Below are 144179 nucleotides of genomic sequence, written 5' to 3'. Positions count from 1 at the left end.
TGTGAGTAGGGCTTCCTTCATGTGGTCGTACGAGGTCATCACTGCGTCGGGGAGTTGCAGCAGGGTATCCCGTCCCTCGCTGAGGAACCTCCCCCATAGGCCGGCGCCCCAATCCTTCCGGGGTACCCGATGGGAGGTCATGGCGACTTCGTACGCTCGGAACCATTGCTGGATGTCGTCATTTTTATAGTACTCCTTGACGACATCCTTGGGGATGTGAACCTTTGGCTCGGTCGGGGGCAGAGCGTCCCGGGCTCCGGGGTTGCTGGTCTCCCCAGCTTTAGCTTTTAGTTCAAGTTCTTTAAGGCTCCTCTCGTGCTCGAGGGTTAGCCGTCTCTCCTCTAGCTCCCGATGCCTTTTCTTCTCCTCGATTTCTTCTTGTAGTCGTAGTTGCTCCAGGGCTATCTTTTTCTCCGCCAGTAGGAGCTCACCGTCCAGCCGGAGTCGGGCAAGATCCATTTCGTGTGTCCGGGCCCTTTCCCGTTCTCGTATCTCTTCGGGGGAAAGGCTGGTGTCTGGGATGGTTCGCTCCCCGTTTGTTGGGGCCGTGGTCGGCAGGTTTCCGTCCCGGGCCGAGGTCCCTTCGGCTCGGGGTGGAGGGGTCTCGGGTTCTGCCCAGGCTTTCAGGGCTTTCTGCATTTCCTCCTTGGTGCCCAATCCTGTGGTTGGGATCCCTTTGTCTTTGCAGAATTGTTTGAGTTCCTTGTGGGTGTATTCCTCCAGTTTCTCCAACTGGAAGGTTGCGGCCATGGTTGCTTCTTGGCCATCCATGGTTCCCTTTTTCTGTTCTCGTCTGGTCAGGTAGTGGTTGCGTTACTTGCTTGTACGATTGCATTTGCTCGGATCCCGCCGCTGGCCACCAAATGTTGGAGGGAGGCCCACCGGGTAGTCGGGGAGACTATTCCGGCACCTTCCTACCGCAAAGTTATAGCCGAGCGCCGCTGAGAAGCCTCCTCGGGGAGGTCTTTCTCCTATGATCGTACTAGGCCCAGTAACACCACCACACAGGACTCAATAGCAGTTGCGAGATTAGATTCTTTATCGGCAGTAATACGTGCAATATTTACAGAGGGATCAAGGGATCCTGTCAGAGTCTCAGTGTTCGTTCAAGAGGATAGGGTAGCGGGACAGTCTTAGTGCCAGCCAGGCACGGGAGGGCTCTGCGCCAGACCTTGGATGCTGGTCTCAGAGCGGCTCGGACGTGGAGAGCCGCGATGTCGTCTGCAGGGCTCGGATGGTAGTTCCGCTTAGGTCGAGCCGCGACGAGGTCAGCTGGGCTCTGGTGGTAAGGTTCAACAAGGTCGGGCCGCGACAGCGTCAGCAGGGCCCCAAAGGTTCGTGAAGGTCTTTAAGCACGGTGGAGCCGCGACGTCGTCAGCAGGACTCAAGGGGTGGTTCAGGGTGAGGCTTCTTCGTAGGGTCAGCCGCGATCCGATCAGCAGGGCTCTCGACTCCAGGATACAACTACTGCCCTGTTGTCGGGTCGCCCCAGATATAGGACGAGAGCCCTTTGATGTCCGGACCCGTGCGCCCGGAGGGGGCGGAGAGGACGGGTAGGGGGCGGCCAGATGCCCAGCAGGAGAGGCGCCAGGCCCCAGAGAGCTGTGGGGTGATCACACCCAGGTGTGGAGAGACGGTAGGGGGTCCCATCGATACTGCCCTCCGCCGAGAGTGGGAAGGGCTCACGTGGTATCCCCCGAGCCAGGGGTTGGCGTCTCGATGTCGGGCCTCGCTGGGACCGAGGCCGGGTAGAGCAGGGTCATACAGGTGGTCACGTGGAGTGACGTGCAATCCAAGATGGAGGAGCCCCGATGTGCATGGGACCTCGTGCGGCTTAGCGCGGTGAAACAGGACCACGCCACGAGGCCGGCTCCCACACCTGGGCAACTATCTCAGAAACATGGAGTGGCACCAAACATATTCCCATCTATAAAAAAAGGGGAGAAGGGGATCCCTAGTAATTGCAGGCCCATATGTTTATTGGATAATCTGTAAAAGGTTTTGGAGTCAGCTTCTCATTAAACTGGAACAATGGATTATTGAGGCGGGAGTCCTGTCCCCCTTCCAGGCCAGCATCAGGCCTAATACTAGCACTGTTGACCAAGTCTTCAAGATTTCTCTGATTCTCTGGAAATCCATTAAACTAAAAAAAGGCCTGCTTTATGTAGCATGTGTTGACCTAGGGACAGCATTGGATCTAGTTCTCAGACATCTTTTGTGGAAATCCCTCAGGTTTGTAGGGGTCCAAGAGTCTATTATCCATTATAATTAAGCTACATGAGAATAATTAGGCGCAGGTGCATTGGGGCAGTCAGGGGGAGTTTATAGAACGTATTCCCATTAGAGGTGTGTGGCAAGGGCATGTCCTCGTTCCTGCTTATGTTCCTCGTATATTGATGGCATTGCTGAGACCCTGCTGGAAATTAAACACAGTGTCCCCAAACTAAATGGGCTATCTGTACCTGCCCGGCTTTTTACAGATGACACTTTGTTGTGATCAAGAACACCTATGGGCCTGAACAATTTGTTGGCCAAGTTTAAGGTCTTCTGCGATCGTAAGAGCCTTGAAATCAACTGCAAAAGCCTAAATATATAGGACATTGGTCTGCATAGGTATTTTAGTGGAAATGTCAGATTAGGGCCCTCCAGCTTCAAAAAGTGGAAAGATTTGAAAACCTCGGACTTAAAATAGGTAGCAAATGTTCCTGGTCTCTAAATATCGAGAAGCGAAGGTTTATACTGGAACATTAGAGATTTATAAAGCCACGGCGCAGGTCGCGGCCCTGCATAGTGCAGAAATCTGGGGCTTTGAAAACATCAAAGTGATATTTGCAAGAGATAATGACTTTGTAAGATCACTCTTTAAACTACCACGAAGTATTCCCTCAGATACTTCAATATTTTGATATTGCACATAAAAAAATTGAGCACTTAGATGACTATGTTCATGTGTTGAATTAGCACCCTACAGGGACAGCCAAGCTGAAATATTTAGCCTCAATACATTGACTTCTGTTCCCTGGCTTCGACCTGTTACAACGTGGCTATGAGATTTGGGACTAGGAACACTTTTGTCAGATCTGTCCTCTATGTCTTCACCTCCCAAAGGCCATGTAAACCACATATACTGGAATCTTGTTTTAAGCTGGACGCCCCACAGTGCTTCTACTGAGAGCGTTGCAGGGACCTTTTTAGAACATAAACCATTCTTTTGCCCAGCTTATTAACAAGCTAAAAGGAAGTGGATTCCTCTTCTGTGCCTCAATTTAAGCTTTCATAGGCACTAAGCCACATTGAGAGCAGGGGCGGAGGAGCGTCGCCCTACTCTTCAGAGTCAGTCACCGAAAAATAAAATAATAATAAAACGATATCATTTAGTTTTCTGTGACTGGCTCTGGTATGCGACGCGTGTAGGGTTGTGCCAGGCTGGGCCATGACAGGCAGGTGGTGGGCACTTAAAAGTGTGCATGTAAGTTTAGCCAGCCGTCCTAGGCAGGCCAAACAGACATGTGCGCTTCTATTCCTCCAATCCAGCTGTGTTCACAGACAGGTAGGAAAAAAGCCACAGGCTACAAGGCAGTGTCTGAGCGGTAGAGCAGGCCGCACAGACCAATCCTGGCGCTGCTCTCATAGCGTGAGAGCAGCGCCTGGATTTGCTGGGCAGCCTCTGCCTTCCCAGAGACTGCTGGGAGAGCACTGAGGTGGCCATCGGCGTCGGAGGCAGAAGCGAAAGGTATGCTTTACAAAATGATTATTTTCCCGTCCTTTCATCGTCCCTCCACCCCCACCCCCTGGTCCGTCCCCCGCCACCCCGACTTTTTGTTGTGACAGCGATTGAGGGTGCTTAACTCAGATACAACTCATCATATAGTTTTTGAATAAGAAAATTCCTGTACTGTGTGTGGGTAATTAGGAAGCGATTGGGACATTTTTTTAAGATTCATGTGTAATGATTTCCTGTTCTTAATCGAATGAAAAGTGTTCTATTTGTTTATGCTCATGCATTTTATCACAAAGTAGGAAGGTTGCACAATAGATTTTATGTAGTAACCATTCTGTTGAGAATGTGGTGCAAATCTTATTTTTCTGCCCAGCATATTAACCAATTAGCAGGCAATGGATCCGTCCGCTGTGCCTAAATTTAGGTCTCCGGAGGCACTAAGCTGCTTTGAGAGTGTCTATTCAGATGTATGTCCTCATATCGTTTCTTTGTATAAGTAAATTCCTGAATTATGTCTGACTAATTAGGAAGCTTCTGGGAATTGCTTTTTAGATTCATGTGTAATTAATTACTGTTTTCAATATAATGAAAAAGTCTCTTATTTATTTATGCACATGCACTTTCACTATGTATTCCATGCACTTGATGTTATCTTAGGTTTGTCCATCGTATTTTTTTTATGTGCCTTTAATGCATGTTTTATGGGGTAAAACCCCAAAATATTTTTTTAATTGAATTGAATTGAAATACGTCTGACAATACATTGAGTTTATCAACTGTGATGACTGTTTTTCTGTATCTGAGTTGCTATCCTCTCGCATCTACAACAATTTGAGCTAATGACTCAATCCCTTTTTGTGTTAATTATCAAAACAGATAAATTAAAGGCATTATCATTTACAATGCCAATAACTTAAACTCTCATAAATGCGAGACCTATTGCATTGCAAATGCTTGTTTTCTCAGGCAGAGTATATGATACTTGTCATGTGGGTGATGCTGTACACAGGGCATGTACACCACGTCTCTTGAAAAATACAAATATAATACAAATCTACCAAATCACCCCAATCTTGAATAACTAGTTTAAATGTTAACCCAGCTATATTCCTCGAAAATTGTATGTGTCATTCACCCTATTCCATGGGCAGTAATCCCAGTTCTTATATTTTGGGATCCTGGTGTCAAATGGGGACAGCATGTCTTGGTTTTTGATCGCAACAGGTGAGACATTTAATGTAATCCTCTGGTATCCTCCCAAGGACAATACCTGAGTTTCATCCCTAATATTACCTGCCAGTTAATCTATATTAGCAAGACCTGTGTTGTGACACCTGGTAGAAATGAAATTATTAGATTGAGTGAAGATTGTCCGTGGGTTATTTCATCCTCCCTATGAATGGTTATATTTGAATTGGATCATAAAATTCATGTGTGGGCTAGAACGAATGTCTAAGGACACAGGACCCAGTACCAGTTTCCTTTCTTTCAGTATCAATTCTATATAATCATATTTGTTTGCCTCATGCAAAGGAAGGCTATGTCATCTGACTTTCAAAATAAGAGAGTGTATTAGCGAGTGACAATGACGCGCTTGCCTTACCCAGTGAGTGACTTTTTTTATGAGCGAAGCCTCTCTCTTCTGACTAGGGGATTGAGTCTTGGGTTATTGAACATGAATACAGGACCAGCCCATACTCATGTTCAAGTCTTTCGAACCGCGCTCCAGGGACTTAATCCAACCCTCTATTTACCATAGCACCTTCATTATTACTTTGTACAGCACTATGTGGATGCCCGAATGGGACTATTTCTACATGAGGGTAACACAACTGTTTTTTCGGGTGCAGGGCTGTTCAACCTTAGGTGTGGGTTTCTGCACTTGCAAGCCTAGAGTCTTGTACTGGGCGTGTTGTGCTGGTGTGTATGGAACAGCATTTCCTCTCTCTCCCCAGTGACATTCTTAGTATCAATCCTACATTTACATGGCTCATGGATCCCTTTTGGGGTGGCATATTTTCCCCTGAGGGGCTCATAGCAACCTTTATCCTTCCTACTTCCCCTACAAGGTCATTAACAATACATGTTAACGCAGCAATAAAAATTGTAAGGTAAAAAATCTCTATTCTCAACTCTTTCACTGAGTCAGCACAAACAACCCTATTAGTTGGCGCTTGATTGGTTGCATCCAATATATAGAATTGTGTAGCTACCTCAGCTCCCTTTCCTTCGTCATTAACTCTTAGTAACACAAATCTGTAATTCCATATAACATTTAGTTCAAGGGATATGGTGGAACCAAATACTGGACAACATGTGATTTCTATTTCTAAAATCCCAGGTCCCTGCACTGTCTCTTGTAAGGTGGTGGTCTTAACGTTATGTCCAATCCTAGATTTGTTACTTGACTTTTGTTGTAGAATTTTCGTTATTTTTTATTGTTTCTTTAAGGTACATTTACCACTATCCTTTACTGCGTTAAGTATGGATTCCACCTCTTCAATTAATGTATCAATCTGATCCAAGGTACATTTTCCAGAAGTATTTGAAGTCGATTCCATTTGATTAGGCACCCCTTGCAATGATTATGTCGCCTTCCCCATTTTGATAATGAATTCTGCTAAAACTTTGAAATGTGGTTAGGGCACTATTTTCAACTCAGATCAAAATAGCAAAGGGAGTTTCCGCTTGTAAAATGAAGAGGATAGGCTTTGTTCCTAGATCAAGAAATTACATTTACAAGTTAGTATACAAGTTAACTCTCCTTAAAATGTTACCCTCAGTAGATCTGGGTCAATTCCCTGAGTTGTGGCCAGGGGTGGTGGCCCTGCCCTGCCTGCTCCTGGCAATGACGGTGCAGAAAGGTCCTCCTTTTTCCCGGGCACAGCCGGTGAACATCCCATGCAGCGGGGGCACCGCCTGTGCTTTATCGCCTGATGGTGATGGGAAGGACACGCCTCCTACGCCCCTTCCTTACTGCAGTGGTTCCTTGGTCAAGTATTCTCCTGCTCCTGCACACAGAGTGCATATAAAAGTATAATGGTAGAGAGAAGCATGAGCTATTTAAACATATTGTGTGAAAAGAAAGTTTGCAGTCTGCAGTCTTTATGGCACCACGTACTAAAATATACATGTGTTAGCAAAGTACTTTCATATCATAAAACAAAACAAAAACTACCTTGCAAAATTGCTTTCCCAAGGACAAAAATCAACTAAACATTTGTAATCGGACCATCTCCACCTAAATCCAGGAGACAATACATTTCTGTGGGGGACAGGGACAACTTTGCAGACTTTCCAGTGATTCTATACAAATCGCCCATTGTGTGAGAACCATACACCATGTTAAATGAAAACAATTGCATAGTTTTGAAGTGAAATATTGAGAAAGGCAGGCATGTAGTCATAGTTTGCAAGTATGCTTTATTGTTATTTACATTCACAAAGCAATTAGACCAAATGTGAAAAAAACCTGTTTATGAATCTTGCATCTTCATGCCCCAAGCGAACAACAGAGGGGACGAAAAAAAAAGGAAGAACAAACTAAATGCTCTTAGCGACATTGGTAAACCTCAAAATGCAGTTGGATTAATTAGAAATTAAGTTTTCTTGCTGCACAAATCTATATTAACAGTATGAACTTTAATTTGAAAAGCGAAATCATTTCTTGCGCTGTTCAATGCAGAGGAAAAACAATTTCACTATTGTCTGTGGGTCAACTGAGTCCATCATTTCTTTATGTATGTTGCATATGACAACATGATTGATTCTTTTCTAGGACATAGTTGATCTTAGCCAAGTTTTAAGTCGACTGAGACCACTGACACTTCTCTCAGCCTCACAAGAAGTTACTGGAATAACCAAAAGAATCTGCAGTAGCTTCTCAACTTGTGGAAAGAATGCTCTATCTCTTGGAAGCATTTTTCAGAGTTTGTCTGCCAGTTCCAGGACTGAAGAGTACTTGAACATACTTGATAATATAGGTAATTGACATGAGAGCAGAAAAGGGTCAGTTTCTTTGTACTGGGCATTATTTTTCTTATTTTTCTAGGAGTTGTGTGATTGGGCCTGGGCTCTTTCTCACAGGCACACCCAATCACGCATCTCCTTTTAGAAAGGAGGGTTGTGTCCCATCCCACTCGTGCAGGTACAGGGGCATGGCGAAGGGGAGAAATCCTCTTTGGCACCAGATAATCTGTGCCTACTGTCCTACTGCAGACTCGGCTGCTGTTATTTTAGCTGGTATTTTAGTGTATAACCCCCCCAACGCTTCAGCCCCCTCCCTTACGCTACTGGTACACCAGATAGCGGATCTTTCCCTTAAATATCCGCACTTTATAGTGCTTGGTGATTTCAACCTACATGCTGAAAACTCTTCCTGCTCCCAGGCTACTCAACTATTAGACACTTTGCAGGGCTTAAACCTGACCCAATTAGTTCAGGGCCCGACTCACGTAGCGGGCCATACTCTTGATCTAATATTCTCTAACCATCCTGGTATTACAGTACATCCCTCCCTCCCTCTCACCTGGTCAGACCACTACTTTCTCTCTTTTGACCTCACGCCTCCCTCGGCACCTGGTCCGGTGGTGCTTGGTAGGGAGTACGGGAGCAAATGGCATAAAGTTACCTGTACTGCCTTAGATCCCTTTTTCTCATATCAACCAGACTCACTGTCTAAAGATATTGACGCTAGCGTGGCTCAGCTCAATTCTGCTCTACTGCTTGCCATCAACGCCATCGCACCCCTACAACTTATCACCTCCGCTAGATCTCGACCTTCTGCCCTTTGGTTCTCCCCTGCCCTACGTGAGGAAAAGAGTCGCTGCAAAAAATTAGAACGTAAATGGAGGCAAACTTATGATCTAGAGGCTAAAACTATCTACAAGTCTGCTTTAAAAAACTTTTTAAAATTAAAAAATCCACGATGAGAGATTTCTTTGCTCTACAAATCAAGAATGCAGATAACTTCTCTAAAACTCTCTTCAATATTGTAAAGGACTTTGTTAAGCCCCCGCTATGGTGCCTCAGAATTCCTCTAGCCAGGCTTTATGTAATGGTTTGTCGGTGTACTTTCAAGACAAAATTGACAACATTACGTCTTCTTTTCCTACTGTGCTGACCTCCCATATCTCCTGTGCCAGTGACTCTGCAAGATCGTCATTGGTGGCTTTTAAAGAGCTTACTACTGAGGCTGCACTTAATCTGCTTACCCAGTGCAAGTCTGGCTCCCCTCTAGACCCGGTCCCTGCTAAGGTCATGGGCAACTTGGCTCCCCTGTTGGTCAGACCATTTCTCTCTATTTCGAATTCATCATTGCGCACGGGCCAGTTCCCGACTGTTTGGAAGGAGGCCATGTTATTCCACATTCTGAAGAAAGTGGATGCGGACCCGGCGCAATTTTGATATTATCGCCCCATCTCTCTCCTCCCCAAACCGGCGAAAGTCCTGGAAAAGGCTGTGCAGTTACAATTGGCAGATTATTTAGAAGCCAATTCACTGCTTCATGACTCACAGTCAGGATTTAGAACTGGTTTAAGTACTGAGACTGCTCTATTAGAGGTCTCTGAGACGATCCGGGAGTGTGTGGATAGGGGCGAGGAGGCCATGTTGGTCCTCCTCGACCTATCCGCCGCTTTTGATACGGTGTCCCACGAAATTCTATTGGATCGTCTGAGGCAGATTGGATTGGGTGGCGCCGCTCTATCTTGGATTGCCTCCTTTCTTACAGGACGAACTCAGAAGGTTCTTCTCAAACCGTTCGAATCAGAGGGTAAACCCCTCCTCTGTGGTGTGCCTCAGGGCTCTGCGCTGAGCCCTCTGTTTTTCAACGTGTATCTTGCCCCTTTGGCCGAGGTGGTGGAGTCCTGGGGGGTCAGAGTGATCTCTTATGCTGATGATACTCAGCTTATGTTTTCCTTTAGAGATCACTCTGACTCCAGCTTCGCCAGTTTTCGCCATTGTCTTGGCAATATATGCTCCTGGATGACTTCTAATCATCTCAGGCTCAACACCGATAAGACGGAGGTCTTATTTTTTAATCAGAAAACTACTCTACCTGCCACTCTGTGGTGGCCGACTGTGCTTAACCCCCCTCCCACTCCTGTCCAAACAGCTCGTAATCTGGGCTTTCAATTCGACAAAGCTCTTTCCTGTAAAGCTCAAATTAATACGGTCACGGCAGCCTGCTTCGGGAAACTGCGTATGATTAGAAAGATCTTTCCGTACCTTCCTTTGGATGCCCGTAGAACTGTCATCCACGCCCTGATTACGTCACATCTGGATTATGCCAACAGTCTCTATGCCGGTGCCCCCTTGTACCAAATTGAACGTCTTCAGATCGTTCAGAATGCGGCGGCGAGACTGATAGGTAATATCCCCTACCGTCAGTCGGTTGCATCCTACCGTAAGAAGTTACACTGGCTTCCCATCTCCCGTCGCATTCAGTTCAAGATGCTGACTCTTGCTTTTCGGGCCCTTAATGGGTCAGGCCCGGGTTACTTGAGAAAGAGACTTGTGCTATCCCAATCGGTCAGATCCTTGCGGTCGAACAACCTACGTCTCCTTACTGTTCCTCACTTTCGCCGCTCCAGAATGGGCGGTAGAGCATTCACCGTAATGACGGCTAAACTCTGGAACAGCCTACCACTAGATCTTAGGTTTATTCCTTCAGAATCTCTTTTTCGTAATAAATTGAAAACCTGGCTGTTCACCATCCCGTAAAATTGCTTCTCTTTCAAGTCTGCAGTCTACAGCGCCGGGACATCCCCTCGGGGGGTAGCCGTGCGCTTTACAAGCTTCATAAATAAATAAATAAATAATAAATAATAAAATAAATATATCCTTCTTTTCAGCCCTGGCGAAAAGGAGTTTGTTGACCCAGACTCACCTTTCCTGACCCCTTCAGCTGTTTATCAGATCCGGCTGTGACACAGAGTTTGAACGGAGCAGGTAAGAGAGTGTGTGGCTATTGTTCCGTTTCTTCTATAATCTGCAAAGGTCCAGCTAGATACATACTTCGTGTATGCTTCGAGGATGTGTGTATATTAGTTAATATGTTAAAAATCAGTGAGGGCCCAGCAAGACACATACTTTGTGTATGCTGTGTATATTTAATTTATATCGTTTTATCGTTATCATGACGGATGCAAGACGCAACTACTAAAATGTCTGGATAACTCTGGTGATTAATGAGTCTGCTGGAGAGCAATATTTTGTCTGTTCCTAATTTTTAAATGTAGATAAACTGTATTTTATGTGGATAGCTCATTGGGTTCCTTGCAGTACAGAAGATACAATCCTAAAATAGGACAGTGACCTATGAACTGACATCAAAGAGCTGAATACAAACCTGAATGGTATAATTAGAGCTTAATTTTTTTTTGTTGCAATATAGTTAGAATTTCCCCAGTCTTTCATTACTCTTATGTTGCTATAAAGAGTTTTTTTGGCAGATATACATTTTAATCAGTAAAGCCAACCGGGCAACCACTGGGGTATACTTTAAATCCTGCGTCTGTGCTTCTCCAGACCAAACCCTCTTAAAACATACTGCCCACCAGTATGGATGACATGTGATTCCTACACCTTGTAATCCTCATTGGCTTATGTGACATTCCCTATAGGCTGATTTACATACTTGTATGAGTCATTGTCTCTGCATAATGTGTGCATGATGTAAGTACTGTGACACCCTACACTATGAGTAGCGCTATACAACAAATGAAATCGAATATGAGAGAGGGGCTACAGAGAGATGAAGGACACTGTTGGAGGGTGGCAATTAGGGAATCCGAGGAGGAGGTTAATAGGGGGAGAGGCTATGGACCGATGAGGGGCACTGGTGGAACATGGCAATTTGTGAATCCACGGAGGAGGTCATGGGGGGAGAGTGGGAGATACAGAGAGATGAGGGGCACTGGTGGAGGGTGGTAGTGAGGGAGTCTGAGGAGGAGGTCATGAGGGGGGGCTATGGAGAGATTGTGAGGGGCACTGTATGAGGGTGGCAGTGAGGGAATCCAAGGAGGAGGTCATAAGGAGGAGGGCCTTTGGAGAACGGAGAGGTGCTGTTGGAGGGTGGTAGTGAGGGAATCAGAGGATGAGTGTGGGAGCCGGCCTCGTGGCGTGGTCCTGTTTCCCCGCGCTAAGCCGCACGAGGTCCCATGCACATCGGGACTCCTCCATCTTGGATTGCACGTCACTCCACGTGACCATCTGTATAACCCTGCTCTACCCGGCCTCGGTCCCAGCGAGGCCCGACATCGAGACGCCAACCCCTGGCCCGGGGGATACCACGTGAGCCCTTCCCACCCCCGGCGGAGGGCAGTATCGATGGGACCCCCAACCGTCTCTCCACACCTGGGTGTGACCGCCCCACAGCTCTCTGGGGCCTGGCGCCTCTCCTGCTGGGCGTCTGGCCGCTCCCTACCCGGCCTCTCCGCCCCCTCCGGGCGCAAGGGTCCGGACATCAAAGGGCTCCCGTCCTATATCTGGGGCGACCCGACAACAGGGCAGTAGTTGTATCCTGGAGTCAAGAGCCCTGCTGATCGGATCGCGGCTGACCCTACGGAAGGAGACTCACCCTGAACCACCACTTGAGCCCTGCTGACGACGTCGCGGCTCCACCGTGCTTAAAGACCTTCACGAACCTTTGGGGCCCTGCTGACGCTGTCGCGGCCCGACCTTGTTGAACCTTACCACCTGAGCCCAGCTGACCTCGTCGCGGCTCGACCGAAGCGGACCTACCACCAGAGCCCTGCTGACCGTGTCGCGGCTCGACCTAAGAGGAACTACCATCCGAGCCCTGCAGACACCGTCGCGGCTCTCCACGTCTAAGCCGCTCTGAGACCAGCATCCAAGGTCTGGCACAGAGCCCCCCCGTACCTGGTGGGTACTAAGACTGTCCCGCTACCCTATCCTCTTAACGAACATTGAGACTCTGATAGGATCCCTCGATCCCTCTGTAAATATTGCCCGTATTACTGCCTGTTGGAAGGCGGACCCCGAGGAGTCGGTGAGACCACCAAGGGGGGCCCTCTCACTGCACGAAGTAGCCGAGCGCTGCCGAGAAGTCTCCTGAGAGATCCTTCTCCTATCACGTACTAGCACAGTAACACCACCACACCGGACTCAAGGAGGTTGTCTTGTGACAAGCAATTCTTTATCAGCAATAAAAAGGTTACGAGGTCAATATTTACACGAAGGGATCAAGGGATCCACCAAAAGTCTCAGTGTCTCTTTGGAAGGGTTTGGGGTAGCGGGACAGTCTTTGGCAGGAATGCGGTACGAGGGTACCTGGGGCCCAGTTCTTATCCTCAAGCTGGAGGACCTCCGGATCTCGGAGGGGTCGAGCCGCGACGGCGTCAGCAGGGCTCTGGCGTACAGTTCGTGGAGAGCCGCGATTCAATCAGCAGGGCTCTCAAGATGGTTTCTGCTCAGCTCGAGCCGCGACGTCGTCAGCAGGGCTCCGAGGAAGGTTTCAGCGAGGTTGGGCCGCGACAGCGTCAGCAGGGCTCCGATGTTCCAGGTGGTTCAGAAAGGGTTCACAAGAAGGAGCCGCGACGCAGTCAGCAGGGCTTGTGATGGTTCAGACAAGAGTTCTTCTCCGTAGGGTCAGCCGCGATTCAATCAGCAGGGCTCTCGACTCCGGGATACAACTCCGAGCTGTGGTGGGGTCGCCCCAGATATAGGTCTGGAGCCCTTTGATGTCCGGACCTATGCGCCCGAGGGGGCGGAGTGGCCGGGTGGAGGTGGCCAGACGCCCAGCAGGAGAGGCGCCAGGCCCATGGGAGTTGCAGGGCGATCACACCTCGAGAGGGGAGGACAGTTGGGGGTCCCATCGATACCGTCCTCCGCCGGGGGCGATGAATGGTTCCTGCGGCACCCCCTGGCCAGTTCGTGGTGCCTCGATGTCGGGGCTTCGCTGGGGTCGAGGCCGGGTTGAGCGGGGTCGCGCCGGCTGGTGCACGGTGTGACGTGGATGCCAACAAGATGGCGGAGCCACGAGGAGTATGCGACCTCGTGCAGCTCCGGGTGAAGGGCCTTGGTGCAGTTCAGACGGGTGGCCCGTGACGGCCGGGGCGGGGAACGGGCACAATCCAGGGGGTTAAGGACCACGCCACGAGGCCGGGTCCAACAGGCGTCCCCCCCAGCCGAAGGCATGGAGAGTCACCCATCTCCTTGGGGATTCTCCTCGTCAAGGCGGAAGAAGCGGGACAGGCCGTCGGCGTTGGCGTGGTCATTGCCGGGCCGGTGTTCGACGTCAAAGTCCATCCCTTGCAGCGAGATGGACCATCGCAGCAGCTTGGGGTTCTCGCCCCGCATTCGCATTAACCATTGCAAGGGCCGGTGGTCGGTCTGGACCCGGAAGTGGGCGCCAAAGAGGTAGGGCCGGAGCTTCTTGAGGGCCCACACCACAGCGAAGGCCTCGCGCTCAATAGTGCTCCAGCGTTGCTCTCGGGGCAGTAGTCGTCGGCTGATGAAGGCCACTGGTCGGTCGAGCCCCTTTTCGTCGGCTTGGGAGAGGACGGCCCCGATCCCATACTCGGAGGCGTCCGTCTGTACCACGAACTCCTTCTGGTAGTCCGGGGCCTGCAGCACCGGAGCCGTACACATGGCCGTTTTTAGGGTGTCGAAGGCTGTTTGGCAGCGGGGTGTCCAGTGTACCTTCTTGGGCTGCTTTTTGGACGTTAACTCTGTGAGGGGGCCAACAATGCTCCCATAGTCCCGGATAAACCGCCGGTAGTATCCGGTGAGGCCCAGGAAGGCCCGGACAGCGGTCTGGGTAGTGGGGGGTTCCCAGGTCTGGATGGCATCTATCTTCGCTTGGAGAGGGGCCACCTGCCCGCTCCCCACTTGATGGCCCAGGTAGGTCACGGATCCGTGGCCGATCTGGCATTTGCTGGCCTTGATTGTGAGCCCGGCCGCTGGAGGGCGGCCAGGACGGCCTTCAGGTGGAGGAGGTGCTCGGCCCAGTGGTTGCTGTACACGGCAATGTCATCTAAGTAGGCCGCGCTGAAGGCCTCAAGCCCGGCCAAAACCTTGTTCACCAGTCTTTGGAAGGTGGCCGGGGCGTTCTTCATTCCGAAGGGCATCACCCGAAAGTGGTAATGCCCATCCGGAGTCGAAAAGGCGGATCTTTCTTGGGCGCCGGGGGTGAGCTGGATTTGCCAGTACCCGGCGGTGAGGTCCAGCGTGCTCAAGTAGCGAGCGGCCCCTAGGCGGTCGATGAGTTCGTCGGCCCGGGGTATCGGGTGTGCGTCTGTCTTGGTTACGGCATTCAGGGCTCGGTAGTCCACGCAGAATCGCAACTCCGGGGGGTGACCGGGAGCTGCGGCCTTGGGCACCAGGACGACAGGGCTGGCCCACGGGCTGTCGGAAGGCTCGATGACCCCCAGGGCCAGCATCTTCGCTACTTCGGCCTGGATGCAGGCCCGCACTCGGTCAGGCACCCGGTAGGCTCTGTGTCGTATGGGGGGGCTCTCCCCGGTGTCGACGTCGTGGACGCACCAGTGGGTCACCCCCGGGGTGAGAGAGAAGAGGGCTGCGTAGTCCCGCAGTAATCGCTGGCAGTCGTTGCGCTGTTCCGGGGTCAGGGACGAGGCGAGTTGGACCCCTTCGATCGATCCATCGTGAATGTCGGATTGCAAGAGGTCGGGCAAGGGCTCGGAGTCGTCCTCGCCCCCCTCGTCGGTCGCCAGCAGCAGGCTCAGTTCGGTCCGGGCGAAGTGGGGTTTTAGCCTGTTCGCATGTAGGACCCGGAGGGGGTTCCGGGGGGACTCCAGATCGACCAGGTAGGTGACGGGACTTTTCTTCTCCACCACCTTGAAGGGCCCGGTCCACTTGTCCTGGAGGGCGCCGGGTTCGACCGGGGCCATGACCCATACTTTCTGACCTGGCTCGAATTCTACAGTAGAGGTGTTGCGATCGTACCACCGCTTCATGTCCTCCTGGCTGGCCTCGAGGTTGGCTTCGGCCATGGCTCGGAACTTGCGGGTCTGGTTTCGGAGGGTCAGGAGGTATCGGTAGACGTCAGGAGGGGCGCCTCGGGGCTTCATCTCCCAGCCCTCCTTGACCAGGCTGAGCGGTCCGCGGACCGGGTGTCCATACAATAGTTCAAACGGGCTGAACCCCAGGGACTTCTGCGGGACCTCCCGATAGGCAAACAGGAGGCAGGGCAGCAGGACATCCCATTTCCGCCTGAGGGGTTCTTCCAGGCCCTGGATCATCCCTTTTAATGTTCGGTTGAACCGCTCAACCAGTCCGTTCCCCTGAGGGTGATAGGGGGTCGTGAACTTGTATGTGACCCCGCACTGTTGCCACAGGGACCGCATGTACCTGGAGATAAAGTTCGTGCCGCGGTCGCTCACCACTTCGCTGGGGAATCCCACTCGGGAGAAGATCCCCATCAAGGCCCGGCCTACCACAGGGGCCATTATAGTTCTTAGCGGGACCGCCTCCGGGTACCTGGTGGCGTGGTCCACGAGGACCAGGATGAAGCGGTGGCCCAGGGCGGTTTGGGGTCCAGGGGTCCCACGATGTCGATTCCGACCCATTCGAACGGGGTGCTGACGGCGGGAAAGGGCTGGAGGGGGGCCTTGACCCGACCCCCCGTCTTTCCGCTGGCTTGGCAGGTCTGGCAGGACCGGCAGTGGTTGTCCACATCTCTCCGCATCCGGGGCCAGTAGAAGTGGGTCACCAGACGACTGTACGTTTTGTCTTGCCCCAAGTGTCCGGCGAGGGGTACATCATGGGCCAGGTTGAGAAGGAACTCCCGGAAGCGGAGGGGGACCACCAACACGCGGCTGGCCCCGAGTTCTGCTACTTTCTGTTCACTGTACAACAGGCCCTCGGCCCAGTAGATCCAGTGGGTGCCGGTCTGGTCACCGTTGGCTTGCGCAGTCGCCTGTTGTCGGACCACTTCGAGAGAGGGACAGGACTGTTGCTCTTGCTGGAACTGCTCTCGGGTGGGGCCCCCTTCGTGTTGCCATTGCGCCAGCTCTGGTAGGGCGCTCGGAGGAGCCATCTCTTCGGGGGAGGATTCGCTGGGCCCAGGGTCGGTGTCCGCCTCCTCCTCGCTGCTGGTGGGAGGGGGTGTGAGCCCCTCGGGCTGGGCGGTCCCGGAGGTCGAGGATGAGCGGGGGGCCTGGGCGGTCATGGACCGGGTGATGGCGCAGGCCCAATCAGCCAGTCCCAACATTCGGAGGTGCTCTCGTCGCTCTACTTGAGCCCAGGGGGAACTTTCCAAGTCGTTCCCCAGGAGGCAGTCGACCGGGGCGTCGTCGCGCAATGTCACCTTCAGCAGGCCCGTCACCCCTCCCCACTCGAAGGGGACCAGGGCCATCTGGCATAGGCTTTCACTGATGTCGGCCATCCGTACGGGGCACAGCACATTCGGTAGAATCTGTTCAGGGGTCACCAGGTGGCAGCGGACAGCAGTGATACTGGCGCCTGTGTCGCGAAGGGCTTCGGCCCGTTGTCCGTTGACCGTGACCTGCTGCCGGTACTTCTGGGTGTTGGTTGGGATGGGGGTGCAGGGTACCATCTCTCGGCTACCCAGGCAGACCAGGGACATGGCTGCCGGCTCCCACTCAGTGTTCTCTTGGTCGAGGGCCTCCTCTTCCTCTTCTCCTCCCCCCAAGGCGGCGGCTGTCAGCTGCCGGGGCGGGGGCCCGCCGGCCCCGTTTCTTCGGTTCAGAGGGCAGGCCGGGTCGCTGGCAAAGTGTCCGGTTTGTTGGCAGCCATAGCAGGTCACTGGTGGCCGTGGTCCGGGTCGGGCCGGGCCCACCCTTCGAGCTAGGCTCGGGGAGAGATGTGGCTGCGGTGGCCCTCGAGGGGGGCTCCTGGGGGCCCCAGCGGGAGGGTCTCGGTTCCTGTTCGGCCCTCCCCCCCACCGCGCTGGCGTGGGGGTCCGTTGGGGTTCCTCTGGTACTCCCCCATTGAGCTCCGGGGGACCCGGGAGTTGACCCATCGATCGGCCTCGACGGCAAGTTTTCGCGGGTCGGTCATTTTGCTGTCGAGGAGGTGCTGTCTCAGCTCCACGAAGCAATTGTTGGAAAGATGTTCCCACACGATGAGGTCGACCAGCTGCCCGTAGGTGGTTACTTTGCTTCCTTTGATCCACCCTTCTAGGGCCCGACTGAAAAAGTCCACATATTCCACCCATGTGGTACCCGGGATTTTCTTGCAGTCTCTGAACCGCTGGCGGTACATTTCCGCTGTTAGCCCGTAGCGGGTGAGCAGGGCCTCCTTCATATGATCGTAGGAGGTCATCACCTCCTCCGGTAGCTGGAGCAGCGTGTCCCGCCCTTCACTCAGGAATCGCCCCCACAGGCCTGCGCCCCAGTCTTTTCGGGGCACCCGATGGGAGGTCATGGCCACCTCGTAGGCCTTGAACCATTGTTGGATGTCGTCATTCTTGTAATACTCCTTGACGACCTCCTTCGGGATATGTACCTTGGCCTCGGGAGGCGGTAGAGTGTCTCTAGTACTGGGGGTGTCGGTCCCTCCGTTCTTGGCCTTGATCTCGAGCTCCTTGAGACTGCGCTCGTGCTCAAGAGTTAGTTTCTTTTCCTCCAACTCCCGGTGTCGTCTCTTTTCTTCTATCTCTTCTTGAAGGCGTAGCTGCTCGAGGGCCAGTTTCTTTTCTGCCAGCTGGAGTTCGCCGTCCAGCCGCAGTCGGGCGAGCTCCAGCTCGTGGCTCCGGACCTTTTCCCGCTCTCGTATTTCTTCTTCGGAGAGGCCGGTTTCTAGGCTCTTTCTTCCTCCGGTTGCCGGAGTCAGTGCGGTTGCTGTGGTCTCCGTCAGGGGCAAGGGCCCTTCTTCCTGGGAGGGGCCTGCCCCGGCCTCCAACCATGCCCTCAGAGCTTTCTGCATCTCTTCTTTGGTACCTAGGCTGGTGGTTGCAATGCCTTTGTCTTTGCAGAACTGTTTTAATACTTTGTGCATATATTCTTCCAGCCGTTCGGGCTGGAACTCCATTGTCGCGTTGTTTTCCTGGCTGCTCATGATGCTATTCGTTTGGATGGGTAGCTAGTGGGTACTGGCTGGTACGTACTGCGTTCGGCTCGGATCCCGTCGCTGGCCACCAAATGTTGGAAGGCGGACCCCGAGGAGTCGGTGAGACCACCAAGGGGGGCCCTCTCACTGCACGAAGTAGCCGAGCACTGCCGAGAAGTCTCCTGAGAGATCCTTCTCCTATCACGTACTAGCACAGTAACACCACTACACCGGACTCAAGGAGGTTGTCTTGTGACAAGCAATTCTTTATCAGCAATAAAAAGGTTACGAGGTCAATATTTACACGAAGGGATCAAGGGATCCACCAAAAGTCTCAGTGTCTCTTTGGAAGGGTTTGGGGTAGCGGGACAGTCTTTGGCAGGAATGCGGTACGAGGGTACCTGGGGCCCAGTTCTTATCCTCAAGCTGGAGGACCTCCAGATCTCGGAGGGGTCGAGCCGCGACGGCGTCAGCAGGGCTCTGGCGTACAGTTCGTGGAGAGCCGCGATTCAATCAGCAGGGCTCTCAAGATGGTTTCTGCTCAGCTCGAGCCGCGACGTCGTCAGCAGGGCTCCGAGGAAGGTTTCAGCGAGGTTGGGCCGCGACAGCGTCAGCAGGGCTCCGATGTTCCAGGTGGTTCAGAAAGGGTTCACAAGAAGGAGCCGCGACGCAGTCAGCAGGGCTCGTGATGGTTCCGACAAGAGTTCTTCTCCGTAGGGTCAGCCGCGATTCAATCAGCAGGGCTCTCGACTCCGGGATACAACTCCGAGCTGTGGTGGGGTCGCCCCAGATATAGGTCTGGAGCCCTTTGATGTCCGGACCTATGCGCCCGAGGGGGCGGAGTGGCCGGGTGGAGGTGGCCAGACGCCCAGCAGGAGAGGCGCCAGGCCCATGGGAGTTGCAGGGCGATCACACCTCGAGAGGGGAGGACAGTTGGGGGTCCCATCGATACCGTCCTCCGCCGGGGGCGATGAATGGTTCCTGCGGCACCCCCTGGCCAGTTCGTGGTGCCTCGATGTCGGGGCTTCGCTGGGGTCGAGGCCGGGTTGAGCGGGGTCGCGCCGGCTGGTGCACGGTGTGACGTGGATGCCAACAAGATGGCGGAGCCACGAGGAGTATGCGACCTCGTGCAGCTCCGGGTGAAGGGCCTTGGTGCAGTTCAGACGGGTGGCACGTGACGGCCGGGGCGGGGAACGGGCACAATCCAGGGGGTTAAGGACCACGCCACGAGGCCGGGTCCAACACTGCCGATAAAGAATCGAATCTTGCAACTGCTATTGAGTCCTGTGTGGTGGTGTTACTGGGCCTAGTACGATCATAGGAGAAGGACCTCCCCGAGGGGGCTTCTCAGCGGCACTCGGCTATACCCTTGCGGTAGGAAGGTGCCCGGAATAGTCTCCCTGACTACCCGGTGGCCCTCCCTCCAACATTTGGTGGCCAGCGACGGGATCCGAGCCAGACGCAATCGTACAAGCAAGTAACGCAACCACTGCCGGACCAGACGGGAAAAGAAAACCATGGATGGCCAAGAAGCAACCGTGGCCGCAACCTTCCAGGTGGAGAAACTGGAGGAATACACCCACAAAGAACTCAAACAGTTCTGCAAGGACAAAGGGATCCCAACCACAGGATTGGGCACCAAGGAAGATATGCAGAGAGCCCTGAAAGCCTGGGCAGAACTCGAGACCCCTCCACCCCGAGCCGAAGGGACCTCGGCCCGGGACGGAAACCTGCCGACCACGACCCCGACAAACGGGGAGCGAACCGTCCCGGACACCAGCCTTTCCCACGAAGAGATACGAGAATGGGAAAGGGCCCGGACACACGAAATGGACCTTGCCCGACTCCGGCTGGACGGTGAGCTCCTACTGGCGGAGAAAAAGATAGCCCTGGAGCAACTACGGCTGCAAGAAGAAATCGAGGAGAAGAAAAGGCATCGGGAGCTAGAGGAGAGACGGCTAACCCTCGAGTACGAGAGGAGCCTTAAAGAACTTGAACTAAAAGCTAAAACTGGGGAGACCAGCAACACCGGAGCCCGGGACGCTCTGCCCCTGACCGAGCCAAAGGTTCACATCCCCAAAGATGTCGTCAAGGAGTACTATAAAAATGACGACATCCAGCAATGGTTCCGAGCGTACGAGGTGGCCATGACCTCCCATCGGGTACCCCGGAAGGATTGGGGCGCCGGCCTATGGGGGAGGTTCCTCAGCGAGGGGCGGGATACCCTGCTGCAACTCCCCGTCGCCGTGATGACCTCGTACGACCACATGAAGGAAGCCCTACTCACACGCTACGGACTATCGGCCGAGATGTACCGGCAACGCTTCCGGGACTGCAAGAAGATCCCCGGTACCACATGGGTCGAATACGTGGACTTCTTCAGCCGAGCGTTGGAAGGATGGATAAAAGGGAGCAAGGTCACCTCATATAATGAACTGTTCGACCTCATTGTCTGGGAGCACCTCGCCAACAACTGCTTTGTGGAACTAAGGCAACACCTCCTGGACAGTAAACTGACCGAGCCCCGGAAGCTCGCCGCCCAAGCGGACCGATGGGTCAACACCCGGGTCCCCCGGATCCCTGTGGGGGACTACACCCGGAGTACCATGGGACCTCCCCGCCAGCGAGGCGGAGGAGGGGGGTCCCACCGCAGTCGAGAATTCCCAGCTGGGCCGCCCAGAAGCCCGCCACGAGGGCAAGCAACCAACCCCGCTTCCCCGACCCAGGGCCGAAGAGGGACCCCTATCGCCCGGTCTGGACCACGACCGACAGTGACCTGCTTCAGATGTCAGCAGACCGGCCAATATGCAAGCGACCCGGCTTGCCCCGTGAACCGACGGAACGGACCACGGGGCCACCTCCCCGACACATAGCCGCCGCAGCCCTGGGGGAGAGAGAGGACGAGGAGGAAAACCACGACGACGGATCCCCCGAGTGGGAACCAGCCGCCATGTCGCTTGTATGCCTAGGCTCCCGAGAAATGGTGCCCCGAGCCACCATCCCAAGCAACACCCAGAAGTACCAACAGTGGGTCACCATCAACGGGCGACGGGCCGAGGCACTCCGGGACACTGGGGCCAGTGTGACCGCTGTCCGCTGCCATCTGGTGACCCCCGACCAGATCCTGCCACATGTCCCCTGCCCTGTCCGGACCGCAGACAACACCGAGAGCATGTGCCGGATGGCCCGAATCCCCTTCGAGTGGGGAGGAGTGTCCGGCACCCTAAAAGTAACTGTCCGCGACGACGCCCCGGTGGACTGCCTCCTGGGGAATGACCTAGAGAGCTCCCCCTGGGCCCAGGTGGAGCGCCGAGAGCATCTGGGGATGCTAGGACTACCTGAGTGGGCCTGCGCCACCACTCGGTCCATGACCACCCAGCCAGCCGCGGCCCCGGCCCCCGACAAGCCGGCGGGCCCCGAACAATCCACCTCCTCCGGCCCGGAGGAACCTGACGAGGAGGCCGGGCCGTCCGAACTTTCTTCCAACGAGGCCGCTCCCCTCAGCGAGATCCCCGAGCTGGCCCAGTGGCGCCACGACGGGGGCCCCACTCGCGAACAATTCCAGCAAGAGCAGAAGGGCTGCCCGTCCCTCGAGGGGGCCCGACAGCAGGCGGCCGCGCAGGCTGCGGGGGACCCCACGGGCACCCACTGGGTCTATTGGGACGATGACTTATTGTATAGCGAGCAGAAAGTCGCCGAACTAGGGGCTGGCCGGGTGCTGGTGGTCCCCCTCCGATTTCGAGAGTTCCTCTTGAACCTGGCACATGACGTGCCCCTCGCCGGACATCTAGGGCGGGACAAGACTTACAGCCGCCTCGTGACCCACTTCTATTGGCCCCGAATGAGACGAGACGTGGACCAGCACTGCCGGTCCTGCCCGACCTGCCAAGCTAGCGGGAAGACTGGGGGACGAGTGAAAGCCCCCCTACAACCATTTCCAGCCGTCCACACCCCGTTCGAATGAGTGGGGATCGACATCGTGGGGCCCCTCGACCCCCGAACCGCCCTGGGCCACCGCTTCATCCTGGTACTGGTCGACCACGCCACCCGATACCCAGAAGCTGTCCCCCTCCGAACTGTGACAGCTCCAGTGGTGGGCCGGGCCCTGATGGGCATCTTCTCCAGGGTGGGGTTCCCCCGAGAAGTAGTGAGCGACAGGGGGACGAACTTTATCTCGAAGTACATGAGATCCCTCTGGCAACAATGTGGGGTCACCTATAAATTCACTACCCCTTACCACCCCCAGGGGAACGGACTGGTCGAGCGGTTCAACCGAACCCTGAAGGGGATGATCAAGGGCCTGGAAGAGCCCCTCAGGAGGAGATGGGATGTCCTGTTGCCCTGCCTCCTGTTCGCCTACCGGGAGGTACCACAGAAGTCCCTGGGCTTCAGCCCCTTCGAACTGTTGTATGGGCACCCCGTCCGAGGGCCCCTCAGCCTGGTCAAGGAGGGTTGGGAGGCGAACGTCCAAAGTGCCCCGCCCGACGTCTACCGGTACCTCCTGACCCTGCGGAACCAGACTCGGAAGTTCCGGGCCCTGGCAGAAGCCAACCTTGAAGCCAGCCAAGAAGACATGAAACGCTGGTATGACGAGAATGTCTCCGCCGTCGAGTTTGAGCCGGGCCAGCAGGTCTGGGTCATGTCACCCGTGGACCCCTGCGCCCTGCAGGACAAGTGGACCGGGCCCTTCAAGGTAGTTGAGAGGAAGAGCCCCGTCACGTACCTGGTCGACATGGAGTCTCCGAGGAACCCCCTCCGGGTCCTGCACGCCAACCGGCTCAAGCCCCACTTTGCCCGAACTGAACTAAGCTTACTGCTGGCTACTGACGATGGGGGTGAAAGTGACTCCGAGCCCCTACCAGACCTCCTGGGGTCCTCGAGCCAAGACGGCTCCTTGGAGGGCGTCCGCCTCTCCGCCACCCTGACACCAGAACAGCGCCATGACTGCCAGAAGCTGCTGCAACCCTTCGCTGCCCTCTTCTCTCTCACGCCCGGGGTGACCCCCTGGTGCGTCCACGACGTGGACACGGGGGATAGCCCCCCTGTACGACACCGCGCTTATAGAGTGCCTGACCGAGTCCGAGCCTGCATAAAGACCGAGGTCGCCAAGATGCTCGCCCTCGGAGTCATCGAGCCTTCCGACAGCCCGTGGGCCAGCCCGGTAGTCTTGGAACCAAAGGCCGCCGCCCCCGGCACGGCCCCCGAACTCAGATTTTGTGTCGACTACCGGGGCCTGAACGCAGTTACCAAGACCGATGCCCACCCTTTGCCACGAGCCGGTGAGCTGATTGATCGCTTAGGGGCCGCCCGCTACCTGAGCACCTTTGATCTCACCGCTGGGTACTGGCAGATCAAGCTCACTCCCGGCGCACAAGAACGATCAGCTTTCTCTACCCCCGATGGCCACTACCACTTCCGGGTGATGCCCTTCGGCATGAAGAATGCCCCAGCGACCTTTCAGAGGCTGGTAAACAAGGTCCTGGCCGGTCTCGAAGCCTTCAGCGCGGCCTACCTCGATGACATTGCTATCTTCAGCGACCACTGGGCCGCGCACCTAGGACACCTTGGGGAAGTCCTGGCCGCTCTCCAAAGAGCCGGGCTCACCATTAAAGCCAGTAAATGCCAGATCGGTCAAGGCTCTGTGACCTATCTGGGCCACCAGGTGGGGAGTGGCCAGGTGGCCCCCCTCCAGTTAAAAGTCGACGCCATCCAGGCGTGGGAGCCTCCCGCCACCCAAACCGCTGTCCGGGCCTTCTTAGGCCTCACAGGTTACTACCGACGCTTCATAAAGGATTATGGCAGCATTGTGGGCCCCCTTACGGAACTCACTTCGAAGAAGCGGCCCAAGACGGTGCACTGGACGCCCCGCTGCCAGACCGCGTTTGATGCTCTCAAGGCGGCCATGTGCGCTGCCCCTGTGCTACAGGCCCCCGACTACAGCAAGGAATTTGTAGTCCAGACCGATGCATCGGAGTACGGGGTCGGGGCAGTCCTCTCCCAGCTGGACGCCAAGGGCCTCGACCGACCGGTGGCCTTTATCAGCTGCCGACTGCTGCCGCGAGAACAGAGGTGGAGCACCATCGAGCGGGAGGCCTTCGCTGTGGTATGGGCTCTCAAGAAGCTCCAGCCCTACCTTTTCGGTACCCACTTCAGGGTCCAGACTGACCACCGGCCCTTGCGGTGGCTCATGCAAATGCGGGGCGAGAACCCCAAGCTGTTGCGCTGGTCCATCTCACTGCAAGGGATGGACTTCACTGTAGAACACCGGCCCGGCAACGACCACGCCAATGCTGACGGCCTGTCCCGATTCTTCCGCCTCAGCGAGGAGAACCCCCAAGAAGATGGGTGACTCTCCCTGCCTTCAGCTGGGGGGGACGCGTGTGGGAGCCGGCCTCGTGGCATGGTCCTGTTTCCCCGCGCTAAGCCGCACGAGGTCCCATGCACATCGGGACTCCTTCATCTTGGATTGCACGTCACTCCACGTGACCATCTGTATAACCCTGCTCTACCCGGCCTCTGTCCCAGCGAGGCCCGACATCGAGACGCCAACCCCTGGCCCGGGGGATACCACATGAGCCCTTCCCACCCCCGGCGGAGGGCAGTATCGATGGGACCCCCAACCGTCTCTCCACACCTGGGTGTGACCGCCCCACAGCTCTCTGGGGCCTGGCGCCTCTCCTGCTGGGCATCTGGCCGCTCCCTACCCGGCCTCTCCGCCCCCTCCGGGCGCAAGGGTCCGGACATCAAAGGGCTCCCGTCCTATATCTGGGGCGACCCGACAACAGGGCAGTAGTTGTATCCTGGAGTCAAGAGCCCTGCTGATCGGATCGCGGATGACCCTACGGAAGGAGACTCACCCTGAACCACCACTTGAGCCCTGCTGACGACGTCGCGGCTCCACCGTGCTTAAAGACTTTCACGAACCTTTGGGGCCCTGCTGACGCTGTCGCGGCCCGACCTTGTTGAACCTTACCACCTGAGCCCAGCTGACCTCGTCGCGGCTCGACCGAAGCGGACCTACCACCAGAGCCCTGCTGACCGTGTCGCGGCTCGACCTAAGAGGAACTACCATCCGAGCCCTACAGACGCCGTCGCGGCTCTCCACGTCTAAGCCGCTCTGAGACCAGCATCCAAGGTCTGGCACAGAGCCCCCCCGTACCTGGTCGGTACTAAGACTGTCCCGCTACCCTATCCTCTTAACGAACATTGAGACTCTGATAGGATCCCTCGATCCCTCTGTAAATATTGCCCGTATTACTGCCAATAAAGAATCGAATCTTGCAACTGCTATTGAGTCCTGTGTGGTGGTGTTACTGGGCCTAGTACGATCATAGGAGAAGGACCTCCCCGAGGGGGCTTCTCAGCGGCGCTCGGCTATACCCTTGCGGTAGGAAGGTGCCCGGAATAGTCTCCCCGACTACCCGGTGGCCCTCCCTCCAACAATGAGGTCATGAGGGGGAGGGGCTTTGGAGAGATGAAGGGCACTTCATGGGGAGAGTAGGAGATGCAGAGAGATATGGGGCACTCGTGGAGGGTGGTAGTGAGGAGGAGGTCATGGGAGGGAGGGGCTACGGAGAGATGGAGTGCACTGTTGAAAGGTGCTAGTAAAGGTATCTACAGAGAAAGAGCTCAGTGGTGGGCATCAACAAATAACTCTCCACATGCTCTGTATACACACAGAAGCAATCCTTGTATCATAGTGACTGTTTGCAAGTAGACATGATGTAATCTATGGCTTCTAGATTACCTCCAGAAGCGACAAATTGGGCCAGTAGTGGCCCACCCGAATGCACACTTGGCAAACCCATATAAAAATTCCTGGAGCCGGGCCTGGCCCCCACCCTTGTCTCACATATCCCTCCACTCTAAAACAGCCGCGGCCCGTGGAGGGAGTTCCGTGGGGCGGTAAGGCGGGGAGGGGCAGGGTGGGGGGGTTCTAAAAACCGGAATATGGATAATTGCAGGTAAGTAAACAATTAAATAAATAAAACGAATTTCGTAGCGAGCCAAAATGCAAAATGCGATGCAGCGAGCGCTACAAAATTCGTTTTATTTATTTAATTGTTTACTTACCTGTCATTATCCATATTCCGGTTTTTAGAACCCCCCACCCTACCCCTCCCCCGCCCCGTCTTACCGCCCCACGGAACTCCCTCCACGGGCCGCGGCTGCTCTAAAATCTCGGAGGGTTTATCCCCTCTCCTGTGCCCCACCACACTTCCTACGCCCATGCCTAAATCTGTGAGAAAGGTCAAACAGAAGCGATATTAGAGTACAAAGTTTCTGTCAATTGAATTTCCTGTGTAAACATATAGCCTTTTTACAAGTCCAAATATATGTAGGAAATAAATAAGTCATTGAAATACCGTGAACTAATCTGTACTGCGCAGAAGATAATGTAGCCTACTTGTGTATTTTAAAGGGAAAACAATGCATGTTTTCTTTGTGATTTAATCGCTATTTTAAAAAGGGCTGATACGCCCATTTAAAACATCTCATCATCTGATTTTTTTTGCACAACATTTGTAAGATTTTTGTGACAATGCTGTATCAAGGGTGAGCAGCTGCGCCAGGTAGGGTAACCAACCGTCCGTAAATTTCACGGACAGTCCGTAATTTCGGCCGTCTGTCCGTTGTCCGTGAAGGATTCTTTAACGGACGCCATTTGTCCGTAATTTTAACCGGGCACCAGTCGCACCACCCTAAAGCCGGCACAGATCCACCCACCTCCCTGCTTGACTCGGATGCTGTTGAGGTGGGTGTAACAGACTCCGATGCAATACCCAGCAGCATTGGAGAGGCACAGCGGGATGGCAACCCTGACACCTTCCGCCCTTGATGAGCTGTTAAGAGCCTCTTGAGGGTGACTGAGAGGGAGGGGCTGCGGCTTCAGGAGCGGGGCTTCTATTCAGATGCACCCCTGAATGCGTCATGTCTCTGCAATTTAGAGGGGCCTCACACATTCCCTTTCTGCCCAGGGCCCCAAACATCGTAGAACGGCCCGAGGCAGCACGTGGTTCTCTTCACAGAGTTTAATTACTATTACTAAATTGTAAGCAAACCTAGGTTCTTCAAACATGCATGCTATAATGTAATACAATAAAGACATGCAACAATCACACCCACACTGATAAACAAAGTATGGAGGACAATCAGTTAAATCAGTTCTCTTGAAGTATCTCCTTTAAGTACTGTACATCACAGTGGGGGATGGCAAAACTAACATTTTAGAAAGAGAGTCCTCTCGTTGTCTTATCCAGGAGGGGGTGAGGAGCCTTACCCCACCCTGGAAGAGACCAAGATGATACGAGAATACTGCATGCCCACCCCTGTGCCCACCCTGGTGGATCCTGTTCCTCCTCCTGTGATGGCTCCCCCCCCACCCCTGTGATGGCTCCTGTCCCCCCATGTGGTGGCTTCTGTCCCCCCTCCCTCCCGCCTGTGATGGCTCCTGCCCCCCCCCCCCCCCCTGGTGTTCTGTCTCCGCCCTGGGTGGCTTCTGTCCCAGTCCTGGAATGGCTCCTGCAGCGAGGGTGAAGTTCTTGATGGGCCTCTTCACAAAAAGGCTCAGCTCAAAATTAATATGAAAGGTGGGCGAGTGAGTAAGTGAAGGGATGGGTGGATGGCTGGATTAATTAGTGAAAGGGTGAATGGATGATGGAAAGATTGAATATGATGGATAAAGAGAGAGGATAGATGGATTGATGAGTGAGTGGAAGGATGGATGAGAGTAAAGGTAAATAGCTGGATGTATGGGTGAAGGGTAGCTGGATGGGTAAAAGGGTGGATGGATGAGTGAAAGGATGGATGAGTGAAAAGGTGGATGATGAGTGAGTGGGTGGATGGATGAGTGAAATGATGGATGGATTGATAAATTGATAAGTGCAAGGGTGAATGGATGGACGGATGAGTGAAAGGGTGGATGTAAGGATGGATGAGTGAGTGAAAGGGAGGGTAGGTGGACAAAAGGATGAATAGATGAGTGAAGGAGTGAAAGGATAAATGGATGAGAGAAAGGGTGGATGAGTGATAGGGTCAATGGATGGATTCATGAGTGGATGAGTAGATGGATGGGTGGGTGGATGGATGGAAGGAAGGATGGCTAAGTGAAAGGGTCGATGGAGAGAGAAAGGGAAGATGGATGGATGACTGAAAGGGTGGATGGGTGGAAGGATGAGTGACTGGGTGGATGGATGAGTAAGTGAAAGGATGGCTGGATGGGTAAAAGGGTAAATGGCTGGATGAATGAGTGAATGGATGTATGGGTAGAAGAGTAGATGGATGAGTGTACAGATGGATAGGGTGAAAGGGTGGATGGATAATGGATGGATGAGTGAAAGGATGGATGAAGGGATGGATGAGTGAAATGATAGATGGAAGGATACATGATGGATAGGTTTGCAAATGGTTGAAAATGTTTGGATATGGCTGGGCTTACTTATATACTATTGCGCGACCTCCTCTGATGTGTCTGTAAAACTTACCTATTGTTCTGAAGTTTTGTCCTGAAGTTTGACCTCCTGTTCTGAATTTGTGTCCTCAATTTCGAACCTTTGTCCTGAATTTTTACACTCACCGTCCTGAATTTGCACCAATGCCAGTTGGTCACCCTAGCGCCAGGCCCGCTCTTTCAGTGCCTCCCACTGGCACCACTAAAAGTCGCCATGATGCGGCACAAAAGGTTGGCCACCGCTACATGAGCTAGAATTTCCTATAAATGTGTCCCATGACATTGTTTCTACTACGAACGAGGTGCTCGTGGTACCACAAAGAGCCGTGCAGCTAATGACATTTTTGACCAGGGCCCCAAAAAGGCTTCTGATAGGTCCGTTTTAAGATACAGAAAGGTGGGGCTTCCGCTTGCCTGGAAGCTTCGGTGTCCACTCAAGTAAAAATTGCATGCATCTTTGGGTGTGTTTGTGTTGCTATATTACCACTAGAAAAGAGAATCTAATTACCGCTGATTCAAATTCACAACATACAGCCAAAAGATATATGAGACAGCCTGAGTTAAACTGGTACAGTGCCTTTTCCACACATTGCCACCCACAGGCCTTTCTAGAAATCTATCAGCCAGAGACTCTGGTATGTGTGGTGTACCTTTAATCTACACCCTTTGATGTGCAAGGGAGCTGAAATGTCACAGGTTATTCAACAAAGGCATTCAAAGTTGTCACGTAGACGAGTCCTCCAGTGTTCGTGCAGCTACTTTCGGAGAGTTGCCCTTTAACGTTTAATTGTGCACTGAGTGTATATCCAGCATAACTGACAGCCCCCGGAGGCGAGCTCTACCCTTAATTGTAGTACTGAGCCAGCACAAGCCCGCGAGGGCGGCAAGGCGCCAATGGGTCCATTCTGAAGGCTGGACCGCTGCCATCCGATGTGACGCACAACGTGCACTAGAAACAGCTGATTGATGTACAATGGAGAATGGCTGCCAGCAGCATCAGAATGGAGCCTAGAGATAAGACCCAGGGGGTAAATAGCTTCTCCAGAAAGTATTTATTAGAGCAGCCGGTGAGTGGTGCGTGTGCATTGAAGCTGCGTCTGTGAGCTGGGGCCCACGGTGTGTACTTACGTGCACTTTATAGATCTGTAGGAGCCTTGGGCAGAGGCCAAACTGTAGATTAGCATGCATTTTGCACAAGCGTGGTGTTTTTCTTGCATGTGCCGCCTTCAAGGGGACCCGTAAGCTTAGTGACAATTGAAGCTCAGAGATTGGTAAATGAGATTTGAACCAATAGTATCTGAACATAATTTCAGCAGCATGTGGAAGGCAGCAGGGAGTCACGGTGAAGGAGCGGAAGGGGCATTTTAATGCCGAGCGGCATAGCCAGGGCTTTAAGTGGGATGAAAAACACTAGGAGGTCTCTCAAAGGGGCGTGGTAAATGTAATTAAGGGCGTGGCCTAAAACACGTAAGCTAAAAATCTGTGTTTAGCACAGTGTGCCGCCCGACTTGTATTTTGCTGTTCCTGTCATTGCGTCCACATATATGATATGATACAAGTCACATCATACCTACAAGTCAGGACTATTAGCTTTGTCAGTGGTTGCTAGTCGCATAAAATAAATTCGCAGCAACTACTGCTTGTAAATAATATTGAAAAAGCTTCCACTTAAAGCCCTGGTGACACCACGACAATGTTGCTGCTCCTGAGTTTCAAAAAGAGAAGTGAGATCCAGAGAGAAAATGGCTCTCTTTAAAAGATTTCCCTTCCTCTACAACGCACACCACACGCACATCGAAGTGCATGCTGTCACTGCAGTCCGGAAAAAAACACGGCCCGCCAGTGCCAGGGCACAAAACAGAGCCCGATAGAGACCCGTTTCGAGGTCCCCTTTAAAAAACTGCCGGTGCTCAGACCCGGTGAGACCCCGCCCACTTAAAGTCCTGGGCATAGCACATGTCCAGGGACAATTAAACACCTGTTTTCTGTCAATACATTTGTTTTCCCATTATTATTTGAATCGGATTAACTTTTGTCCCGCATGTAACCTTTCTGCCACATACCGCCTTCCATTTTACTCTTAAAATAAATTAAAGGACATTCTCTCCTCCCATTTGTTATATATTTTTAAGTCTCGCCTGAGATCATGCATGCGCTCTCAATTGCGAGACATTTTGTTTACTTACAAAAGGGCATATTATCAAGGTCCGGCGATAATATCGCAAAGCGCGCTTAGCGTTTGCATATTTATCGCTGGCTATCTCTTGAATTTATCTCCCGGTTAGCGCGTTATCAACAACGCGCATCGCCGAGGTGATAAAAATTCCAGAGATAGTGGGGATATCACCGTTTTCCATGGTGGAAAACGGCGATATCCTGGAAGATAGGGCTTGTGGTCTTAGCCACACAATCCACCCCCCATGTTAGGTATTCCTTAGTCAGGAATTTAACAGACGTTAAATTCCTGTGTTACGGCATACTTAACGTGATTTTAAATATCGCTAACCCTCCTTGTCAATATGACAAAGTTGGGTTAGCGATATTTTTCCAAGGGAGTCTTGTCAGGCACGCCTCCTTTGCATCTCATTAGCGATGCGATGGGAGGCGTGCTGACAAGGTGCGCTATTGCCAGTAAACTGTCGCTAACAGCTGTTAGCGACAGCTTGCTGATAGGGCGATCAAAATATCGCCGTTTTAGCGGCAAAAAGTGCTGCCAAAGCGGCGATATTGCCCTTGATGATATGCCCCAAAGGGTTTAGGGCACACCTATTGCTTACCATTGGTTGGCTTCATCTTCACTCACAATTCCTTGCTTCTCTTTGGTTAGCGCATGCCAACTTCACTTCCTATTAGTATGTATGTCACTCCTCTGGAGAATGGCCCACGTATTGCTGCATTTTGGCACGCCATGTCCTTCCACTGCGCACACGTGTACTTTCTGAGGGTTTTTAAAAAAAGTGTTAGTTGCAGCACTCCATAGGAGTGCATGTGTTTGCAGGCCATCTCTCCCCCTCCTATTCCACTACTCATTGCTGCTTGCCCCGTTGCACACTCCAATCCTGTCCCTTTCCGTACTGTACGAAAGGGGTGTGGAAAAAAGTTACCCCAAGACATTCATGTATCATTGTCTGTAGCTGCCAAGCGGGGTCATAACATGTGTGGATCCTTGAGACAGTACTACGTTTTTTGTAAGCAGCGCTTTGTCCCCACAAATGTGGAGTTAATAATTGAAAAGGCACAAGCAACACCACAAGTCCCACCTTGCAACGTGCTGCTGATACTAACCACCACCACCACCACCTTATCCTATCTGCGCCTACTACACCTACCCTAACCACCACCGCCTGACTCTAACCACCACTATCCTAACCAACCACCATCACCACCACCACCGTACCCTAACCCCCATCAGCAACCTAACCACGGCCACCCTCCTAACCACGTTCACCCTATCCTAACAGCCACCCCTGCCACCCTAACCACCATCACCCCATACCACCACCACTACCACTCCCGGAACCCCTGCCACAATCACCATCACCACCATCCTAACCACCACCCTAAACTCCCTACTACCACTCCCATCACCTTACCACCAACACCTTACCTCCACCCTACCCCTACCAATACCCCCTACCACCAACATAGACACCACCATCCCCACAACCTCTAACATCACCAAACTAACCATAACCACACACCCTAACCACCACAAACCACCACCACCCCCCCAAAGCCCCCTGCCACCCTACCCTAACCATCACCGCTCTAATCGCCACTGACTTAGTCACCACCACCGCCCTACCCTAACTACCTTCACCTTACATTAACCACCACCACAACCATCACTACCCTAACCACCACCATCACCCTATTCACCTCACTAACTAACCTAACCTCCACCACCCTTAGCCAGCACCACCCTCACCACCACCTCCTCCATCCTACCACAACCTCCACCCCCACCCTACCACCATGATCCTACCCACCACCGTAACAATAACCCTAACCATCACCTTAGCCACCACCACCACCAACCTAACCACCACCAACTTCACCACCACCACCACTACCCTACCACAACCCTCACCACCACTCTAACCACCCTCACCACTACCACCAACTTAACCACCACCACATCCACACCAGCACTGCCACCCAAACCCCTCTCACCTCACCTTCACCTTCACACTCACAACAATCACTATCACCACCACCCTACCCACCATGACCACCCTACCCATACCACCACCATCCTTTAAGTCAACATGGCTCCCAATTCCTGTAGAAGCTCTTCATTTTTTTATTACAATTTCAAATCATTACTTGAATACAAGTTGTGGCCTACATTTGTGATTGTTAACTCTCAACTTGTTCTTACCTGGAACTATGCATCTAAGTATCCAGTAAAGCTAAGTCATATCAAAGAGTACGAAACATTTACATGTCATCTATTGCTATCTATTCACCTGTCGGCCTTTTCTTTGGAAATCAATATGTGAATGTTGAGAAGGAACTCTATGGTAGGATGTTGCTGTGAACCCACAAAGCATAAACCCACCACCTCCACCAATCTTACTTCGAAAACTGGTTGTGTTTGCTTTCCTTCCCCTTCTTGTGTTTTCCCTCTCCTAAAGCATGTCCTCATTAGTTTTGTCCTTACGCTGCTTACTTTTAGGTGCTTCTTTTTTATTTTTGGCTAAACACTCATTGAGAGTCCGTGTGTTTTCCAGCTGTCTCCCTCATGTACTTTACTTCTCCCCTCCACTGCTCTCCGTGACACTCTTGTCCTTGTGCTTCTCACCCACCCACTCCATGTTGGGTCTGCCTTTGTGTGCTTTTTCACCTGCATTGCTTTCTCTCCCATGTACTTCTCCCCGTTCTACATTGCACTCTCTCTCTCGCCACTGTTCTTCCGTTCCTCCGCACTCCACTTTGCACTTTAGCTGCCCTCCATATTTCTTCCACCCGCTTTCCTTGTTGATTTCCTCATCCACTTTACCTCCTTTTTATTTGAAATTCAACTTGGATCAGTAAATTTTAAGCAAAAAAGCACCAGCACATTTTGTAGGCATGTGCATGATTGGTGCACATGCCTACAAAATGACATGGATGCACTGGCAGCGTCATAGCACTTTTGTTTTTGTTTCTTCTTTACCCATACAGCACAGCATCTCTAAAAGTAATTGGAAAAGCCAATAGATCCAAGAGGTGAGACCTATTGGCTTTGCCAATGCTTGTTTACTTTTGGAGCAATTTCAACCCTCCATCTCATCCTTGATATTTATTTGTCATAATGTAGACCCAGGTACACCATGTGCATGCACTAAGCACGCATCACAGCCATTTTTGCTCGATAGTCTGCCATAAAATCAAATAAGGGGTTGATATCTATATATATCTATATTCACTGAAAAAACCATAGGTTTCACACATGTTATAGTTAGCTGGACATTTTACTGATAAAAAACCAATGAAATTCCCCCGTTATAGTTACTGTAGGCAACTATAACTCACGCGACCGCAATCCTCTGCTGATGCTAATACTGTATTTAGACACTTATTTGCCCATATCTTCTTCCATTAAATTTTAGCTATACATATATTACAAATATTTTTTTTTCATAAAGACACATATGTCATCAGCAGAGGATTACGGTCGCGTGAGTTATAGTTGCCTACAGTAACTATAACGGGGGAATTTCATTGGTTTTTTATCAGTAAAATGTCCAGCTAACTATAACATGTGTGAAACCTATGGTTTTTTCAGTGAATTAGCAAGGTTTTTTAAATGCTATTTCCTAACTATAACGTGTGTGAAACCTATGGTTTTTTCAGTGAATTTGTACGGTTTTTTAAATGCTAAGTTACTTAACGCCATTTGTGGCGTGCGCGCCCACTTAACGCAGTTCGTTCCGTGCACGGTTTTTATCAACTTTAATAAGCCCTGTACATTTGGTGGCCTTCGGCCACCAAAAGCACAGGGGGTGAGGTCAATGTGGATAGTGTTTTTTTTATTTCGATTTTATAATTTCATGTTGCCAAAATTACGTTTTTTTTCTCTATTAATAAGCCCTGCACATTTGGTGGCCTGCGGCCACCAAAAGCACAGGGGGTGGGGTAAGTGTGGATAGTGTTTTTTTTATTTTTTTACCGTAAGCGTACGGTAAGCTTACGGTAAGCGTACGGTAAGCGTACGGTAAGCGTACCCCGCGAAATTGCCGAAAAAAAAATAAAACCGTTTTTGCTCTTGGGGGATGTTTGGGGACTCCCTCAACATGACTATGTGGGAGGGAGTTGTCAAAACAGCCCCGTAACATGTTTTTGGCCATCATGTTTGATAAACAACACAGACAAAATGGCGGACGCCGCTTCCTGGTTTCGGCCGATTCGAATGTTTACTAAGATCTAAGAGCCAATCAGAATCGCGCTCGCGCACGCCACCGTAAGCTTACGGTAAGCGTACGGTAAGCGTACGGTAAGCGTACGGTAAGCGGGCTCAGATATATATATTGATTTAAAGGCTATTTTCTCAGAATCTACTGAACAGATTTACACCAAACCTACAAAAGGCACTTCCTTGACCTAGGGACTACCTCTCTGCCAAATTTCTAGTAATTCTGTTCAGCCGTTCGGGCTGTAGCTCGTTCTAAAGGTCCTATGGAAAAATGCATGGGAAAAACGCGTTTTGGGACCCCCCTTTTATCTCAGCCCCCGCTTGACGAATCCCCCCGAGACTTTCAGGGTAGGAGCGGAGCGTAGCGCCCCACCTATTTTGAGAAATTCGCGAGGATTCGTCGACCGGCGCCAAAGTTATTCAAAATAGAATGTTGAGGTTTTCCTATGGAAACGTGGTCCTAACTATAACTACCTACTGGCGACCGCCAGTAGGTAATATATATATATATATATATATAACCTACTGGCGGTCGCCAGTAGGTAGTTATAGTTAGGACCTATTTGCCATAGGAAATCCGCAACATTCTATTCCCAATAAGTCTGGCGCCGGTTGACGAATCTTCGCGAAATTTTTCAAACTTTTGGCCAGCTCCAGTCTGCTCCTATCCTGGTGATTCGTCAAGCGGGGGCTGAGAAAAAAGGGGGTCCCAAAAACACATTTTCCCCATGCAATTTCCCATAGGACCTGTTGACGCAGCTACAGCCCGAACTGCTGAACGGAACTACACCAAATTTGGCAATGAGGTAGTCCTCAGTTCAGACTCGTGCCTTTTGCATAAATGGTGTAAATCCGTTCAGTAGTTCCTGAGAAAATTAGAGTTAAATGTATAGATATATCTATGGCCTCGGAGGATCCGCGCACCTTTTGCGCACCCTGAGCGCACCCTCTGTGAACCGAGCGCACACCCTCCCGATCACGCGCTGAATGCTAATTGGATGTCAAGTGTCTGTCTACATTCAAAACCAGGAACTGTTGGCAGCCATTTTGTGCCTCGGTAGAAGCAAGGCTGATTAAGTAAGGGAAATAAGTGTGTGAAAGATGTAAAGGGGGCAGGGTAGAAATACTCTGACCCTCTAGTGCTGCTTAGGGGTCCCAGAAGGACCCCCCGGGACCCCCTTTTTTTTTTATTTTTTCAAACGGCTAAATGTGCGCAGGGTGCGTGGATCTGGCCGAAAAAAAATAAAAAAACGAAGCGCAGGCTTCCGCGCTTCCTTAATAATTAGCCCTTGGGGGGGCCAAATCCCGGGGGCAAAATCTGTAAAAATTAATGGGGAGCCCAGGGGGCCCCCCAGCCCTGGGATCACTACCCCCGGGGCTAGAAAATAGATAGGGTGGGGGGGCTGAACAGCCCCCTCAAGCCCCAGGGACCACCACCCTTTATTGTTTGAGGGAGAGGGGCAGCGTGGCCCCCCTCCTGGAGCCCTCGAGGGCCCTGGGGACCACCACCCCCCAGGGCCAGCTCCTACAGTGTCCTGGGGTGCTCACCCCCAGGACACTGTTGTTTGCTATGAGAGGGCGGGAGTCTCCAGCCCTCCCATAGCAAACTTCGTTTGGATTTGGAAAGAGAGAGCAGGGAAACCTGCTCTCTCTTTCAAAATCCAAACGATATTGCTTTTCCACACGGGGAGCTACATGCCAGCAGCTCCCCGTGTGGAAAAGCAATGCCGACTCCCGAAGGATGCAGGGAGCCGGCTGGGACCGTGGGTGCGTTGGGGCTCCCCTCGCGGTCCCCAACGTTTTTTAATAAACCCCGGGGGTGGGGTCCCCGGGGACAATAAAAATTAGTGATAGGGTCTATTTTTTTTTACGGTAAAATTAGGAGTCGTGTACGATTTCTCTCGCGTAGGGTGCGCGGTTCCTAGTGCGTTGGGTGCGCGGATCCAAGGAAAAAAAACTGAAATTTTTTGGAGATAAACATCAAGCTTAAGTGTTTTGTTCTTGAGCGGCTCTAAAAAGAGCCATTGTGTTCATTGAGAGTTTTTGGTACTTATAAGTAAGTACCTATACAGAGTCTAAAGTTGTTGAGGAAGACTCTGTTTCCTTCATCAGTAAAGTGTACTCCATCTCTCCTATACATCTCTTGCATATGAAAGCGCAGATTGTTATTGTAAATGGACCTCATTCTATAGTCTCGGAGAAAAGCAGAAACAGATTTATTCACATGTTTCCTAGCTTTCTCAATCTGTGGACAAAAATGATTGGACCAGTTCCATTTCTGCCTTTGGCATATGTTAGAATACACAAAGGCAGTTTTGGGAAAACGTGAAATCCACTCTGCAAAGGTGTCCTTCATAAGCATTTCCAGACCTACCCCAGTCAAAGTGCCTAGGTCATTGCCACCACAGTGCACTATTATGAGGTCAGGGTGTGGGAGATGCATAAAGGATTTTACCAATGGCATCCATTGGTGCCACTTTAACCCTCTCTGTCCAATCCATTTAATGTCTACATTTGGCAAACCTAGGTCTTTGTGAATGCCTTTGTTTTCTGCATACCTTTGGCTCCAGAAAATATAGCTGTGTCCCACAATCCACACTCTAAGCATCTTGAAGGGAGGTCTGGATGCACTCAGATGGTCTCTGTAAATGAAATGGCAGTTTGAAAAGTAAGATTTTTCTAAAATGGTGGCTAAGATGCAGTTTTGAAAAAAGACAAGAAATCATTGGTTGTTTGGCAACCTTCTACACTGAAAACTAGGGTGCGTGTTTCTGTTTTTTAAACGCATGATTCTTATTTGTTAACAAAAACTGATTGAAAGGAACATTATATATGATAAGCTGATATGTTGAAAAGTCAAGCACACTTGCTATTTTGATTAGCAACATTGTGTGCTGAACTTGTGACCTGTGTGCTCAGTTCAGTGTTCCATGACCTGTTTCTATTGTAACAGGCAGAAGGCAGATTGGGGATAGGGTTCAAATTTATGTCATTTGGAAAGGGTTGAAATGTTTAACCAATAGAAATGTGTGTTAGCTTTTGAATTAATGTGGGAAGGAATGTGATTTGATGTTTACATGTATATGTGTGGAAAATGAGAGGGAAACTTTGCCATTCTTTGGTTTTGCTGACAGGTGCACAGTTCAGAGATTCTGTATAAGAAAATATGGTGTGTGACTGATATACTTCTTAATCTACAAAACAACTTGAAAGGTGAGTTATTTAATTGTGAGGGGATGTATGTGGTCTATTTTGATTTTAATCAAACTAATGTATTTCTCCTGCTAAAGTGCATTGAGTACTTTTTTTTGTCTAAAATCTTATTGACAGTGTGTGTGCATGTAGAAACCATTATGTGATAAGCATTTGTGTTTTCATGTGTTTGCAGACAGATAACTGTGCTGTTTTAATATTTTGGTAGAATTAGAAACCAGTCATTGTTTATGAATTTGCAAAATGAGTCATGTTTCTACACTAAAATGTAGTACTCGTAGATTAAGAAATGTGTTTTGGTATAGTGCAAGGGATAGTGTTGTTTGTCTAGAATCACACAGTGAGTCTGTGTGCATTTAGGAATCATTTTGAGAGAAAAATTTTGGTACTAATGTGTAGTAGAACATTTTCTGCAATGTGTGCAGTCACCTTAGATCTTGTAGACTAGTAAATGTATTTTGTACAAGGGATAGTTGGCTGTCTACAATCACACTGTGTGTATTTGGGTAAGCATTGTGAGAGAAGCATTTGGTAACATCATGTATTTGCTTGCAGATAACTGTTTTAAAACCTGTCATGTTGTCAAGTTTTAGTAGCATTAGAAGCCAGTCTTTGCTTATGCATTGATAAAATGAGTCAGGCATTGATAGTAAAGTACAGTACTGAAATATGTAGATTGTGTGCAGTCCCCTTATCCCTTCCAGAGTAGTGAATGAGTTTTGGTAAAGTCCAAGGGATAGTGTTGCTTGTCTAGAATCACACTGTGAGTCTGCATTTGGCCAACCATTGTGATAGAAGCATTTGGTAACATCGTGTATTTGCTGACAGATAACTGTTTTAAAACCTGTCATGTTGTCAAGTTTTAGTAGCATTAGATGCCAGTCATTGCTTATGCATTCATAAAATGAGTCAGGCTTTGACACTAAAGTGCAGTACTGAAATATGTAGATTGTATGCAGTCCCCTTCCCCCTTCCAGAGTAGTGAATTCGTTTTGGTAAAGTCCTAGGGATAGTTTTGCTTGTCTAGAATCACACTGTGAGTCTGTGTGCATTTGGGTACGGATTGTGAGAGAAGCATTTGGTAACATCGTGTATTTGCTGACAGATAACTGTTCTAAAACCTGCCATGTTGTCAAGTTTTAGTAGCATTAGAAGCCAGTCTTTGCTTATGCATTGATAAAATGAGTCGGGCTTTGACACTAAAGTGCAGTACTGAAATATGGAGATTGTGTGCAGTCCCCTTACCCCTTCCACAGTAGTGAATGAGTTTTGGTAAACTCCTAGGAATAGTGTTGCTTGTCTAGAATCACACTGTGAGTCTGTGTGCATTTGGGAACCACTGTGAGAGAAGCATTTGGTAACATCATGTATTTGCTGACTGATAACTGTTTTAAAACCTGTCATGTTGTCAAGTTTTAGTAGCATTAGAAGCCAGTCATTGCTTATACATTCATAAAATGAGTCAGGCTTCGACAGTAAAGTGCAGTACTGAAATATGTAGATTGTGTGCAGTCCCCTTACTCCTTCCAGGGTAGTGAATGAGTTTTGCTAAAGTACAAGGGATAGTGTTGCTTGTCTAGAATCACACTGTGAGTCTGTGTGCATTTGGGTAACCATTGTGAGAGAAGCATTTGGTAACATTGTGTATTTGCTGACAGATAACTGTTTTAAAACCTGTCATGTTGTCAAGTTTTAGTAGCAATAGAAGCCAGTCTTTGCTTATGCATTGATAAAATGAGTCAGGCTTTGACAATAAAGTACAGTACTGAAATATGTAGATTGTGTGTAGTCCCCTTACACCTTCCAGAGTAGTGAATGATTTTTGGTAAACTCCTAGGGATAGTGTTGCTTGTCTACAAATACACTGTGAGTCTGTGTGCATTTGGGAACCACTGTGAGAGAAGCATTTGGGTACTTTATATCTTTGCATACACATAACTGCTTAAAAACCTTTCCTGTTCTCAAGTTTTGGTAGAATTAGAAGCCAGCCATTGCTTATGTATTCACCCAGGAACTGTCTTTGCAATACTGTAAACATTCAGTTAATATCCAAGTAGTAACGGAGTGAGGCAGGCCTTAGCACATGCATTGATTCAAACGCCTATCCACTATGCATGCAGTCCTCTAACCATCTACACAGTTGTCTTTCACACCTTCATTTCCCCAGTCAGTATCCATACACTTCCAGCAAACACCCTGTCACTCCCCTTGCACTCCTCCAGTGACCCATTCAGCACCATGTACTAATCCATTCACTGCGCCAAAACCCAACCACTTATAAATTCACCCAGGCACTCTCCTTGCAGTACTCTAATCATTCAGTCAGTACCCAAGTACTCATTCAGTGACCAGGCCTTAGCACATGGACTGCTTCAAACCCCTGTCCACTATGCACGTAGTCCTCTAACCATTTACACACTTGTCTTTCATATCTGCAATTCCCCAGTCATTATCCCTACACTTCCAGCAAACATCCTGTCACTCCCCTTGCACTCCTCTTGTGACTCATTCAGCACCATGTACTAATCCATTGACTGCACCAAAACCCAACCACTTATAAATTCACCCAGGCACTGTCCTTGCAGTACTCTAATCATTCATTCAGTACCCAAGTACTCACTCAGTGACCAGGCCTTAGCACATGGACTGCTTCAAACCCCTGTACACTATGCACGTAGTCCTCTAACCATTTATACACTTGTCTTTCATACCTGCAATTCCCCAGTCATTATCCATACACTTCCAGCAAACATCCTGTCACTCCCCTTGCACTCCTCTAGTGACTCATTCAGCACTCCTCCTGAGGCGAAAAGCCGGGAGCAACGTCAGCTAGAATTTTTAATATTATATCGTGATTACTCTGTATTTTTAAACTCACCTACTTCTTGGGCACTCATCTCTGTAGCCACAGACATCCACAGACATCCCCGCACAGCGGATTTAGCGCTGTTACGGGTGAGTGTTTGTATTTCTTCCCCCATTTCCTGGTCCCTCCGGACACGCCCACTTGGGCTGGCCACGCCCCCATTACCAAGCCATTTAAACGCGCGCTGAGTGCGAGCACTGTGTTTACAGAATCCTCCTGAGGCGAAAAGCCGGGAGCAACGTCAGCTAGAATTTTTAATATTATATCGTGATTACTCTGTATTTTTAAACTCACCTACTTCTTGGGCACTCATCTCTGTAGCCACAGACATCCACAGACATCCCCGCACAGCGGATTTAGCGCTGTTACGGGTGAGTGTTTGTATTTCTGCCGCCATTTCCTGGTCCCCCCGGACACGCCCACTTGGGCTGGCCACGCCCCCCTTCAATCATCCTCTCCACTTCCATAAATTATGTACACCCAATGGAAGCGCAGCAGACGAGCGCAGCGGGCGCGACGAATGCGCGCCGAAGGCGCGCTTAAGGCAAGCTCGTCTGCGCTCGTCCGCGCCGAGACCGGGCCCAGGGCCACTTCCCCTGACCCTGTTGTGCCGTGCCCCGCTCAAACTCCAACTTTGCTCAAATATTCCTCCGCTCAACTTCGACATCTTAAACCTCCGGCAAATCTCCTACATTCTATACCTCACCTGCTGCATACTGACCCTATGGTAGGCCCTAATAAATGTCCTACATGTACTACTCCTACTCCTTTGGCCAACTCCCCCCCTCAGATCCGGGCCGCACTTATTAATGTACGCTCCGTTCCTAAACACAAAACCGAGATCCTGGAATTTATTGAGTCACATAACCTTGATCTATTGTTTGTTACCGAGACCTGGGGTGATGACGCCTCAGGCCCGGATTTCAAAGCGGCCACCCCCGAAGATTACTGCGTGCACAGACTAGACAGAATCAAAAGGAAAGGTGGAGGGATAGCCATTTTCTATAGGAATTGCTTCAAAGTTAAAATCACCGATCTTAAATATAATGACTGTGAAGCCTTTTCCTTTTCCATCAGCTTCTCCGGGAACCAATCATTCGTAGGCATCTTACTCTATCGCCCGCCTGGATCCAGATCTAAATTCCTAAACAACCTTAACAACGTAATAGAGATCACAGCTGGAGCTTCACATTTTACCATACTGGGAGACTTCAATTTCCATCTGGAATCTACTGGTGACCCTGATACCATCGCGCTAACTAACAATCTATTAGCAGCCGGCCTTCAGCAAACTGTTAATCAGCCTACGCACAAGGCCGGCCATATCCTAGATGGGATATTCACCAGTAATCCGTAAATCTTGATCTTAGATGTGATCCCTCTTATCTGGACGGATCATGCAGCAGTCTGCTTCTCCATTAAGCTTAAATCCCCTCCACCTTCTATCGCTTCATCCTCTCCTATCTCCTCTAGAGACTGGAAATACATCAATACTTCTCATCTCGCCTCCATGCTGTCCGACAACATCCGCACTACTGAATCGGACCCGTCGTTAGCCTCTAGTAATTACCTCAACAGCCTAGAAATGGCTTGTCACAAACTAGAACCTTTAAAACTTCCCAACGCAGCAGAAAGCTCCCTTCCGCCCCTTGGTTTACGGAATCCCTACGTCTTCAGAAACAACACTGCAGAAATTTGGAACGACATTGGGGCTGCTATTACAACCCCACTGATAAAATCTCATACAAATGCGCCCTCTCCAAATATAAATTTCTCATCACCGCTGAAAAAACGAGGTATTACACCTTCCAAATCAATCAGGCAAAAAATTCTGCAAGAGAACTGTTTCAAGTAGTTACTCATCTTTCCAATCCCCCTGTCCCTCGCCGCGACGTATCTCAAGCCCTCTGTAACTCCCTTGCTAATTTCTTTGAAGATAAAGTTACCTCTATTTTTTCAGCTTTCACCCTTAAATCTTCCCCCACCACTATTACCAATCAACCTCTGCCTACCAATGTCCCTATTCTCTCGGTCTTCGAGGCGACCACCGAGGAACAAGTCCGACGCCTAATTTCCGGCACAAAATCAGGATCACCCTTCCCTTAGATCCATGCCCTCCTGCCATTCTCAATCTCATTCCAGAAGCCATATCCCCCGCATTGACGAACATTTGCAATGCTATGTTCACCCCCGGACTATATCCTTCAGTCTGGAAAGAGGCCATCATTAAGCCACTCCTGAAAAAACCCACTCTTGATCCCCTTCTCCCAGCTAGCTATCGACCTATCGCATGTCTCCCCTTCCCAGCTAAAATATTTGAAAAAACTATGAATATTCAACTTTCCAAATTCATAGATAATAACAACTTATTGGACGAAACCCAATTTGGGTTTAGACAGGGGCATGGAACCGAAACTGCTTTAATAAAAGCGGCAGATGAAATAAGGATGACATTGGACAAAGGAGGAGCGGCAGTATTAATACTGCTAGATCTCTCCGCAGCCTTTGACACGGTCGATCATGCCACCTTGATCGACCGTGTCTCAGCTATAGGCATTCAGAACAAGGCTAAAGAACTTCTTGCCTCCTTCTTAGCTAACCGTTCACAGACAGTAAAAATGGGCCCTTTCACCTCCCATACTTTCACCCTCCCTTGCGGAGTACCACAGGGTTCCTCGCTAAGTCCGACACTGTTTAACATTTATGTTTCGGACTTAGCGAGGGTGATAAAGTCATATGGCATTGCTCTTACGACCTACGCCGATGACACCCAATTGGTGCTTTCCGTACACAATGACGGAGCGACAGTTGCCGCAAACTTTCAAAAAGGAATGCTGGCAATCAGTTCCTGGATGTCATCAAACTGTCTCAAATTAAACCCTGACAAGACAGAGGTGATGACATTCGGGAAACTGGAACCTACGTGGTCCCTCCAATGGTGGCCAACTGAGATGGGGCCTCCACCGGAACCGGTCACTAAGGTTCGTAATCTTGGAGTTACGTTTGACAATAAAATGACTTTCCATCACCATGTCAACTCCGTAGTCTCCTCATCCTTTTTCACCTTGAAAAAAATCAAAAAACTTTTGCCCTATCTTCCCACTTCAGCCGGCAAAGCCCTAATTAGCACTTTGATTTTTGCCAAAACTGACTATTGTAACGCCCTTCTTTTGAACGCCCAGGATAATGTCCTTAACAGGCTACAGTTAGTTCAGAATGCCTCAGCTAGAATCTTATTGGGCATTCCTAAGTTCACTTCCATCTCTCCGTATATCAAACAACTGCACTGGCTCCCAGTAAGGAGCCACACAAAGTTTAAGGCATTGTGCATTGCCTATAAAGCCAGTAACAACTTAGGCCCACAGTTTCTTAAAAACGCCCTCTGCCCTCTTGAAAATCCTAGAACGCTATGCTCCTCCTCAGCTTGTCTGCTCAAAGTTCAACGAACAAAAAAAGCCAACTGGGGTGACAGATGCTTTACGATCTCCACAGCTAGACTTTGGAACGCACTTCCCCTTCACATCAAAATGACCCCTACGCTTATCAGCTTCAGGAAGAAATTAAAAACTTGGTTATTCTCATATTAAAATTCACCATAGCTAACGTTCTGTATACTGAGCGCCGAGACACCCTTGGGTATTTGTGCGCTATAAAAATTGCAAGAAACATAAACATAAACATAAACACTCCTCTAGTGACTCATTCAGCACCATGTACTAATCTATTCACTGCGCCAAAACCCCAAAACTTAAAAGATTCATCCAGGCACTCTCCTTGCAGTACTCTAATGATTCAGTCAGTACTCAGGTACTCATGCAGTGACCCAGGCCTTAGATATTGGACTGCTTCAAATGCCTGTCCAGTATGCATGCAGGCCTCTAACCACCTACACACTTGTCTTTCACACCTTCAATATCTCAGTAAGTATTTATGCAGTTTCCGCAAACTCCCTGTCACTTCCCTTACACTTCTCCAGTGACCCATTCAGCACCATGTACTAATCCATTTACTGCGCCAAAAGCCAACCACTTATAAATTCACCAAGGCACTCTCCTTGTAGTTCTCTAATGATTCAGTCAGTACCCAGGTACTTATGTAGTGAACCCGGCTTTAGCACATGGACTACTTCAAATGTCTATCCACTATGCATGCAGGCCTCTAACCACCTACACAATTGTCTTTCGCACCTTCATTTGCCCAGTCAGTATCTATATACTCCAATAAACACCCTGTCACTCCCCTTGCACACCTCCAGTGACTCATTCAGCAGCATGTACTAATCTATTCACTGCGCCAAAACCCAAAAACCTAAAAGATTTATCCAGGCACTCTCCTTGCAGTACTCTAATGATTCAGTCAGTACCCGGGTACTCATGCAGTGACCCACGCCTTAGCCCATGGAGTGCTTCAAACGTCTGTCCAATATGCATGCAGGCCTCTAGTCACCTACACACTTGTCTTTCACTTCTTCAATTAACTAGTCAGTATCTATAAACTCCAGTAAACACTCTTTCAGTCCACTTGCACACCTCTACTGACTCATCTGGCACTATGTAGTAATCTATTCACTGCACCGAAACACAAAAACTTAAAAAGATTAACCCAGGCACTCTCCTTGCAGTAGTGTAATGATTCAGTCAGTACCCAAGTAATCATGCAGTGTCTGAGGTCTTAGCTCATGGACTGTTTAAATGTCTATCCACTATGCATGCAGGCCTCTAGTCACCTACACACTTGTCTTTCACTTCTTTAATTAACTAGTCAGTATCTATATACTTCAATAAACACCCTGTCACTCATCTTGCACTCATCCAGTGACTGATCCAGTACCATGTACTAATCTATTTACTGCGCCAAAACCGAAAAACGTAAACGTTTTACCCAAGCACTCTCCTAGCAGTAGTCTAATGATTCAGTCAGTTCCCAGGTACTCATGTAGTGAACCATGCATTACCACATGGACTGCTTCAAATGTCTATGCAGTATGCATGCAGTCTTCTAACCTACTATACACTTGTCTTTAACAGCTTAAAGTATCCATGTACTTCCAGCAAACACCGTCACTCCCCTTGCACTCTTCCAGTGACTTATTCAGCACCATGTAGTAATGTATTCACTGCGCCAAAACTGAAACACTTATAAATTCACCCAGGCACGCTTCTTGCAATAGTCTAATCATTCAGTCAGTACCCAAGTACTCATGCAGTTAGGCAGGCCTTAGCACATGGATTGAGTCAAACGTGTTTCCACTATGCATGGTGGCCTCTAACTACCAACACAATTGTCTTTCAGACCTTCAATTTCCCAGTCAGTATCTATAAACTCCAATAAACACTCTGTCACTTCAATTGCACACCTCCACTGACTCATTTGGCACCAAGTACTAATCTATTCACTGTGCCAAAACCCAAAAACTTAAAAAGATTCACCCAGTCACTCTGTTTGTAGTACTCTAATGATTCAGTCAGTACTCAGGTCGTTTTGCAGTGATCCAAATGTTACTCCATGGACTGTTTCAAACGTCTATGCACTATGCATGCAGGTCTCTAGCCATCTACACACTTGTCTTTCACACCTTCAATACCCCAGACAGTATTCATACAGTTCCCGCAAACACCCTGTCACTCCCCTTATACTTCTCCAGTGACTTATTCAGCACCATGTACTAATGTATTTACTGCACCAAAAAACAAATACTTATAAATTCATCCTGGCACTCTCCTTGCAATACTCAAAACATTCAGTCAGTATCCAAATACTATTGGACTGAGACAGGCCTTAACATATAGATTGATTCAAACACGTATCCACTATGCATGTAGGTCTCTAATCACCTACACACTTGTCTTTCACACCATCAATATCCCAGTCATTTACAAGAGTGTAGTACATAATTTGCTGAAAGATGTGAAGAAATATAAAAAGAGAGCTCTATTTTATAAAATGAAGAAGCATATTGAAACTATTGTTGAAAAGACTTTTGAAGTAAAAAGGAAACTATTCATTTTAGTATTAAACAGAATTCGATCACTAGATAAACCAATCCATTTAATGAATGCCAAAAGTAGGAGGAAAAGAGTAATTAATAGAACACATTTTTGTGATGTACGACAAGAATCTATTGATAAATTATGTAGTTTTTTACAAGCATATAGTAAAAAAAGTGTTAAACAAAAGATTAAGGTGTTGCAAGGACTAGACCCTTGCAGAGTGAGAAAAAATACTGGTTTGCAAGGTCATTCTCTGGCTTGACTTTCTAGGAAACTTTGTCAAAGTGTTTTTCACCATTTCAGGATGTTGGCAGTACATCATACTCAAATGCGGAAGTTAATGAGAAGATTGTATTATGCAAAAAGTCCAGCACTAAAGTTAAATGAGTTGAACAGTGTTCTTTTGCGTGGGTCAGTATCAGATGTGAAGAAGGTTTGTGATGATATTGAGTTTTGTTACTTTGGTCCTCAGCAACAGAGTGCAGAAACTGACACATTAGTAGAACAAAATGCTGAAGAGAATGTAGAACCCGTGATTACAAAAATGTTTGAAGATCAAATCACAAAGTTTAAGGTAATTTCAGGTGAAAGACCAAATATTTCTTGTATTTGTTGTCGGCGAAGTCACTATAAAAATCAGACTAGGAGTGTCAATCTGTATTTAAAAAGTGAAATAGAAGATAATGATAAGTGGAAAGAATTTGCAACTTATTTGTTGGTAGAGGATTCTTTTGATTTGGGATCTGAGCAGCTTATTTGCAAATATTGTTATAACAAATTAGATGAGAATAAAATGCCTGCTAGAGCTGTTCATAATAATCTTGAGTTGGTTGATATTCCTCCAGAGCTGATAGATTTAAATACGTATGAGCCTATTCTCATTCAATGTGTGCACCCGTTTCAGGCTATTGTTCGTATGGAGCCTAAAACAGGTAAATTACCTCCATCAGGGTTACAAAGAGGATTTAAAGGAAGAGTTGTGTATTTACCGTTAGATTTAAAGAAAAACACTGAAATTATTGGTGTAGACCATGCAGAAAATGAACCACTAGTCATTCTAGTTAATGGTGTTCCTACTAAGAATAAGAAAATCTGGCAAGAGTTAGTGGATGTTAGAAAAGTGCAAAAGGCATCATTGTATCTGATAAAAAATAATGGGTACTATAGAAATATGTTTATAGGAGAAGAAGAAATAGATTTAGCAGAAGATACTGAAACATTAAGTGGACAAATTGAAAAAGTGGCCATGTCCAGATGTGAAGAAATCTATGAACATTACAGTGTACATCCACTTCATTCCAAAGAGGTGATGGGGAATACGATTGAGTTGTTCCAAATAAGAAAAGCAAGAGGAAGTCCCATGAGTGTATGGGAAGAGAGCTTGGAAGCTCGTTTCCCGCAGTTGTTTCCAACAGGAAAAGGTGGACGATATGATGAACGTCCTGTGCAGATTCCTGCATCTGAATATCGGACAACAAGATTAAATGCAGAAGATCCAAGATTTTGACAATGTATCCCTTATATGTTTCATCTTCTGTTTGAAAGTGACTTGTCTGGACTTTCATATGCAGTAAATCACATTTTAAAAACTGGAATGCATCTGCAAAATGTAACTGCAAAGGATTTTATGGATAAAGTGCATCAGAGAGAGGATCATTTAGAATCTCAGTTGATTAATCTGATGGCATGTCAGCGTGGGACTAATGAATATTGGTACCGTCGTCATGGAGAACTGAAATGTATGCTACGGAACTTAGGAACTCCTACATGGTTCCTTACACTAAGCTGTGCTGAGTATGCTTGGGATGATAGACTTGAATTTCTTCGAGAGGCAAATTCCAATAAAAAAAATATTGAATACAAGACACCTGGAGAATTGTGCTCTTTGGATCCTGTTAATGTATGCAGATATTTCAATCATAGATTTGAAGCTATGATGTCTTTCATCTGCAATAAAAAGAATCCCCCTCTTGGAGAAGTTGTGGATTTCTTTTGGAGAAAGGAGTATCAAGCAAGAGGTGCTCCAAATATACATATGTTGTTATGGATCAAGGACGCTCCCAAATTTGGAACAGATTCAGATGAAACTGTTTTGTTTTTCATTGAAGATTATGCCACATGTGCCGTACCCAATAGCAGAGAAGATAAAAACTTAAAACAACAAGTCTTACGATTCCAAAGCCATAGGTGTGGAAAATACTGTCGACGAAAGTACCAGTCAAAGGATAAGTTCTATACCAAATGTCGTTTTGGATTTCCACGTCCTGTATTATCCAAAGGAAGAGTGAACAGTTTTATGTCAGCTATGCGACATACCATCACAAGAAAGTCTCCAAAAAATACCTTCAACTTAAGAAGAAGCGAAGAAATGCGCATGCGCGGGCGTCCGCGCAAGTGCATTTGTGAGAAGAAGTTGCCGCTCAACCAGGAAGAGGGAGCCCCGGGATGCCGCACCGCAGGTAAGGCATTTTCTTACTTTAAAATACTTAAAATTATTTTAAAATGAGGGCGGGCGGGAGGCGGGTGGCGGGCAGCTCTGCTCCGCCGTGGCGTGTGCGTAGCGCTGCCTGCTACGCCTACTTCGTGAACCGCGAAGCAGGCAGCACTACGTACACTCCGCGGGCGGAGTGGAGCACTACGCCCATCATTAACAAATATATCAACAAGTGAAGAGCAGATTGACCATGGATTACTTCATGAAAAGAAAGGGTGCTCATGTACATAATTTCAACCTATCCGAATGTATGTGAGTGGTCAAGCTGGAACAGGAAAAAGTTTCTTAATTAAAGTAATTACAAGTAATCTGCAGACAACAACTTAGTCGCATTTGTCTAGTGTTGTCACTGCTCCAACTGGGTTGGCAGCACATAACATTAAAGGAATTACTTTACATCGTTTACTAAAGCTACCAGTAGAGCATGAGAACAAATTGGAATACCACAAGCTATCTGGAGAAGCTTGTTGTGAAGTTTCAAGAGTCCTGAAGAAAATGAAACTTTCATTATTGATGAGGTAAGCATGGTCTCAAATTTGATGCTTGCCTTTATGCATTTAAGAATGCAGCAAATTCTTAAAACAGAGTATGACGTTTTATTTGGAGGAAAACACGTCATAGTTTTTGGAGATCTACTGCAACTGACTCCGGTAAAAGGACAACCGGTATTTAAAACACTTGCACATGAAGATACCAGAAAGTCTCTTGGTAGTGTTGGTAATGTGAACATTTGGACATATTTTGAATACAAAGAACTGACAACAAATATGCGACAGGCAAATGATGCTGAATATGGAAGTATTCTTCAAGATATAAGAATTGGAATTCTGACAGAACATGGGAAACAAGCTTTGGAGAGTCGATTACTTTCCAATTTGTTTCCAAATGAAAATGCAGTTCCTGAGAAAGTGTACATGAAATTTGCAGAAAATAAATCAGTGATCTGCTTAATGCCAACACTGCGCGAGTGTTTTATATTCAACGAAGGACTATTGAAACTGGAAAATGAAGAAATTATGAAAAATGGAAGCCATCGATAAAATAGAGCATGAAGGAATCACTATTATTTAGACGGGAAAGTTGAAAACAAAACTGGATTCTTTAGAAAAAAAAATATCTAAAACAGCTGATTTAGAAAAGACACTATATGCATGTGTAAACTGTTGGGTAATTTTAAGGCGTAATTTGGATGTAGAAAAAGGTTTAGTTAATGAAGCAATGGGTAAAGTGTTGGATTTTGTTAATTATCAGAAAAAAGAAGGAATTTAATTTAAAAAAATTAAATTTGATCAGATTGAAGAAGTTAAAGAAATTGGAAGTTGTTCAGTTCATTTTTTGCTTGTTAAAGATTTATATGTCCTTAGGAAACAATTTTCATTTTCTCTGGCATATGCAGTGACTATTCATCAATCTCAAGGATTAAGTGTAGACAGTGCATTGGTGAACATTGGATCTACGGTATTTAAAAAGGGTATGGCATATGTTGCTTTGTCGTGAGTCAGAACATTATGGGGTCGATTCCGATCCTGGAAAAACCGGGTACGAACTGTCGGTCGTAGCGTTTTCTCCGTCCGACTCGTACCCGGTAAAAACACCATACAAACTTGCAAGTACGATTCGCACAGAAACACCATTTCCGTACGAGTCGGAAAAAACACCGACCGACTGCAAAATACATACAAATGTGATCCGGGACACCGCGGACATGACGTCCGGACGGAGTTAGGCATGTTTTTACGTCCCAGCAAGTACGATTCGTACCGACAGCAGTCCGGACGGCAATATTTTTACGGCACCCAAAAAGTGCCGGAAAAGCGAAGTACGCCGCGATGCGAGCGGAATAGGGGGCCCAGTACGCCCGTCTCCCCCCAGCCCCCCGCAGATGGACGCGCCGTACCCCCAGCCCCCCGTGGATGGATGCGCCGTACCCCCAGCCCCCCCGCGGATGGACACGCCGTACCCCCAGCCCCCCTGCGGATGGACGTGCCGTACCCCTAGCCCCCCCGCGGAGGGACACGCCGTACCCCACCCAGCCCCCCCATCGGTACGGTGCGGACCCCCAGCCGTGTATGTACGGCGCGTACCCCCACCCCCGTCGGTATGGTACGGATCACCACCCGTGTATGTACGGCGCATACCCCCACCCCCGTCGGTACGGTGCGGACCCCCACCCGTGTATGTACGGCATGTACCCCTACCCCCGTCGGTACGGTGCGGACCCCCAGGGTGGGGGTACGCGCCGTACATACACGGGTGGGGGTCCGCACCGTACCGATGGGGGGCTGGGGGGACGGCGCATACATACGGGGGGATGGGGGGGACGGCGCTTACATACGGGGGGATGGGGGGACGGCGCGTACCGGGCACCTGTTTGGACGTCTCCATGGTTGCTATAGGAGTTCGCTCCGGACGGTCTTTTTACCATACGGTTGTACAATCGGATGGACGGTAGGAATCGTACTTGCGCGCTCGGACTTCGGTTTTCAGATTCATACGTAAAAATGTCCGGGGACGTGTCGGACACCTTTTCCGACCCGAGGACGTGTCGGGGAATTTACCCAATGCGATTCGTATGGACTTTTTAACATACGAATCGTACTTGCCAGTTTGTACGGGACTTGTACGATTCGTACGGTAAAAAATCCAGATACGATTTGTACAGGGAATATTTTTCCAGGATCGGAATCGGCCCCTCAGTGGTTTGTTTTTGATTGATTTTGATTAGACAAAGATTACTGCAGATGCAAACTGTGTAAAAGAGTATAATAGGTTAAGAAGGGCGTATGCACCCAATTTAGGTCAATATCCTGTATTTGAAAAGCATGTGGTTGGTGGAAAAAGAAGGTTTGAGAATATCTGTACTGAAGGTGTAGAGAAGGGAAAAGAACAAGATAATGTTGAGATAGCAACTAAAAAGAAAAAGGACACTATTGAAGAGATTGTTGGTTATCAGTTTGAAAATAGTTCAGGTGTTAACTGCTATGCTAATGTAGTGGTCAATGTTGTTTTTTACCTTGAAGGCTTGCAAGAACAAATTATGCAGAATCGGGAAAAAAGATTTTGTTCTCTGTTGCATTCTGTTTATGAAAAATTGGCAACAGATACAAGTAAAATACAAACTGTTTCAGATGTTCGTAATCTTTTGGATGTGTGTTCTGGTTCTACACAATTTACACAAAATATCCAACAAGATGCTCAGGAATTTTAATGTATATGCTTACCATTTTTGAAAATGAAGGTGTAGAAATAGAAAATATTTTTGGCCTTTCTTACAAATTTTAACATCATTGTGAAAATTGCATGTATACATGTAGCACTAATGTAGACACTGAAAGATTTCTGTATTTAACATTACCAGACTGTAAATCAGTGTCTTTCAATAAATTAGTTAAAGGTGCACATCAAAACATGGAGTGTAGCCAATGTAAATCAGAAATGTTATCCACATTATTAGAAAAAAAAATATGGACTATACATAATTTTAATGATGCGACGTTGTACAGCTGATGGAAGAAAATTGGATACTTTAATAAAGCAATTTGTAGCAACACAACTATCAATATCAGAAAGGACTTTTGTAGCAATTGCAATAATTTTCCATGATGGTCCTTCCACAACATCTGGACATTACACTGCCTATCTAAAATGTGACAAAGACTGGACACTTTGTAATGATGCCCAGTTGGTAGGATTACCATTGGACAATTTCCATAAAAAGGAGTGCAAAAATACCATTTGGCCTCAAGGAAAGGTATATGTTTGAATTATGGACTTTTTCGTGCTCATTGACTCGGTGAATTTTTTAAAGCGACAACATTTACAGTTTTTATAAGTTAAAGTTATAAAATTTTGTTAGCCATAAGCATTTCATATATGTGTGATTTGTATTTTCTGGTATTTTACTGAGAATAGAATGTTGTTTTTTTTTTAAACAATCTTTTTGATTGTTTTTTTTTGCCCGCTGTTATGTGATGAGTATGATTGAAATCACTATTTCTAGTGAAATTCAATATATTCTGAGAACAGCAAAAAAGGCAAACAAATTACTTTGTTTAAACTATGCTGTGTTGTTAAAAATGTATTATTACATGTTATAACTATTTTTTCTTTTCTTTCACAGATCCTAATTCTAAAATAAGCAATTTACCCCAATTTACATTACAAAAAACATCTGAAAAAAATGTGTACCATTTTTTATTTCTATTACTGTGAAGGTAAGTTTAACTAAGTATTAATATGCAGAATGGGCAGATCTGCAAGAAACTACACAGTTTGAATACGTTTTTAAAAACACTCTGTTTATACCTATGTAGCTTTGGAATCTCTCTGTCATAGGATATCATGTGACCTCCAAAGAAACAGTGTACCTGTGTACCTTTTCTACTCCATGTAAATACAACCTCATCATACACACCACTTTGCGTTAAAAGGGTGTTCTATAAGTGTTGTTGTGCATGATTGCACTGAATTCTCATAGAACAAGACACACCTCCAGATTCATCAGAAATCATAAATCTCGACATGTGTGTGAATGCTGCACCATTCTCCAATTGGTGTAGGAAAGCACAACAAGGAGAATTGTTTTCATTTCTCCTCATTTGTTAACCTTCAATGCATGCTAAAATGTTCAGCATACATTGAAGAAGAAAAATGCATTTTCTGATTGTTTTTGTGCAGGAAGGTGTGTCTTCCTGCACAAAAACAAACACCACATGACACAGATACCACATGGCTGCAGTTTAAGCAGCTGTGCAGAGAGAAGCATAGATTTGCCTCATATTTATGTACATATGTTGCATCCCTGGGCTTCGGAAGTACTACAGCACACTGCAGTTAAAGAGGTTACTGTGTGATGCTGCAGCACTTCCTCATAGTTCTGCACTTATACATTCACCATACGCTACTAATGCATTCATTCAATTATGTACTACACATACATTCATCTAAACTTTCACACACTAACAAACAAATATAGCTCTTTTTTTAAACCAGGAAAGTTAGTTCTTAGAAGAATTTTTTTTTTCTTCTTTTTTCTTTTATATTTTTTTTGTTGGTTTTTTGAACAATTTTTAATTTTTTTGGGTTTTTCTTGAAAAAAAAGGAAAAAACTGAACTGGAGGAACAAAACAATGAACTTCAGGGAAAAAAAAACTAGCAATGATGATTCTCTTGCTTTCGACAGATAAGATCAATTGACTGCTCTCCATAGCATAGTACAGCGTTGCATTTTATGCAGAGCACTTTTAAGGTTGCAAACTGTGGACGGATGTCCAAGTTTTGCACAGATGGATCCACCCTTGAAGTTCTTGGCTACGATGGATCTGATGGAGCTGGAAGAACTCGCATTCTTCGGCATTCCTCTCGAGCTAGGTTCACCCGATGGTGGGTCCTCAGATGCTTCATCATACTTGCTGTTCCGCAGGAATATTTTTGTTGGGGTCCCCACGGGAGAGCACTCGCTGGCAGATCTTACAGGTCACTAAGGTGGCATTCGTTTTGGTTTGCCCCTCAGGAAAAGTGAAAAATGTCCACACCACAGATGAATATCTTGGTGGGCGTGGTGGTTCTTCCAAAAAATCATCCTCAGATGAATGAGGAGATCCTGGAGATGCCTGCTTCCCTAAAGCCATTGTTTAAAAAAAAAAAAAAGTTAGAGCTAAGTGTAAACTCTTATTCAAAAAAAGGTTCTTCTCTGCAGAAAGATGCTCCTCCAAAGAAGGTCAAAGAAGAATGATTGAAATGGGTGGGGTCTTTCAATAGTTAGAATAGGAAGTGTAAGGAACCAATCAAATCTCTTTTTTTCAGGTAACATGGGATCCGCGCACCGTGCGCATAGGCAGCACGCACCGAGGGCGAATCCGCGAAATTGAATTTAAAAGGAATATAGGATTAGAAGTAAAAATATATTACTTTTATGAGTAGTTTAGATTATGTCTTCAATTAATATTCACATGAAATACATATATATATGTTTTTTGACATTTAAAATATTTCACGGGATTCGCGCACTCACCGCGTCATACACGCACATGACGTATCGCGGAAGCACGCAAGCATCACGTAACGTGCTTCCTACGTGTCGCGTATAGGCTTGGAGTCACGTACCGGTCGCATAGCAATCGCGCACAAAAATACGTACCTAACGCTTACCGTACGCGGATGCTTTCGCGCAGGGATCGAGAAAGGTGCGCATAGGGTGCGCGAATCCAAATAAAAATGTTTTAAAAAAAATACTACAGTTTTGAAAATATAGTTTCTAAAATATTTTAAAAAATATAAAAAATATTTTTTTTAAATGTAAGTTTAAAAAAAAACATTAAAAACAAATAATATTTTTTAATTTTTAAAAGAATTAATTGAAAAAAATAAGTTAAAAAAATGGTGAAAAAAATATTTAAAAAAAAACATAATTAAAGGAATTGACACACTGAAATAGAAACATTTAGAAATCCAATGAAAATCATTAAACATCATAGATTTAGAGATAAGTTATAGATAGGAATTAGCATTTAAAAAACCTTTGAAATTCACTGAAAAAACCATAGGTTTCATGCATGTTATAGTTAGGAATTGGCATTTAAAAAACCTTAGAAATTAAATGAAAAAACCATAGGTTTCAGGGGTGTTATAGTTAGCTGGACATTTCCCTCGTACAAAACCCTAGAAATTCCTCCGTTATAGTTAGTTCAGCTAACTATAACTCGCGCCCCCGCAATGCACTGCTGATGACGTCACATATTACATCACTCATGACATGGTCAGTGACCTCACTGATGACATCACTGATGACATCTCAAATGACATCACTGATGACATCACTGATGATGTCATTCATGTGATCATTTGAGGCTTCTTGTCACACCCTAATATAACCTTTGATACACCCACTCTAAATTGCATACTGTCACTCTAAAAACCATAGACAATCCAATACCAATAAGTAGATACCACATCACTGACTCTTAGGTCTAAACACTCATCCACTCACTCACCCGTACAGTCACAAATATTTATGGTCACTCAGTACAGGACTATGATATGCACTCATACACCTATTTAGACACTCCCACACCGCTACTCATCCATAGAGTTACTCACACATATACTCAGTCATGCAAGTAATTAATCACACTGCCATTTACTCACCTATACAATTATACACGCACAAGCTCAATTACTCATACAAATACTAGCAAATTCTTATGATCTTATACAATCAATGATACAAGCATACACTCATCCATACAGACACTCACACTTTCACACACTCTCAGTTATAGTTATTTCTGTACTCCAACATACATATATACTGCAGTTCATATATGTAGTAAATTACACATGTACTAATGAAATATATATTCACTCACTAACACAACCATACATACACTCACCCACCCATACAGTCCATCACAGATGCACTCTTAAAACCATGCACCCACTGAATCACCCACTCACACATCTAGGCACAGAGTCACACACACTCCACCCACACAAACACTCAGGCACCCATACAGATATTTAGACAACCAATCAATAACCCATATAGACACTCATGTAGCTGTTCACAAACCCATGCAGCTGCTTACACACCATCAGACAGACAAATACAGACATTCACACAGTTTAGTCACTAGTCTGCAGTTACATAGATTTAATCACTCACTTATAGAGTCAGTCACGCATCTACTAAATCATCCATTCTCACACTTATACACCCACTCATTCTTCCATAGGCCTTTCCCTATATATATATAAAACATATTTAAACTTTACAGAAACACACAGTCACTGGATGATGTCATCAGTGATGTCATCAGTGATGTCATTTGAGATGTCATCAGTTATGTCATCAGTGATGTCACTGACCATGTCATGAGTGATGTAATATATGACGTCATCAGCAGTGCATTGCAGGGGTGCGAGTTATAGTTAGCTGAAATAACTATAACTGGGGAATTTCTAGGGTTTTGTACGAGGGAAATGTCCAGCTAACTATAACACCCCTGAAACCTATGGTCTTTTCAGTGAATATATATATATAAATACATACATATTACCTGCTGGCAGCCGCCAGTAGGTAGTTATAATTAGGACTTTGATTTGCCAATATCTTTGGCACCGTTTGACGAATCTTCACGAAACTTTCAAAACTAATGGTTCACTCAGGTCGGCTCCTGTCTTGAAAGGGGGCGATTCATCAAGCGGGGGACGAGAAAAAAGGGGGTTCCCAAAACACGTTTTCTCCATATTAATTTCCATAGGAATTTTGAAACAGGCTACAGCTCGAACTGCTAAACAGAATTACACCAAATTTGGCAAAAAGGTAGGTCTTGGTCCAGAAAGTGTGCTTTTTTTAAAATGGTGTAAATCCATTCAGTAGTTGCTGAGAAATAATTAAAAAAAAATATCGATATCTGAGCACCGAGGAGGGTTCGCAAACCCTACCGAGCACAAGCTCAATTCTGATTCACAACCGAGTCACAAGAAAACAGTGGTAAAAAGGTTAAAAAACAAGAAATGGAGGCAGGGAAGAAACATCCTGACTCCCTAGGCCTGGCCAAACAAAGCCTGAAACAAAAGAAAATCGGCCGAATTCACGCTGGGTGTGCAAATCCGGCTGAGAAAAAAAAAAAAGCATGGGCTCCCGCGCTTCGTTTTGTATAAGCCCCCGGGTGGACCAGATCCTGGGGGCAATGTGCAGTTAATTAGCAGGGGACCACCACCTCCCGGGTGCGTCAAAAAAAATTAATGGGGGGGCTAGTACCCCCCCATGCTACCCCTGGGACCGCCAAATCCCTGGGGCATTCATCAATATGAGTGGGGGGCCTCACGGCCCCCCAAGCTCCGGGGACCGTCACCTCCCCAGGGCTTAAATTAAAGTGAAAAAGTGTGGGGGTCTCCTGCCCCCCCACACTGCCCCGGGGACCACCACCTCCCGGGGGCTTTAAAAATGCTGGGAGGGGGCCCTGGGGACCTCCACCCCCAGGGCCTGCTCCTGCAATGTCCCGGGGTGCCCACCCCAGGACATTGCTGTTTGCTATGGCAGGGCTCCCACCCTGCCATAGCAAACACTGCTTCGTTTTTGCACACAAGGGGTGCTGCATGTCAGCAGCACCCCTGGTGCATAACAATTCTGGCTCCCGCAGGAGGCGGGGAGCCAGCAGGGACTGTGGGGGCATTGGAGCTCCCCCCACAGTCTCCAATGCTAAGGGCTGACCCCTGGGGATGGGGTCCCCGGGGCCACAGTGGGGCCACGCGGCCCCCCTCCCTTTATTTAAAAAAAAAAGAGTGGCCAGGCCCTAGGGATGGGGTCCCGGGGCCAAAATCGGCCTGGGGAGGGGAGCCGCGCGGCCCCCTCCTCAGATAAAAAAGAATTTAAATAATTGCAAGCCCCGGGGGATGGGGTCCCTGGGGCCAATAGTGGCCCAGGGAAGGGGGACCACATGGCCCCCCTTCCCTTTAATACAATTTTTCTTTAAAAAAGCTGAAGGTCATCCCTGGGGAATGGAGTCCCCGGGGCCATAATTGGCCCGAGGAGGGGGGCCACGTGGCCCCCTCCAAATTTAAATAAATGAATAAATAAAAAAAACAAATTGGGCCATGTCCCGGGGGATGGGGTTCCCGGGGCCGAAATTGGCCTCGGGAGTGGGGCCGTGTGGCCCACTTCCCGATTTTTTTGTGACAATGTGTAGGCCCTGTTGAATGGGGTCCCCAGGGCCCAAAACATATTGAAAGAAAGGGGGCCACACAGCCCCCTTCAAAGATTTTCTTTTTTTTAAACCTGGCTAATCGCCAAATCCCCGCCCCTCCCTGCACCACTCAGCAAACGTGCCCCTTAGCGCATTCTAAGTTGGGTAATTAAGTTCCCTTGAATACTGAGGGTCACTGGGGGCCAACTAGCTCACCAGGTACCTCCAGTAAGCGCCACACAGCTGGATTGCTGAGAGGCGGTCTGAGACAAGCCCCTTTCTACAATCCTGGACATAGATCTCATAATTGTGTGATATTGTTTATAAGGTGGTGCACCACTCGCTCTGTTTTTAGGTCGAGCCTAGCGTAAGACTGCGCACATGCGCAGTCTCGCTGGCGAGATTTAATGATTTAGGGTCAGTGTCAGTATCGGGCTTTAAGCCCCGCCCCTCTTTCCCATTGGCTGGCGGCACAGTTTATGCTAAATTGCGGCCAGCCATTGGGAAAGAGCACTTGCTGACGTACAGTTTTCTCTATTTGACCCGTCCCACATGGACTGGCTCACTTGACTTACTGTCGTGGCAAAAGCTTTGTTATCTTTATGGGGCCATGTGTTTCAAACACATGGCCCCATAAAGATAACAGACCTTTCACAAAGGAGGAAAGTGAAAGCGGAACGCAGGAACAAAATGCCATTGGACAATGAGGTGTTCTGCTGCATGCTTGGACCACTCCCCGCACACGCACATTTCCAGGAAGGCATCTTGAGAAAAAACGCCCACTTCCTTCTTTAGGTCGCGATAAATAATAGACGTGTCTGGTTTTTTTGTGTAACTCGTGCTGTCGTTGTGTTGAGTAGTGCTTGTTTTTGGTTCTATTTTTGCAGGATTCCAACTTGTTTTGAGCTTCTTTCTCAGGCAGAATGTGCGTATTTTAAACTTCCGACTAGAAGCACTTTGAAGGTTCCGATCGATTAAACAAGCCCCTCAGAAAGAACGAATTGGCATGTTATCTGATATTAATCGAGCATTTACTGTCAATAGTTCTGTAATTGGCGCGGTGTCCTGTGCTCCAGTGCGCGTTCACTGTTCTCGGCCTCCAATCTAGTTTACAAGCAAAATCGGACGCCTTTAATTGATGCACTTAGGTTCCGGAAATGTGCAATGGCCGTTCTTCCTGCTCTCTAAATGCTTTTATAGTGCACAAACGTTTCCCTTTATTTCCAACGGTGTTTTTTTCATGGCTGAACCGTCACTTAGACTGTAAGTAGCACCACTACCGGTTTGAGTACCCGTACATGATTCATAGTAATGGGGGGGTCTCATCAGGGGGAGGACAGGCAGAGGGGGGCACACTGACAGGGGTTGAGGGAGGGAGAGGGTGGGGGGAGCCCACGCGGGAAGGGTAACTTTTCTCATGCTCAACGGACTGCAAGGTCAAGTGTAACACCCCCGGTGGAGGGCGGAGGCTGTTGTGGATTTGTATTGCGCTGTTGATACGAAAATAATAAAAAATGTTTAAAAAAAAAAAAAAGTAGCACCACTACATTTTTTAACTTGCGGTTATTTAATTGTTTTTAGGGAGTGCTGGAGAGTCGGAATTGTACTATTGGTTGGTAAAAATCCTTATTTGGTGTTTACTTGAGTGATTTTTCAACTGTACGTAGAGTGGAGTAGATCGTGACAATTTAGTGCTTGGTTGTATCTGGCACGTGTGACTGCACGTGTCCTTGGCGAATGATGTGTTTACCCTTTGTTACTCCTGTCCTTCTCGATTTAATAATTGGGCCAGTCTTAATTTAAAAAAGGAAAAAAGTAGCCTGGGAAATTGCATGAATACAATAGTTTGATGCGACATTGATATTGCAACATGTTCCACGTAATGCTTTTAATGCTAATGCTTATGGTTTTTTACTCAAATATGCTACAAATGCTATCTGTGTTTTTAAGAGAGTGTGGTTTTATTGGCACATGTAGCTGCTTACTTACAGTTTCACAAAGCACATAGCCCTTCGAAAAATGTATTGTATATTCTGACATTTCTCAGTTTCCATGATGTTTTCTAATATCCGTGGCTCTTCTTTCTCTGCATTCGCCTCAATCTGCCGAGGACTAAGAGTCTTAAAAATGAGAGAGATTAGATTATTGGTTTTGATACAAACTATCCATCTGTTGTGCCATATTTTTGCTATTCCCTCTGAATTGCAATCCCAACACGTCTCGTATTTTTGTCTCATATATTTTGGTCCTTTAGGTATGTCAGGTAAGATTTGAACCTTCTCTGTGACTTGCATTGATCATTCTGTTATGTATTTGTTTAAAGCAGACACGTGGTTGACATGTTTGTAGGGGCATCGCCTCCCTCCTCAATATTAGTAAGAGTGTGCTTTCTAAAGGAATTGTGCTGATTCAGTTCACCTCTGATCTTAGAGGGTCCTTCAGGGTCATTGGTCTGTAGGCAGAGAGGCCAGAATTTGTGATGGTAGTCGCTTTTTCTTTTTAATAAGATCGTATGGATTTGATTGATCACTTTGGTAATAGGTACCACAAACAGGCCACCCTGGGTCAAGAAAGACAAGCATTGGCATAGCCAATAGGTCTCACTTTTGGGACCTTATAAGTGTTCAGCCATGCAACAGTTGATGTTGTTGCACCAAGGATATTGTGCCGCATAACTAAATACTTATAAGGTCCCAAAAGCGACAGCGTCAGTGGGTGCTTATATATATATATATATATATATATATATATATATATATATATATATATATATATATATATATATGTATTTATATATATTATCTACTGGCGGTCGCCAGTAGATAGTTATAGTTAGGACCGTGTTTCCATAGGAAATCCGCAACATTCTATTTGGAATAACTTTGGCGCCGGTTGACGAATCTTCGCGAAATTTTCAAAATAGGTGGGGCGCTCCGCTCCGCTCCTACCCTGAAAGTCTCGGTGAGATTCGTCAAGCGGGGCTGAGAAAAAAGGGGGGTCCCAAAACGCGTTTTCCCCATGCAATTTTCCATAGGGACCTTTTATCCAAGGTACAGCCCGAACGGCTGAACAGAATTACTTGAAATTTGGCAGAGAGGTGGTCCTCAGGTCAGGGAAGTGTCTTTTGCAGGTCTGGTGTCAATCTGTTCAGTAGTTCCTGAGAAAATCAAAAGTAAAATCATATACATATGTGGGCGGAGCCTAACCACACATCTCATCCTGAGATCTGATTGGCTGTCAGCACTTCATCCAAGAAGTGTTGGCAGCCATCTTGGGACCAATATACATGATAGCACCTCATTAAAAGCATTGCAGTTAATAGAAGGTTTTAAGACTTTAGTTACATTATAAATCATTTGTTGATGATACCATACTCATTTTAGGAATTGTGGTATATTCTAAGGTGATTTCACCATGTGAAAAAGCCTTCTGCTGGGATATCATGATTGAGAGAAAAATATTTTCTCATGCTTTTCCCACAGAGGTTTGGAAGGTGATCTATGAGCTAAACTGAGAGCTTATTTTCTGTAAATTCACATTATCTTTCTCAGTCATGTGAGAATGAAGTCTGACATTCTCAGTAAAACATGTACATCCAACAAGGGCAGAGACTGTCAGTTGATTCCTTTGTGTTCTACTGCAGCTTCCCAGAGTGTTCCAAAGAACAACTAGAGCGCTAACAGTCCTACTTATGATAAACATATGGCACACCTGAAACCATCTTGCTTGGATTAAAGTGGTAACTCTTAAAACATTTAATTTAAAAAGGAACAAAATGAGGGGGTTCATTTTTCCATAAAAAGTATGATTAGTGCTGCAGAAAGAAAAATTAGGGCACATTTTGAGTGACTTCTCAAATCCTCTTCTATTTCATTAAAAAATTCTGACATGCAGACTGAAACATGCACTTTCACTACCAGCAGCAGTTTTCCCTGGTGAGCAGTAGCTTTACTACAGTGATCTAATGAGCAAAAAGAGTGCTAACATTCTGAATTTATGGCAAATGTGTGACACATCTGAATGCCTTCTTGATGGAATCAAAGTAAAAAACTGAAAGTATTTCCTACTGAGGAGAATGCAGTAAATGAGGAAATTAGGAAACTTCATAACAAATAAGTCTCCCAAGATGATCACCAGAGACAAAAGAGCCCAAATGTAGCCCAAATATCACCCAGATGTAGCCCAAGTATAGCCCAATGACAGAATGTCCCAGAGTGTTCTTAAAAACAACTAGAGCGCTTACTGTCTTCATTATGACAAAAGTAAGGCACACCTGAAGCCATCTTGATTGGAATAAACTGGTAACACTTAAAACATTTAATTTAAAAAGGAACACAATGAGGGGGTTCATTTTGCCATAGAAATTATGATTAATGCTGAAGAAAGAAAATGAGGGCACATTTTGAGTGACTTCTCAAATCCTCTTCTATTTCATTAAAAAATTCTGACATGCAGACTGAAACATGCACTTTTAATACCAAGAGCAGACTTCCATGGTGAACAGTAGTTTTACTACAGTGATCTAATGAGCAACTAGAGTGCTAACATTCAGAATTTATGGCAAATGTGTGACATATCTGAATACCTTCATGATGGAATCAAAGTAAAAAACTGAAAGCATTTCCTACTGAGGAGACTGCAGTACATGAGGAAATTAGGAAACTTCATAACAAATAAATCTCCCAAGATGGCCACCGGAGACAAAAGAGCCCAAATGTAGCCCAAAATCACCCAGATGTAGCCCAAATATAGCCCAATGACAGAAGTGTGCAAAACACTTATTATTTTGTGTTTTTGCAGTGTTATATAGTGCAGACTTGTCAGGTATTGGAGTGCTTTACATGAGCATTGGTTACATCACACAAGAACAAATTCATTTTGGTTGTAGACATGGGGAGACTAAGTGATTTGACCAGAATCACAGAATGTCGAGCTGAAGCAGAAACTCCAACCTGGTTCCCCAGTTGCAAAGTCTGCAGTTCTGGAAGTAACACCACATCCTCTCCCCTAAGTGCAACATTTAATCAAGTGGTCAACTGGATAAAAAAACATAAAGGTAACAAATAATTTAAAAGTGCTTTGTCGCTATTTGAAAACTCAGAAAATATGTCCTTATTTTAGTCTTTTAGAGCACTAACCATAATTTTGATGCCAATAAGACCCTCTCATATATGTAATTTCTAAAGGAAATGCTCTAGGTATTACAGTTTTGATTACATCAAGATGACGTCAGGCGTTCCACACTTTTGTAATAAATATAGAATGTTAGCAATCTAGTTGTTCATTAGGATACTGTTGAGAGGCAGAGGCCAGGGGCACGGACTCTGAAAATTGAAGGCAGGTAGGAGGGTGCAAAGGCAACAATTTAACCACACTGAGCAGGCAGGAAGGGCCGTGGCAGCACAACAGACTATGGAGGGCAGTGGAAAGGGGGGCAGGGGCAACAAACCAACAATACAGGACTTGCAAGAGAGGCTGTGGCAATGTAACAGACCACTGTGGGCAGAAGGAAGAGGCAATGGTAGTACAACCATACATGCCAACAGACCCGATTCAGCCAGGAAACGTCCAATGTTTTTAAGCTCAAATGGGCTTTATTTGATCTGTCTCCTGTCTACAATCTCCTCTTTTTCAATGTAACTCAAAGGGGAAAATCAATACCCCAGTTTTTTTTCAAAATCTCCCTCTTACCAAGTTCAAAATGTTCGCAAGTATGGTACATTGGATCATGGAAGGAAATGGGGTAGGGACATGGACTTGGATAACAGAGGACAGGAGGGACATGGAGAGGTGCACCAAACTGACCCTGCAGGGCAGGCATCAGGGTTTGCAGCAGCACAATACACCACACAGGGCATGCGGGACGGGAGTGCAGCACAACAATCCATAGAAAGCAAGAGGGAGGGGACAGGACCATGCACATGGACAACAGCGAACAGAGGGGCAAGAGGCAATGGTAGCTAGCTGACCATAATGGACAGACAGGAGAGAAAGCTGCAGCATAACAGACCATAAAGGGCAGATGGGACGGATCAGGGGCATTACAATGGAACAGACAAGCCAGGAGGGAGGGAGTAGGGGTCTGCACATGTAAACAGAGGGCTGGGGGCAAGGGGGCAGGGCAGGAGCAGCAAGATAGCCATGGAGGTCAGGCAGGATGGGCACTAGAAGCAAGACACACCATGAAGAGCAACACTGAGACTGTGATGGCATACACACAGACAATGGAGGGAAGGTGGGAGGGGGTCAGGGGCAGCTAACTGACCACACAGGGAAGGTGGGAGGGGCCATGGCAGCACAGAAGACCATGCATGACAAGTGGGAGGGTTAGTGGCAGCACAATGGCTATGATGGGCAAGAAGGAGGTTGCAGGGGCATGCACAAAGGACGATGGAGGATAGAAGGGAGGGTCAGGACCTGTGCACAGACAAGAAAGTTCAGGGGAAGGGGCCTCACAACAGACCGCACGGGGCAGGCAGGAGGAGCAGTTGCAGCACAACAGATCAGGGAGGGCAGAAGGGTGTGGCAGTACAATGGACCATGTAGGACAGGAGGAAGAGGATAGGGGCATGGCATGTGGACAGGCAGGGTGGAGGTGGCAGGGACAGGTCACAGTCATCTGACAATGCTAGGCAGGTGGGAGGGGAGTGGCAGCTCAACAGAACACTCAGAGTAGATAGGAGTGGCAGGTCCATGGAACATGGTGGGCAAAAAGGATGGAGCAGGGGCATGCACAAAGACATCGGAGGGCAGGGGGAAGGAGAATAGGGGCAGCAAGCTAAGCACAGAGTTTAAGCAGGCGGTCAATGATGGGGCATAGAATTGGGCAATGGAGGGCAGGAGGAGTGGACTGGTACATCATACTAAATTGAGGGCAGTGGCAGCACATCAGACCATGCATGGCAGGAGGGAGGAGGCTAGTCCATGGATTCACACAACAGAGGATAGGGAGGAGGGGGATGGGGCAGCAAGCTAACTGTTCATAGAAGGCGGGTATTAGGAACTTTATTGTTTTTAAAACGTGTGTCTGTGCGAACTACTTAAAATATGAACAAGTATGCAGCATAATCTCACTTTTATTCAGGAAGAAGAGGACGTTTGTGACTGTGACTCTGGGCTCACTTGGCAGAAACACCCCCTGACCCTCCACCCCCTATCGCAAAATGTAATGCCCGTGAAAAGGGTAGGTGAACACAGTGTTATATAGAACATAGTCCTGAGAGCACGATTGAAAATGAAAACTAGATATAGTGTATGGTATAAACTATGCCCCAAAAAGTGTGATATAAGATGAACCGGGTGTGAAATATAATATGCAAAACATTGTGCGCAATTACAGATTCATTGGAGAGCGCGAGATAGCACAGGCACTAGCGCGTGCTATGCGATATGCGCCTTGGAGTGTAATATGCACAGGGCAGTGTTGCGTAACCTAACTAGTCTCTAAAGTTGTAATTTCCTTAAAAAACCATAGGTTTCACACATGTTATAGTTAGCTGGACATTTCACTCGTGAAAAACCATTGAAATTCCCCCGTTATAGTTAGTGCAGGCAACTATAACTCACGCGACCGCAATCCTCTGCTGATGACGTCAGATATTACATCACTGTATTTAGACACTTATTTACCCATGTCTTCTTCCATTAATTTTTAGCTATACATATATTACAAATATTTTTTTTTCAGAAAGACACATATGTCATCAGTGATGTAATATCTGACGTCATCAGCAGAGGATTGCGGTCGCGTGAGTTATAGTTGCCTGCACTAACTATAACGGGGGAATTTCAATGGTTTTTCACGAGTGAAATGTCCAGCTAACTATAACATGTGTGAAACCTATGGTTTTTTAAGTGAATTTGCAAGGTTCTTTAAATGCTAATTCCTAACTATAACGTGTGTGAAACCTATGGTTTTTTCAGTGAATTTGTACGTTTTTTTAAATGCTAAGTTATGTTTTTTAAAAAAGTTTTTTCACCGTGCGCGTACCGTACGCTCAAGGTGCGCTTCGCGCACCGTGCGCGCGCTGTGGGCGCTTGGTGCGCTTCGTGCACCAAGCACCCACGATGCGTTGTTCGTGCCGTGCGCGTACGGTGCGCGCACCCCGCGATTTTTCGCAATTTATTTTATTTTTTTTCCCTTGGGGGTCCTTCAGTGACCCCCTGACAAAGGCTAGGGGGTCAGGACCTGTCCATCCTGCCCCCTTCTCACGTTTTCCCCCTTTGTTTTTCATTGCCTCAGACTGCGAGAGACAAAATGGCGGCCGAGACGTCCTGATTTCGACCGATTCGAATGTTTACTGACATCTAACAACCAATCAGAATTGCGCTCGCGCACGTCACCGTGCACATACGGTATGCTTACCATTTTTCCATAGGACCTTTAGTCCAAGCTACAGCCCGAACGGCTGAACAGAATTATTTGACATTTGGCAGAGAGGTAGTCCTCAGGTCAGGGAAGTGCCTTTTGCAGGTCTGGTGTCAATCTGTTCAGTATTTCCTGAGAAAATAGCATTTAAAAGCATATAAATCTATACGCGCGCACCGTGCGTGCACAGTGAACCACCTTAAAAAAAATATATATATTAATAAATACATAATTTAGCATTTAAAAAACTGTACAAATTCACTTAAAAAAACCATAGGTTTCACACAGGTTATAGTTAGGTGGACATTTCACTCGTAAAAAACCAATGAAATTCCCCCGTTATAGTTAGTTCAGATAACTATAACTCGCGCGACCGCCACTCTATCACAAGGATGATGTCATCACTGATGTCATGAGTGATGCCACTGACCATATCATGAGTGATGTAATATGTGACGTCATGAGCAGTGGATTGCGGGCGCGCGAGTTATAGTTATCTGAACTAACTATAACAGGGGAATTTCATTGGTTTTTTACGAGTGAAACGTCCACCTAACTATAACCTGTGTGAAACCTATGGTTTTTTAAGTGAATATATATATATATATATATACATATCTATATATCTATATATATATATATATATATATATATATATATATCAACAAACTCCTCGTAAGTCTCCTCGTCTCTTTGAGCAAAAAAAGGAGCGTAGACCACAGCAAATTGGCGGTAGAGTGCGTTTATTGTTCCTCCTTACAGCGATGTAGCAGCCATTACGCGTTTCAGCCCCGGAGGGCCTTGATCACATGACACGCTGGTCATTGGTCACATGCTTTTTAAACCATTTTTTCATTGCTGTTTTTTGTAATTTAAAGTGCAAGTGTGCTTCAAAGTGACAGTGCTTTATACCACATAAATAAAGTGACAACAAAGCATTAGCTTACTGACATTATCCCAAATATTGAAAGCACTCACAAAATATGATATCCATGATGTGAATATCTTCTCAGGGGCAAGAAATATTAATTCAGTGCAAAATTCGCAATACAGTACAGTCATGATAAATCCTTAGTGCAAATTACATGGAGTCAAACTGTGCAAACATTGCAAATTAAAAAACAAGTTGCCCACACATAGTTACTTTACTTAAAATCATAGCATAAATGCCGTGTAAAGTAGCTAGTTAAAAACCCAACTTGGTGCGGTATTGGGAATCTAAGATGGATAGTAAAAATTGTAAAAGAGATGCAAATTAAACATACAGATTTCTAAAAGTATTTGTTAAAAGAACTGTATTATAACGCATAGACAATTTTTATTATGTGCAGTTGTTCTACGGGATTTGGTCTAGATCAATCGTCTATCTAGTGGTTGATTATGGATGGACGTAAACTTGTCAAAGTAATGCTGATCACCCAAATTAGAGTGTTAAGTGTTAAGTGCAAAGCAGCTATTTATTAAAAAAATAAATAAATAGAATGCTAAAAGAGTAGTAAGTTTAAAAACATGTCATGATAAAATAATAACCTTAATGGTTTTATTTATCTAGGATCAAGGAGAACAGCTGTCAAAACGGCCTGTTCATGTGCTCATTTAGATGTTTGGGTGAGCAATGATTTTGGTTATCAGCTTAAAAACAGGCCATTGTTAGAACTATAAAAATGTATGGAGGTCTTCAGTCATGTTAAGACCCCCTGGATGTTTACAATCTAGTTCCAAAATATATCTGGTTTCGAGTTTGCGTAGTGATTTTTCCCTGTCGCCACCTCTTCTAGAGATAGGGATTGCATCAATAATAAAAAAAGTTAAAAACTTTGGATCTGATTGATGCTTCTCCTTAAAGTGGCGAGCCACTGGGTAAGACTGATCAGCATGTTTGATTGCCCGAATATGTTGCAAGATTCTCTTGTGTCCCTGAAGTTTAGTGCTGCCCACATATCTTAGGCCGCATGGACACAGGAGAACATATATCACATGATCAGTTTTGCATGTGAGGGCTTTGTCAATCTTAATTGCCTGCGTCTTAAAGGGTGTGGTGTAAGATGTAGTGTTGACACCGTTTTGACATGCCTTGCAGGTTTTGCATTTGGTGAAGCCTAGTCTGCTGGAGAGCCAATTGGATGCTGGTTTGTCAACTGGGTTATTTTGAACCAAGATATCCTTCATTGAGGGTGCTTTGCTGTAAGTGATGGAAGGTTTCAAGGGCAACAGATGGCCTATTATTGGGTCATTTAATAAAATAGGCCAGTTCTTTTTAATAATCTGGTAGATTTCTTTTTCCTGATTACTGAAGCCCAGGATAATTCTGAAATCCTCTCTTAGGGGAGTAGTTTTAAGAGATAGGGGATCTGTTTCAGTAAGCTGTGTTTTAGGTTGGAGCAATTGAGCCCTGGTTTGCTTCATGCTTTTCTGAATTGCTGTTTTGATGCAATTTTGGGAGTACCCCCTCTCTATGAACCTATCTTGACTTGCTTGTTGTGCTGCTGATAGGTCAGTTGGATTGCTGCAAATTCTACGCAACCTAATCATCTCACCGTAAGGGATACTTTGGATTAAGTGTTGGGGGTGGGCACTAGAAGCGTGTAGTAGGGAATTTCCCGCTGTTGGTTTCCTATGCATTTTGGTTACCAATAACCCATCATTGATATAAACTTCAACATCCAGAAAAATGACTTTGTCAGAACTTATTTCAGCTGTGAATTCCAGATTCAGATCATTCTTATTCAAAGACTTGATAAATTCTTCAGCTTCGGTTTTAGTACCATCCCACACAACAAAGAGATCATCTATATATCTCAGCCAGAGTTTTACATTGTTACGGAGAGTGGACTCATGTTGGCTCTTGAGGACCAGCTCCTCCCACCAGCCCATGTGTAAACAGGCATAGCTTGGGGAGAAGCTGGCCCCCATAGCCACTCCGCGAATTTGCTGGAACAAGGCACTCTGAAAGAGAAAAATATTGTTGTGCAAGCAAAATTCAATCATATGAACCAGCATTTTATTGTGTTGTTCTTGTTCCGGGGGTCTTTTGTTGAGATAGAATTGAACAGCTCTTAACCCATCTTGATGATTAATGCTGGTATATAGTGATGTAATGTCCATCGTTATGAGTAGAAATTGTTTTTGCCAGACAAAGTCATTGATTTTTAGAAGAAAGTCACTAGTGTCTCTGAGGTAGGAGGGTAGACCTTGCACGAATTCCTGTAAGAAGTAGTCTATGTACTGGGATGTCTTTTCCATCAGGCTGTTTCGAGCAGAAATTATGGGTCTTCCTGGAGGTCGAAATGGGTCTTTGTGTAGTTTAGGCAGAAAATAAATGACTGGTGTTGTGGGTGAATCATTTTTGAGGAATTTGTATTCGTCCACTGAAACAAGTCCTGCACTTTTCCATGAAAGGAGCTTTGTGTAGTATACATTGTATGTTGTTTTCAGACTTAGATTATCACTGCGACCATAGCATTTGCGGTCTGAAAGTTGCCTCATGGCTTCCTCAATGTATTTTGTTTTCTCCCAGATCACCAAGTTTCCTCCTTTGTCAGCATTCCGAATGATCAGATCTGAATTAGATTTGAGTTTTTTCATTAGTTGATGGTATTGGATATCAGATTTATTCATTTTGTATTTAGATGTTTTCTGTAATTTGAAATTTAGCATTTTAATGCCCACTGTAATCTGTTCGTTGAAGATGTCAATTGCATCTCGCAAAGCTATTGGGGTAAAGGTAGATCTTGGTTTGAATGGAGTTGTAGCCTTTAACTGATTTCCAGCCGTGTTAACAGAGTCACTAGAGAAAGAGGTCATATTTGGTTGAGAAGGCGTTTGTGCCAGATCTTCCATAGCTCTCAGGATAGGCATGTCAGATCCTGTGAGATTGAAGGGAGGCGAGATTTGTTGATCCATTGTCATATTCTCTTCGTGTGGTGGTGTCTCAGATTTCTTGTTGATCAAATGAAATTTTTTGAGTTTCAATTTCCGAATTCCTTTAAAGAAATCTATTCTAGTAGAGGCGTAGTTGAAATTGTTTTTTGGACAGTATGAAAGCCCCAAAGACAGAATCCTTTTCTCCGATTCATTAAGATGGATATTTGAAAGGTTAACAACCGTGTTGTTGTTCGCACTTAGTTCTTTTGCGGTTTGCGCTTCCATTTCCTTTGATTCTGTCTTTTTTGATTTCCATTGTCTTGCTTTTCGCCTCTCCCTTCTTTTGATGGTATTTGTCTTTCCTGCTGTGTCTGTTGATGGTTCCGTGGGCGAAGTGTTTGACGTCGTTCTACGCATAAAAAACCAACCTCTTGTTCAAGAGTATGTTTAACTGCAGTCTGTGCCAGGCTGAGAGCTCTTGATTCTTGTTCTGTTTCGCTATATATATATATGTATCCACTCCGCTTCTCCCTAGTGCATCGTCGCACCAAACAGGAACACGGACGCTTCGATCTGCAGTTGCCAGAATATTTATTTCATTTAACATGGTGTATACAAACGGTACTGCCTCAGACGCCTCTCGGACACTAGGCTGTGTCCTTGCTCACTTAACTAACGGGGAGGCTGAAATAATATTTAAAGGCACAGTGATGGTGCTGGTACGTGACGTGAATCGTCATTTTCATAAACATAGAAACAATACTTAGTCTGTATCGTTTTCTTCAAAACCACAGTATGGTAGCCACCAGTTCATTGCTTTACAAAATTTAACCATATTAATCCATAATGTAAGAACGCTTGTATACAATGCTTTCACAATAAATGGTTGATGCAAATATGATCTTAATCCCATTGCTAATAAGCACATAAGTCTAATGCATAATGTTCGTCTATTTTTTTGGTAGACCTATATTCTACAGGACACAATGTAATTTTCATCAAGTAAACATATTATGTTCAAAATAGATGATATTAATGATGCACAAGCCTAATATGGTAACAATCACTGCTTATATGCAAAGAAACGCATATGTGCAAAAAAGCTAATGATGTGCAAAAACAGCATTGAATAGGATAAAAACTGGTTTAAATACCAAATAACGTACATGATGTTATAATATACATGTGCAAACAACGCTATACTCTAGTGCAGATAATGAAGTGAACGCTAAAATAGAATAATATACCAGGTACAAATACCCTGTTATTTTCAGACCTTCATGGATAGATGTGCAAATACTGCTGTGTTGATTTACTAAAACGGGCATTCTATATAACAATGACCCGTACCCATGTACATATAGAATACGTAGCTATATATGTAATTATTATCCACAAGCTGTTCCAATGGCTCAATTGTATAATGAAATGGTTAGAGGATAATAATCGGAAAAACCAGAACAGTGCTATTTAAAGTGCAAATGTGCCTATAGTACAAACAGTGCTACAAGTGCTTATGTGCTCAAACATGAATTTTTTTGGTTAACTCATATTACATAATAAAGAAATGTGGCAGCCATAATGATTATTTGCATGATAGCTATTACATTACCTAAAGGTCTAAAGTTAAAAAGGGGTAGGAACAAATTGCTCTAACAACATTCTGTATTTAATATGGGGGTTTTAAAATCAAACCTATCCATATATGTGAGTGAGGCATAAATACTCTATCTTTATATTATATCATGTCGAATAGAGTATTAAGAAATAAATGAAAAAGGAGAAAACGAAAATCTTGAAAAGCATCAAAGCTAAGCGAGGAAATTGACTACATAAGTGTTGTTGGAAAATCCCCTAATGGGTGGATTCTTCCAGGGGTCAAAATATTCCCTGGTAGTAAAAAAGTTACATACAAAGACATGTGTGATTGCCACTCGGGATAAGGTGTCTATGTAGGTGTTCTCATATATATAACAAATTGTTATAAGAAATTATATAGGTCTTCCCCTATATTCAAGCCTGCCGGGGATTTGCTGTTAAGATTCACTATATAACTTGATTCTAACTGCCGTAGTGTTTTTTCTCTATTGCCACCCTTTTTGTTTGGTGCCACGGCATCGATAACAAAGTACTGTAAACAGTTGAGATTGTTATTATGTACAGCTTTAAATGTCGGGCCACTGGGTAGGATTGGTCAGAGTTTACTATAGCCCTGAGATGTTGCAGGATTCGCACATACACCTGCAATTTGGTGCTCCCTACGTAGCAGAGATTACAACTGCATTTAAGTACGTAGATGGCAAATTCTGTTCTACATGTGCAGTGGGCCTTCAAAGCTATAGGGGTGTCAGAAAAAGGTGTCACATAAGTGACAGTGTTGATGCCAAACTTGCATGCTCGACATGAGCTACACCTAAAAAATCCCTTACGGGGAGATAGCCAACTTGTAGTAGTGTCGGTCTCTGGGCTATTCTTCACTAATTCGTTATGCATAGAGTATGCACGCCTAAAGGTTATTGTCGGCGTGCTGGGGACAACTTCTTTCAAAGTAAGATCGGTAAGGATGATCGGCCAATCTTTTTTGATGATATTTTTAATGTACTTGGCTTGTCTACTATACCCAGTGACTAGTCTAATTTCAGAAAGTTCACTGTCCCTTTCATCAGTTGAATAACCACCTCCTTGTTGGAGATTCCTATCAGGATCTAAAAGGGCTGTGCGGTTGAGGAAATTTGCTTTCCTCATAGCCGTTTCTAGTCTGCCGGGTAAGTAGCCTCTAGCTTCCAATCTGTTTTTTAGCTTTGAACTGATGATATTCTCTGATTTCTGGAGTACTGCATGCTCTATGGATACGAATAAACTCGCCATATGGAATGCTGGCTATGGTGTGTAATGGGTGGAAACTCCCTGCATGTAATACCATATTTCCCGATGTGGGTTTTCTATACAAACAGGTTTCAATCCTGCCATCTAGTATTTGCACCTGTATGTCCAGAAAATTGGTAACAGTACAATCAATATTGGCTGTAAAATGTAAATTCAACTAATTTTCATTGATGGTGTCAACAAACTGTTTGGCTTGTTCTTCTGTACCATGCCATATAATGAACACATCATCGATGTATCGCCAATATTTGACGATATGTTTAGACCAAATAGATGCATGCTGTACCTTGAGGACATGCTCCTACCACCAGCCAACGTGGAGCCCCGCGTAGCTGGGAGAGAAGCATGCCCCCATAGCTGCTCCTCTTAGTTGTTGAAAAACCGCATTATCAAAACTGAAAACATTGTTGTGTAAACACCAATGAATCATTCTAAGCAGCATTTGATTATGGCGGTACATTTCTATAGGTCTCTTGCCCAAATAAAATTCCACTGCTCTCATTCCATCCGGATGGGCAATGCTTGTGTATAGGGATGATATGTCCATAGGTAAAAAAAGATATTCCCTAGACCATTCACAGATATTCAATTGGTACAAAAAGTCGGTAGTGTCTTTGATGTATGCAGGTAAGTTCATAGCAAATTCCTGAAGATAATAATCGATATATTTAGAAGTGTTCTTGAAGGTGCTATTTATAGATGACACAATAGGTCTTCCCGGAACAGGTGTTTCCTTTTTATGCACCTTCGGTATAAAATAGATGTTGGGTAAGGAAGGAAAGTCTTTGTTGAGAAACATAAATTCATCCCTAGAGATGAGTCCCTCCCTTCTCCATTCGTTCAGTTCATCCTTTTAGTTCTTTTGAATCACTTTGATCGATGCCATATTAATTCTTTTGTAACAAACTTCGTCATTGAGGTGGCGGTATGCCTCTTTGATATAATCATTCTTATCCCAGAGCACAATATTCCCGCCTTTATCGGATTTATTGATGATAATGGTATTATTCTTTTTAAGTTTATTCATCAGCGTTGAATATTGTTTCATTTGCTCATTAGGTGCCCTTTGTTGGGTTTTAGTCTTATATTGTAGTTTTTTCAATTCCTCAATTACACGATCATGGTAAATGTCTATGGCATCACGGGGCATATTGGGTCAAAACGTGGAGATGGGCTTAAAAGGGCTTTGGCCTGATTTAGATATATTAATGTCCTCTGCCTCTGCTAACTCTTGCGTATTATTGATTTGTGTGTCTTCGTTGTTGAGTTCATGTAGGGTTCTGACCAAGGACATATCTTTAGCTTGTAACACTAGTTGAGTAGTGTTAGTCTTGCTCTCAAAGTTCTTTTTCTGTTCTAAATTGTTTTTGATGGTAAAATATTTCCTTAACTTGATCTTCCTAATAAATTTGAAGACATCAATACGGGTATTGCAGTATCCGAAATTGCTCTCGGGACAGAAGGACAGGCCTAACGATAATAATTGTTTCTCAGCTTGATCCAAGTTAATGTTGGTAAGATTAACAATGGTTTTATCATCTATTTGTTATTCTTTTTCCAATATTGCTTTTGCTGCCGCCTTCCCCTTGCTCCTGGAACATTTGCGTCGCTCGCGCCTCCTTGCATTTTGCCTTTGCTTGTTGAGGCGTTTTGTTTGCGCGGGCGTAATGACTGTTTGCGCTCCATCTTGATGTAGTCTAGTTCCTCTGCCAATGTTAATTGCCCTAGATCCCCTCGTTTTGCACCAGGGTTGCTGTCATCTAATTCCTCCTCACTTGGAGCTAGACTGGCATCCGAGGACATATTGGAGTCGCTAGTCACCATATCAGGTTTGCTGGAATTTGCCACTGCTTTGTTATTGCCATTACCTTTCTGTTTGCGCGGATTGTCAAATTTGCGTGCAAATGTAAAAATTTGCCCTGCCTCATAATCCTGCTTGTCGCGGGCAAATTTAAATGCCTTCCTAGTTTTAATCACTTCTTCTTGTTTCCTTAGACGTTCATTCATCTCTTTCATACATTTATCGATATAATCCTTACTGTCAAGAAACTCTGGTTTGTTTAACTCATTGTTGATCTTTGCTATTTCTTCCAAGTTTTTATCCCGATTAATCCTGGCATATTTTACCAGCAGACACACCAGGCGCATGGATGCCTCTAAATTGCTCTCAGCCCACTCTTTTAAAAGTAATGGATTAGGGCTGTCAAAGCTTGGCGCCAACATTACCCTGAGGCCTCTGGGGATTCTTCCCACTTCGTGGTACTTTTCAAGTGATCTTATCTCCCACCATTTGGTGAGCTCACTACGGCTGTTTTTTTCTAGTGCTTTCAATAGCGTCTTCACATCACTGTTGTTGCTTGTGTCAGTAGTATTACTAGTTACTCCTCCCTGTGGAACTTTAGTCAAATTAAGAAAAAGTTCTTCTGCTGCCATCTCCCGTTCCCATTCATTAGACATTGCACCCAATTGTTTGTTTAAAGTTATTACTTATGGGCTGTTTAATTGCTAAACTGATGCCCGTACTGGCAAATACAGCACCTCCCCACCTGTGATATAGCATGATTATGGCATACCGCATACAGATGGTGATTGTGCGAGTCCTCCGACTCATACTAATTACCTCCGAATCCACGCTGCTTTCATCATAAGTCCGATCACAGGGGGCCGACCGCCATTGATCGTAGCCAAACACGAAACTCCAACTGGTTTGGTCAGCCATCAGCCTACTTCCGGGTGAGGGGTCCGTGAATTCAGGAACAAACCAACTTCCTGTAACAAATCCACTTCGCTTCTCCCTAGTGCATCGTCGCACCAAACAGGAACACGGACGCTTCGTTCTGCTGTTGCCAGAATATTTATTTAATTTAACATGGTGTATACAAACAGTGCTGCCTCAGACGCGTTTCGCACACTAGGCTGTGTCCTTACTCACTTAACTAACGGGGAGGCTGAAATAATATTTAAAGGCACAGTGATGGTGCTGGTACGTGACGTGAATCGTCATTTTCATAAACATAGAAACAATACTTAGTCTGTATCGTTTTCTTCAAAACCACAGTATGGTAACCACCAGTTCATTGCTTTATAAAATTTAACCATATTAATCCATAATGTAAGAACGCTTGTATACAATGCTTTCACAATAAATGGTTGATGCAAATATGATCTTAATCCCATTGCTAATAAGCACATAAGTCTAATGCATAATGCTCGTCTATTTTTTTAGTAGACCTATATTTTACAGGACACAATGTAAATTTCATCAAGTAAACATATTATGTTCAAAATAGATGATATTGATGATGCACGAGGCTAATATGGTAACAATCACTGCTTATGTGCAAAGAAACGCATATGTGCAAAAAAGCTAACGATGTACAAAAACAACATTGAATAGGATAAAAACTGGTTCAAATACCAAATAACGTACATGATGTTATAATATACATGTGCAAACAACGCTATACTCTAGTGCAGATAATGAAGTGAATGCTAAAATAGAATAATAAACCAGGTACAAATACCCTGTTATTTTCAGACCTTCATAGTATAGATGTGCAAATACTGCTGTGTTGATTGACTAAAACGGGCATTCTATATAACAACGACCCGTACCCATGTACATATAGAATACGTAGCTATATATGTAATTATTATCCACAAGCTGTTCTGTTCTGTATATATATATGAAAAAAAGAAGCGGGGAACTCTGGGTAGTTCTCAAGTTTAGGTGGAAAGCAGCTCCTGTATAGAGCACTCTCAACATCAGTGACACTCTAGATCTGCTCACCTCAAATGTCTGCTTTTCTATCAAAGTCTTTAAGCATAGTAATAGCACAGTGCTATCCACGCCGAGATAGAAATGGACAAAGTCTTTTGCCATTTCTACAGCAAAGTCTTTAAGCATAGGACTAGCACAGTGCTGTCCTTGCCGAGCTGTAAAATGACAAAAGCCATTTACCACTCCAGGCACAGTATTACAGCTTTGAATTGGCAAAATACCAACCAAGCCAACTTGGTATTTTACCAATTCAAAGCTGTAATACTGCATTCTGGGAACTGTGTTTTTTTTAAAGCCTCAGTGAAGTTGGGACCATGTGATCAAAGGCCAAGCGGACTACCGCCAATGGGAGTGAGCCAAGGCATTTCAAAAGGGCGTGATGGAGCAGTACCTTGTTTTAGCGGCATCAGATGAAGGCCGTAAGGCTGAAATGCATTTTGTCCGAGCTGCTGTATTAAAGGTCTTCCAGCGTGTCCCCCGTGTGGCCTCTACCTCTTTTCAATGGAGTGGTGTATTTTGGATATTTTCGCGCTAACCAGAGGCGCGCAAGAGGCCCCGTTCTGACACGAGGCCAGAGTGATGCTGGTGTTCGCTGCTGCTGCAGCTTTTCTCTACATCCAAGTTATTGGAACAATTCCGGCCCGCCTTTGACGTGCTGGCCAAGCCATGGGCTGCTGCCAGGAGCAGCTCGTTATTAACGAGGAGGCAAGTTCATTGTATATTGTCTGGCGTGTGTACTATAAGGCTGGAACGTAAAAGGGGACGTAAGGAAGCCTTTTAACAGACTCCTTATCAAGGACTTTAAAATTCGAACGCCACGTACCTTTGCCTGAGAGCAGATACAAATAAGAGCATACAACTAACGGACTCTTCCCATATATTACTCACCAGATATTACTGCATTCTGGGAACTGTGGTTTTTTCGAAAGCCTCAGTGAAGTTGGGACCATGTGATCAAAGTCCAAGCGGACTACCGCCAATGGGAGTGAGACAAGGCATTTCAAAAGGGCGTGATGGAGCAGTACCTTGCTTTAGCGGCACCTGATGAAGCTGCTGTATTAAAGGTCTTCCAGCGTGTCCCCCGTGTGGCCTCTACCTCTTCTCAATGGAGTGGTGTACTTTGGATGTATATATATATATGTATAAATATATATATATATATATATATATATATATATATATATATATATATATATATATATATATATATATATATATATATATATATATATATATATATATATATATATATATATATATAATAATGATTATTTACCTTGAGTTTAGCATGGCTTCCCCTTGTTTTATTGTATGGCAGATTATCAAACTAAGGTGGTTTTCTGCATGACTATCTTAGCCATGTCCATGAACTTCTATTAACCACATGACATATATATATCACCAGTAGGGGTGGGCGGTAAACTCCACTCCCCTGGCAGAGTTCACAGAGTTTTTGTCACTCTGCACTCCGCTCGGCGCCACGTAGCGGAGTTTACCGGCACCCACCACTAGATTTATGTAAAAGTGAAACAGCAAACTGCTTGTGTTTACATTTAAAATAGAGGCAAACAAAAACAGTGGAAGTGGAAACAATTAGGGGTGGGCGGAATTTGCGGAATTAACCTTCGCAAATTATCGCGAGAATGTTTAAAATTATCGCAAACAAGCAGAAATATCGCGAAGATGCGGAAGTTTTTTTCCGGCATGTTCGCGCGATTTTCTGCATGGTTGCGGGTCGCCAACTTACCCATGTGGCTGCTTGCGGGCGCGGCCATCTTGTTTTGAGTTGTTCTCGCGGTGCATGATCGCGAGAAGAAAGACGTGATCGCGCGACGCATGACGTCACTGCGGGCGCGAACTGTCGCGAGACAGCGCAAATGGCTAAAAACAATACAACATCTCATGGAGAACGCGACCGGATCAAGAAAACTTGTCGGCGAACGCAGGGATTCAGGTAAGGCGATCGCGCGCGCGCGAGAATGTATCATTTTACAGCGCGAGCAAGAAACAAATTATCGCCAAGCTGCGGAAACCGGAATTTTTGACATTTTCGCGCTCTCCGCGGAACGCAAAAATGTCAAAATATCGCAATTTCCGCGAACGGAACGAAATTTTTGCCCAGGCCTAGAAACAATGAACTGGTTAGTGAGATTTCATCACTGCATTAATCTCAAAACACAATGTAGCAGATAGTGTCAGGGGTTACGGTGAAGAACCAGAACCAATTGGACCTGGCGGCGCAGGGTACGCCTTAATCTCCTGGGTTCTCCTGCTTAGCTACACAGAGACACGGGGACACTCTGTCGGCGTAAAAGATCAGATTTTATTAGCTGCAGCTAGTACAGTTGTCCTAGAAGTACACACGGTATGTTCTCAGGAGACTGCCACTTCACTCCGTGGCGCACAATCTTATATAGTACATAGGTGACATATACATTAACCAAAAAACACACCTAAAACATATAAAAAGAGCCAATAAGAAAGGTTGGAAAACAGAACAGAACCAATAGGAAAGGTTTGAAAATAAAGTATCGAGTAACTCGAAGAAGCCTCTTCTCTAACTGTGTTTGTCACCCCTCCCCACGAGCTAATTCATTAACTGACTTGTAGCTGACTTGCAGGTGACGAGATACGTTTGTGTGTTTTGGAGGACAGTTGTGAAACAAGAGAATACGAGCGGAGGACAGCGAAGGCCAGACGATAAAATTAAGTCAGAAGAGAATAGTGTGAACCAACAGATAGTAAAGACAGGGATTAGAAAAACCAGACAGGGATTAGTGTACTCGGCCAGTCTCTAACACCGGATTTTGTAAACAGAGGCACAAGGCTACTTCGACACAATATTGCAGGAAAAGCAGAAAAGACTTCGATCGTCGTGCTGCCTGAGTGAGGGCAACACAAAATGGCGGCGGAGCACAAAATGGCAGGTCGATACGATCACGATCGAAAATCGAAGTTCCTCAACAGCTCTATACTTTCTGGGGATGTAAATGTGCAGCTCCATTAAAGCATCCCAGTCTTGGTTTCGTCACTTGACCTTTGGTGCCCATCCAGGACAGGACTCCTCAAACAAAACTTTCAAAGCATCCCAATTCTAGGGTCATACATACACTGGGCTGTGAGGCCAAATGGCATTCCAGTATTGAGACCAACGTCCAGCACCGTCAGTGCTCCTCAACCCTGCTCTGTGACTCTGACACTGCACAGAGTTGCAGCACTGTAGCATTTTCCCATGCAGCTCTTCTTCACCCCATTATCCACCTATGATATAGAACTCTAGTACAGCGCTGCAAGATGCTGGCACAGGATGGCAGCTGATGTGGTGACAGATTACAGGTTGGGAGTGCTGCATGGCCCCAAGCTCCGGATGCATCTTCCCTATATATAAACAAGAGGATGCCACTGCTTCCTCCCCAGTGCCCTCTGGTCTGCGGAGATGATGTGCACAAAGCCGCGGCACCCGTTTCCACCATCTTTCAAAAGCGCTCTCCCACTGCTGCCATCAACTTCCCATGCACCCGGCGCCATATACTGTCTGCGTGCACAGGGGGTCCTCACAGCCCTCCCTCTCCCTGGCTGAAGTCGCACAGGCGCACTCGCACCTGCAGCACCTGACAGCAGTGGGCAGGGGTGGAGGCGATCAGGGCAGTATGCAGGAGGGGAAGGGCTACTGATGCGGTCCCACCCCCGGAGCAAGCGTGGCGGCAACATGACAGAGGCAGACATGTGCAGTACGTGGCAAACAAATTGTTCAAATTGGGTAAGTAAGTGCATACTGTTTACCATAAAATACAGCCTTGTAATAAGTGCTTCTAACTGAATTGTTTCAAGGTGCTGATTACAGGCACTACTACCTCACTGACATGTCTGGTGTTTGCTGAGTGGATTAGCATCCATTATTCCAATGTCCACAATTCGGATTGAGGCATAACGTGGAAGGGTATTATTGATAGGTTTCCCTGTTCAAGGCACAAACTCTGAACTTTATTGTCTCAGTTTTGTCCTGGATGTCCCTCAGCTGTTGAGTCAATAGGCCACATATTCTTTGTTTGTCTATTGTATCGGTCATTACATTACATTGATGTACATGGTTCGCTCCTCTTTGCAGGCGCCTTGGCACCCGTTGTCATCAAGAAGCACTGCTCTTCTTAAAATTTGACACAAGTTTGCTGATAGCCTTTGCAGTTGCTAAGTTCCTCTGCAAGATGTGAGCTATCAGAAGATCCCTGTTGAAAATGTAAAATGGCTGTATTTTTTTATTAAGTTATTATTTGTAAGTATTTTTAAAGTTTCCTTTTCAAATGTTATACAGTTTATGTGCAATAGACATTCACAATTTGTCTCGCCCATTGGGCACTTTTACTATTGAGACAACATGGCGGGCCATGTTGCTGACCTTTGTTCTATGTGGGTCCTTGTTGTCCCGGTTTTAGGTGCTCCAAAAGATTACTATTTTAACTTTATAATTACAGTCTAGTTCCAATTCTCTAGAGTTTATCTTTGAACAGAATTGTAACGTATTACTGTATGCACCTTATCTCTTCCTGAACTGTATGCACTTGCACTTTTATGGTCTGAGGAGCAAAATACAGTTTATGATGATGATGATTTAAAGTGCTCATGATTTAAAGTGCTTGATTTATTGTATTTTATCCCAAGTGGGCACACCTTATATTTTTTATGTTTTTCCTGGCACAATATCATATTAGAGTTTGTTACAACTCTATGCATTCTTTGGTGTCATAATGGCACTGTACTCAACTAATTCCTGCAGTTTGCATTCCATACACCACACATAACTCCTAGTGAGTAAATAATATGTGCAATGCAATTATGCGCAAGTGGGCTGCCACAATCTTCAATGATTGGACCCCACACATATGCCTTTCATGCTGGTTCAATATGTGATGTGAACAAACAATATGTACAAAAAGAGGCTTGAAACCAGCTTCAGTGGGCCTTACTGAGTTTACATAAGACAGCGCTATTGCTCCATCATGTAATTAAAACATAATTTCTTAATGCGGGGGGGCTTTTGACATTGACATCACAATTCTTTTGTTATACACAGTTACCAAACAAAATATCAAACCTCACACAGGACCACTACAAATCTAGTGGCCTTATCATAGCCACGTGTGCAACGCCTCATTTGTGTGTAGCCCATTAGTGGACTTAGAATCAAGAATGTATAGCATTTCCAGTCTATGGAGGGCTACTTCTCAGTGTTTGTGTTTATTTGGTGGTATGTAGTCTTTGTTAAAGTATGATATATGTTTTACATTGCTCTCATGATTTTCAGTGCAATGTCGTGCTACTGGGTAAGATGGGTTACTATTGGTGATTGTCCGCATGTGTCATAGTATACACTTGTGTACTTGTAGCACAGGGCTCTCAACATACCGTAGACTGCAACTACATGTGAGCATGTATATTGCAAATTCAGTTCTGCAGGTGAAGGTGCCAGTAATTGTTCTCGGTCACTTCTGAAAAGGGGTTTGGTACTCAGTGCAGTTTATTCCAGTTGAACATGACCGATACCTAGCACACTTAAAAAAGTCTTTCTTGAGCTTCAACCACGACTGCAATCTGACTACTTCCGGCCTAGCCTTATCAACAGTATCAATGGGCAGTTGGCTTTGCGATATGTGATGGGTACCAAGGGGCCAATTACCGTATCTGATTTGACTATGTGCCAATTTTTCCTCATTAGTAACCACAAAGCTCCTTCCTGGGTGTCACTATGAGCGTTGTTTCAGCCTGTTTCTGTTTGCTTCATTTCCTTTTTTCGGGCAAAGAAAATATTCTCCCTTTTCTTTTTGTTCACCACCTTCTTTGTCTTGTTTTGCAAGTTCAAACTGTAGCCCCTCTGCCCAAATCTTTCAGTCATTTGTTGTTGGCATGCTAGGGTGTCTGTATTAATACGACAGTTGTGCCTGGCACGCAACATCTCACCATATGGGATACTGGCTTTTAGGTGTGGTAGATAGAAACTACAGGTGTGTAGAGTGGTATTTCCAGACATCTGCTTTCTATACAGTTTTGTTTCCAGCTTGTTGTTGGCACAAAAAACTTCCACGTCTCAAAAGTTTTTACTTTAGCTTCACTGATAGATATATATGTATAGATATTCTCTGGCAAAAACAAAGGTTACGGGGCGTTGTAGTTAGAGTCATTTGAGATGACAACAGTGATGTCATCAGTAATATCACTGACCATTTCATAAGTGATGTAATATGTGAGGTCATAAGCAGTGCATTGCGAGTTCGTAAGTTGTAGTTAGCTCAGATAACCATAACTACTGAATTTCTATGGCTTTGTGTGTAAAATCTGAACCAAACTAGAACGCCCCTTTAACGTTTATTTTTTTCAGTGAATTCCTGAGTTTTTAAAATTTTATTTCCTAACTATAACATCCCTGTAAACGTTGCTTTTTTTCAGTGAATTGCTATTTTTTTTATTAAATCTGAACTATAACGCCCCTGTAACCTTTTTTTTCTGTGAATTTCACTATATTTTTAACTTAAGGTAAATGATACAATAGTTTTATGTATATGTTCAAATAAGTAATAATATTGTTTACAACTTCATAAATACATTTTAATCACACATTTATTATTATTATTATTATTATTATTATGCATTTTAAAAGTAAAAAAATCACAATTCAAGGTAATCTAAGTTATGCTCAATACAAAACAATATCACTACTGTGGCTGTGACTATGTGGTTCTGTGAGTCAGCATGTGAGTGTGTGATTGGTATGCGAATGGGTGTGTGAGTAGCTGTATTGGTGTGTGAGTGGGTGTATGAGTACCTCTGTGAATCTGTGAGTGGGTATGTGAGTGTGTAAGTGGCTATGTTAGTTGGAGCATGAGTGGCTACATGAGTGTCTCAATGGCTGACTGAGTGGTTGCAAGAGTGTGTGTGTGCCTCTGAGGGTGTGTGAGTGGCTGTATGAGTATGTCAGTGGGTGTGTGAGTACCTGTATGGGTATGTGAATGGGTGTGTAAGTGCTGAAGAGTCTGTGAGTCAGTGGATGAGTGGTTGTGTGGGTCTGTGGGTATGAATGCAATTGATTGTGTGGGTCTGTGAGTGAGTGTGTGAGAGGTTTTGTGAGTCTGAGTGGGTGTGTCAGTGGCTGGATGAGTATCTCAATGGCTGTGGAGAGCTTGAATAGATGTGTGAGAGGCTGGTTGAGTGTGTGACTGGGTGTATGAGTGGCTGTGTGGGTGTGTGAATGGGTGTGTGGACCTATGAATGGATATGTGAGTACTTGTGTGGGCATGTAAGTGTGTTTGTGAGTGGCTATATGAGTGTGTGAGCATGTGTCTAAGAGGCTGCATAGGTTGGTGAGTGGATGTGTGAGTGACCATGTTAGTGGGTAAGTGAGTGCCTGTATGGGTGTGTGAATGAGTGTGTAAGTGTCTGCTGGGTCTGTGTATCTGTGCATGAGTGGTTGTGGGGGTATGTGAGCAAGTGTGTGAGTGATTTTATGAGTCTGTGAGTGGGTGTGTCAGTGGCTGGATGGGTGTCTCAGTGGCTTTGTCAGATTCTGGATGAAGGGGGAGAGGCTGGTTAGGTGTGTGAGTGGTTGTGTGGGTGTATGAGTGGGTGTGTGAGTATCTGTATGGGCATGTGAGTGGGTGTGTAAGTGTCAGAGGGGCCTGTGAGTTGGTGTGTAAGTGGTTGTGTGGGTCTGTGAGTGTGTATGTGATTGACTGTGTGGATCTGTAAGTGGGTATATGAGGAGTTTTGTGAGTATAAATGGGTGTGTCAGTGGCTGGATGGGTGTCTGAGGGTGTGTGTGAGAGCCTGGAGGGGTGCATCAGTGGATGTGTGAGTGCTTGTGTGGATGTGTCAGGGGGTGTGTGATTGGCTGTGTGGGCATGTGAGTTGGTGTATGAGCAGTAGTGTGGGGGTGTAAGAGAGTGTGTAAGTGGATCTGTGAGTGTGTCTATTTTATTCTAATTGGATGATGGATTTGCAGATCTATAGCAGATTCACACTGGGGCCACGCTGAGTGGCATGATGGATCCATGGATCCTCACATATAGAAAATAAATATTTGTGAGCAATTTCTTGGCCATCAGGAGTCCCTCACCGACCTCTCTATCACATACATAGGGTCAGGGAACCTTTACCCTGACTCCTTGTATTAGTTTTACTTTATTTTTTCAGTCCATAGGATGATATATGAAATGGCAGCCGCAACTTTACTCTCAGGTTGCAGACAGACAATCATGGCATTGATAGTGGTGATTGAATCTGTGGATCTGTCACGATGGACTCGAATGCCTAGATATAAATAAATGTTTTTTCTTTCATAACTCAAAAACTACTGAATGGATTTGCACCAAATACCATGTAGCGATCTTTCTGGACCAAGATCTAACTTTCTGTACATATTTTCAGCAGTTTGGGTTGTAGTTGTGTCAAAAATCGCTATGGGAAATTGCAAGGAGAAAAGGTGTTTTGTTACCCCCCTTTTTCATGAAGATTCATCAAACGGCGTCAAATTTATTAGTGAAACAATTTTTTTTTATTGTCTGTGAATTAGGTACTATATATATATATACACATATATATACATATATTATCTACTGGCGGTCGCCAGTAGATAGTTATAGTTAGGACCGAGTTCCCATAGGAAATCTGAAAAATCTATTTTGAATAACTTTGGCGCCGGTTGACTTATCTTCGTGAAATTTTCAAAACTAATGGGGCACTCCCCTCAGCCCCTACCCTGAAAGTCTCGGGGTGATTCGTCAAGCGGGGGCTGAGTAAAAAGGGGGGTCCCAAAACACGTTTTCCCCATGCATTTTCCCATAGGACCGTTAGTCGAAGGTACAGCCCGAACGGCTGAACAGAATTACTTGAAAGAGGTAGTCCTCAGGTCAGGCATGTGCCTTTCGCTTAAATGGTGTAAATCCGTTCAGTAGTTCCTGAGAAAATCAAAAGTAAAATCACATATATATCTGGGCGGAGCCTAACCACACATCTCATCGTGAGATCTGATTGGCTGTTAGCACTTCATCCAAGAAGTGTTGGCAGCCATCTTGGGACCAATATACATGATAGCACCTCATTAAAAAGCATTGCAGTTAATAGAAGGTTTTAAGACTTTAGTTACATTATAAATCATTTGTTGATGGTACCATACTCATTTTAGGAATTGTGGTGTGTTCTAAGGGGATTTTACCATGTGAAAAAGCCTTCTGCTGTGATATCATGAATCATGTTTGAGAGAAAACTATTTTCTCATGCTTTTCCCACAGAGGTTTGGAAGGTGATCTATAAGCTAACTGAGAGCATATTTTCTGTAAATTCACATTATCTTTCTCAGTCATGTGAGAATGAAGTCTGACATTCTCAGTAAAACATGTACATCCAACAAGGGCAGAGACTGTTAGTTGATTCCTTTGTGTTCTACTGCAGCTTCCCAGAGTGTTCTAAAGAACAACTAGAGCGCTAACAGTCCTACTTATGACAAACGTATGGCACACCTGAAGCCATCTTGGTTGGAATAAAGTGGTAATTCTTAAAACATTTAATTTACAAAGGAACAAAATGAGGGGGTTCATTTTGCCATAGAAAGTATGATTAGTGCTGCAGAAAGAAAACTTAGGGCACATTTTGAGTGACTTCTCAAATCCTCTTCTATTTCATTAAAAAATTCTGACATGCAGACTGAAACATGCACTTTCAATACCAGCAGCAGAGTTCCCTGGTGAGCAGTAGCTTTACTACAGTGATCTAATAAGCAACTAGAGTGCTAACATTCTGAATTTATGGCAAATTTGTGACACATCTGAATGCCTTCTTGATGGAATCAAAGTAAAAAACTGAAAGTTTTTCCTACTGAGGAGACTGTAGTAAATGAGGAAATTAGGAAACATCATAACAAATAAGTCTCCAAAAAGGGCCACCAGAGACAAAAGAGCCCAAATGTAGCACAAATATCACCCAGATGTAGCCCAAGTATAGCCCAATGACAGAATGTCCCAGAGTGTTCTAACGAACAACTAGAGTGCTAACAGTCTTACTTATGACAAAAGTATGGCACACCTGAAGCCATCTTGAATGGAATAAAGTGGTAACACTTAAAACATTTAATTTACAAAGGAACACAATGAGGGGATTCATTTTGCCATAGAAATTATGATTAGTGCTGCAGAAAGAAAAATTAGGGCACATTTTGACTTCTCAAATCCTCTTCTATGTCATAAAAAATTTCTGACATGCAGACTGAAACATGCACTTTGAATACCAGCAGCAGACTTCCCTGGTGAGCAGTAGCTTTACTACAGTGATCTAATGAGCAACTAGAGTGCTAACATTCAGAATTTATAGCAAATGTGTGACACATCTGAATGCCTTCTTGATGGAAGCAAGTAAAAAATTGAAAGTATTTCCTACTGAGGAGACTGCAGTAAATGAGGAAATTAGGAAACTTCATAACAAATAAATCTCCCAAGATGGCCACCAGAGACAAAAGAGCCCAAATGTAGCCCAAATATCACCCAGATGTAGCCCAAGTATAGCCCAATGACAGAATGTCCCAGAGTGTTCTAACGAACAACTAGAGCGCTAACCGTCTTACGTCTGACAAAAGTATGGCACACCTGAAGCCATCTTCATTGGAATAAAGTGGTAACACTTAAAACATTTAATTTACAAAGGAACAAAATGTGGGGGTTCATTTTGCCATAGAAATTATGATTAGTTCTGCAGAAAGAAAAAGTAGGGCACATTTTGACTTCTCAAATCCTCTTCTATTTCATAAACAAATTCTGACAGGCAGACTGAAACATGCACTTTGAATACCAGCAGCAGACTTCCCTGGTGAGCAGTGGTTTTACTACAGTGATCTAATGAGCAACTAGAGTGCTAACATTCAGAATTTATGGCAAATGTGTGACACATCTGAATGCCTTCTTGATGGAACCAAAATAAAAAACTGAAAGTATTCCCACTGAGGAGACTGCAGTAAATGAGGAAATTAGGAAACTTCATAACAAATAAATCTCCCAAGATGGCCACCAGAGACAAAAGAGCCCAAATGTAGCCCAAATATCACCCAGATGTAGCCCAAGTATAGCCCAATGACAGAATGTCCCAGAGTGTTCTTAAAAACAACTAGAGCGCTTACTGTCTTCATTATGACAAAAGTATGGCACACCTGAAGTCATCTTGATTGGAATAAACTGGTAACACTTAAAACATTTAATTTAAAAAGGAACACAATGATGGGGTTCATTTTGCCATAGAAATTATGATTAGTGCTGAAGAAAGAAAAATTAGGGCACATTTTGAGTGACTTCTCAAATCCTCTTTTATTTCATTAAAAAATTCTGATATGCAGACTGAAACATGCACTTTTAATACCAGCAGCAGACTTCCGTGGTGAGCAGTAGCTTTACTACAGTGATCTAATGAGCAACTAGAGTGCTAACATTCAGAATTTATGGCAAATGTGTGACATATCTGAATACCTTCTTGATGGAATCAAAGTAAAAAACTGAAAGCATTTCCTACTGAGGAGACTGCAGTAAATGAGGAAATTAGGAAACTTCATAACAAATAAATCTCCCAAGATGGCCACCAGACACAAAAGAGCCTAAATGCAGCACAAATATCACCCAGATGTAGCCCACATGTAGCCCAATGACAGAAGTGTGCAAAACACTTATTTTTTGTGTATTTGCAGTTTTATATAGTGCAGACTTGTCAGGTATTAGAATGCTTTACATGAGCATTGGTTACATCACACAAGATCAAATTCATTTTGGTTGTAGACATGGGGAGATTATGTGATTTGACCACAATCACAGAATGTTGAGCTGAAGCAGAAACTCCCAACCTGGTTCCCCAGTTGCAAAGTCTGCAGCTTTGGAAGTAACACCACATCCTCTCGCCAAGGTGCAACATTTCATCAAGTGGTCAACTGGATAAAAAAACATAAAGATTACAAATAATTTAAAAGTTCTTTGTCGCTATTTGAAAACTCCGAAAATTTGTCCTCATTTTAGTTTTTTAGAGCACTAACCATAATTTTGATGCAAATAAGACCCTCTCATATATGTAATTTCTAAAGGAAATACTCTAGGTATTACAGTTTTGATTACATCAAGATGACGTCAGGCGTTCCACACTTTTGTAATAAATATAGAATGTTAGCAATCTAGTTGTTCATTGGGATACTGTTGAGAGGCAGAGGCCAGGGGCACGGACTCTGAAAATTGAAGGCAGGTAGGAGAGTGCAGAGGCAACAATTTGACCACACTGGGCAGGCAGGAAGGGCAGTGGCAGCACAACAGACTATGGAGGGCAGTGGAAAGGGGGTCAGGGGCAACAAACCAACAATACAGGACTGGCAAGAGAGGCTGTGGCAATATAATAGACCATTGTGGGCAGAAGGAAGAGGCAGTGGTAGTACAACCATACATGCCAACAGACCCGTTTCAGCCAGGAAACGTCCAATGTTTTTAAGCTCAAATGGGCTTTATTTGATCTGTCTCCTGTCTACAATCTTCTCTTTTTCAATGTAACTCAAAGGGGAAAATCAATACCCCAGTTTTTTTTCAAAATCTCCCTCTTACCAAGTTCAAAATGTTCGCAAGTATGGTACATTGAATCATGGTAGGCAGGAGGAATTGGGGTAGGGACATGGACTCGGATAACAGAGGACAGGAGGGACTTGGAGAGGTGCACCAAACTGACCCTACAGGGCAGGCATCAGGGTTTGCAGCAGCACAATACACCACACAGGGCATGCGGGACGGGAGTGCAGCACAACAATCCATAGAAAGCAATAGGGAGGTGACAGGACCATGCACATGGACAGCAGAGAACAGATTGGAAAGAGGCAATGGTAGCTAGCTGACCATAATGGACAGACAGGAGAGAAAGCTGCAGCATAACAGACCATAAAGGGCAGGAGGGACAGATCAGGGGCATTACAATGGAACAGACAAGCCAGGAGGGAGGGAATAGGGGGTCTGCACATGGAAACAGAGGGCTGGGGGCAAGATGGCAGGGCAGGAGCAGCTAGATGACCATGGAGGTCAGGCAGGATGAGCACTAGAAACAAGACACACCATGGAGAGCAACAATGAGACTATGGTGGCATACACACAGACCATGGAGGGAAGGTGGGAGGGGGTCAGGAGCAGCTAGCTGACCACACAGGGAAGGTGGGAAGGGCCATGGCAGCACAGAAGACCATGCATGGCAAGCGGGAGGGTTAGTGGCAGCACAATCGCTATGATGGGCAAGAAGGAGGGTGCAGGGGCATGCACAAAGGACCATGGAGGATAGAAGGGAGGTCAGGACCTGGGTACAGACAAGAGAGTTCAGGGGAAGGGGCCTCACAACAGACCGCACGGGGCAGGCAGGAGGAGCAGTTGCAGCACAACAGATCAGGGAGGGCAGAAGGGTGTGGCAGTAAAATGGACCATGGAGGACAGGAGGAAGGGGATAGGGGCATGGCATGTGGACAGGCAGGGTGGAGGGGGCAGGGACAGGTTACAGTCATCTGACAATGCTAGGCAGGTGGGAGGGGAGTGGCAGCTCGACAGAACACTCAGAGTAGATAGGAGTGGCAGGTCCATGGAACATAGTGGGCAAGAAGGATGGAGCAGGGGCATGCACAAAGACATCGGAGGGCAGGGGGAAGGAGAATAGGGGCAGCAAGCTAAGCACAGAGGCTAAGCAGGAGGTCAATGATGGGCCATAGAATTGGGCAATGGAGGGCAGGAGGAGTAGACTGGTACATCATGCTAAATGGAGGGCAGTGGCAGCACATCAGATCATGCATGGCAGGAGGAAGGAGGCTAGTCCATGAATTCAGACAACAGAGGATAGGGAGGAGGTGGATGGGGCAGCAAGCTAACTGTTCAGAGAAGGTGGGTATTAGGAACTTTATTGCTTTTAAAATGTGTGTCTGTGCGAACTACCTAAAATATGAACAAGTATGCAGCATAATCTCACTTTTATTCAGGAAGAAGAGGACGTTTGTGACTGTGACTCCGGGCTCACTTGGCAGAAACACCCCCTGACCCTCCACCCCCATCGCAAAATGTAATGCCCGTGGAAAGGGTAGGTGGACGCAGTATTATATAGAACATAGTCCTGAGAGCACGATTGAAAATGAAAACTAGATGTAGTATATGGTATAAACTATGCATCAAACAGTGTGATATAAGATGAACCGGGGCGTGAAATATAATATGCAATACATTGTGCACAATGACAGATTCATTGGAGAGCGCGAGATAGCACAGGCACTAGCGCGTGCTATGCGATATGCGCCTTGGAGTGTAATATGCACAGGGCAGTGTTGTGTAACATAACTAGTCTCTAAAGTTGTAATATAAAATATGTGCTGTGCGTTATAAAATACACATCGAGGAAGGCACGTTAGATGGGGCAATATAACCCATGCGAAGGCAAGTGTGGCATGACATATTCACGGGGTGGTGTTACAGTGCACATGGGCTAGAGAGTGTCATAGCATACGCACTAGCTGGTGGAATACAACACAGAGGTGTGAGGCAATCGGCGGGCACTGGTGGGTGTAACACAGCATTGGGCTCTGCCAGGAGCACACTGTGACTCTCAAGTGAGGTTCGTCTCCTTTCCAGAGAGTAAAATAAAAAGTATTACACATCCGGCGGTGGAAGTGTTTCTTATTAACCGTGAGGGGGGTTTCTTGCATAGTTTGGTCGAATTTTTGTCGAATCCCCTTTGAATGGCTTGATGTGCGTGTATATTAAATGTGCCCGTCAATAGCTATCCATGTTTGTATAAATAAACGACAAGGGTGTCTACTTGGAGAGTACCCACCGGCGGGGGCGCCGGGATTAGGCACGGTAGGGCGTCAGACACGTCAGAGCTTCACTAGCGGTGTAAATACATTCCATGTGGATTCATTCTATGCATAGTCGCCTTTTAATGAATATCACGCAAATCGTCATGGTGATAGGTATATACGGTTTGTCCAGCATGTCCCAGGTGTTTCTATAAATATATATATTTTAAAAATAATAAAAAACAAAGGCCGGTCCCGGGGGATGGGGTCCCCGGAGCCATAAGTGGCCTGAGGAGGGGGGCAACGCAGCCCCCTCCTAAAGAATTTAAATTAAAAAAAGGCCATGACCCGGGGGTTGGGGTCCCCGGGGCCGATTAAGTTCTTGGGAGGGCCAAATTCATTTTTTTCAACAAAAAAAATTAGGGTGCAGGCCCTGGGGGAAGGGGTCCCCAGGGCCAGTAAATTAGAAAAAGAAGGGGGGCCACACAGCCTTCCTTCTTAAAAAAATAAAATAAATAAAAGACCGGCATCGCGCTGGAGGCCACGCCTCCTCCTTGCAGCACTCTGCAAATGCGCCCCCTGGCCAGTTGTAAGTTGGGGAATTAATTCCCCTTCAATACTGAGGGTCCCTGAGGGCCAACTAGCCCAACAGGTATCTCCAGTGTGCGCCAGGGAGCTGCGTTGCAGACAGGTGTTCTGAGGCCACGCCCCTTTTTACACCTCTATGCAACGCAGCTCTGTGGCGCTTACTGGAGGTACCTAGTGGGCTAGTTTGACCGTAGGGACCCTTAGGATTCAAGGGGGCTTAATCTCTCAACTTAGAACGGCCACAGGGCGCGTTTACACAGTGGTGAAGGGAGGGGACGGGGCCTGAGGTGACGTGTGCAAACACGCCCTGTGGCGCGTTTTAAGTTGGGGAAATAATTCCCTTTCAATCCTGAGGGACCCTGGGGGCCAACTAGCCCACCAGGTGCTTCCAGTAAGTGCCACTGCTCTGCGTTGCAGAGAGGTGGTGCAGGCCGTGCCCCTTTTTACACCTCTCTGCAATGGCGCTTACTGGACGTACCTAGTGGGCTATTTTGCCCCTAGGGATCCTCAGGATTCAAGGGGACTTAATCTCCCAACTTAGAAAATGGCCACAGGGCATGCTTACACAGTGGGGAAGGAAGGGGATGGGGCCTGAGGTGACGTGTGCAAACACACCCTATGGCGCGTTTTAAGTTGGGGAAATAATTCCCCTTCAATCCTGAGGGCCCCTGGGGGTTAACTAGCCCACCAGGTGCTTCCAGTAAGCGCCACTGAGCTGCGTTGCAGAGAGGTGGTCCAGGCCGTGCCACTTTTTACACCTCTCTGCAACGCAGCTCTGTGGCGCATACTGGAGGTACCTAGTGGGCTAGTTGGACCCTAGGGACCCTCTGGATTCAAGGGGACTTAATCTCCCAACTTAAAACGGCCACAGGGCGTGTTTACACAGTGGGGAAGTGAGGGGACGGGGCCTGAGGTGACATGTGCAAATACGCCGTGTCGCGCGTTTTAAGAGGTAGTTTTAATCCCCTGCCCTATTATATACTAGGGGCTTACAGAGGAGGTCATGCTAATCACAGGGGGACCCCAACGCATAGTGTTCCCTAGTGTATGTAGGTGTTTTCACTGTATTCTGAGTGTCTTTTAACATAGCACTGGCTCTAGGACTGGTTAGTCAGATTCAGTTACCACCAGAATCCGTCTGAAAAAGTTGAGGGTACAGGATGATTTTGCAACAAGGCTTCTTTCTGCTCTTCTGTTTGTTCTTTCTACACGTTATCCTTCTTCCTGCACTTTTCTTCGTCTTTGAGGACTTCTGTTGCTTCTTTCTGCATTTCTTTTTTTTCTTTCTGTGCGTTTTTTTTTCTTTCTTCACATGTCCTATCTCTGTAGGCATAGTTAGAAATTAGCATTTAAAAAACCTTTGAAATTCACTGAAAAGACCATAGGTTTCAGGCACGTTATAGTTAGGAATTAGCATTTAAAAAACCTTAGAAATTCACTGAAAAGACCATAGGTTTCAGGGGCGTTATAGTTAGCTGGACTTTTCACTCGTACAAAACCATTGAAATTCCCCCGTTATAGTTAGTTCAGCTAACTATAACTCGCGCGCCCGAAATGCACTGCTGATGACGTCACATATTACATCACTCATGACATGGTCAGTGACATCACTCATGACATCACTGATGACATCTCAAATGACATCACTAATGACATCACTGATGACATCATCCTTGTGATAGAGTGGCAGACCTCCTCTTCCCCTAATATAACCTTTGATACACACATTCAAAAATAGAAACTACAATGTTCAAAACAATGGACATACCAATACCAGTTACAACAACCTATTCAGTAATTCTAAGATCCACATACACATCCACTCATTCACCAACAGTCCTATACAGTCACTCATACATGTATTCACTCATCATATGTACTCACACACCTATACATCCTGTTACACAACACCACTCATCCATAGAGTTACTCACACACATAGTCACTCATGCTGATAAAGAATCAAACATCCATTTACTTGCATATACAGTTATACACACACCACCACACTTACTTCTACAGAAACTTACACATACTTAGTCTTTTAAACAATCACTTATAGAAACACATACTTATTCATACAGGAACTCTTTCAATCTCTCACTCTCACATATACTCACTTATATACACCAATAGTCACATATACTAGTTTAAAACATATGTAGTTACTCATAAAGACACTATTGAGACAGTCTATCACTCACTAACACACCCATGCACACACTCATCCACCCATACAGTCCTGCACGCATGCTGTCTTCAACACATACAAACAGTGAGTCACTCATTCATGCACCTATGCACTACGTAATACCCCCCACCGAACCATACAGACACTCAGACTCTCATACTGATACTCAAAAAACCAACTAATAACCTATATAGACACCAATGTAGCTACTCACCAACCCATGCAGCCACTTATACACAAAGTGAGAGACTGATACAGATATTTACACATTTAAACATTACTCACTAAGCCATGTATTCACTAAGATACACTTAATCAGTTATTTATACAGTCAATTTTTCAAAAACAAGTCATCCATTTGGACACTTATATACCCATTTATTCTTCCATCGACCTTGAGATATACATATATAAAACATATGTAATTTTCAGAAAAACACACATTCACTGGATGATGTCATCAGTGATGTCATTTGAGATGTCATCAGTGATGTCATGAATGATGTCACTGACCATGTCATGAGTGATGTAATATGTGACGTCATCAGCAGTGCATTGCGGGCGCGCAAGTTATAGTTAGCTGAACTAACTATAACGGGGGAATTTCAATGGTTGTGTGCGAGTGAAAAGTCCAGCTAACTATAACGCCCCTGAAACCTATGGTTTTTTCAGTGAATATATATATATATATACCACTGAAAAAACCATAGGTTTCACACATGTTATAGTTAGCTGGACATTTCACTCGTAAAAAACCATTGAAATTCCCCCGTTATAGTTAGTTCAGCTAAATATAACTCGCGCGACCGTAATCCACTGCTGATGACGTCACATATTACATCACTCATGACATGGTCAGTGACATCACTCATGACATCACTGATGACATCTCAAATGACATCACTGATGACATCACTGATGACATCATCCAGTGAATATGTGTCTTTCTGAAAAATAAATATTTTTTATATATGTATATCTAAAGGTTAATGGAAGAATAAATGTGTAAATAAGTGTCTAAATGGATGTTTTTTTTTGTAAAATTAATTGTATAACTGACTTATTAACACTATCTTAGTGAATACAGTGATGTAATATATGACATCATCAGCAGTGGATTGCGGTCGCGCGAGTTATATTTAGCTGAACTAACTATAACGAGGGAATTTCAATGGTTTTTTACGAGTGAAATGTCCAGCTAACTATAACATGTGTGAAACCTATGGTTTTTTCAGTGGTATATATATATATATATATATATATATATATACACACACACGCACACATATGTTACCTACTGGCGGTCACCACTAGGTAGTTATATTTAGGACCTAGTTTCCATAGAAAAAGTTTTACTTGCCTATAACTTTTGCGCCGTTTGACGAATCTTCACAGCAGTTTCCAAAGAATGTGCACTGTTGAATCAAACAGACATGGCTACCTACAAGAACAGGTTTTTTTAAATGCTCATCCTGCAAGGCTTGCCAGTTTGGTACAAATACAAAAACATATTGCACGGCTTTTTCAGAAATTCCAAGGGAAATTAAGCAACATCTGACGTGCAAACTAGACTTCTTTGTCTATGTGTTACAATGTGACTGTCCCTTAAAATACATAGGCAGTACCAAACTGGCAGTCCACAAACGAATCTTGCAACATATTAGAGCTATTGTTAATAAGGACCAAAATTACCCTGTAGCCAGACACTTTGAAAAAATGCATGAAAGTAACCCCAAATGCCTTAGGTACTTTGCAATTGAATCAGTTCCCCAGAAGCGAAGGGGTGGTAATAGAGAGGCCACCCTACGTCGCCTGGAAACACAGTATATATTAGAATTCGATTCCAAATGGCCGGGGGGTCTCAATGCAACAGAAGACCTTTATACCTTTTTATAAATCTAAATAGTGTATCTGGCAACAATATACTGATACAGGGTGGCTGTCTCTCCCTGGGAATGTCACGTATTTCACTTTGAAGGTTCTTGGGCTTGTTCTGTATGAATATATATATTTTTAATGATTGGTTTTAAAGACAGGGTAGGTTTTTATTTACCTGGTGTCTTTTTTATTGATCATTTTAAGTATGTCACAAGTCATCTTTTAGCTCATTTTCTTACTATTGCATCTTTGAATAACTAATGTCAATTGTTTACTGCACTTTATTTGTCTATGTCTCCTACCTCAACTTGCAAAATTTGCACCAATAAGCATCAGTCACTTTATGTCCAATTAACATAGTTGCATTCATGCACTTTATTTGATTAACTAGATGTTAACCGAAGTATTGGACTATTGTGGAAATGTATATAGATCAATAATTTTAAATTTTCTCTTTATTTGTTAACACGGTTAAGTAAGCACCATATGTAGTAATCATGTGTCAGGAGAAAAAATTCTTTATTGTCATTAATTTCCAAATATAGGGGAAATGTTTAAGGGGAAAAAACTGAACTTTACAAATAGTGGCATTCAAGCTTTTGAATTTTCTTCTAGGTTATTGTTTTTGCATTAGCAATATATGACTATGTGAAAAATGACGATATAAACAGTAACTTTTCCATGTTTACTACTTACGTAATCAGCACTAGCACTTTAAATTGAGGGCTTGTCAATGCGTGTGGTCAGGTGATCAAGGCTGCTTGGACGGCCGAAACGCGTCCTGGACATCGAAAATGGGAAATGACTAAAGCAAACTGTTCTGGTATAACAGTGGTCTGTGCCCGTAATTTTCCTTTCGGAAAAAGAATTGCGAGTTGCTTCAAGTTTTAACCGGTGAATGGCTGTTGCCTGTTCACAGACCCCCTCCTGGATTGAGGCTCTGCCATAACCAGCTGACTGCCTACGAGGTCGCCGAGCGGATACCGCCACGGGCTCGTGGTGAGTGACGGCGGGGACCCCTGGGGCACTACGTGTAGTCCGGAAGAGGAAACAGGCTCAGCCCCTCGGAAACAAACCAACCAAGGAATCAAGGAATTAGGCGAGACGACACGATCCGGCTGTGATGTGAGGCGAGAGAAGGTGCTCCCTCGTACGACTGTGTGGCTGCCCGGTGGAACGGGAACGCAGCGGAGGTTGCATCGCAAGAAGCTCGCTTCCAAACGCCGGTAAGAGGAACTGTGTGTCACGGATATCAAAGTTTCCGAGTTGGAGGTATACCCGCATTAGGGGGAAGCAGACGCGGAAGAATAGGCTTTTTTCTCTCGCCTGCATGATAAGGCCCCCACTGTGTAGACAACAGTTTGCATTAAACCCGTAATTTAAGATGTCGGCAGACGCGCGCAGAGCCCGAGAGCTTGCTGCCGATGAAATATTCTCTGATGCCTTAGAAGGGGAGGCAATTCAACGAGCAGAGGTACAGAAGGAGAATAGCAATGAACCAATTGCGCTGAGAGAACAATTTAAATTGTTGGAACAACTAAAGAGGCGAGAAACAGCGAAATGGTGGGAGGCTCGCTCCCTAAAGAGATACCTGGACGTTGGCAGGATTCCAAGGGGGTTACGCATCATGTTAGCCCCAAGTTATGAGACGCCCAATCCCCAGATGATGGTAGAATGGGGTGAATGCAACCTGGAATCCTCGAGGCGCCTAGTCCAAATCCTCGTAAAATATGCGGAAATAGATGGGGCGGAATTGATAATAAAAATAGACGCCCAAGAAGCATTTATCAAACAACAAGGCAATGACCCCCAACAAGAAAGTAAATGGAGGGAAGAAATGAACAACAGGCTTGATAAAGATGAGGAAAAAATAAAAGCGCGAAAAATCTGGAAATTTAAAAGAGATCACGACGATTATGCCAACGGCCAGATTTTCACTTTTTCACGACGTTATGACTCACTGAGAGTTGCGATTGCCAACAAAAGACAGGATGGGGGAAAAGGGAAGCAAAAAGAACAAACAGAGCCTTCCTCACCGTATAGCTCGGCGTTGGAGAGTGAATCCGACAATGAGGGTGTGAGGAACACCATGGGTATTAAGCTGACGGTGGGGGAAGAGCTGGACATTTTAAAACAGGGGAGAAGGGAGACATTGAGGCCAAGACCACAAAACACAACGGCACCACAAAATGCCAAAGGAGACGGGCCAGGCGCAGGGCGAATAAACAGCGGCGAGCCAAAGAAACGAGGCCGCGGACGCGCCCGGAGATATTAGAAAATGAGACCAGGGATTGCAAAGCCCAGGAGGTCAGAACCATTATCAATCTAGGGCAAACCGAACTGACCAAAGCGGAAAATCAATTATTAAGTCTGGGCTTAAGTTTTTGCCCTGAATCTAATTTCAAATACACTCAAACAAGAGCGGATGTGTATTTATTTATTAGAAAACTGAAACTCAAAAAATTCCATATGACTAAACCATCAAAGGAAATGGACAATGGAATGCAGAGTGCAACCAACTCCACCGGTCTCCAAGTCTCCGACCTGGCCCTGTTCTCGGATATACACCATCTTGCAACAGCAGGGGATAGTGTGGAAACAGGTGAACTGTCCCCGCTGGTGAATCAGATTAAACGATACACACCCTTCAAGCCTAAGTCTAAATTCATCCCTATTTCCACCCATGATGGCTTAGACACCTTCAGTGAGCATGTGGCAGCTCAACTAAAGAAATTGACATATGTCAGCAATAAAGTAAGAAAAAGAAAGTACTATCATCAACAAGGAAAATTTACGCAGTTGATCTCTAAACTTCAGAAAGCGGACCTAGTCATCCGTAATTCAGATAAAGGAGGGAACATAGTTCTTTGGCCGACAGCAGAATATCTCAAGGAAGCCTACAGGCAGTTGGATGATGTGGCATGTTATAGCAAGAGTTCGCCACTCAAATACAAAAATGCACAAGAGACATTGTTTAAGGACTTATTGGCATGGAAAAGCCTGGGTCTTTTAAGTTGGGAAGAATTTAAGTTAAAAAAGAACATCCACTAGTACCATACATCTACTTTATCCCAAAAGTGCATAAAAGCCTGACGGACCCTCCGGGACGACCGATTATTGCTGCCTGTGATGGCCCTCTTGAGAACTTATCACGATATATTGATTACTTTTTACAAGATCACATGAAAGAGTTAAATTCATATATTCAGGACACAGGAGATTTCCTCAAAAAAATAAATAACCTGAGATGGAAAGAAAGTTACCTGTTAGTCACATTAGACGTATGTTCCCTCTATACCTGTATTAAACACAAGGATGGACTAAGAGCAGTGGAATTTTACTTGAGTACAAGACAAATGGAATATGCGGACCACTCCAGAATGTTATTGAATATGCTATCCTTTTGCTTAGAAAATAATTTCTTTTTGTTTAATGGGCAATTTTATCAACAAATACGAGGAGTAGCAATGGGGGCCAGCTTCTCCCCCAGCTATGCCTGTTTATTTATGGGCTGGTGGGAGGAGTTGGTGGTCAGACAGCAATATAAAAATGTCTTTGCTCAAAATGTGATTTTATGGTTCCGCTTTATAGATGATCTTTTTATCATTTGGGAAGGTACTAAGGATAGTGTAATTAACTTTGTTAAAGATATCAACTGCAATGATCTTAATCTTTCTTTTACCTCTAACATCAGTGATGACTCAGTGACATTTTTAGATGTACAGGTCTTAATATCCAACAATATTTTAACTACTACCCTTTTTAGAAAGCCTACGGCTGGCAATGCACTTCTTCATGCCTCCAGCTCACACCCACCCCATTTACTAAATAGTATACCCTATGGGGAGATGCTCCGCATCCGACGTATTTGTAGTAACCCTGAGGATGCGGAACACAAATTAAGGGAAAGTATGACCAGGTTTTTAGCAAGAGGGTATAGTTACAAGGTATTGGAAGCCGCCAAGAAAAAGGCCCAATTAAAACCCAGGGAAGAGCTTTTAGAATACAGAAAAAGAGAGGCTTCTGACCCTAACAAAGAACCTGTGCATCTCATTTTAACATATTCCAAACAAGAAAAAGAACTGAGGAGCATTATGAGAAAGAGCTGGCATCTAATTCATGAAGATCCGGTGATTGGTTGCCTTATGCCCCCAAATCCTCCAATTAGCTTCCGTAAGTCCAGAAGCATGGGGAATATGTTAACGGACAATAGCCAAGAAAGTTTTAAAAAACAGACATGGCTACCTACAAGAACAGGTTTTTTTAAATGCTCATCCTGCAAGGCTTGCCAGTTTGGTACAAATAAAAAACATATTGCACGGCTTTTTCAGAAATTCCAAGGGAAATTAAGCAACATCTGACGTGCAAACTAGACTTCTGTGTCTATGTGTTACAATGTGACTGTCCCTTAAAATACATAGGCAGTACCAAACTGGCAGTCCACAAACGAATCTTGCAGCATATTAGAGCTATTGTTAATAAGGACCAAAATTACCCTGTAGCCAGACACTTTGAAAAAATGCATGAAAGTAACCCCAAATGCCTTAGGTACTTTGCAATTGAATCAGTTCCCCAGAAGCGAAGGGGTGGTAATAGAGAGGCCACCCTACGTCGCCTGGAAACACAGTATATATTAGAATTCGATTCCAAATGGCCGGGGGGTCTCAATGCAACAGAAGACCTTTATACCTTTTTATAAATCTAAATAGTGTATCTGGCAACAATATACTGATACAGGGTGGCTGTCTCTCCCTGGGAATGTCACGTATTTCACTTTGAAGGTTCTTGGGCTTGTTCTGTATGAATATATATATTTTTAATGATTGGTTTTAAAGACAGGGTAGGTTTTTATTTACCTGGTGTCTTTTTTATTGATCATTTTAAGTATGTCACAAGTCATCTTTTAGCTCATTTTCTTACTATTGCATCTTTGAATAACTAATGTCAATTGTTTACTGCACTTTATTTGTCTATGTCTCCTACCTCAACTTGCAAAATTTGCAACAATAAGCATCAGTCACTTTATGTCCAATTAACATAGTTGCATTCATGCACTTTATTTGATTAACTAGATGTTAACCGAAGTATTGGACTATTGTGGAACTGTATATAGATCAATAATTTAAAATTTTCTCTTTATTTGTTAACACGGTTAAGTAAGCACCATATGTAGTAATCATGTGTCAGGAGAAAAAATTCTTTATTGTCATTAATTTCCAAATATAGGGGAAATGTTTAGGGGGAAAAAAAACTGAGCTTTACAAATAGTGGCATTCAAGCTTTTGAATTTTCTTCTAGGTTATTGTTTTTGCATTAGCAATATATGACTATGTGAAAAATGACGATATAAACAGTAACTTTTCCATGTTTACTACTTACGTAATCAGCACTAGCACTTTAAATTGAGGGCTTGTCAATGCGTGTGGTCAGGTGATCAAGGCTGCTTGGACGGCCGAAACGCGTCCTGGACATCGAAAATGGGAAATGAATAAAGCAAACTGTTCTGGTATAACAGTGGTCTGTGCCCGTAATTTTCCTTTAGGAAAAAGAATTGCGAGTTGCTTCATATATATATATATATATATATATATATATATATATATATACACACACACGCACACATATGTTACCTACTGGCGGTCACCACTAGGTAGTTATATTTAGGACCTAGTTTCCATAGAAAAAGTTTTACTTGCCTATAACTTTTGCGCCGTTTGACGAATCTTCACAGCAGTTTCCAAAGAATGTGCACTGTTGAATCATGCTGTGCATGGCAAGTTTCAGTGTGATCCGTCAAGCGGGGTCTGAGAAAAAGGGGGGATAAAAATAATCCCATGTTAATTCTCATAGGAATTCTAGACACGATTATAGCCTGAACCGCGGAACAGAATTACACCAAATTTGGCAGAAAGGTATCTGTCGGGCCAGAAAGCGACCGTTTTGTTATTTGGTGTAAATCCATTCAGCAGTTTTGGAGATATAAAAGAAAAAACAAATTTGTATATCTGGGGACGTAAGGCCCCGCGAACCCTCCCAATCTTGCGTTGAGATCCGATTGACTGACAGCACTTCAATCAGGATGTGTTGGCAGCCATCTTGGGACTCGGTTTCAGCTGAGTCCCTGAAAAAACATTTTAAAAAAAGAAAAGGGGGCAGGGTGTGAATACCCGGAACCTTTAGCTCTGGTCCAAAAGTCACGGTGGCTCCGCAACTGTGGCAAAAAATAAACCCCAAGCATGGCCTCCCGCACTTGTTTTGAAATGGTCCTCTGGGTGGGCCAGGTCGCAGAGGCATTTTATGAAAAAAGGAGGGGTGCATGCAGGGCCCAATCCTGAGGCTCTTTGAGCGCCGGGGACCACCACCTCTCTGGGGCTTTATTTTTAAATATTGGAGCGGGACCGTGCAGACCCTCCTCCTAGGCTTCCTAGAAGCCCTGGGGACCGCCAATACCCCAGACCTTTCCTTTTAATAATAGAGGAGGCACTTGGACCTCCCTCCTGGGCTTACTAGAAGCCCCAGGGATCACCACCTTCCTGGGGCAATATATTAAGTAAATTGTGGGAGGCCCAAGGACCATCACTTCCCCGGGCCAAAAGAAGATTTTAAAGTAGGAGGGAGGTCATATACGGCCCCCGGGCACTCCACCTCCTGGTGGCTTGCCCATCAACCCAGAAGGAGGGAGGCCACACGGCCCCCCTCCTGGAGCCATATATGGCCCTGTGGACCTCCATTCCCCAGTGCTAGCACCTGCTATGTCCCGGGGTACCCACCTCTGGGACATAGCTGTTTGCTCTGACATAATGGGAGCTTCGACAGTTCCCGTTTTGTCAGAGCAAACACAAATTCCTCTCCCAACAATTGGAAGCTGTAAAAGTGCTTTGGCTTGCAGGGAGCAGAGTTTCAATCTGTTTTCCTGCCTGCTGTCAAGCGGGAAGGGACACAAATGAAACAATTGCTCTCACACACAGGGAGTTGCATGTTTAGCAGCTCCCTGTGTATAAGATCAATGCCGGTTCCCGCGGGAGGTGGGGACCCAGGAGTCACCCTTGGGGCATTCCGGCTCCCCCTTCAGTCCCCAGTGGTGCTGACTGGGTGCCTTGAGTGGAATCCAGGGCACCCAGCATTTGAAGGTTGGGCCCTGGGGGTGGGATTCTCAGGGTTAAAAATAGGCCCGGGGAGGGAGACCACACAGCCCCCCCATTAATTATGGCCAACCCAGGGGGATGGGGTCCACTGGGCTGTTCTGGCCTTCATGCTCGTTTCACAAAAATTAAACCTCAACAGTAAGCACTTACACTTATAAACATAGCAGGTGTCCCCATTGAAGCTCCACTTCTGTAAAGGAGATGTGATCCTAACTCCTGAGCCTGGCGAGGTAAAGCAAGTGTGTTTTCTCTGCAATGCCATATTGAAAAACAATCTGAAATCCTGTGTGGAGGTGACTGCATCATTGATCTATTGGCGCGCAATCTGTAGTGACTGTGACGAGTGGGTTATTTGTTGTCCTGTCCTGGTGAGAGCAGAGTCCATGGTTCTCCTGTTAAATAGCCACACATGCAGTCACTCACTCACCCATACAACCACTCACACAGCCACTCAATCACCCATACACACCCATAGAGCCACTCAGACAGCTACTCACACATGGATGCACAGTCACACAACCCCTTACATGATATGTGTTACAAATAGTATCACTCATTAAGAGTACAAAAAGTATACTCATTTAACTTACTTTTGTAGTATCTTAGTAAATATATAGTAATTATCTTTAATGTTCAAAAACATTTAGAAAACACTCACAATCACTGGATGATGGCATCAGTGATTTAATTGACCATGTCAAGAGTGATGCAATATGTGATATCATAAACAGTGCATTGTGGGTGCCTAAGTTATAGTTAGTTCAGGTAACTATAGGTGCTGAATTTCTGTGGTTTTGTACTAATGAAATCTGAGTCTATAATGTCCCTGTAATCTTTTTTTTCCAGTATATATATGAATATATATCTATATATCTCTCCATATAAATATATATAGAGAGATATATATAGATATATGTACATATATTTCCTACTAACGGTCACCAGTAGGTAGTTATAGTTAGGACCAAAGTTTCCAAAGAAAAAGCGTTTTTTGTTTTGCCAATAACTTTGGTGCCGCTTGTGAGGTGGATCCGAGACCTACTGTATTGCAGGGACCAACTTGGGATCTAAGCAGAGGACTTGCCCGAAACCTTGTGCCCTAAGGATTTCTGGGCCCCACTAACGGGGTACCTTTTAGGCAAGCCAGATTTACAGTAAGGAAATGTACTACTGCACTAAATACTTGAAGCGATGGAAGGGGGGCCGACCTACTAATCAGTGTTTATGTCTACCTTTATCTCTCTCAAGGGTTTCCATAGATACATTCAAGTGCCAGGGTTGGGGGGGAGGAAGGTGGTAGAGGGGTGTATTTCTATTGCTGAATGTTTTGTTTTAAATTCATGAAAAATTGCATTTACTGCATATATGACCTAGCAGAACTGCTGTGCCCCATACTGGGGTTGCATAATTTCACTGTTACAAGCTGCACAATAAAAAAAAACGTTAGCGCCGCTTTATGTATCCACCAAATTTTCACAAAACTTCTCCTTTTTGGTTCAGCTGCTGTGTTGAAAGTTTCGGTGTGTTCTGTCAAGCTGGGCCCGAGAAAAAAGGGGGGTCCCAAGACACATTTTCCCCATGTTATGTCTAGGGGGATTTTTCATTTTTTGAGCACAACTACAGCCCGAACTGCTGAACAGAATGACACCAAATTTGGCAAAAAGCATGATGTTGGTCCGGAAAGCGTGCTTCTTGTGATGTGGTGTAAATCCGTTCAGTAGTTTCTGAGATATCTATCTTAAAAAAATATAGATATCAGGGGACATGAGGCCTTGCAGTGGGCTTGCGAATCCTACTAAAATTCGGTCGGCTGCAAACACTTCAACCAGGAAGTGTTGGTAGCTGTCTCGGGACTACGCTTGAAGCAGAGTCCCACAAATAAAGTATAAAATAAAGAAAAGGAGCAGGGTAGGAATACCCTGACCCCCAGATATGGTGGTGTCCCACAGGGACCTCGCTGGGCTTAAAAATCATTTTAATTTTTATTTTGCGCAGACTCACTGGTGAATCTGCAAATCGGTGTCAAAAATGATTACTTTAAAAAAAAAAAAACTAAAACTCCTGTGTAGGCCAAATCACGTGGCCATGTTCAAAATTAAGGGTGGGTGGAGAGCTTCGCTCTGCCCACAGAGGGTGCTGAGTGTTGCCTACTCTGCGCTTCACGTATAGGCAGAGTAGGCAGCACCCCACACACTCCCCCGCCTCCCTCCTGCCCTATTATCAATTAAATTCCAAGCTTTAAAAACAATTTAAAAGTAAGGAAAACGGCTTACCTTAGCTGCGGCGTCCTGGGGCTCCCTCTTCCTCCTTCATCGCGACTTCTTCATCAAAATTGCGCATACGCGGGCCCGTGCATGCAGTTATAAAAAATGAATAAAAGGCTGTGTCCCAGGGGATAGGGTCACAGGGCAGAAATTAGCCCGGGAGGGGGGTACGTGGCTTCCTTCCCTTTGATTTTTATACTTTAAAAAAAAAAAAAAGATTCAGTCCCGGGGGGATGGCGTCCCCGGGGCCCAAAATGGTCCAGGGAAGGGGGAGCCACACTGGAGCCTTCCTAAAAAGTTAGAAAATAAGAATTTTTAAAAAAGCTGCCAACTCACCAGAAGCCCCGCCCCTTTCTCCATCACTCTGCAAATGCACCTTCTGGTGCGCTGCTGGTTGGAGGATGAAGTCACCTTGGCTGCTGATGGTCCTTAGGGGCCAACAAGACCTCCAGTAAGCCCCACACTGTGGGATTGCTGAGAGGGGGTCAGAGGCCATGCCCCTTTTCCCACCACCTTGCAAAAACACCTCTTGGTGCACTAATTGTGGGTGGTGAGGTCCCCTTGCCTCCTGAGGGCCTCAGGACTAAAGTGGACTTCATCCCCCAAGCAGCAGTGTGCCTGTCAGGTCCCCAACTAAAAGGTCTCACATCAAGAAAGGTATCCTGTATAAGAAGAAAGGAATGATGGTTGTCGTGTTGTCCAAACTGTGTAAACAGCATTGGGTGCAAGGTCGATTGCAACATGGCGGCAGTGTGTTCCATAATAGGAAACGGGTCAGCGCTCTAGTCAGATTGGCAGATTGGAGTGTTACAGGTGAGGCGCGCGGAGAGCTGCGCAGTTCACCTGAACAGTAGGAGGAGTAGGAGGTGTCTTCAACGCGTCGCACTAGTTTAGGGAAAAGAAGCTACGCGTCGCGAGAATCCTGAGGAAATATTTGAGTTCGTGTACAGCCAGCTATCCTAAGTAAGACAATTCCAATTTTACTTGAGAAACGGTCCGTAACACTGGTAACTGCGCATGCTTGCCAGAAGCTCCGCTTCCTTAAAGCGAGTGCGCAGTTTTTCTAAAGAAGTTATCAAGTACGAGTCTAGAGTCAGCATAAGCCTTGAATATAAATAGTACTAGGTTACTCGATGAGAGCTCTGAGAGGCGATGGCATTTTCGTTTGAAGCGAATGCCGTTTCCTAACAGTCTTTCACACAACTTAGAGAGTGGAGACACGCATGAGGTTAGAATCCATATGACTCCGAAAAGTGAGAGAATATAATTACCACAGTGAAGCAACAGTGGTTAGATAATAAGATATATATACACATAGGTGAAGAAGAAAGAGAATACTTACCAAGGCTTCAGTTCTCTGTCCTGTAAGTGAGCACCAGTGGAGAGACATTAGAGGTCAGAATTAAGAGAAAGAATAACAAATAACACAAGTCAATTGCATTACAGTGAATAATACTAAGAACAGAAGAACAAGTAGCCTAAGAAGAGAAGCAAAGGCACACAGCTCCTGGGTAGGTTTTCGAGTGAATTAGGAGAATAAGGTTAGAAGGAGAAGAGGAGTCAGAGAGTGATTTACATGTAATTTATTTTTCAGCATACAAGAACAGTAGAGCAGAAGAAAAAATAGACAACATAAGAAGAAGAAGAAAGGAAGACTACACATGTGTGCATTCTCTTCTCTGTCCAATTCCCCTTTCCCCCTTGGGGCTTTTCTGGCTACGCATTTAAGATTGTGCGTGGCTGGGGAGTTCAGAGGAGGAATTGGGAGCTTACGTCATTCTGCTCCTGTGTTACCCGCCAGCAAAAGAGAAGAGCTGGTTCTGACAGAGTGAAGTGCCCACGAGGTATAGGCACCTGAGCAGAATGGCGGAAGGTTTGGATTTAAAGAGGCTGGGGAACATTTTGGATGAGATACAAAGAGAATTAATTACAGTTAGAGAAGAAAATAGAGAACTCAAAAAGGATACCACAGAATTGGCACAAAGAATAGGGAGTTTAGTTTTGGGAGAGTGGTTTAAAAAATCTTCCCCAGTTTTGGGTTCATTTGGGGAATCAGCTTCATCCCAGTCAAAAGTAAACACACAAGTAATACATTCACTATCTCCGGTGATTCCCCAAGCACCCCCAGAACGCTTTAGTGGAGACCCCCAGAAGGCTCAAGTCTTTTTAACACAATGTTCCTTGCACTTTATGTGCAGACCTGCACTGTTTCCTGATGTGCAGTCTCGTGTGACATTTATCCTATCTTACCTAAGTGGGGATGCCGCAGCTTGGTCAATGCCCTTGGTCACCAGAAACGACCCTGTGCTATTTAATTTACATGACTTCAAGAAAGAGTTCATGCGCACTTTTGATCGTCGAAAGGTGTCTCAAGCTACAGATAATGAACTTTTGGAGATCCGACAAGGAAACAGAGAGTTAGTGGCATACTTGGCACAATTCAACAAGTTGGTGTTAGAGACGGAATGGCCAGAGAACAAACGAGCAGCAGTATTTTATCGGGGGCTAAAGGATGAATTAAAGGATGCCTTAGCGCAAGTTCCCAATCATCCTACTGATATCTCCGCTTTGGTGGATCTAGTATTGGAGATTGATTTTCGCCAGAGCGAGAGAAGGGGCGAGAAGAAACGAGATTATCGACCCTGTGTTCCGTGTTTTGATAGAGCCAGATATGAACCTCAAAAGGAACATGATTCAAATCGCGGAATTGAGCCCATGCAAATAGGAACTATCCATGGACCTCTTACAAAGGAGGAGAAGGAAAAGAGGTGGAACAATAAATTGTGTCTCTATTGTGGAGGAAGCGGGCATTTTGTTCGGGATTGCCCCAAAAAGCCCAAAACACAGTCGGCGGAAAACGCCATGCGCCACCAGTAGATGGAGTTGGACTGGTGGTTGCCGAAACAAATTCAGCTCCAAAGAATCATGCTTTGGCGAATACATTGCAAGCAGCCGCTCCTCATTCGGTGATATCTGTAACTCTGAGCTATCGAGAAAATAGATGGAAACAGATTACTGTGATGATAGACCCTGGAGCAACGGGTAATTTCTGCGATTTACGATTTGCCGAGAGAATTGGATTACAAGCAATCCGGAAAGAGAAGAGTGAGCCAGTCAGAGCCGTAGACGGTACCAATCTGTCATCAGGCCCCATCGTGAGCCACACAGAACCAGTGCAACTAGAAACTACTGAAGGCCATCGCGAAATTTTACAATTCAATTTAATTGACGCCCCCCAGTTTCAATTGATCTTAGGGTTACCTTGGCTCACCGAGCATAACCCCACCATAGATTGGGCAGCAAGAACGATAACCTTGAACTCAAATTACTGCAAGGAAAATTGTCTCAAAGACTGTAAAATCAGAACAGATAGATCTCCTGCTTATCATTTAAGTGAAAATGAAAATTCGGTCTGTCTGATAGACACGGTAACCTTACCTGAAAAGTATCAAGAATACCAGAATGTCTTTAATGAAGTCGAAGCAAAGAAATTACCTCCTCACAGGGAGTATAATTGTAAGATAGATTTGGAACCTGGAGTGAATTTACCCTGCAGTAGAATCTATGCTTTGACCGAACAAGAAGATAAACACTTAAAGGATTATCTGGCAGAATATCTAGAGAATGGTTTCATTCGGCCTTCGCAGTCTCCAGTTTCTTCCCCCTTGTTTTTTATTCCCAAAAAAGTGGAGAATTACGGACGTGCATAGACTACAGGGCAATAAACCGGATAACAATCAAGAACCGTTACCCTTTACCTCTGATTTCCACTCTTCTGGACCAGGTGAAAGAAGCTAAAATCTATACAAAACTTGATTTGCGAGGAGCTTACCACCTGGTCTGAATCAGAGAAGGAGATGAGTGGAAGACGGCATTTAGAACTAAGCAAGGTTTATTTGAATACCAGGTGATGCCGTATGGGCTATGCAATGCACCAGCAGCATTTCAACATTTTATAAATGATGTTTTGAAGGATTGCATAGACCAGATAGCGATTGTATATATTGATGATATACTGATTTACTCGACTGAAGTAGAGACACATGAAGAACATGTCAAGAAAGTACTACAAAGACTTCGTGAGAATGGGTTATTTGTCAAACTGGACAAATGCACCTTTGATGTAACCTCAGTCGAGTTTTTGGGATTTGTACTTGCTCCTGGAGGAATCACCATGGATGAACACAAGATAAAGGCTGTGATTGAGTGGAAATCCCCTACATCAGTTAAGGAAATCCAAAGTTTCATAGGATTTGCCAACTTCTATAGGAGATTTATCCAAGACTTCTCAAAAAAGTTAATCCCAATCACACGTTTATTGAAGAAGGGAGTTCCTTTCCAGTGGAATGCGGAAGCTGAGGCAGCATTTGTGCGATCAAAAAAAGATTTCACCACAGCGCCTATTTTGTTGCATCCAGATCCTGCGGAACCATTCTTTGTTGAAACGGATGCATCGAATCTGGCCTTGGGAGGTGTGTTATCACATAGACACAAAACAACGGGCCAACTCCATCCAGTGGCCTTCCGCTCTCGAAAATTAACACCCCCAGAAATTAATTATACTATCACAGAAAAAGAATTACTGGCCATTAAGGATGCTTTCAAGGAATGGAGGCATTATCTGATGGGAGCTCGGCACGTAGTAACAGTGTATACTGATCACCGAAATTAGAAATTTTTAAAATCAGCCAGAACTTTAACTCCCAGACAGCTACGCTGGTCCTTGTATTTCTCTGAATATGATTTTGTAATTACTTATCGACCCGGAACCCAGAATGGAAAGGCGGATGCCCTATCCACATTAGAGACGGAAGGAGTTATGGAAAAGGTTCTAGATCAGGCAATTATTCCAGCGGAAAAGGTAATCAACGCCGTATTACAAGAAACAGTTGAGAATCGAGAGAAAACTGATACCTTGAGTTGTGAAGAAATGAGGAGTTGGTTAAAGGAAGATTCCAGGAGAGAAATTCGAGAAGCATTTTACTTGCCCACTCCAGAGATGCAATTAAAGGCTTTAAAAGAATGTCATGATAGTATCCTAGCAGGACACAAAGGCATGAACAAGACTAAGGAATTGGTGCGCAGACGATTCTGGTGGCCAAACATGATCAAGGACATACATCAGTATGTGGCAACTTGTGAGACTTGCGCAAGAGGAAAATCAGAAAGAAGACGTCCACAAGGTCTGTTACAGCCTTTACCCACCCCTCCTTTTCCATGGCACACTGTAACCTTAGATCTCGTAGTAGATTTACCCTCTAGCCATGGTTATGATACCATTTTAGTTTGTGTGGACGCCTTTACAAAGATGGCGCATTTTGTGCCTTTAAAGGGGGTGCCATCTGCCAAGATTTTAGCGGATGCTTTCAGTCAGCATGTAGTTCGCGCACATGGCATACCTAAGGTTTTGGTGTCAGATAGGGACTCTCAGTTTCTGTCTCATTTCTGGAAGGCATTCACTAAGCATTTGAACATAGAGGACAGATACACCACTAGTTTCCACCCAGAGTCTGATGGACAAACAGAATGCACCAATCAGGAACAGGAACAGTATCTAAGAATGTGTCTATTAGAACAGGAAGGAGACTGGCCAGGTTATCTATGGGCAGCAGAATTTGCATATAATAACACTACAAATGCTTCTACTGGTTACACTCCGTTCTTCCTGAATGCTGGTAGACATCCACAACATTCCTTAAACTTTCAAGAAGTTGATGTTCCCGCAGTATCTGATTTGGTAGAACAACTGACACAAGTACATAGTAGAGCTATCCAAAATTTAACTGTAGCAAAGGCAAATTACAAACACTATGCAGACAAAAAGAGAAGAAAAGAACCTGAGTTGGTAGTGGGAGACAAGGTTTGATTAAATACAAAAAATCTCAGACTAAAAGGGGTTAGAAAGTTTCAACCACAATTTATTGGACCTTATCCAATAGAGAAAAAGCTAAGCACATTAAATTATCAGTTAAAATTACCCAAGAGGTTACGTATACACCCAGTCTTTCATGTTTCCTTACTAAAAAAGGCAGTACCAGAAGTTAGATTAAGTAAGACCCCAAAGCCAATACAAACTGAGAAAGGAGAGGAGTTTGAAATTAAACAGATCCTAGAATCTAAACTACAAAAAGGAAAGTTATATTACTTACTAGACTGGAAAGGTTATGGTCCTGAGGAGAGATCTTGGGAGCCAGAGTCTGAAGTAAATGCTCCACGACTAATAGCAGAATTTCACAGAAGATTTCCAAACAAGATCCAGAAGGAAGGAAGGTCTTTGAGGGAGGGTACTGTCAGGTCCCCAACTAAAAGGTCTCACATCAAGAAAGGTATCCTGTATAAGAAGAAAGGAATGATGGTTGCTGTGTTGTCCAAACTGTGTAAACAGCATTGGGTGCAAGGTCGATTTCAACATGGCGGCAGTGTGTTCCATAATAGGAAACGGGTCAGCGCTCTAGTCAGATTGGCAGATTGGAGTGTTACAGGTGAGGCGCGCGGAGAGCTGCGCACTTCACCTGAACAGTAGGAGGTGTCTTCAACGCGTCGCGCTAGGTTAGGGAAAAGAAGCTACGCGTCGCGAGAATCCTGAGGAAATATTTGAGTTCGTGTACAGCCAGCTATCCTAAGTAAGACAATTCCAATTTTACTTGAGAAACGGTCCGTAAAACTGGTAACTGCACATGCTTGCCAGAAGCTCCGCTTCCTTAAAGCGAGTGCGCAGTTTTTCTAAAGAAGTTATCAAGTACGAGTCTAGAGTCAGCACAAGTCTTGAATATAAATAGTACTAGGTTACTCGACGAGAGCTCTGAGAGACGACGGCATTTTCGTTTGAAGCGACTGCCGTTTCGTAACAGTCTTTCACACAACTTAGAGAGTGGAGGAGACACGCATGAGGTTAGAATCCATATGACTCCGAAAAGTGAGAGAATATAATTACCACAGGGAAGCAACAGTGGTTAGATAATAAGATATATATACACATAGGTGAAGAAGAAAGAGAATACTTACCAAGGCTTCAGTTCTCTGTCCTATAAGTGAGCACCAGTGGAGAGACATTAGAAGTCAGAAATAAGAGAAAGAATAACAAATAACACAAGTCCATTACATTACATTGAATAATACTAAGAACAGAAGAACAAGTAGCCTAAGAAGAGAAGCAAAGGCACACAGCTCCTGGGTAGGTTTTCGAGTGAATTAGGAGAATAAGGTTAGAAAGAGAAGAGGAGTCAGAGAGTGATTTACATGTAATTTATTTTTCAGCATACAAGAACAGTAGAGCAGAAGAAAAAAATAGACAACATAAGAAGAAGAAGAAAGGAAGACTACACGTGTGTGCATTCTCTTCTCTGTCCAATTCCCCTTTCCCCCTTGGGGCTTTTCTGGCTGCGCATTTAAGATTGTGCGTGGCTGGGGAGTTCAGAGGAGGAATTGGGAGCTTACGTCGTTCTGCTCCTGTGTCACCCGCCAGCAAAAGAGAAGAGCTGGTTCTGACAGTGCCAGGAGGCACATTTGCAGAGGGGAGTGGTGGTGAAAGGGGGCACCATTGCTCAGCAATCCTACCGTGTGGGTGCTACTGGAAGTAACAGGAGAGCTAGTTGGCCCCCAAGGACCATCAAGAGCCAAGAGGACTTCATTCCCCAACTAGTAGTGTAAGTAAATACATTTTTATTTTATATAGTTAATTAAAACCTTTACAATTTTTGTGCTAAAATCGGCCAGATAACATTAACAAAGTAAAAAGGATGCACAGGTAGTATATACTATCATATTTACAAAATTAACATTGAATTAGATGCTGTGCAGTGATTTGCTCCTCAATCCTTGAATTGTAAACATTTGATTTCATGCTCTGCAAAGTGCAACGGTATGCAGCTCCTTAAATAACAATGTAATGATTACATGATAAAACTAAATATAGAAAACAATACCATAAAAGAGAAAACTGTGAATTCGGCATCGTTTTTTTCCCCTGCTCAAAGATTCAAAAATGCTATTTTTCATATTTCTGTAGTAAAAAACTGACTTTCTGCAGAAATATGGTGGCCCTACATACTACCTGTAACAATTGGCTATTCAGTGCTAACATTACTGCTGGCTGACATGATCTAATTTGATATGTACGAAATGCTTGTAATAAATAATAACGTCTTAAGTTATTCACCGTTGGACAAATGCACAGTAAGTGTATCAGAGTTTCTTCCACTTGGCCGCAGAGTCTGCAGAGTGTTGTTGGCCATGTTTGTTTCCATGCTAGAACCTGATCTTTTGAGATAAAAGCCCCCCACCGAATTAGAAGTAGCACTTGTTGAATTGCAGCTGTTATATGGTCGACTAGGTATGGTTGAGGGGAGTGTCTCTCACATGAAGATAATACCGTCCAGCCATGTTTTTTCTTTACTAGGGCGGCTTTATCTATGTTCCAGGCTTTTTGATTTGCCGCATTCTTGGCTATTTTGTTTGAAAGCTGTAGTTAGTGTTCCAGGCTTCTTGCATTTTGAGGGTTACCAACGCTTCTTCTAATACTGTGTTCCAGGCTTTTTTCCCTTTGTCTGATTCTTTATTTCGGTCCAGCAGTGCCCCATCAAGGAATCCTCTTGTGCTGCTTTTAGTTTCCAACACATTTTTATTATTGCTGCTTGTCTTACTGGTGCTGATTTGATAGCCCAAATTCCAGATGTACTTTTGCTTGCGATACAAACTCCGGGATCTGAAAGATGTATTTAAATAACCCTGATTGTTGGAGATTGAGGAAGTTTGCATCTTGTCCTCTGAATAATTCGGAGCCATATGTAAGAGTTGTAAGAAACTTAGCAGCAATGACTTTTAGTAAGTATAAGTTGGATGGGCACTTCAGTTTTGTTTTTAGTAGAATTAGAGCAAAGTGTAATTTGTGTGCCTGAGCTTTTCTGTTTAGTAGGTGGTCTTTTAAAATAAACTTTGAGTCTACCACTATTCCTAGGTACTTATCTGCAACGCTCTGTTCTATGGTGTTTCCTGCTGCGTGCCATTTAAATTTTTAGTTTTGTCCTATGTGTGATGAAAAACAGATAACCTTCGTTTTTTTTAAATTTATGAACAGACCATGCTCCCTAGTATGTTCGAGCAGCATTATGATGGAGCGCTGTAGGCCCATTGGGGTCTGGCTGCATAGGACAATGTCATCTGCGTACTGCACGCTTCTTATTTTACAGTGTGCTATCTTTGGAGGATCACTTTGGACTTCTGATAGCCTCTTATCCAGGTCTGCAGTAAAAATTCCCTAATTTTATCTTGACCCAGGTAGATGTGTACAGGTTGATGATTGTCCGCAGTAACATTGGTGGAATACCCCAATTTGCCATCTTCTGCCATAGGAGATCCCTATATACTGTGCCGAAAGCTACTTTTTAGTCGACAAAACAGGTGTACAATTTCGTTGATTTGTCCTTAGCTTTTTCGACAAGAAGGTTCAGGGCTAACAAGTTGCACAACGTGTTTGTTCCCGACCTGAACCCAGTCTGTGTGATAGGGAGGATCTTGGTCGTGGTGACCCATTCTTCCAATGCTATCAGTAGGTTTGACACATATATTTTGGCCTCTACGTCGATGAGGGCGATCAGCCTATAATTCGCCGGGTCCGATCTAGCGCCTGCTTTAAAAATAGGATGCAAGATGCTCCCTCTCCATGATGATGGTATACTTTCCGTTTGAAAAGCGTGGTTAAACAGTGGGGTAAGATGTTCTGCCCAGAATGATGGGTCATGTTTAAAGAGCCCATTTGGCAAACCGTTTGGGCCAGGGGCACCAAAGGACCTTAGTTTTTTATGACCGTTTGTACCTGATGAGTTTTAATCCAATTTTCCTCAAAATTTCGTTCGGGTTCCTCACTTTTTTGTTGGTATTGGATTGTGTGATCTGATTTCATTGCTTGGTGGTTGCTGTTGTTCCCTTGGTTTTGTACTAGGTGCTGTATCCAATCCGCCTCTAATATATTTGCATTGTGTTCACGGAAGGATCCATTTGCTATTTTGTTAATTTCTGCCCCAAATGTCCTATTATTGATTGATTTACTTGTTTCCAGTAATTTTAACCAAATTTCAGTTTGTTGCTTCTTCTTTGCTATCCAAACCTCTTTTTTATATATTTGCCTTAATTTGTAAATTTGTCGCTTTGTATCTTGACCCATGATCTGAGCTTTTCCTTGTAACTTTCTAATTTCCTGATTAAGAATCGTTTTTTTGCGCACTGATAGGCTCTGAGGTTAACCATTTTTTTAAGGTATGTGCCTTTTCGTAGGATATTTTTTTAAAAAAACCTCTTTAGACATAACGGTATTTACTATGATGGTGTGTGGATATAATTTAACCAAATTAAATACATCCAGACCAACAATATAAAACATAAAATGAAATAGGATGCGAGTTAATGAAAGCTTTATCTTTTAGAATGCAGTGTATTTGATTATGGATTAAGTGGTGGGGTGGACAGTGTTGCATCGAGAACCCTACTATAATTATAAATGTAAGTGTTTTTAAGAATGTGATGTATAGTTGTGTACAATAGGGACGAAATAATGGCTTAACATACTGTTTGATTAATGTGTCATAAATTATGCAATTCTTTAAGCAGGGGAATATATTGCTGACACATTGTTTCTGATAGAAGTATTTTATCTGTTTTTAATACAGACATACATGATTTTAATGCTGCTTCTGATAAAAAGACAAATAATGTAAATTCCTGATGAAGGTTGTGCGTAAGCTGTTTGCACACCGAAACGCGTCGACGCTTCTGGGGTTTTAAATTCGAGGAACTATTAAGTCTAAAAGATATTCCATGTGATATGACTAAAATATAGATTCTATCGAATTAACGAGATCTTGATGATTTTTTACATGTCACTTACTATTGTCTCTTTGTGATTTATGATAGGAAATGATTTTATGAATTATGAATTGAGAACAGTTTATGTGTTTATAAAAAAAATATAAATAATGTTTTACTTTTGAACTATTGACCGATATCGATGTTAAATGAATAAAAATTGTGATAACTTTTTTACCAATTTGTGTAAGTTTATAATTATATGTGGGGTTACCGATAGTATGATATTGAGAGAAGAGGCTGTATGGCAGTTGGTTGAAAGCTGATGATAGTTGGTAAGTCACTCCAAGGGAAAAAAACTTTTTTTACTGTTACTATAGTGGGTACCCTGTCCCTTGGATAGTAGGGCCCCTCCCTCTTTATTTTATAACTGTTTGTAATAAGAACATGTTGAAATCGCCTGACATTACAATTCCCGCCAGTGGGAAAGTGGATTGCAAAGATTTAATCAGCACTTTGAGGGTCGCGATTTTCTCTGGTTTCGTCTTTGACCCTGGGTGGATGTAGGTATTGCAAATTACCATTTGACCGTGCCTCTTGAAAGACTTGTACACCAGAGGAAAGATCATGTGGTAGTACAATTTTGATGCACTGAATCCATGTTTGTCCATACCCAATCAGATCAGATGTCCATGGTATGCTTGTGCTAAAATAGATTGATAATCCGCCGGCTGCCCTGCCAAGTGAGCTGCCTTTTAAAATAGCGCTCTGATTGAGAATGTCATGCTTCCCTCTGGAGCTGTAGTGCGGGATGATGTCTAGCGTTGTTAGACCTCCTGGATAGTTTTGTCGTTCATTATCAATTGAATCCGGCAACCTTCTATTTTTCACTTCTCCTACGTGTTTTTCCTCTGCTAGTATGTTTGGGTGCTTGTTTTTAATTTATTGACTGAGTTGAACTGGTAGATTTTCTTGTCCTGTGCTTTTGCCTGATTGCCTAATGCCGGCAAATGGGTCAAAGTGTCTGGCCATTGTGTAGTAATTTGTGATTGTTGCTCTTTAGCCATGATGTTTCCGTTTTGAGCCTTTGTAATTTTAGGGAAGTATTGAGATATACTTTTTTGTTTGGTGAACAGTCTGCAAGTTGCTTTTTTGTGTGACCATGTGTGGGCTGGGAGTTTTGGACTACTTAGCTGCGCTGTTGTTGAGCCTGTTGGAGACATATTAGATCTACTGTGGTCATATCCATGTTTAAATTCTCCTGGTTCTTCAGTGAGGTTTGTGCTTGCCTCCTCTCCCTTTTGCCCCTTTTTGGGAATTGTTCCGGGCGAATTAACCTTCTGGCTGCTTACCAGTGGTGTCTCCTGAGCCTGATGCTGAGTGAGAAGTGAGGAGTGCTATGACTTTGTTGCTTTTTTGCTTGTTTTGTCTTGCTTTTCTCAATCTCTTTCGTTCATGTTTTGTTAAAGCGTTATAAGATTTTTGTTGCTGATTTATCTGTGGCCTTGTTTCTTCGATCTATTGATCGTCATATTCTTGTATTTTATTGTCATTGTTTTGCATTGGCATGCTTTGTGCTGTTTCTGTTTGGGTGTCTAAAGTGAGATTATTTGAATTGCCTTCCATTGCCTCCACACTTGTTTCCGCATTTGCTGAATTGTCCAGGTTGGTAGTGGGCTTCTGTTGGGCAAGGCATTTTCCGTGCAAATACTTGGAATAATATTGAGGTGATAGTTTTTTTTTCTTTTTACCTCTGCCAGGATATCTGTTAAGATTGTGGGCAAGGCCTGTAGTTGGTTCATTATGGTTCATATAACTAGTAGTGCACCAGGAGGTGCATTTGCAGAGTGGTGGAGAAAGGGGGCGTAGCCACCAAAAATCTCTTAGCAAATCCACTGTGTGGGACTTGCTGGAGGTAACAGGAGGGGTAGTTGGCCCCCAAGGACCCTCAATAGCCAATGGCACTCCATCCCCCTACTAGTAGTGTTCCGGGAGGCATGATTACAGAGTGGTAGAGAAAGGGGGTGTAACCTCCTACCAGGTCTCAGCAATACTGCTTTGTGGAACTTACTGAAGAAGCAGGAGGAGTAGTTGGCCCCCAAAGTCATCTTTAGGGGCCAACTACCCCTCCTGTTATCCCCCAATAAGTCCCACACAGTGGGATTGTTAAGTGGTCTTCGGAGGCCATGTCCCCTTTCTCCACCACTCTGCAAATGCTGCTCTAGGTGCACTACTCGTTGGAAAATGAAGTCTAATTTACTCCAGTGTGACCTCGGGGGCCAAGAAGCTCTCCTGGTACCTCCTGTAAGTCCTACACAGCGGAATTCTGAGAGCTGGTTGGAGGCTCAGCCCCCTTTCTCCACCACTCTGCAAACTTGACTACTAGTTAAAAAACCATAGAAATTCACTGAAAAAAAACAAAGGTTACAGAGACGTTATAGTTAGGAATGATCATTTAAAAACCTTAGAAAATTCACTGAAAAATCCAAAGGTTACAGAGACTTTATAGTTAGGCTCAGGTATCACTCATACAAAACCAAAGAAATTCAGCTGTTGTAGTTAGTGAGCTAATTATAACTCTTGCCCCCGCAATTCACTGCTTATGACCTCACATATTACATCACGTCTCTCCTGTGTTCTTGCATCTGGGGTAACCTGATTCACTAAACACGCTAATCTCCCCTAACTTTGAGTGCCGGCTCTCCTTCTCTTAATGGAGTTAATGGGAGGTTTTTGGAAATATACATACACGCTGAAATGCTGAAAAACCCCAAGGTTACAGGGCGTTTAAGTTAGGCTCAGATTTTTCACACACAAAACCATTGAAATTCAGCAGTTACAGTTATCTCATCTATAATTTCACTGCCAATGTTGCAGTGACATTATCAATGATGTCATTGAAGATGTCGTGAGTGATGTAATATGTAGAGTATTTAGCAGTGCATGGTGAGGGCATGAGTTATAGTTACCTTAGGGCACGAGTTATAGTTGCTTGAGATAATTCTAACTGTAACTGCTGAATTTCTATTGTTTTGTGTGTGTGGAATCTGAACTAACTATAACGTCCCTGTAACTTAGTTTTTTTCACTGAATTTCAAAGGTTTTTTAAAATTCTATTTCCTAACTATAACGTCCTTGTCCCTGTATATATATATATATATATATATATATATATATATATATATATATATATATATATATATATATATCACAAAAAGCATACTCTCCAAATTCCACTCTAGGCGTTTAAGAGAGAGACGGGCCCAAACGGCTCTGGCAGGTAGATGTTTATTCAACAAACTCCCCTCTGCGATGCGTTTCAGGCACGATGTACCCTTGATCACACAGAAAACGTAGCATCTGCCATTGTTTTTAAAGTAGCAAAGTGAATCACATGACCTTCACCTACAGACATAGAAGAAACACTCCGCTGTTTTTCACAATTAAACATTTACTTTAGACAGATGTCACAATTATACTGGCAATTTCTTTTTGTCACTTTTGTTGTTCGTTTGTTGTAGTTAATAAACCGCATAATGCTTCAAAGTGCAAAATAGCAAATCAAATAAATATAAAAATAAATATAAATATATATAAATATATAAATATTGATAAATTCATCTCTTCTTCTGCACATTAGGACCCGAATACATAAATAATTAAAATGCCAATAAATATGTAAACAGATAATAGTGCAAAATATAGCAATATGTGCAAATTCTGCAAATCTGGCTCACAAATATCCCTACTATCACGTACGAGTAAAATTCCTCCTCCTGACAAACAAACATTTACTATCTGCATCAATGCATAATAAGTATGGCCACTTGAACATCGTCTCCAACTCAATTTTGCGTGCTCAAATTACTAAATAATGTCTGAATGGATTCCTCTAGGTGCTATATAACAAGTGGGTTTAAATAAAGTGCTAAAGTGCTCCTAAATGAAAAAATGAAATTAAAATAATTTTTGATTTTTTTCACATATGTTTACTCAAATAAGCAATGTATAAAAAAAACTCCTCACTAACATTGCTATAAAAATACCCTACTGTGCAAGTAATATTAGTAAAAGATACGGGAAAAATTATTCTTTCTTGCTAATAACTATAGCTCAATGATGCAGTTAAAACAGTTTTGATTGATTCATATGCACATATCCGATCTCTTTTAATCCTAGAAAATGAAACATCCAATCTGCATTTGTTATACACTCTAAATAGTTACCACTGATTTGCTATACTGTCAATAACCTTCTCATAGCATGCTCATAAATAGTTGTACATGTCTTCGGTAGTATTCAACCCATTAGGACTTTTGCTATCCAGTTCTAAAATCATGCGTGTCTCTAATTTGCTCAGGAGCTTTTCTCTATTGCCTCCCCTTCTCAGGGGGGCCACCGCATTGATAACATAGTATGTAAGGCATTTCAGTTCATTGTCATGTACAGATTTGAAATGCCTAGCGACCGGATAAGCATTATCATTGTTCACGATCTCTCTGAGATGCTGCAAAATTCTGACGTGCACCTGCAGCTTAGTGCTACCCACATAACGCAAGCCACAGGTGCACATCAGAACATACACAGCATACTCAGTTCTACAACCATAGTTTCCTTTGATCGTGACACTGGTATCAGAAAAAGGAGATTTGTAATGGGTTGTGTTAATGCCAAACTTGCAAGCTCGGCATGATGAACATTTGTGGTTGCCAGTAGGTAGTTATAGTTACAACCTAGTTTCCATAGGAAAAGCATTTTTTGATTTGCTAATAACTTTGTCGTCGTTTGACGAATCTTTGCAAAATTCTCCCCAAAAAAAGTCTATCCAGGTCAGCTTCTATCCTGGAAGTTTGGGGGTGATTCGTCAAGCGGGAGCTGAGAAAAAAGGAGGTCCCAAAACACATTTTCCCAATGTTAATTTCCATAGGAAATTTTGCGATGAGCTACAGCCTGAACTGCTAAACGGAATTACCCCAAATTTGGCAGAAAGGTAGTGCTTGGTTTAGAAAGAGCCCTTTTTTTTAAATGGTGCAAATCCGTTCAGTAGTTTTTGAGAAATTCAAAGCATAAGAGTCAAAAAATTAATTTCCCATAGGAAACTTTGTGCAAGGCTAGAGCCGAAACTACTGAACGGAATTACCCCAAATTTGGCAAAAAGGCAGTGCTTGGATCAGACAGTGACCTTTTTTTAAATGGTGTAAATCCATTCAGTAGTTGCTGAGAATTTAGAAAACAAAAGTTTCAATATCTGGGCGGAGCCTAAGTCCCATGCACGAGCTTCACTGTGATTGGCTGTCAACACGCCAAACCAGGAAGTGTTGGCAGCCATCTTGTGACTTGGTAGAAGCGAGTCACCAGAAAACAGAGAAACAAAGGTATTATACAAGAGAAGAGGGAAGGGTAGAAACACCCAAAACCCCTAGGCCTGCTCAGGGGGTCCCAGAAGGACAATCAGGGCCAAAGAAAGCATTAAAAAAAATATATATATCGGCGCAATTCACGCTGGGGTCGCGGGTTCCCACGTTTTATTTTAATGAGACCCCAGGGTGGGCTAGGTCCCGGAGGCATTTCTTAAAAAATAATAGCAGGGGCTCGCTGGGGCTTTGGGGGCCCACTGGGGTCCCCACAGACCCGGGGCTTCACTCATGTTGGGAGTGGGGTTGCGTGGCCCCCCCTCCTGGAATCCTCCATGTGCTTATAAATTTGACATCGTGTGACGAATCTTTACTAAATATTGTCCCAAAAGATTCTCTTTTTTGATCAGCTCCTATCTTGAAAGTTTAGGGGTGTATTGAGGACGTACAAGGTTGGTTATTAATTGAAAGCAAGTTTATTGCAAAATATTTGCACCCACGACCGGAGCCATCCAGCTGCGAAGACATATTACAGGGTGATTGGTCAATGCTGGGCTGAGAAAAAAGGGGGGCCCGAAAAAGTGTTTTCTCAATGCATTTTCCATAGTAAACTTTAGACAAGGCTACAGGTCAAACTGCTGAACGGAATTACTCCAAATTTGGCAGGGAGAAAGGTCTTGGTCCAGAAACCATGCTTTTGTTGAAATGGTGTGAATCCGTTTAGTAGTTTTTGAGATATTAAAGGTAAAAATATATATATATATATCTGGACGTTCAATTGCAAAGGTAGTGGTATTTTTTAATAGGGACGGCTCTCCTGGAAATATTCACAAAAAATATCTACTGGGTATAAGTGTTTGGTATGGTGCTAAAAGGGGAGAGGAGAACCACCAAACTATTCCAACAAGACTGTGGCTAAAAGCTACAGTACACAAATTCATACAAAACCCTTAGCACACAACATAAATAACGGCACAGTATTCTTAGTGTAAGAATTCAATACAAAGTCAATTCAAAAGAATTTTCCGATGTGAGACTTGTTCTTTTTGGTTTTCTTCTAGGTCCTTCTTTAATAACAAGAACTGTGATTCATTTGGAAAGCCAATGCCAAATGCCAACACGTGTGTCGTCGCCTTCAATAATTTACAAGCGACTTTTTCAAGGCTAAATAAAAAATAAATCACAGTCACTACTTTATCACAATAGTCCTTAACATCTCTTAAAGAGAAATCACCTTAGTCCCTCCACCGTGTCCAAATAAAAAGGTGAATTGAGTTTACTCTGCTCCAATACAATAACAAGGTGAATTAGGTAGCTACGCAGAAAAAGCAAATCAAATTATTCCTACTAGACAAATACAGATTAAAATGTTATGAATGTATGATAAGTGTGTGAATCCGTGTATCATATTATTGTTAGTCACCACAGTTCAAAGTGTGCGGTGACAATTCTAGCACCAAGAACCTCTATGAAACCCACACACGTGAGTGCCCTGCCACCCACGCGTGTATCAGCATAAGATTTCACCAACCTGTATCGGCTTCAATCAGTAAACACTGTGGGATAAAACATAAAATAGTCTATATAAGTGCCCAAACTAAAAATATGGAATGAACTCACTGCAATATCCCAAAATTTCTAAGTTCCTGAACACATTTGCACTTACTTAACGTGTGGTGTTAATTCCGACCCACACGGTCCTCCGGCGTGAGTAATATCTCTCTATAGGAGTATGGTGCAATGGAAAGTAATATTGCGCGTCGCTAGCTGCAAAGAAATAAGCTAAAATCAAGTTCAAGTAATAAATCTGTACATATATAAAATGTAAATATTTGCTACACTGTCTAGCTGTTGTCTCTTGTTGTCAATATATATATAATGATATGCCCAATGCCATCCAAATATCAACTATCAGAACATTGCTCCGGATGGTCTTCTGCCCCTATGCACTCTATACGTGCAGTACTGAACGTGCCGAGTAGAAGGAGTTATCCTGTCTTGCTAATATCTATATCAAGGGCAGTGAGTATACCAAAGGCGGTAATAAAATGTCATCACATTTTGGGTGAGAAAAGGCAAACATCTATACTGTCATCGCCGCCCCAATAATCAAAGATCACAGTAAGAGATGGAATTCCTCTATCTCCAAACGTAAACTACTTATTCCGCATAGATATGTTAAATGCTATAAGCAGCCTCTCAACCTCATTCCTTATTTCTAAATACTCCACGTCTATAGCCAAGTAATGCTCGTCCATCACAGTCGCTTACCGAGTAAAAGTCTGAAAATGCAATGTCCGCCTCTCGCTGGTTGCCTCGAGTGCAAGGCCGACTCTTCCGTATCCGTGTTTATTTAACTATGTGACCTAATCATGTGTCGTGCCATATCCGGTGTCAATACAAGGCTTATAAAGGCGCCATATTGAAAAATGTCCATAGATCGAAAAAACGGGTTTCTTACGTCCGTTAAAGTTAACATCACCAAAGCTTTAAGACAAGAACCGCAGTGTAACGGTGCATACTATTTACTAAAGGTCTGCAAGCCAACTGAAATTACAGTACTTGTGAAATCAGTGCTCAAACAGATTACTCATACAGTACCAGTATGTATAGTACACCTGTGGTAAACCACTATCCAGGTTCAGTTCAAGGCCGAGCTAGTTCTCCTATACAAAAAACGATCAACGATCAACAAAAAACGATTGCAGTACTCGTGAAATCAGTGCTCATACAGATTACTCATACAGTACCAGTATGTATAGTGCTCCTGTGGTAAACCACTATCCAGGTTCAGTTCAAAGCCAAGCTAGTTCCCCTATACAAAAAACGATCAAATATCCTCCCACTTGTACAACTATTGATGCCATTATTGTCACTGCACATCTATATTGTAGAGTGAGTTATGTGTTGGCACCTAAGTTTAATATTTTGAAAAGTGGCCGAAATTAAAAAAAAAGGGGGTAGCCAAATTTATGCGCATCAGACAGTTTATATCATGGGCCATGTAATAAACAATACTTATATAAGTGTATTAACCATTATGTCACTTAATAGCTTATTATTCCTCACATCATGTTAATGTAATGTCTATTATTTCTGTACAATATACCACACAATAATGACAGCCAATCATCTGTATATTGAATAGAGTCAAAGTGAATTACTGACTCCATACATAGTTTTAAGGCATATGATTTCCTCTACACATTCATAATTGGATCATTAAAAGCTGGCTGGTAAACTGTATATTATGAAAAGTATTCTTAAATCTAAATTAAATGTTGGATATCCATAAGTATTGATAGTTCCCACAGTTATACTCATGAGTCATCACTACTCAGAGGTCACTAGTGTTGTGTTATTCATTGGTTAACATCTCATTTAGTACCTAGGAAGTAATGTAGCTCCTGGTCAATGTTAAGTCCTAACTCAGTCGTTCGTAATCTGAGGATCCAAGTTGCTTCACTCCACTGCAACTGTAGCTCATGATTGCCTCCCCTTGGGTGTCTAAGTGTTTGTTCTATTCCATAGAATCTAAAGTCTTTATTTCTGCCCTGTGAGCTGCACTGATCAATGTGTGCCGCTATAGGGTATCTGATGTCACACTGTTTAACCGCTCTTATGTGTTCACCTATTTTTTCTCTCAGTGTGCGAATGGTGCTGCCCACATATTTTCTGTTACATCTGCATTCAATAACATACACTACGTAAGTACTCGTGCAATTAATATTGTTACGGATCTAATACTGTTTGTTTCCTGGTCCCGTAAATTCTTTCTATCCACTGTGTGCCCATTTACACGCCACACAGTGTCCACATTTATAGAAACCTGCACTTTCTTGCGTGAGACAGTCCTTATTCCTAGTCGGAGTTCGGTGACTAGGGCTGAGTATGTTTCTGAGGCAAACACCTCTCCTGTATGTAATATCAGGTCTTGATTCAATGAAGTCATTAAGAGAAGTATCTCCCTTTAAGATGTGCCAATGTTTGTTCAGGCTTTTGATAAGTACCTTAGATAGTGTGCTAAAATTAGTAACCATCCGTATCTTTTCATCTTTGTTATTCGTTTTATGTTTACTGTGTTCCTTCAGGGTTTCATGTCTCTTGATTTTGCAAATGCGAGATCTAGCTGAAGGTAATACTTGTTTATCATATCCTCTTCTGATGAAGCGTGCCATCATGTCATTGGCCCAAACTTCAAATTCAGGGTCAAAGCTGCAATTTCTCCTAGCTCTGATTAGCTCTCCATATGGGATAGCTTTTATATGATGTGAGGGGTGAGCACTGGAGGCGTGCAATACCTAATTACATGATGTAGTCTTCCGATATAATTGACTATGAATTTTACTCTCTCTAATGTAGAGTTCTGTATCAAGGAATGAAACCTTGTCTTTGCTTATATCAAATGTGAATTTAATGTTAAAATCATTCCCATTGAGGTGTCTGACAAATTCATTTAGTTTAATGTTGTCTCCTGTCCATATCATTATACAGTCGTCAATATAGCGGCCCCAATACAAGATTGAGTCATTCCATTTATTACCCATTGAGCCCCAGATCCACACCTCCTCAAGCCAGCCCATGAAAAGATTGGCATACGAAGGTGAGAATCTGGAGCCATTGGCAACGCCCTGTTTTTGTCTGTACCATTGGTCCTTGAAGATAAAAACGTTATTGTCAAGTATAAGTTCGATCATACTAATGATCATTTCTGTATGTTCCCAAGTGCTAGCCGATCTGACACTTAACATCTTTCTTATAGCTCTCAGTCCGCACTCTCTCCTGATGCTCGTGTATAGAGCTGTGACATCTAAAGTGACTAGTGTCATGTTGTCCTCCCAAACTATGTCAGAAAGTATTCCTAGAATATGTTTGGTGTCGCGAATATAGGAAGGCAAATTGTTAACCAACGGCTTGAGGTATATGTCCACATATTCTGACAGTCTTTCAGTTGGTCCATCGTTCCGCGAAATAATAGGTCTTCCCGGAGGAAATGGGAGATTCTTATGAACCTTCGGGAGTGTATAAATGCAAGGGTATCTAGGTCGAAAAACTTTAAGATAGCTCATCTCATCCTTATTCAACAGACCCATGCAGTGCCATTGTCTAAGATGTTTGTTAATGTGTTCAGTAAGTTTCCAGATGGGATTTCCTGTGAGTGTCTCATAACGGGTATTATCATTAAGTTGGGAAAGGATCTCTGTATCATAGTCACTACTGGTCATGAGTACAATATTTCCCCCCTTATCTGCCTCTCTAATAGTTATGCTTGGGTCCTCCCTAAGTTTTTGCAGGGATTTCCTTTCTCCACTAGATAAGTTATCCAGTCATTTCTTAGGTCGTGAAGTCTTTTCATTATATCTGTCCAGGTCTGTTGAGTTTAACTTGTGGAAGATATCTATGTTATTCCCCATATGTAAAGTCTGTGTCCATTTCGATTTGTCTTTTAGGCCACTCGGTATAGGAGTGTCACTGATCACATTCAAGTCTCTAAGAATTATATCAGTGGTTACTATTTCATCTTCACATTCGGTAAGTGACAATAGTAATTGTGTGTCCATCTCCTCTTGGATTGTAATCTCACTCAAAACATGACTAGGTTGTGGTATTGCCATAACTTTATTCATTTAATTGCATATTAAGGAATGTTTCTTAATCTTAATTCGTCTGATAAATTTAAACAAATCAATTTTTAATTCACAAATCTTGCCATCATTTTTAGGACAAAAGCCAAGACCCTTTTTTAACAGTGACAGATCATCATTCGATAAATTCTTGCTAGACAGATTCATGACATTAACCTCTCCTACTTCCTCTGACTCCATGATCGCGTCCTCATCCCTGGTCTGTCTTCTCCTGTTGCTGCTGATTCTTTTTCCCCTCCTGGTTTTTCGCCTGTTGTAGGGCATCTGTTTAGTTCCTTGTTCCCCCTCTTGATGCGCTGAACTTCTCATAAAAAACGATTCTCACTATTAACAGTATCTGTTGACCCTTCACCTCTCTCCGCTTCTCCTCCACTGGTGCCTGGTGTGTCTAGTGAGCTAAGGCTGGAGCTCAGTGGGGTACCTTCCTTTGACTTATTCTGATTATCTTTGCTCACTAAGTCATCATATTTTGTTGAGAAAGTAAATATTCTACCATTAAGTTAGTCATATTCATCCCTCTTCAGTTTTTTAGTCTTCCTAAGTTTAATTTCTGCTAGATGTCGCTGCAAAACCTCATTCAGTATCACATAGTTTTTTTCTGTGGCCTCTGGTATGTTTACCGATTTGATTTCTGCTTCCAAGGCTTCTATTTCCATTTGAAATCTAGCTGCTTTACAGTCACAATTTTCTATGAGTATACCCATTCATTTATTTGAGTTATTTGTCAATTCTTGTTCCTACGTAACCAACAAATCAACATCCAAATCATCGTACGTGGGAATTATTTGTGAACGTAAGCCCCTGGGGATTCTCTGTACCCTAATGTATTGGCGCAGGGTGGCCCCGTCCAATCATTTTGACATCTCATTTCTGCGTAGCCTTTCTAATCGGATACATTTCTCTCTTAATCCTTCTTTCTTGCTAGTCCCTGATGTCTTGCAACCACTGGGTCTATTTCCTGAGATATTGTCAAATAGTTCTTCAGCTTCCTTGTCTCTATTGCTTCTCTCATTACTGAACGTATTTATAGTGTTTCCAGGCTGCCACCTATTTGAATACTCAAATGGTCAATTGCAAAGGTAGTGGTATTTTTTAATAGGGACAGCGCTCATGGAAATATTCACTAAAAATATCTATTGGGTATAAGTGTTTGGTATGGTGCTAAAAGGGGAGAGGAGAACCACCAAACTCTTCCAACAAGACTATGGCTAAAAGCTACAGTACACAAATTCATACAAAACCCTTAGCACACAACATAAAGAACATCACAGTATTCTTAGTGTAAGAATTCAATACAAAGTCAATTCAAAAGAATTTTCCGATGCAAGACTTGTTCTTTTTGTTTTTCTTCTAGGTCCTTCTTTAATAACAAAAACTGTGATTCAGTTGGAAAGCCAATGCCAAATGCCAACACGTGTTTCGTAGTCTTCAATAATTTACATGCGACTTTTTCAAGGCTAAATAAAAAATAAATCACAGTCACTACTTTATCACAATAGTCCTTAACATCTCTTAAAGAGAAATCCCCTTAGTCCCTCCACCGTGTCCAAATAAAAAGGTGAATTGAGTTCCCTCTGCTCCAAAACAATAACAAGGTGAATTAGGTAGCTACGCAGATAAAGTAATTCAAATTATTCCTACTAGACAAATATAGATTAAAATTTTATGAATTTTATGAATGTATTTGTGTGTGTCCGAGTGAATCCGAGTATCATATTATTGTTAGTCACCACAGTTCAAAGTGTGCGGTGACAATTCTAGCACCAAGAACCTCTATGAAACCCACACACGTGAGTGCCCTGCCACCCACGCGTGTATCAGCATAAGATTTCACCAACCTGTATCGGCTTCAATCAGTAAACACTGTGAGATAAAACATAAAATAGTCTATATAAGTGCCCAAACTAAAAAGATGGAATGAACTCCCTGCAATATCCCAAAATTTCTAAATTACTGAACACATTTGCACTTACATAACGTGTGGTGTAAATTCCGACCGGATATGGCACGACACATGATTAGGTCACATAGTTAAATAAACACGGATACGGAACAGTCGGCCTCGTACTCGAGGCAACCGGCGTGAGGCGGACATTGCATTTTCAGACTTTTACTCGGTAAGCGACTGTGATGGACGCGCATTACTTGGCTATAGACGTGGAGTATTTAGAAATAAGGAATGAGGTTGAGAGGCTGCTTATAGCATTTAACATATCTATGAGAAATAAGTAGTTTACGTTTGGAGATAGAGGAATTCCATTTCTTACTGTGATCTTTGATTATTGGGGCGGCGATGACAGTATAGATGTTTGCCTTGTCTCACCCAAAATGTGACGACATTTTATTACATCCTTTTGTATACTCACTGCCCTTGCTATAGATATTAGCAAGACAGGATACTTCCTTCTACTCGGCACGTTTAGTACTGCATGTATAGAGTGCATAGGGGCAGACGACCATCCGGAGCAATGTTCTGATAGTTGATATTTGGATGGCATTGGGCATATCATTATATATATATATTGACAACAAGAGACAACAGCTAGACAGTGTAGCAAATATTTACATTTTAGATATGTACAGATTTATTACTAGAACTTGATTTTAGCTTATTTCTTTGCAGCTAGCGACGCTCGATATTACTTTCCATTGCACCATACTCCTATAGAGGGATATTACTCACGCCGGAGGACCGTGTGGGTCGGAATTAACACCACACGTAAGTGCAAATGTGTTCAGGAACTTAAAAATGTTGGGATATTGCAGTGAGTTCATTCCATATTTTTAGTTTGGGCACTTATATAGACTATTTTATGTTTTATCCCACAGGGTTTACTGATTGAAGCCGATACAGGTTGGTGAAATCCTATGCTGATACACGCGTGGGTGGCAGGGCACTCACGTGTGTGGGTTTCATAGAGGTTCTTGGTGTTAGAATTGTCACAGCACACTTTGAACTGTGGTGACTAACAATAATATGATACTCGGATTCACACACTTATCATACATTCATAACATTTTAATCTGAATTTATCTAGTAGGAATAATTTGAATTGTTTTATCTGCGTAGCTACATAATTCACCTTGTTATTGTTTTGGAGCAGAGTGACACGGTGGAGGGACTAAGGTGATTTCTCTTTAAGAGATGTTAAGGACTATTGTGATAAAGTAGTGACTGTGATTTATTTTTTATTTAGCCTTGAAAAAGTCGCATATAAATTATTGAAGGCAACGAAACACGTGTTGGCATTTGGCATTGGCTTCCCAACTGAATCACAGTTCTTGTTATTAAAGAAGGACCTAGAAGAAAACCAAAAAGAACAAGTCACACATCGGAAAATTCTTTTGAATTGACTTTGTATTGAATTCTTACACTAAAAATACTGTGACGTTATTTATGTTGTGTGCTAAGGGTTTTGTATATATATATCTGGACGTTGCCTAACTCCCGAGCACAAGCTTGCCTCTGATTGGCTGTTAACACTTCAAACCAGGAAGTGTTCTCTGATTGGCTGCTAACACTTCAAACCAGGAAGTGATAGCAGCCATCTTGTGCCTCGCATCGAGTGAATATATAAAAGAAAGGTCCTGGGGGCAATTTAATATACCGGAGCTCTGTCTGTGCGAGATAACCCTTTCACGCTGTGTCTCCCTACATCAGCAGGTAACGCACCCTTTTCCCCCATCAACAGCATACCTCAAACAACATTCTTGGGCCCGCAAGTCTCCCTCTGCGAACCAGTTGTCGGCTCACAGCTCTTCAGGTGCGAGTTCTCTGGCCCCAGTTGTATCTGTGAAGCCAAGACTGGAAATATATCGCAGGTCTCTCTCTGCGAGATACGCTCTTCACGGTCCCTCTCCCCACATCACTGTTCCCCAGCTATCCCTTTGGAAGCCGATGGCCCGCACCTTTCCCTATACCAGTCAGCCCGCAGATGTTCCTCTGCGAGCTGGCCTGCAGCTCTCACTCTGTGAACTGACGGACTGCAGTTCTCCCTCTATGAGCCTGCCAGTCGGCTCGCAGCTCTTAATCTATGAGCCAGCCCACCGGCACGTAAGTCTCTGAGAATTGAGGCAATGATCATGCAGGTCGGACACCCAACACTGCTCCGACAGACCTCAGCAGGAGCTCCTTGTCCGCCATCCCCCCTCACCCCTACCCCCCACAAACAAATGTGAGAGTCACGTTACGGAATCTGGAACATAAAACATTGGGTAATGTTGTTTAATTATTAATAAGAAGATGCTTGTGAGGTTGGACAAATAAGAATCTTCGTCATGTATGGATTTACATATAAAACATTTTATTAAAACAAAACAAGAGCAATTAAAACGATGTACAGCCATGCCGTGTCATCGCTGGACCATTTGTGAATCACAGCCTGCAAGACAAAAAAAAAGATAAGATGGTGCGTCATGCGTCCAGAAAAGGAGAAAAAGAAAGAGAGAAAGAGTGAGAGAGAGAGGAAGACAAAGAAAGAGAGAAAGAGTGATATACAAGGAAGAGAGAAAGAGAGAAACAGTGTGAGAGAGAGGAGGAGAGAGACAGAAAGAGTGAGAGAGGAAGAGAGACAGAAAGAGTGAGAGAGAGGAGGAGAGAAGGAGTGAGAGAGAGGAAGACAGAGAAAGAGTGAGAGAGAGAGGAAGACAGAGAAAGAGAGAAAGAGTGAGAGAGAGAAAGAGAGAAAGAGTAAGATACAAGGAAAAGAGAGAGAGAGAGAGAGAAACAGTATGAGAGAGAGGAAGAGTGAGAAATAATTAGAGAGAGGAGGAGACAGAGAAAGAGAGGAAGTGTGAGAGAGAGGAAGGAAGAGATGGAAAGAGAGAGGGAGTGTTGACACTGGAGAAAATCATTGCAGCTCACCTTTGTGCCACCGGTGTGTCTCCAACCACGTGCCGGGACATAGTGCACCCTCAAGTTTAGTCATCTGAAAGATAGTATAGAATTAGTAATTGCAGAGTACATACAACTGCACAGGGCTAATTCTCTGTTTCGCCAATGCGCACTCAGGCTGCTACAGCCCATCCACTCCCACTGCTCAGAGGTGTCTGTGCGCTCTTGTGCGCCCAGGCTGCTGCACACTATCCCCTCCCACTGCCCAGAGGTGACTGCCCGCTGCTGCTGCGGAAAGAAGCCTCTCTGCTCACTTTCCGTGTGTTGTTTATTCAATATGCACGGTAGTTTGTTTTTTATGTATTCCAATGTCACTACGGTGGTTTGTTTTTAACGTATGTTTTTGTACTCATTGTCACTACTCTAGATAATACCTGGCTATTTTTTAGGTATGTCACCGATTACAAATCCTAGACCAAGACTTATGCAACAACAACATCTTACTTTTGCAGATGCAGTTATTATGCTCTCCCTCTAATGAGCCACAGTGCCTATTTCCGCGGTGATTTGGCCTCCTAGGGTAAATTAAAGGACCTTGTTTTTCCCATTATTTTTAAGTTTCTTTGTCTCTCCTGAGACAACTATCCCTAACATTTTTCTAATTGTACCTTAGGTGCCCTAATCCCCCCACACAATCCTGAGGAAACCTCCCCTGTAAGGTGGACATTTACCTACATATTCTTGGGGTCGAAACGTCGACATTTTACCTTACGCCAGCCTTAAACAACGGATAGTCTTGAACTGTGTTTTATCAAACAGCATGGCTATGTGTTAACTATGTGACTTTCCATGTTATAGTGGCTTAATAAATAAGCCCGTTGTGTATATTGTATATAAATCTTTGGATTGCACCAATTCTTTTGTCCCCCTACAACACTCTATTCCCACATAATTCACTTTTTATTCCCCTTACCCATGTTTCTCTCCTCCTCGGCACATTGCTATCAATAACTAATATATTTTTCGATAACATTTTTTGCAAATGAGGGTGTGATTAAATAACACTTCTCAGTTTAATTTTCGTTTGTATTGTTTTTTGATGTGTTGTTAGTTTTTCTCTGTAGTAATTATATGTCAAATAGTGCTTACTGGGACCATTTTCTATTGTACTGTACTTTACCCAGGTCCCAGTACCATTGGGTCTATCCTTTATGTAACGTCTTCTGAGCAGGTGCATACCTGCGTTGTATAGTGGTGACTTATTGCACCCCGTAAAAATGGTAGAGAGCGAAACCCTATCCTATACGGAAGAATACATCAACCAGTTGTTGCATGACCCTGCAAATCAATTTTTATCTGCTACCACCCCTAACATTGATTTCACCCTGAATGACAAAATTGCACGTTTAGAACGTCTTGAAAAGAAATTGATACGTACCCGTCTTCACGGGCACCTCCTCACGAAATACTTACAAGCAAATATTATTCCAGTTGGTTTACAGGTTAAGAATGAGCCAGCTATATTTATAGATATCCCAAAGTTTAAGGAGGGGTTCAGTTTTGTGGCTAACAACTGCTCCCGGCACTGGATGGTGCTGGGTGTAGAAACAGCAGCAGAACAGGTCCAAGTCCTCCTACGAGAAATTGCGGCTTTGAAGTCTGAAATTGCTGGTGACACCTCATTAACTAATGCTAAGGAGGCACTTGAACGCCTTAGTAAGACATTGAAGGATTTCGAGACCGCTACACAGAGTAAAAAACTTGAGAAACTGTCTAAAGATATTCGGTTCTATGAAAAGAAGAACACCCATCCCTATCTCAATGAGGACTATTATAAACAGGACAACCAGGGCCACTTCACGGGATGAGGTAGAGGAGGTTACCAAGGTCGGAGAAATTACACCACTTTCTCAGAGTCATCTTATAGTTCAGACAGTGAGAATGAACAAGGAGGTCAGAGCACCGAGTACGGTTATCCAGTGAACTGGCACCAACCCCAAGGCCCGTTTCCTTTTTTAGGGGAAGGCCCATGAAGACCGTAGAGGGGCAGAGGCAACTGGCACAGAGGACCACCACGGGGCAATATCTCCTCCTACGTCCTCACAGATGATGAAGAGAGCATTCTCAATAAAGGTTTGTCATTTGTTCCGACAGCACAGCCCAATCATTTTGCATTAAAGGTTGAGCTATTGAGATTCTTCCGTAAGATTCGTTTACGATACTTCTTCAAACAATCCCCGGCATCACTGAGAACATCACAGACAGGCTTACGAGTACCCTCTACGTTTGTCCCGCCATCATATTCTATGTCAAACCAGATTTTGGCATATGAACATACTGTGCTTAAAGATGTGTCCAAGACATTGGAGACCCACAAACACATAAACGTCAACGTTACCAGACGTGAAAGTGAGGCCCTTTTGACCCTGGAGAACAATAAGGACATCGTGATTAAGCCTGCAGATAAGGGCGGCGCTATTGTGGTGCAGGACACCAACAAATATAAACTAGAGATCCTGAGTCAACTGCAGGATGGAATAAGCTACCAGAAATTAAGAAAGGATCCTTCCAAAGATTTGGCAGTGGAGATCTTGACTCTGACTACAGAAGGCAAAGAACATGGTTTCCTGAGCGAGCATGAATTTTTGTATTTGAATCAGAAAGACCCTTGGCTCCCAATTATATATACTTTGCCGAAGATTCACAAAAATATGACCAACCCTCCAGGGAGGCCTATTGTGTCCGGCTGCGGCTCCATGCTAGAACCTCTCTGTAGATATATTGATTTTTTCTTGAAACCCATAGCGGAAAATACAGAGACGTATTTGAGGGACACCCTCCAGACGATCAATTTGATTGACCAAATTCCCTTTAACTCGGATCTACAATTGTTGGTAACTTGTGACATTGTATCACTTTATACCAGCATTCCCCAGATGACAGCCCTTGCAGTGATTCCGCAGGCACTTGATCGACGACCAGCAGCTATGGCAGTACCCACTGATTTTCTAGTGGCTCTACTCTCCATTGCCATGATGAAGAATTTTTTCTTCTTCCAAGGGAGTTTTTATCTACAGACTAAAAGGAGTAGCAACGGGGGCAGCATTCGCCCCAGATTTTGCCATCATTTTTATGCATGATTTTGAAAGAAAGTACGTCCTTAACACCATTAATCCACATCACGACATGATTACGTTATGGAGGAGATATATCGACGACATGTTGATGCTGTGGACAGGCACTAGGGTTGAGCTTGACGCATTTCACATCTGGCTTAATCTACAAAATCAAGACATTCAATTTACGATGCAGTCTGATTCCCAAAAAATTTATTTTCTTAACATTACCATTTTTCAGGAAGAGGATAGACTACATACTACTCTCTTCAGGAAACCAGCAGAGCGGAATTCGCTCTTACGATACAATAGTCACCACCCTCGTGGTTTAAGGGACAATTTACCGGTAGGACAATTCCTAGGGATCCGTTGGAATTGCTCGAGGAAAGATGACTACATGATGGAATCGGAGGATTTGAACAAACGCCTACTTGAACGAGGCTACCCTAATCGACTTGTAAAGAAAGCAAGGAAGCGGGCATGGTTCAGCCCACGAGAAGATCTATTGACTATAAAGGATAGAAATGACACAAGCCCACAGAGGATGATCTGTGTAACAACCTATTGCACTCAAAGCAATGCCATTCAGAAAATAATCAACAAACATTGGAATCTGATATCTGATGATATTGAACACAAGGATCTTCCTATGCACTCTTTTAAGAAGGCCAAGAGTGTGAAAGATCATGTGGTCCGCTCCTTCCTCGAGAGTCCAGCACCACCCTCTTTACAGACCCTTCGGAACTTACCAATAACATGTGGTCACTTCAAGTGTGGCCAGTGTAAAGCGTGCCAAATGACCATTCAGACTAAGAGATTTGCCCACAAACAGAATACCATTGATCTGCTGTCATTTACCAACTGTAACACCAGCAATGTAATTTATTGTATAAAGTGCCCATGCGGACTCATCTATGTGGGCCAAACTCAACAAAAAATCAAGGCATGAATACTGCAACATTGTAGTAGAATAAGATGTGTGGTGCAAGGGGGCACCCCTAGTGGATCATTTCAAAATGAAAAATCATGGACCTGAGGAAATTGAGTGGATCGTGAGGGGGCAATATGGGGCTGATCCTAAACATAAGAGAAGGCAAGTGGATGACCCGTCTTGACTCCATTGTTAATGGACTCAACGAACAAGATTCTAGCTTTGCCCAGCTAGCCTGCATTACATGAGAGCAGTGTAGTACTGACTTCCAGGTTTTTCCGTAATGAGTTAGAATCAGCTTGCACTATATAAGAGCAGCACTATTCCCCAGGTTTATTCATAATAAGTCAGGGGTAGCTTCTTATGACATAATATGTTTCTGAAACATACTTAAATTGTTTTGAATGCTATGTAACCATGCGATACTCTAAAATCTACCTGTGATGATATGTAACCTTTTGGTTACATTTTTCAATATTCTTAGAGATTCGTGTGCAATCATTAAGGCTTAAAACAATGTAGCCGTTATACGCTCCAGAATTGCTATGTATTGTATCTCTATGTCTTGATATGTGTAATAATGAACAAAATTGTGTGCAATGTTTTGGGCATGGCTCTAAATATCCTTTGGTTTCTTATGCTATATCCATTGAATGAGCCATTTTAAGAGACCACACTTACGAGTGGGCGGGATCTTGGTTTGACATTTCATATTCCTATCCATTCACTCGTAACAAAATGCGGGGTCATCATTTACATTCATTACACTTCAGTGCCCCTTGGATTTACTTTGCTAAGTCTATCATTTATTTTTGTGCCCTTGTTTGGCTACGTAACGGTGACGTTCCTACTTGTAATGTGACGCCCACGTGGTGACATATCGTTCACACCACTTCATGTACGCGCACAGGGTGAGCGACCATTCTCCCGATTCCTCCAGAGAACAGACAGCTTTGTTTGCGGTAAGAACTTGTAGAGATAGCCTCTGATTTCGGCTAGTGTTGAAGTGAACCCCTGTTAGTTCTATGATCTATAGCCAACGGATGTTGTATATACTTTTTCAGGTCCGGTGACAACTAAAGTATATATTCCCAGATTTACATCTGACCACCGAGGAGCGGTGAGTTTTTCTGTGAGTATTCCTTTTTCGGCACCGCTAACTAGGGCAGCTTTCTTACGGCTACCTTTCTTCCCAGATTGAGCACCCTCGTGGGACACGCATTTATTTCTCGAAAGGACGGGTTAATTGAGATACTCATGATTGACTTTAAACAAGGTAATTTATTGCCTTTTTATGTAGCTTTTTTGGTTTGCTTACGGGCCACGTGCAATTCTGGTGGTTGTATTTGGACTTTCGTTTATTATTAGTGTAATATTCATACACTGGCCACAGCTGATGGTTACGGCTGCTATGATTTTAATAGGCCGGATAGGTGATTTTCAGATTGTTTCTGACATAGTGTAAGTGTACATTTGCCCCTACCTTATTGTACTTTTGTTCAACTATAAGTGTGTTGTTTATTCAATATGCATGGTAGTTTGTTTTTTATGTATTCCAATGTCACTACGGTGGTTTATTTTTAACATATGTTTTTGTACTCATTGTCACTACTCTAGATAATACCTGGCTATTTTTTAGGTATGTCACTGATTATAAATCCTAGACCGAGACTTATGCAACAACAACATCTTACTTTTGCAGATGCAGTTATTATGCGCTCCCTCTAATGAGCCACAGTGCCTATTTCCGCTGTGATTTGGCCTCCTAGGGTAAATTAAAGGACCTTGTTTTTCCCATTATTTTTAAGTTTCTTTGTCTCTCCTGAGACAACTATCCCTAACATTTTTCTAATTGTACCTTAGGTGCCCTAATCCCCCCCCACACCGTCCTGAGAAAGATCCCCCCTGTAAGGTGGACATTTACCTACATATTCTTGGGGTCGAAACGTCGACATTTTACCTTACGCCAGCCTTAAACAACGGATATTCTTGTACTGTGTTTTATCAAACTGCATGGCTATGTGTTAACTATGTGACTTTCCATGTTATAGTGGCTTAATAAATAAGCCTGTTGTGTATATTGTATATAAATCTTTGGATTGCACCAATTCTTTTGTCCCCCTACAACACTCTATTCCCACACAATTCCCTTTTTATTCCCCTTACCCCTGTTTCTCTCCTCCTGGGCACATTGCTAACAATAACTAATATATTTTTAGATAACATTTGTTGCAAATGAGGGTGTGATTAAATAACACTTCTCAGTTTAATTTTTGTTTGTATTGTTTTTTGATGTGTTGTTAGTTTTTCTCTGTAATAATTATTTGTCAAATAGTGCTTACTGGGACCATTTCCTATTGTACAACACTTTCCGCCACCTGCGTGTGTGTAAGAGGGTCCATCATGTGCCGAAGCAACTTTCTCAGGCGTTGTCAGGATGGCCACACATCATCGCAGGTTCTACATGCATTCAGCTGTGGTAGTGTGGGGGGAGGACGATTCGTGAAGCACAGCCTGTTAGATAAAAAGCAAGATAAGATTGTGCGTCATGCGTCCATCAAAGGAGAGAGAAAGAGAGAGAGAAATAGAAAGAGTGAGAGGAAGACAGAGAGAAAGAGACAGACAGTGGGAGTGAGAGGAAGAGAGAGAGAAAAAGGATAGAAAGAGTGAGAGGAAGACAGAGAGAAAGAGTGAGAGAGATGAAGAGAGAGAGAAAGAGTGAGAGAGAGGAAGAGCGAGAAAGTGAGAGAAAGGAAGAGAGAGAGAGAAAGAGTGAGAGTGAGGGAGAGAAAGAGAAAGAGTGAGAGAGATAAAGACAGAGAAAGAAAGAGAGAAAGAGTGAGATACAAAGAAGAGAGAAAGAAAGAAACAGTGTAATAGAGGAAGAGAGAGAGGAAGAGAGAGAGAGAAAGAGTGAGAGAGAGGAAGAGAGAGAAAGAAAGAAAGAGAGAGAGGAAGAGACAGAGAAAGAGAGAAAGTGTGAGAAAGAGAAAGGAAGAGATAAAGAATGAGAGAGGGAGAGTGTGAGTAACAGAAAGGAAGAGATGGAGAGGGAGAGTGAGTGTTGACACTGTGGAGAAAATCCTCACAGCTCACCTTTCTGCCACCAGTGTGTCTCCAACCACGTGCCGGGATATAGGGCAGCCCTCAAGCTTAGTCATCTGAAACATAGTATGGAATCAGTAATGGATGAGTACATACAACTGCGCACGCCTAAATCGCTGTCCCGCCTTTGTGTATCCAGGCTAGTGTACCCCATCCACTGCCCAGAGGTGTCTACCCGTTGCTGTACACCCAGGCTGCTGCACCCCATCCACTCCCACTGTCCATAGGTGTTTGCCCGCCGCTGCGTACCCAGGCTGCTGCACCCCATCCACTCCCACTGCCCAGAGGTGTATGACAGCCGCTGCGCACCCAGCCTGCTGCACCCCATGCACTCCCACTGCCCGGAGGTGACTGCCTGCCACTGCGCACCCTGGCTGCTGCACCCCATCCAGTCCCACTGCCTAGAGGTGACTGCCCACTGCTGCACAAACAAGCCTCTCTGATCACCTTCTGCCACCGGCGTGTGTCAAAGAGGGTCCACCACGTGCCGAAGCAACCTCCTCACCCATTGTGTAAAAATGGCAAACTGAGCTCACAATTCAGGTTGAGTGTTGATTGCAGGATGGCCACGCATCATCGCAGGCCTGCTAGACAAAAAGCAAGATAAGATTGTGCGTCATGCGTCCATCAAAGGAGAGAGAAAGAGACATAGAGAGAGAAAGAAAAAGTGAGAGGAAGACAGAGAGAAAAAGAAAGAAAGAGTGAGAGGAATACAGAGAGAAAGAGAGAAATAGTGAGAGTGAGAGGAAGAGAGAGAGAAAAAGAAAGAGAGAGTGAGAGGAAGACAGAGAGAAACAGAGAAAGACTGAGAGAGGCAAAGAGAGAGAGAAACAGTGAGAGAGAGGAAGAGTGTGAGAGAGAGAAAGAGAAAAACAGTGTGAAGGAAAGAAAGGAAGAGATGAAGAGGGACAGTGAGTGCCCATACTGTGGACAAAACCCTCACAGCTCACCTTTATGCCACAGCTGTGTCTTCAATCATGTGACGGGACCTAGTGGAGCCCTCCCACATCTGTAACATAATACAGAATTAGTAATGGCAGAGTATATACGACTGCGTACGCCTAAATCGCTGTGCCGCCTTTGTGCATCCAGGCTGCTGCACCCCATCCACTCCCGCCGCCCAGATGTATTTGCCCACTGCTGCGCACCCAGGCCTCACTGCTCACCTTTTCGCGGAGAGGGCACACTCCACATCATGCAGCCGCACTTGATTTTTCCATGGCAGAGGACATACTAGTGCACCTATCATCATCGCAGGTTGCACACCCGCTCAGTCCTTGCGGTGCCACTAACTCAGTGACCAGTGAGACCACGCACATGGTGGTAGGTCCCCCTGTTCGATGGCTCAGGCCTACATGAGGTATCCGGACCACTGGGTCCATCATAATGCAGGCGGTGGGAGCAACTCTAAAATGGCGTTGAGCATGTACGCCTGGTCTTTTTCATTGGTAGGGTCATGTGTCCTGTGACGCCTGTGCTGGATGGGTGTGGTGTGGGTGTATACCAGCCGTGGGGGAGTGGTTGTGGCATACTGATAACTAGACCTGTGACCAGCAGATCACTACAATGAAAATCTGGGCCATGTAGCGTTGTTGTCCATCCCTGTAAGCGTAAGCAGAGTGGGCTGGCCTGGTGTATGCCAGTCCTGCGTGAGGCTGTGAAGAATGACTTCGGAGCTACGGGCGTGGCTCCATCGTGAGCTGTATGAGGAATCAACTGATGCGGCACTGTTGCCAGATTGGGCTAGATCATGCACAATTGGGCTATATTTTTCCAGGGTGTGCGGTAAAAGTTTGGTTTTTGCTAGTTGCCAGATTATAAATATATATTCAGCGCTCCAGCAAACTAGTATGTTAAAGTTCTTTATTAGACAAATATTTACTTGGCTACTTTTTGGTTGGCTTTGGGCTAGAGAATGCTTAAAAAAATCTGGCAACACTGCCATGCGGGTGTTCTTGTTGTAGTGCTGCCATCACCCGGGTCGTAAGCATTAATGTGTCACTCTGTGAGCCAAGTCCCACAACATGGTCAACATGCATGGTTCGGGGAATCACAGACTCTACGTTGATCCATAGTTCCACACAAGAAAGATGGTGGACATGACACATCTGTGTGGATGTGAATGTTTATTGCACATTCAGTGGAGTATTGCAGCTATAGCAAAACAGGGCCATGCAAAGTCCATATTTCAGTTTTTGGGACATGGAGGGCAGCCAATTAGAGACAAGCTCGTTGTCGGAGTTAGGCTGCACCAACATATGTACTTATACAATCACTCCGCCAATCCACACGCACTTAAAAATTCACTATACACTCTCCTTGCAGTACTCTAATCATCCAGTCTCTATGTACGTACTTGTACAATGACCAAGACAAAGTTACATAACCAAAGTTTTCTCCCACTGTCAAAGGTAAGTTGGTTGCATACGCTGTCCAGAGCACAATGTAATGTGGTAGGGCCCAGGGGCAGCTTGTTGCATACATAATGAACACACGGACACAGATAGATAGTGGAACTGGGTACGGGCACGTGCGCTCAACTCTTTTTTATTACCAGTGTCACATGTCCAGTGACGTCTGTGCTGGATGCGTGTGGGGTGAGTGTAAGCCAGCCCTCCGGGAATGGTTGGTGCTGGCAACAAGTACAACAGTAATCATTAGATCAGACACAGAAAGTCAATCATAAATGGTCAATGATTTGTGCTGCACTAAGGTAGGGGCACTAGATGTCAAATAATACACAAAAGATTCTATCGCAAAGGGTCCATGACTTGTGGTACACTGAGGTAGGGGCATCAGA

The sequence above is a fragment of the Triturus cristatus genome, chromosome 3_1, assembly GCF_964204655.1.
Source record: "Triturus cristatus chromosome 3_1, aTriCri1.1, whole genome shotgun sequence".
In the NCBI taxonomy this organism is placed as follows: Eukaryota; Metazoa; Chordata; class Amphibia; order Caudata; family Salamandridae; genus Triturus; species Triturus cristatus.
Note: the sequence above shows the minus strand (reverse complement) of the source record.